Below are 115690 nucleotides of genomic sequence, written 5' to 3' on the forward strand. Positions count from 1 at the left end.
TTATGTACCATTACTGTTCGTGTCGTTGATGCCTCGCAGCGCCAACTCTCCCAGTCAGCACAGTGGCAGAGGTGAGCGAAGCAGCTCGGGTCAGTTCGCACCGGATTTGACTCGGCTGAGTTCGAAGTGACAGCAGCACCCCCCCCCCACACACACACACACCCACCCACACAATCCTCCCCTGCTCCCTTCCAAAAACAACCCCCCCCCCCAAAAAAGATGATCTATAAATGAATTTGTTTTACACAAAATGCACATTTGACACTGCTTATAACTGAGGGGACAAAGAAATGCAACACGAAAAAAAAGCACATTCTTTAAGGAAATCGTTATGCCAGAGCTCCACAACACGTCAACACACGTCTCCTCTAATTGAGCCTAACGAGTAACACAGGAAATGTGAAGATGAACTTACAACTTGAAACCAACCTCTCAATGGCACGGCCATAAATCACCGTTGAGCCCTCAGAATTTGACCCAGCAATCGTACTGACACTTCAGCCAGAGACACAAGAGCTAGACTTCTTGCTCGTCTTAAATCTTGACCGATACGTCCGTAACATTGCACTTTTAAATTGTACTTTTGATTTGTTTGCACGATGTGTTGTCCTGTCCTCTCTCCGTTTCTTTTCCAGGACTAAAATAAGAATATATATGACATTCAACAATATGTTCAGAAAGAAGAAAAAAATTTATAAAAACATTCTGACCATAAATTAACACAAAGAAAAAAAACATCACAATCATCAATCATTTGACTAGGAATAGTTTATTAAAGGTGAGAAAACAAAACAAAAAAAGCCACAATCCATTTGCTTAATTGCTTAAAAGTATGTACATTATAAATAATTCCACTACATTACAACCATTTGTGTTTTTCCTAGTCTGGAGTCCTACATATTGAGATGTTACTGACTGAAGGGCCACACAGAGGGCAGAGGGGGAGCGGCTCAGGGCGTCCAGTAAAACACGACCGGGGACACATTTTGTTTATTTGCCCGTTTGCACTGAATACAACAGCTGGAGTAAGTGGGTGTTTGACTGGAATTAAGTGCACCAATGGCGCGTTATTGTCCAGGGGAAGACCAGGAAGTAGCTGGTGGACGCTTCTAGACTTCAAACTGTCGTGTGAGGACTAAGTCTTGCGTGTGTACTAACAACCGTTTCACCAGATCTCGGTGCTTGGAGAGAGAGAACATTTGCTGAAGCCACACGGTGACTGCAGGACTCTCCTCTTTGAGTTCCAGATGTGAGTTCTCTTCTTTTTTGTGCTCTATAATCAAGGTGGTCGCAGAAACACCTCTGTTTTGTCCCTCCTCCTTTCAGATTCATTCACAAAGGGCTATTGTTTTACAGGTTGAAAGGCTGAAACACTAGCCTGGGTACTAGGTCTTGTGTTATGCTCATTGTGTGAGGTACAGTTTTGAAACTCAGTCCTAGGCTGGTTTTGTTTTTGTGTAAGTGCTAACTGCCCTGCTGAGGCTCTTGCTGCTGCTGCTGCTGATGTGAGGCTGCTGGGTTTAGATGAGAGGCGGCGACGACGTGAGACCACGACGCCACGACGGATGGCGACGGCAGACTCTGCACGCTGCACATGGACGTGGACAGCACCACGACGCTCTCCTCCTCCTCCTCCTCCTCCGCCACCTCCTCCACGGTCATCCCTCCGCCTCCTCCGGTGGCCTTCCCGGAGCAGTCCACGCAGATGTAGTCCTCGTTCTCGGCCATTTCGCACGACACGCCCACGCACACCTGGTGGAACCACTCGTCGCAGCCGCCGTCGCACTGCACCCAGTCCACCTGGGGAACGCATGGGCAGACACATGAGGGACACGTGAGGGAAACCAAAAAAAAAGAAAACACGTGGCTGTGGTTTGTCAAGCAAAACACAAAATTCGGGAAGAACAGCCTACTGTAATGTTTAACAGCATGTGTTAAAGATACAAGTCAGTCAGTGTTTGTATTTGATCTAATGTACTGAAAAACAGAGCTGAAACAAAACTGGCAAAACACTGATGGTCTGTAAATGGTCTTGTGTTTTACACACCTCTAAGTCCCGTCAGCAAATTTACTGCATCGTAAAAAACATTGGGCCTCTTGTGCACAATCTATATATATATATATATATATAATCATTTTTCATCTCCTCCTCTGTCTGGTATAGATTTAATAAAGCCACTACTAAATAAGTGGACCTCATTTAAAAACTAAGAGTCACATACTTTTTGATTGTGAGATGGAAACAGATGAGGAAATACTCAATCTCCATCTCGACACACAAACATTAATCATCCCACCTTCGGGTGTAGTCGACCTAGTTAAGAGCGGCGCCATCCTAATTTCATCTCCCAAACTCCACCCACTGAGCTGCGAGTCCACCGGTTCCTCGGCTCCTGATTGGCTGCCCTGTCGGACACACCGGGGTTGGCGACTGGCCACTGGTTAACTCGGTGGACAGTCGCGGTCGGTCGAGGCCGTCTCCGAAAAGAGGACCACATCCGTGTGACCTGTTAATACGTTATGTGTAACTCTCTTTAAGGTGTTCCAGTGCTGTTATCAGCTGTTGATATTCAATAAAGTTCCATGATGCTCATTTTTGAGAAGCGTTTGTTGTTAACTCAGCAAACAAACAGACTTCTGAGGGGTCGGCAACTTCCTGCGATGAAAGTGGTCGAACCAGAATTTACCGCCACGTTACTGCGGAGGGTCAAGAATGGTCTAACTGACGAAACGAACATCATGGTCCTCCAACAGCGTCGCAGAGTTGGAGGCGAGCTACATGTTAACACGGCTTCAAGTCCTAACTTCATTCAGTCAGTCAGTCTGCTTTTGACGGGAGAAGTTTGTACGAAATTTGAAGAAATTCTGTAAAGCCGGTTCTGAGACATCACGTTGATGAGAATGGTACAGACTGAGGGACAACCCGAAAACATAACACTGCGGAGGCATAAAAAAAGAAAAAAGAAAAAAGAAAAATCTGTGACCTGTGAAAATAGAGCAAACTGGTGAAGAAAAAACTAACTACAAAATAGGACATTTGGAGACATCACCTTGCAAACTTGGAAGACCTTTTTAAAAGAACATAATTGGGAGGATTACACAACCATTGATAGAATACTTAGTTGCAGCAGTTCTGGACTCAACAGGACCTCACTGAGTGGACTATTTTACATTGTGACAGTTATCACCCAGATATAGTCCATATTAGTAAATACATAGATTTCAATGAATATTCAAAACATTATTTAAAACATAGAGAACTTAGAGTCTTAAAACGGCGCACGGTCACATGGTCCCCTTTGACCTCTGTTAATTGCTAAACTGTAGCTATCACTCATCTACGATTGTGCCTCTTTCACTGCAACGTGTTGTCAACACAATCTCAAGTACTGAGACTCAGGCTTATATTTGTGGGAAGAAGACATTTATATATCAAATCCCCAACGTTTTAGTCGGAGTATTTTTCAAAAGCAGTGAAGAACGCTCACCTTATCTTTGCAGGGTCGCTGGCAGTTCTTGGCTGCGCACACGGCGTTCTCGTCGTTGGAGTCCTCGGCCCCGGACCAGTCATACTTGGAGGGAATGTCGAGAATCTTCTTCTCCTTCCTCTTCTCCACCCCTTCCCTGATGGACTCTGCCTTGGCCGCAGCCTTCTCCTTTCTCTTCCTCTCCTTCTCCTCCTTGGCTAACCGTTTGGCCAGCTGCTTCATCTCCCGGTTCTTGTCGAGGTTGAGCTTCAGTTTCTTCTTCTTGGGTTTGCCCCCGAGGCCCAGTTCCAGACCGACCCTTTTCAGCTCTTTGGACTTGGCTGGTCTTATTTCGCCCATCGCTGAAACTCCGCCGGCGGCGGCGGCGGCAGCCATCAGCATGTGGTGGTGCTCGGCTCTTTCCAGCTTCCGTTTCCTCTTCTTCTCCGAATCTTTAAGCTTGAGCTTCAGAGGCTTCTCCATCAGAGAGTCGTCAGGCTGCAGGAAAGGAAGGAGAGACTAAATGAGATAGCTATTTCTAATTCTGTACTTTTTTAAACCTAAATTGACCTGCATCTAATCTCAAAACTTCTCATCACAACCAACCAGAGCTATTGATTCAAACCCAAACCCGATGTTTAGTCGCTACGCAGCATTTGCTGTGGGGCCCAGGTGCGCCACCGGGTTACATACAGTAATGGATGACCTCCCTACCTCCATGACTTGCAGGAATCTCTCCTCAGAGGGGGGATGCGTGGCCTGCAGGATCCTCCAGATGTGCTGGGTCTCATCCAGGGACACCTCCAGCAGATCTCCCAGCATCATCAGCTCTTCCAGCTGGGCCTTAGCCTGCGGGGACAGCTCCAGCACCGGCGGCTCCAGGCTGCGAGGTACCAGAGGGGTCTTCCTGGGCTGCTTTCTGGGCGTGCCCATGTCTGAAATGTAAAATATTGTGAGTGTGACATGATGAAGGCCGGCATTTGCTACTAAATCAGAGACACAAACAAAACTGGAATCTCTGAGAGGAGAGTAATTAGATGTGTATTACAAAAGTTGAATCGTTTGTGCAAGAACAGGGGATCATGGGTAGACAGACTTAAAGCAATACAGGTGATCCTAGTCAGTGGCCTCACTTTGCACACAGGACTTGGAGGCTGAGGAGTAAGCGTGTTCGGCGCAGAAGGAAGGCGTGACGACCGGCCACATGTGACTGACCACCTCCTCAGACTTAACAGGAATCTCCTCGTCGCAGAACAGGTAGGGCTTCACCTCGCCTGGGTCCTGCAACAAAACAGACAGCAACAGGGAGGAATTTAAAACAAAAAATAAATCCTGCTCGCTTACAGGCGGCTTGGAGAACACCACTTGCCTCACATACCTTCATGTCGTAACCGTAAGTCTCCCGTATGTCCTCGTCTGAGTCGGTCTCCTCGTCGTCGTAGTCCACGGACTGGCGGGGTGATGCGGCTCTGCTGAAACCTGACTGCTGGAAGGTCTGGATGTGGCCCTGAGGAAGAACAGAAACGTACACACACACACATGATGTCTCTTCTGTTTTGTTGTATTTGATGAGGTACTTAGCCACAAATGTGGACCACCTGTCGTCTGTAACTCCCTGCATTTATTCACATTTGAGAGCCGGTCTTGTGGTCGACTTCATGTTTACACATTAGTGCCCTCTTCTGGTGCATTCTAGTTTTACATACAAAGCCCCAGTGGAAACCACAAGAATTACAGTCCACACCTCAAAACAGCATTCCTAGAGTCTCACTGATGTGCTGGTTTAGAACAGAAATGAGAACAATGTAAAAGCATTTAAGATGGAAAAGAAAGTACCTGCAAGTCCGGGTTGGCGGCAGCCTTCTGCAGCTCTGCATTGATGATCTTCTCAGTTTTCTCTCTCGCCGCCTGCTCCACCATGCGCTGACTCAGCACAGACAGCTTTGCCAGGGCCGAGGACAGCTCCTCCGTGGCCAGAGATTGACGCGCTCGGTCCTGGTGGGACAGTAAGACCGGTGTGAGGATGGCCATTTAGTAGAGTATCAAAAGTAAACCCCGGAAATTCAGTGATCGACATAGAGCAGTACTAATCAGTAATTCCATACCTGCCAGCTCATTGCCCTCTCTGTCAAACACTGCAGGGCTTCTCCTTCCGGAAGACGCAACGGCAGTTTCTGCAGCGAAACCAGCAGCGACAGGATGGTCTCTAATCTCGGCCTCCGAGACCGCTGACACAGCGGACACAGGAATTTGGAGTCTTTGCTATTGCTCTGCCAACCCACGCCCGCCTTCTTCTGGGTTCCCGTCTTAGGCAGGGGCACGCACGCTCCGTGGAACCAGTCCTTACAAAGCTCGCACTGCAACATGAAGCCGCTCGCCGTCTTTCGACACAGGCAGAACTTGACCTCCTCGATGCGGTCGGCCATGGCCATCTTGGCCAAATTGGCAGCGCGGAGAGAGTGGATGGCCTCCACTTCTTTCTGCTCTTTGCCCTTGAAGGCTGCTACGACGGTGGAAGGTTCCCGCACCTCTTCGAGGCTCTCGTCCAGGTCGCTTAGGGCGTCGGGGTCAAAGCCTCCCCTCTCCTTCTCCATGAGCTCCTTGACGCGTTTCCTCTTGCTCTTGCTGTTGCCGTAGACGCCGATGTCCACGCGAGGGCTGAGGACCTAAAAGACGAGGCGCACAGGACAGCAACAAAAATATGAATATGTTTTCATTCCGCCGACAGTAGATAAGGCACACTTGTTTTCCCCCTGGTGGCCCACCTGGAGCAGTGTGTACGTGGAGTTCTTCTTGAGGAAGGTGCGACCGGTCCTCTCCCTCCAGGCTCGTGCTGCGGCCACCTGAGACTCCACCTGGACCAGCGGATCGAGCCGGACAGGGATGGAGCGACCCCTGGCCAGCAGGCTCTCCAGCTGCTCCAGGTAAGCGTAGCTGCTGCCACTCTGTGTGAGGTGGAAACATAGCAGTAGAGAGATTAGAGACATTTCAGCTGACGTCCGTATTCAGAGCAGTGAGACACAGGTTAAGTCTCAATCAAAGATCCTAAAAAAGGGAAACACTGCTTTAGATATGGATTAGAAAGGCTCCTAAATGACGTAGCGTACACATAGACAGTACCTGAATGGCTTCCACCTTAGATGTCCACTCCTTGGCCTTCAGTAGGGCTTCTCTGAGGGCCAAGATATTGGGCAGGTATGCTGGAATGTTCCTAGCTTCCAGCACAATGCTCTCCAAAGTCACCATGCTGTGTCGAGGCCTGGGGTTATTAGAGGACAGATCAGTTAGGAAAGTGCAAACACCGTGTCCGTGTGCATTTGCGTGTGTGAAACCTTACCTGGCCTGCAGGCAGGCGCGGGCCTTGTCCTCCCATCTCTCGGAGACAGTGAGGATCTCCTGCAGCTCGGCCATGGCCTTCTCCACGGCGTGGTGGGGAGCCAGGCCCACCCCAGAGTCGATCAACCTCTTCATCAGCTCCAGGGTGACGCGGTGAGGCTCGGCCAGGGTGACGCGGACCTATGAAATGAAGAGGACAGCGCCGTGTTTACATGAGGCCACAAATTACAACAACTAGGCCAAAACCGCACAAGATCCGAACGGTGTCGCGATAGCCCACCTCGTCAAGCCAGCGGGCCTGCTGGAGCTCCTGTTTCAGTCGGGGCAGCTCTGGCAGCTCTACATCCAGGCCACTGCCCAGGTCCAACAGCGCCTGCAGCTTGGAGGAATCGGGCATCTCGTCTGACAGGGCCACCTGGGCTCGCTCGTGGAAGTCCTCCACATTCTCCAGTAACTCCTGGAGACACGAGAGGTGACAGACACATTGTGAGTAAAGGAAAAGAAGGTAGTATTAATAGTTATTCAATAGTATTGATGGTGAAATAAGGGTGTTTATAAAACTAATCAAGGTGTGAACTGTATTTCATTGATAACTGAGTGCCTGAGCCGGCACATAGGTATTGAGGCGAGTCACCTTGACTTGTCTGGCCTGGCTGATGATGCAGGGCAGCCTGTAGAGCTGATCCACAAAGGCCTTGAGCTCATCCACTGTCAGTTTGGTACGGTTACGACTGCTCTCGGACCGTAGACGGGTGCTGCAGACATACATGGAAAAACATTGACGGTTTAGTTCACCTTTGAACCCGAGCAGATACGGTATTGATTTGCAAATGGTAAAAAAACAAAAACGTCCGTTCATGCTGGGTTATCAGTAAATTGCCTTTCTGTTGGATGACATTAAGGCCCCTGTGTATCCATGTCCACTGACCTGTGCCGTTGTTTGCGGCTGAGCAGCAGCTGAGCTACAGAGGAGCATGTCTCCGCCTCTTTGACCATCTCCCTCAGGCGTCGGAACAAAACTTTCTCAGGATACTTTCTGTCCTCCGCGTCCTCCAGCAAAACCTTGAGCTCAATAAGATCTATGAGAGACACGGGAAGAAGAAAAATAAATCACGTAATGGCACAAAGAGATGTGCAACATGTACATATCTTGTGGCGGTATTTAAGTTTGAAACCTTTCTTGTTTTTCTGGTCGGCAGCCAAGGCCTCCGTGACCCTCTTTGCCCAGGTGTCATAAGACTGAGCCCGTGTCTTGACCCCATACAGCATGGACGGAAACTCCTCCAGATCGTAGCGATACCTGAAATATATCATGCAGATATGTACTTGAGAATGTGGTGTATGTGGGTCAAGTGAATGTTCGAGGCCAAAACAAATTGGATTCCTCGACAGTGTGCTGCTCGTGTACATTGTTAAGACATCGTTTGTACCGTACCAAAACCCAAAAGATCTCTTACCGAAGACACTTGTTGCCGAGGGGGCAGTCGCAGAGATCTGCTGCATGGTTGAGGCAGACCAGTCGGTCGGGGCTGCAGGAGCAGGTCAGTGCAGACAGGAAACAGGTCGTCTTGCACTTGTGACACTGGCGCTCATCGTCGGGTAAAAGCTCAAAGACCTCCTGCTCCGACGACAGTACCCCCTGTAGATGAGGAGAGCATGGATGACGCCAACTCTAAACATACTGCGATGATAAAAAACTTGCCGTTTGAAGGGGACACAGAGAAGGCGCTAGTCGAGGCTATTAACGGCTATATTAAACTGCAGGTGAGGCACAGGTTCAAAGCCAGATAACTGCCAATCACCCAGAACTTCTACAGGCATAAACTGAGCAACAACAAAAAAGAAAGACGAAGACATTTACCTTTTCTTGGACAGCCTGTCTGAGTTTTGTCTCCTCTTCCATCATTTCTCCCATTTCCTTGAAGACGGCCGCAGCCAGCTCCACGTCAAGACTCTCTGGATCAGCGGCCATCTTGCACAGCAGCTCCTCGTGGGAGAAGACGCAGTAGCGGCGGAGGCGTCGGTAATGGGCCACAGACTGACGACCCATCGGTAACTAAGGAAGGGAATGTGTGAAAGATGAATATGCACATTCAACATAAAAAATTGTTTTAATAAAATGGAAGAAGTATTTGCTGTTCCCTCACCCAGTCAGCGGTGCAGAAGTTCACGGCCTCTGCGAAGTTGTAACCCTGGTTGAAGCCGCTGTGATAGGCCCTGGGGAAGGTCACCACAAACTCCCCCGCGCACTGATTGGTCCTGTACACCTGAGGGAGGAAAGATGCACATATGTGTCACTAACAACCAACATGAATCCCAACGACCAATATCTAAATCAGATCCAACCCCACAAAACATCACGGCTCAGACTACATACTGGGACACCGTGCTCCATGAGGACATTGGGATTCATGATGGTGACCAGCTGATGGAGGAGGTCAGGCTGGGAGTCAAACAGCTCTGGAGCCAACTTCTTCATCACGGCCTCCAGCTTCTCTGCTGCTGAGGCCGGCACTCCGTACCAAGTCTTCGGCTCACCCCTGGAGAACAGAGGAATGCATTAACATTAAAGATATTTCTCTAATGCTCTTTTCCAAAGAGACACACAAGTGGAACAGAATAAGATTAGCTTCTGTGAACATGAATAATTCAAGATTTTTACTTTTTCAAATGTCAGTATTTCTTTGTTTTTAATAGTGTACTTCTTCACACGTGTCAGAATTGTCTCACCAGTGCAGGAAGTTGATGGAGTAACTCCAGTGGTCCTCGATGTGCCAGCAGAATGAGGAGAAACACATGCCCACATAGAGCCAGGGCACCTTCATACCCGAGATGTCCACATTGATGTGGGTGAGCACGGACTGCTCCAGCACTGGCATGTTATTCAGGTTCCAGCCTGAGTTGGCGTACTCCTAACAGGAGAAGAAACAAAGTGCTTTCTTTCACTTCAGGGCAGATGTCATGGTTTCACTTAATGTAACATTAAGTAAAAAAAAAAGGAAAAAAGCTTTAAGGGGATCTGTGAGATGGAAGTCTGATGAATAAATGACCCAGGCAATGCCTTTAGGACCCAGGGGAATCCCCATCAAAAAAGTACTTTGCTGGTTATTAACCTCTGATAGAAAGTTTAAGAACACTTGGAAGAGTTTATGGAGATATAACGTAACAATCTTCTCACCTCCTCATCTCCCAGCAGCCTTCTTTTACCGTCCCTGACAGGAAAGCCGCTGCCCACTTCCTTGGAGCTGATGTCAGCGCCGTACTCCACGATGACATCCTCCTCGATGCTGCTGACCAGGCGCCAGAACTCCTTCTCCACCAACTCCGTGGGGACCATCTGGAGGAACAAGGGCGGAAATAATGAAATTCCCTGCTGTGAGCAATAACATTAAACCTCTAATTGTTAACGCAGAACGTGTGACAGCCAGACGACAGAAGGACAGCGACGTAACGGCACACCTACTCTTAGCTCGCCGAGTGGATTTTACATACGTGAACGGGCATGTTGAAGTAGTCAGACTTGAAGTGGTCGGCCATTTCTCCGAAGCTCTGCAGACTGTATTCCCTCACTGCCTGCTCGAAGCCAAATGCCTCCCTGGGTTTACTGCACTCCTGTGAGGGAAGATTCATTATAATAGAAATTTACATCATGTGCATTATGCATATACGAGGGTTGAATATGTAATTCATTTTTGATTGGCCAGACAGCGCTCACGACTCACCTCAGCAACACACTTAGGGCAGCGCCAGTCCCCCTTGGGGACGTCCTGTAGCGGCGGGATGAGGCAGAAGGTGTGGTAGCTGTCGTCACAGCCATCGCACAGCAGGAGCCGGTCCTCCTCATCGCCCCGGCCGCACACCAGGCAAAGGTAGAGGTCGATCTGGGGGGGGGGGGGGGGGGGGGGGGGGGGGGGGGGAATCACCACAGAACGTACAGAGGTGGTCACGTCGAGAGGTTCCTCACAGATATAATAAACATCAACCACCAGGAAATGAACTGGTACTCACAAAGTTGACCTCCAGGGTCTCCTTGCGTGGTCTCATTTTAATGGCGAAGGCCTGGGCTTTGAGGTGACGCTGCTTCTTGTTGAATCCGTCATCTAAAAAGGGGGAAAGCGGCGGCGTGACGATAGAAACACTCGGTGTCAGCCGTGTGTAAAAACACGAGTCAACCAAAAATGATACTTACCAGCTGATACAATCTCCAAGCCAACCATCTTGGGATTTGTACCAAAGATCTTTAGGCCTTTTGGCTCCTTGTTTTCCCTCTGGAGAAACACAACAAAAGCAGACGGTGAAACAAAGTGATCGTGCTAAAAGGTCAAATGTCAAGACGGCCTCTGGGGAGCAAGCCTGCACAGCTGAGAAAGGGATGCTTAAAATCAAGGGACTGAATGTTAAAGGAATAAATAACACTCTATGTTAATGATATCTAACCAAAAATGTAATTACAAATAACTAACAGCTTATTACACTTTTGAGATCAGTTTGGCAAAACGTTTATGTGGTGTGTGTATATATATATTACAAAAGTATTTCCCCCCAGTTTACCTCAGACTTAAGGCGCCTGGAGCGTCTCTCAGGCAGAAGCCGCTCTTTAGTCTGCATCCCATCTCCCTCGCCATCTTTTTCCTCCTCCTCATCTAGCTCATCTTCCTCCTCTGCGTCCTCACCGACTCCCTCATCCACCTCTTCTTCATCGTCTCCTTCCTCGTATAGTCGCTGGATGCCCTGGTTGGAGAAAGGAGCGGAGTGAAAACAAGTTGGGTTTTCGAAAGCATTTTTTTAAAAATCGGTCCTTGGAAGGTTTTGTGACATTATGTGTGTGATTTGGTGCCATAGTATAAAACAATTCCATCCATCCATCCATCCATTTTCCTCCGCTTATCCGGGGTCAGGTCGTGGTGGCAGCAGGCCAAGCAGGCTGACCCAGACCTCCCTCTCACCGGCAACATGTTCCAGCTCATTCTGGGGGATCCCGAGGCGTTCCCAGGCCAGCTGGGAGATGTAATCCCTCCAGCGTGTTCTGGGTCTTCCCCAGGGTCTCTTCCCAGTTGGACGTGCCTGGAAAACCTCCAGTGGGAGGCGTCCAGGAGGCATCCTAATTAGATGCCCGAACCACCTCAGCTGACTCCTTTCGACGCGAAGGAGTAGCGGCTCGACTCCAAGCTCCCTCCTGATGACCGAGCTCCTTACCCTCTCTCTAAGGCTGAGCCCGGCCACCCTACGGAGGAAGCTCATTTCGGCCGCTTGTAGCCGCGACCTTGTCCTTTCGGTCACGACCCAGAGTTCGTGACCATAGGTGAGGGTAGGAACGTAGACCGAGTGGTAAATTGAGAGCTTTGCCTTCCGGCTCAGCTCCCTCTTCACCAAGACGGTCCGGTGCAGCGCCTGCTTTACTGCTGCAGCCGCACCGATCCGCCTGTCGATCTCCCGCTCCATCTTACACTCACTCGTGAACAAGACCCCGAGATACTTAAACTCCTTCGCTTGAGGTAGGCACTCCGTCCCCACCTGGAGGGAGCAATCCACCGATAAAACAATTCTAGACTGAATATTCAGAGGGACACTGAGCCCAAAAAAAAAGTGCTCAATAAAAATAAAACAAGGGAATATAATCCCCCACACAGACTGTTAGCTTCTGTTAAATGAGCAGCACTCACAGTCAGCGTGGCCCCAGACTGGAAGAGTTCATATGGGTAGAGGATCCTCTCATAGTGGGAGCGCAGCAGTGAGCCGGTGCCTTTCCCCGCTGGGAAGCCCATCCTGCCGGCCACCTTGGACCACCTCTTCTCCTTACACGCAGTCTCAAAACCGCCCTCTGAGGACACGATCTGAAAACACACAGGTGTCCAGGTGAGCATTTTTACTAACGTTAAGGACGAAAGCAACACTTAGATTAACAGCCAAGTGCAAAACGAAAAGTTAAAGGACACAGGAAACGGGCTAAAAAAAGAAGAAAAGGAAAAGAAATTGATCTAATTTTACCTTGCTGAGCTGATAGAGGTCCAGCACTTTTCTCTCCACGTGAGGAAATCGGGTCTTGGATCCTTGCAGCTCCCAGAACTTTGCGATTTGATCCAGAAAGTTGAGCTTAACCCGAGTGAGGGCCTGGACAGACAGGAGAGAGAGCACAGAGGACTCTAAATGCAGCCCAATGTTCTGCTCTCACGAACAGTGGACACCTCGGGCACAATGACATTTGAATGGCTGCACACGGATACACGACCATACCGTGAAAACCTGTCCTGCTGCTCTTGCACTACACTCTTCATATGTTAAATAACATATTTACATATTAAAAAGGAATAGAAGGCTTGAAAAAAAAAACACACGTCACAACAGTTGCAAGACAGAAGACACTGTAGGTGGAGTCTGCGTAGTTCTATCCAAGGTGTACGTAGCATAATGAGTTAAAATAATACCAAACACATGTCGTTCTGAATGTTATTCATGAAGCAGCGCTGGGCGACATGCCTTCACTCAAGTATTATTGTGATGTAACTTCTTAGCAAACTCACCTCAAGCTCATTCAGTCTTTGTACTCGAGGAGTGAAGTGGAAGTTGCGTACATCACAGGCAAAGGGAGGCTGCCAGTCCTGATAGACAAGAAAATAAGAGAACTCATCCTCAATCAATGAGGAAACGACACAGTAATCACAGTCAAAGTGCAGTTTTCAGCCTGTTTTTACAGGAACACATCTGCAGAAATAATGACCACTCAAAGCTATTATTTTCTATGTGTAATCACGTCTGTCCTGAAAGAGTATCGAAGACACACCGTAAGATTTAAAAAGGTCCTAAAAAATGTAAATGCACTCGAGTGATTGCTCGTGATTAGATATAACTACAGTATAAATGTTGGTTTATATTGTGACAGGAGCCACGGGCCCGCATGTAGCCCAATGTCGCATCTTCGCAGCGAACAATAACAATCACTGTGCTGTAACTTAAGCTAGCGATGAAGAAAACAAAAACAAAGGAATTGTGACCGAAATCTGTTTAATCTATTTCGCCTGTACAAAACTTTTCTGGATGATACAGAAAAAAACAAAGTTTACCGAAGTACCAAATGTGTGCTGTTAAATAAATTAATCCGTATTTGACCTCTAATGGGAACTATTAACGTCGCTGCCTATCGCACAATCCACGCAGGCCCTGCTCTATCTACGCAGGAGCACTACAGGCAAACCATCGAAGACTTTGGTTCCATGTTTGTTTCAAAAATAAGATGAGACTTTACCTCAGGGGGTCGGATCTTGCAGATGCCCGTTTTCTCCGCAATGGGTCGGATCTTGTTGATGTATCCTAAAGGATCCGAGAAATCCTCCCAACTCGGCTCAAAAACCGGGCATTCTGGAGGGGGGACGAACTCAGCAAATGCCGACATGTTGGTGTGGTGCCAGTGAAACACACTTTAAAAAAAAAAAAATAGTTTTTGATAAAATGCACCCAGTTGAGCTCAACAGTCCATGATTATTTCCAATAATTTTCGTCTTGGGGAACTTCCTCCGTGTCCATCGTGATCCTTCAAATATCTCGAATAACTATTTACTTCAATGACATGGCATCCCAGTCGCGAGTCATAATCTGGTTCGAATGTGATTGCATAAATAAAACAACAGAGCTGCTAATGATCAATGTCTTGCCATCATCCGTAAACAGCGGGCCGGGGACAAGCCAGGCCAGGGTTAGGGTTGTCTTCACCACCACTCCCCTACCTGTGACGGAGGGCAGGGTTAGTCAGAAACGCCATCGTTCCGCAAACGACAACTCTACAAAATCAGGACTTGGGCCAGGGGCGATCACAGGATTCTCAAATAAGCATTGGAAATAAAAACACCCCGGCTCTGTCGGTAGAATGCTGGCTACGATATTACGTTACGCAAGCTAGCATTCCTACGTCTGTGTACCTGTGTAATGCATGGTTTCTTCGTGATGATGCATTCCCAACAAAGTTATCCACGGTTGGATTAGTCCCGTGGTTAGCTGGTAGTGTTTATTAGCTAAAGTAATCACACTCGCTCTCCGGGCTTAACGTCCACTTCTTTGAGCATCTGGTAGCTAGAACCAGCCGAGCTGGACCACAACAAGGAGGAGTCTAAGTAGCAAGCGTACATTGTTTACTGATGCCTTCTGTCCGTGCGACAACCCTCATTCATTGAAGCCTTTGAGGCAATGAAAAACTAGCATACAGCTAGCTAATTTGGCTAAAATCAGCTTAGCTGCCGCTGCTCATTGCGCAGCTAACATTGACGTTAGCTGAGAAAGTCCGCTGGGCAGGACAGTCTGCCAGGGCTTCAGTAGGTTAATCGGAATCACATAGAAAAAAGGCTATAATCCTTTTGCTTTGTTCTGCCGGGTGTTTCTTTCCGTATAATATAACGTCGTCTATGGGTGTTGTATCCGCATTAGCCAACGTGCTAGCTACAGGTAGCAAGGTTGGATAGCTATTATGGTGCCTTCAACAACACTCGGAAACTTTTTACTACTTCCGAGTTCGCAGGTTGAATAAAAGGCAGTGTAAACAATGGCATTCTGTTCATAATCAAGGACACACCTGGTCGCATTACTTGTTACAAGCTTACATGGTACGGCTACTATCTAGATGTCAGACATTGAGCAACTGTTTACCTTTTTAAAAATATGTTGACAGCCCTTTGTACCACTTTACCAGACACTTCAATGGGCATAACTGGAATATTTCCTACGGCACCTGAAGGCAGCATTATTTTTATAGGGGATCTCTTTTCGCAGTAACGACGGGAAAAAAGTATGTTACATTACAGCCGAATACGTGATCTAACTTACTATTTAATGCTCAATCTAAAATGTCACATTCATAAACAGCCGTTGTTGCAACAATACAACAACAATGAGCGATTGCGGTTTCTTGAACAGCGTACAAACGGCAGGAGCCATCCTCCACTTCCGTCTTTAAATCAGTCACAAAGGCTTGCAATGAAAATAGAAAACAATATGGTCTTTATTTATTAAAATCGCTTTCATCATTGAAGTAAATCATACATCAAAATATTTCATGAAATATACGATCAAAATTATTTTAAATTAAATACACAGAATTTAAAAGCATGCAACAAAATTAACAAACCAGCTTATTTGATCAAATTTAATTGAAGTCTTGACATCTATGGTATCTAGTAGTCATCGTGAAATGGATACTCTGGGTGATCAGACCACCTGTTGAGTCAATAAAAGATAAATACTATGCATTTGTTTATTACAGGAACAGAAACATAACTCACAGTATGCATACTCACATGAGAAGCTCCACAAAACGAATATTCTTGTTCAATCCCTCAATTGCCTTCATCTCAGCATCAGAAAGAGAGAAGTCGAATATCTGCAGTGTTAACAACAACACATTTGATACATTTCCTGTTTTTCTAGAGGATCAGGCTCTCCCTCTCTGAATGCTTATCTAAACTGGTGCAAGACAAACAAACCTGAAAGTTGTCCTCAATGCGAGCAGGGTTGAAGCTCTTTGGGATGACTACCACTCCTCGCTGCACATTGAACCTCAACGCCACCTGGGCTGTGTTCTTGTTATGCTCTTTAGCAATCGATGTCAGTAGCTCGTCTTCCAACAATGGGGGGCATTTTAGGTTTACCCTGTTGAAACGATTGGCATTTTATGATGATGCAAATAACATTTTCATTAAATGCTACCTTTGTAAGTTCATGATCATATGGTCATATCCTTGAACCCACTGACTTTTATAAGTTACACATTAACTGAATGTGATAAGTGCATTTCTCTCCCATACCACGATGCATCTCTAGATGTCCCCAACGGGCTGTATCCCACAATGACAATATCCTTCTGCTGGCAGTACTCAAGCAACTTTGGCTGAGTGAAATAGGGATGGCATTCAACCTGTATTAAAAAAAAAAAGGGAAAAAACACAAATAGTTTTTGTCAGTTGCTGAAGAAAGACTAAATTCTTCATGTGAGTCGTAGTCAGTGTTTATTTGCCAAGCAAGTCTTCTTAGGACGTAGCTACAGTTTTATATTCTATTTGTTTAGCATAATAATAAGTCACCGACTTCGGGCATTTTCTTGTGTTTGTCTGAGGTTTCTTTTCTTTCTTTAATCCAAAATTGAATATATTTATTTGCCTCATCTCCAGAACATAGCATGCTATTATCCGGTCTCTCTACCTGGTTTGACACAGGCTTGTGTTTCAGCCCAGGTTTGTTTAGGATCAGCTCCAGTTGTCTCTTGTTAAAGTTGGATACTCCGAGAGACTTTATCAGCCCAGCATCTTTGCAAGCCTCTAAAGCCTGTCCACAACATAACAAAAAGAGCATAGTCATAAAGCAACAAATTAGACTTTGAACAGAAATGTTTTATGGGCACACAACACAGGAAAGTGACCGTCAGCACATCTCTATTCTCTTTATTGACCTCAGGAGTCTGTGGTTGTGAATAAATGGATTTGTAGACTTGAGCCGAGACAAAAGGCAGAGATTTTCATTTTTTTATTATCAAATTATAGTCAGTTTTCTCCTTAACCCATAAGAACCCAAACCAGTTTTTCCTTAAATGAAAATTATAGGGGATATAACACAGAATAAATGAACCACATGGAAAGCGTTTTTGAAAATATTTTCTCAATACTACCCCCTAGACTAGAGGCAAATATCTGAAATGTTACATATATGTCACAATGGCGTTTAGTGTAAATGTATTCCTCATTTGAAAATCAATTAACATGGCTTTTGATTGGCAAAAAATCTTTTTCAGATTTTTTTTTAAAAGACAAAAATGTCTCCTTGGATGATCTTCAGTGCATCCTGAAATGAAAGTGCATCGTTCATTCTAATCCTTACTGCAAAATAATTCTGAAATTACTTTTAACTAGGACCAAAATAGGATCGTTAAATATAGTTTGTTTGTGTGTTTTATTTACTGATATGCAAAAATTCTTCACTAATAATTTTATCAATTTGACAATATTTTGTATTTATATAAATGTCTTTTGAATTCAAGAACAGAACATGTTTTAATTAAAAATGAGTGAATCAGCTAAATCAATTGAGCAACTCATTCATAATTTTTTTTATTGTGACAAATACATCACATTGGTTTTTCTGAGACAATTATAAATTTAAAAGCCTGATGTGACCTATATCTTTCACAAAAATATTTTGATAACTTTTTAAGATATAAATTTGTTTGTGAAATATGGTTACAACGGTTTAGATGTAATGTAAGACATCAAAGCAGCATTGTTAAATGTGTTGAGATTTACCTTTAGCACAAAAACAAGCTTTATGAAATTAGCTAGTTCTGCCAAATGTGCTGACCAGCCAGGCTGCTATTTTGGAAGTGATGTCATTGGTACGCAAATCATCATTTAACCTCAGCAGGATGTTCAGTTTGTCACTTCGGGACTTCAAGAGTTAAAATCGAGGATAAAACCGAATGAGGAACTTGGATATTTAAAGTGACTACTGTGGGTTCTTATGAATTTCAAACAAGTCTCACCTCCCACGTTGCACAGAGATCTGTCTCGTGATAAATGAACTTCCCATTCTCATCTTTGGGGTAAAATGTATCTCCCGGCTTCAGAAAATAAAAATATTCAGTGAGGAGAAATGATTTGGACTATAATTTACAGCAATGAGTATCAATAAAATGTAATAAAGAAGAATAAATTACATACACACATACCTTAAAGGCTGTGGGCATCTCTACAATGTAGAGGTCGACATAATCCAGCTGTAATGTCTTCAAAGTTTTCTCCAAAGCAGGTAGAACCAATTCTGGGGAATGGAATGTGTTCCACAACTGCATAATCAGTGCAGACCGAAAATGTATTAGTTGTTGTAAACGTGTTGCAGGCAAAAGCTACACTTTTCAGACGCTTGCACAAAAAAAAGCAAACTTTTGCAAACCTTCCCACAGTAGAAGATGTCCTCTCTCTTCACAGTTCCATCTGCAATTTTGTCCCTTATAGCTTGTCCCACCTCATGTTCATTGAAATACACCAAAGCCCCATCAAGGTGTCTGTACCCTATGTCAATTGCCAATTTGACTGATTCGTATGCAGTTCCTTTAGGGGTCTATCAACAACAACAAAAAATCTCATGAGTGAATAATATCTTAGAATATCATTCAGATTGAAAAGTGATTTTGATATTGTGACTTACATGCAAGTTATTAAGTAATCTGGTTAAATAATGTGTCTTACCGTGCGGGGATCCCCGTAAGTTCCGAGTCCAATTAAAGGTATGCTGTTTCCGTTACTCAGAGGAATGGAGTGACTCACAGCTGTCAAGTCCATGCTCTTCAAAGTGTGAGTCGTCTAGGGCAAACTTCCCCAGTGCTGCTATTTGTATGTTAATTCAAACAGCTGCGATTAAATATGCCAAATTGCACACATTGACGCAGTTTATGTGACCTGTTTTGCTGCTCTTTGGCCACAGCAAAGACTCCTCCCAAATACAAAGAGCATTCTCCCTTTAGGATCCTCCCACCTTAACTGGCAAATGACTGAGAGAGTGATACAAACATAATATCTAACAGATAAACCATAAGGCATTCACACGTACAACGAGGTTTAAGAGTTACTATTTAAAATATAAACGTTAAATGGGGCTCAATATTTTTACACCACTGGTTCAAAATGTCAAACTTCAAGTTGCCTGCCCATAGAATGTAGTTTGGCCCCAACCGGGCACTGTAGCTTTAAAGAACCGTAGTGCCTTCTGGGTAATATCTGGTTTGTGTTTTTGCCTTCTGTAAAGAGTGCACAGATGGCCGCCTTTCCCATGGACATATGAGCTTCAAAATACTATGTATGTAGCGAAAAATTTAAGTCATACGTGACTATGCGCTCTTATCTCTCTTGTGTTATGAGTAAGAAGTGCCTCAAACCGGGGACTTAATTGTTTATGGCTCCTGATATAATGTGCAGTTGAATTAGGCTACGATGCTAATTTAGCTTTCAAAACGGAAAGAATTAATAGTTGCACTTCAACTAAAACTGTTATCGCACAGTTTAATAAACCATTTTGTAGGATGAATTGTCCACGTCTTTAATGTTGTAATGCACAATATCAAGAATGTGTATTCGCTCTCTGGCTTGTTAAACCAGGAATAGGCTATCCTTTGTTTTCAATCGTAACGCTATATTGATTGGTTGAAAGGGAAGCGGGGCAGTGAAACAAAATGGATGAAAGTGCCGAAAATGTTGACAACGACGACATTGTCATTATTGTGGAAAACGAGGCGGAAAGTTTGCCGGCCGAGGAAGAGAGGCTAAAGCCGCAAGGCGCCTTCGGGCTCATGGACACCTGTCCCATCTGCAAGTTGAGCTTCCACAACAGAGAGCCCAAACTGCTGCCGTGTCTTCACTCCTTCTGCAAGAGGTGTCTCCCGGCCCCCTTCAGGAGCGCAGACCCGAGGCGCGACTCACAAGGTCAAGTCGACACCAAATCACGTGAGAATAGCTTATGTTCATGTCACTCAGAACAAGCAGATAAACAAGTGCTAATTTGAACTCAAACAAAGTAAAACTCAAGTCTCAAACGGCCACATCTATTGTCTATCTCTCTGTATATATTATATTCAACTCCTTGGTGAATTCCCAGGCTCACGTCACCCACATATGTGTGTTTGTTTCAAACAATAAAGGCTTGTCGGTGGTTGTGAGCTGACACCTTTAACAGTGGATCTTGTCTCTCCTGCTCCAGTGGGTGCCGTTCGATGTCCGGTATGCAGACAGGAATGCTGGGAGATGGACATGTTGGATAATTTCTTCGTCAAGGACTCTGCTGAGGTGCCGAGCAGCACCGTGGAGAAGTCCAGCCAGGTACAGGCCCTAACTGTCCTATCCCGAGCCGCTCGTCTCCAAACAGTTTTTATGACCCCCCCCCCTGTCTTCTTTTCCTTTGTTCTTTACTTTTGTCGTCGATAGTTGTGTATCAGCTGCGACGACAACACAGAGGCGACCGGTTACTGTGTGGAGTGCGTGGAGTTTCTGTGCGTGACGTGTATTGAGGCGCACCAAAGGGTCAAGTTCACCAGGGATCACACCATACGCCAGAAGGAGGAGATGTCTCCAGGTAGTGTGTGTGTGTGTGTGTGTGTGTGTGTGTGTGTGTGTGTGTGTGTGGTACACAGAAGAAAAACAGCACTTAGGGTTATACTTTAGTGAGAGAGCGCTGTTAAATATTCAAAGCTCTGCAGTCAACCAACCAGATGAGTTTCCGATGATGTCGGCAAACGTTTTCTGTCAAAATGTGATGATTGTTTAGTTGTTTTAAAAAGCTGAGTGAACATTTAATGTCACTTAACTTTACATTTCTCTATGTTCCTAATTCCCCCCCCCCCCTCCCCTCCATGTATGTATCACAGAAGCAGTAGGTATGTCCACACAGAAGCCTGTGTTTTGTGACATCCACAAGCAGGAGCCACTGAAGCTGTTTTGTGAGACGTGTGACCGGCTCACATGTCGGGACTGTCAGCTGCTTAAGCACAAGGATCACAAGTAGGCTGATTTAAAAAAAAATTTTTTTTCCCTAAAATGAAAACCATGTATTGTTCTATTCATCTTCCATAAATATGAATCCTTTGCAACTGTCAATGGTGATTCAGCTTGTTACAGCCATTTTTGATGTTTGATGATCGCAGCTGCGAGGTTTGATGAGGCTTTATGTATTGATGTCGAAACCATGTTAGTATCCAAACAAGTCATATCAGTCATATTATATAAGTCGTCATTGGCGATAGGAATAGATTGAACTGGACCAAAAGAATAAGAACAGCTGTTTATAAAAAAAAAAAGATCAACTTTCAATAATTAACGCACATATTGTTTCTTTTCCAGCTACCAGTTTTTGGATGATGCATACAGGAACCACAAGCAGCATCTGGAGAACATGACGCAGCAGTTGCAAGAGAAAAGAAAGGCCATCGAGGACGTGTCCAGCTGTATCAGCACCGGGTAAAGTTCTCCTCTACAGCTAGGACCTCATCACAGTTTATGTTTCTTTGTCTTTTTCAGATATGAGCATATTTGTTTGCATTAACATTTTGACATGGATAAGTTACTATGTATTGGATCACTTTAAAAACTGATGTTGATGACATTAATATTCATTTTCACAGACTCCATCACGTAGAGGAAAACCGGAAGTCTGTCACCAATGAAATAAAGAAGTCCATCTGTAGCTTGATCATGGAGATCAACAGGAAGGGAAAGATTCTGGTTAACCAGCTTGAGGTACATTTTTAATGACAGTTATGACATGTGAAATACATTTTTTTTTCTCCTCACAATTCATGCCAACATTTCCTCATAGGCTCTGACTAAAGACCACGAGCTGGGTTTGAAAAAGCAGCAAGAGGACGTCAACGCTCTGAGCAGGCACCTAGACCACGTCATCAGCTTTACTAAATGGGCCACAGCCAGCCATAGCGGGACAGCCCTGCTGTACTGCAAGAGACTGGTGAGTGGCTTTAACATCCAACAGCAGCAATTGTTCCATGTTCTGTCGCTGTAGAAATAGGATGTAAATATATATTTTGTCTGTTCTGTCTTCTAGATCCTTTTCCAGATCCATTACCTGATGAGAGCGAGCTGTAATCCCTCCATCGTCCCTCAGAGTACTGTTCGCTTTCAGTGCCGCTCTGGTTTCTGGGCCACGAACGTAGACCTTGGTAAGACTTGCACTTCCGTAGAAACGTTATCACGAGTCAAGCACCGCCGATTAATGATTCGCTAGAAGGCTTAGTGTGTCTTAAAAAAAATCATCTTCTGAAGAAATAATTACAAACTACACACAGTGTTTTAGTTCGTTACCTTTGTGTTTATATTATTGCTGCACACTGGGGGAAGAAAGTTAGAAAAAAATGCAAAGTTACTGTTGATCTTTGAGTGATAGAATAACTACATCAGCAGCTGAGATTCAAGACAAGGAAAAGAAGAGGAAAGTATTTTTTAATAAGATCGTTCACATAATGAGTGCGCAGCAGTTTGATGGAGAGTTCCATAGAAAGGCTTCCGCTGGTGACGTCATCCTATACTTTCAATTAATCTTTATGCGTCAGTGCGTCTCTAACAATGGATGTAAACTGCAACTCGACCGGTTCTCTTTTGAGATGAGCTCGGGGACCTGGTCGACATGATTTCATACCTGATGTATCCTTTGATGGTTTGCTTGTCTTCTCCAGGTGCTTTGGTGGTAGAAAGGGGCCAGAGCCGGCCACCCGTCACCAACCACCAGGCCCCAGGTCCCAGAGCAGAAGCGCCCACTGGAGGTCTTTCGGTCTCGGCTCAGCAGAGACAGAGCACGTTGGCTCAGCTCCAGATGCATGTATATATTATATATATATATATATATATATATATATATATATATATATATATATATATATATATATATATATATATATATATATATATATATATATATATATATATATATATATATATATATATTCATCACAGTCTGTAGTTTTGGCACCGTGACAAGTGAACTTGTTTTGAGACAGTGAAATATAAAAACACAAAGCCATTGCTCTAGTCAAATTTGTGAAATCGTCCTTTATGCTTTTTGCTGACTACTGTCGCATCCTGAATATTACGTGTTTATTTGTCATCTACTCTATTAAATAGAATGGAATTGACTGTTATTCCTCTGTCCAAGGTGGATAAGCTTGCCCAGCAGCCCACCAACAGACAGCCCCCCCCTAACCACTGGTCCTGGTACCAAAATGTCAGGGTCCCAGGACCCCCCGGGCCTCCACCCCCAACCAGACCCGCCCACGGAGGGTCCCCATCCTCCCAAGGCCCTCCAAGCTTGGGACAGCCGGGGCGCAGATACGGAAGCTCCTACCCCAACCCTAGAAGCCCCACTTCATCCATGCTCCACAACCCAGGATTCCCAGCTGCTCAGGTAGGTTAGTGCCAGTAGAAAGATAAGAGTGTGCAAACGTGTGTGTGTGAGGCTCGTCACATGGAGCGTTATATGGTGAACAGACAAAGTTTAAATGACCAGGAAATACATCACGTTCCCATCACTAGTCTTGTCTTCAGCCCACTTCATGTTTTGTAATCGCACTAGTTTCATTGATGTGAATGTTGCTATATCAGTTTTGATAAAACGTTAACTTATGACAGTGGGGTGAATCAAGTTGTTTGTTCTATTAGATTATATTTATCTCGCTTCTTGTATCAGGACTTCATTCTTAAAAAAACATTTTATTTTATTCTCACTGTGTGATAATAGCAGAACGGTGTTTATTACTGTTAACCGTTTACCGTCTTCAATCAGGAAAAGTCACTTAAAATGTATCCGAAACGTATTATTTTTAAAACCTACCCACCTTTAAACTGTTTATTTCAACTTCAATTCTTTTCTACATCTAGTCTCTGAGAGATCTGATCCATAGCTCCAGCTTCCCCCCTAAACCCATGGATGTGTTGCAGGGTACGTCCCGCTACCCGCAGCCCCTCTCTGCTGGAGTAGCTGCACAGATGTCACTACAACAGGTTGGTAGGAGAACGTCTCCAGTCTCTCATGATCCCAGAGAGAAAGTGCTGTTTAGGTAATTACACCCTGTTCTTGTTCCCTAAAGCGGGGCCTAACGGAGTCCTCCTTCCTGAAGAGGAGTGAGTCTGGTGGATCTGTCCCCTCCATCACCATCTCTATTCCCAAACCCAGCTTTGGTCCGAGTCTAGCTGCAGCAATTGCAGAAAAAACCAACGCGTTTAATCACACAGCAGGTCATTATCGCTGCTCTGATACAACAACAGCCCCAAAGATCTTATCCTGTGTGAAAATTAGTCTTTAATTTAGGACGACTTCCAAACCCTTTAAACATTTATTTTCCTCTTCTCTCAAGTTCAAGCACGGCAGAACTCCCCAATGGCCAAACCGTCTTCCTCAGACAGAGGCACAGGGTAAGAAAAGATCCTAAAATATGTCCTCATCACAGTTCCTCCCATCTTTAGATTATTACTGAACTTTTTCCCTCATGTTGTTTTGAGTCTGTGCCTGTTGCCTAGATGGATGCGTGGGAAGTGCTACTTGCTGCTTTTGATAGTTGATTAAACGTCTACGCACAATGCTGAAATGACATCAAATGATGTCATGTTTTCACAGCAGTTGTCTGTAATCAGCCTTCAGTCTTACACTCCACTCCGTTGTTGTAGACTGCAATTGAATTGCTTCCCTAAAATATCATTTTTTAAAATTTATATCTTATATGTAAGCTATGTCCCTCTGTCATCACATTTATGTTGTCACTAAGCTGTCGTTCAAGAGATTCAGAGGACAAACTTCAAACACTCTCTCTGATCTTCCAAACCAATTGGTGTAAGCCAGGCCTGTGTGTTTTTTCTCAACTATATCCTGGTCACAATCTTCCCTTCTCTCTCTCTCTCTCTCTCTCTCTCTCTCTTCGTTGAAGGACGACTTCCTGGAGGCAGAGCTCTGAGCCTCCATCGGCCCCATCTGCCCCCTCAGCCAAGCGACGACGGAGGTTGTCCCCGGGGCCCGTCATCGTCATCAAGGACGAACCAGAGGACGAGGATGACGTTCGATTTGTAAGAGAACTACTGGGGCACGAGTCCACAATGTCCTGCTAAGTTTAGCTTCTTCAAATGCCAAATGCTCACTGTCCCACTGTCTGGGTTCTATTTCTCCGAGTCATTTTACTATAAAGCAAGGAATCTCGAGAACTGCTCATCTGGTCTATTTCACACTTGACGGGTGTCATGTTTCCGAAAGGGGCACTGCACCAGTGGTATCCAACTGCATGTGTCCTACAGTTTAATTCGCCCTACAGGTGCAGTCCAGCGTCGGCTCCAGCCTGCCGGACAGCAGCACCGGGGCTCAGTCCAAGCCTCGGCAGCAGCTAAAGGTACCTGCACCAGTCCCGGAGGCCGGAGCGGAGTCCAGCAGAGAGGTCAAAGAGCAGCATCCGCAGCCCACAGCGCAGCCCGAGTCCGAAAAGAGAGCGGAGCCGGAGGAGGACCCTAACGAGGACTGGTGCGCCGTCTGTCAGAACGGGGGGGAGCTGCTCTGTTGCGACAAGTGTCCCAAAGTCTTTCATCTGGCCTGCCACATTCCCGCTCTGAATGAGTCCCCCAGGTGAGAGACACGTATCTCAAAACCAATGAAGCTTCTAAGTATTCGGCTCAAAGAACTTTACTTTTCATAACGAGGCAATTTAGGCCTTCAAACACATTGTCACTGCGGTCTATCAGCAATCTATTGTTTTAGGGTGATGACATCACAAAATCTAAAGCTTCTGTCGAAAACCTCAATAAAAGCTTTGAATGTTTAAAAAAAAAGGACATTTGGTCCAGCCCAATAAAAATTATTTAAATTTCTTGCAGACAGTTATTTTAGAGGTCTTATTGTTTTTAAATAGCGTGAACAAATATATTATTTTACAGCTGCAATATTTGTGATATTGAAGGTTTTGTTACTGAGGGTCGTACATCTGAAAAAACACAGTAAACAAATTAAGGACAATATTTAACCAAAAAAAGTTTTTATAGGACTTTTTATGATATTTTACTGCAATTCTTGCATTTGCCTGTCGTCGGACTCGAACGGTACTTCTCCAGGCTTTACTATGTTAGAAATTGACAGATGATCCAAAATGTACATTGATGATGGGGACTCTGATGAACCTGTTCTCCAGGTCTTTTCGACGACTAACCCTGGGCGGTCTGATATGATCATATTCAGCAGCAGTTTGCCGACCCATGCATGAGTCCTAACAGCTTCTCCTGTCCTGATGTCTCTCCCACAGTGGGGAGTGGTTCTGTTCGCTCTGCCGGGACCTCGCCTCTCCTGAGATGGAGTACGACTGTGACAGCAAGGATGACCCTGTCTCTGAGTGCTTCCCACCTATTGGAAGAAGAGTACGCCCACTCAGCTGTTTTTTTTTTTAGTTTCTGTGCATGATATTCTTCATTACTTAAGCCTCGTCGTTCTGCTTTTATAGTCCTTCTCACTGTTTTCCATCCAAGTCTCAGCCTCTTGAGGGAGACAATTTCCTCCCCATAACCCGATCACTTAAATGTTTGATCGAATGCTTCCTCTTCTTCTAATATGCAGAGGTGTGAGAGGCTGCTCCTACGTCTGTTCTGCAATGACTTCAGCACGGACTTCCAGCAGGCTGCTTCTCCATCAGTAAGTTTTTATGTCAATAAATGAAAGGCTGCGCTGTTTTCTTGCTGATACTTACCGTAATTGATGGGATTTCAACAATAGTGAAGTTGCCTACTTCAGTAAAGGTGAAATTTCTTGCTACCAGAATCCAGCATACATTTGTTAAAATTGACTTGTAGTTGTGTTTAGTATAAAACAATGTGTCTGAAAGTGGGTATTTTTTAGAGAGGAAATAGGATTGTTGTATCAGTTTTATTAGGTGCTTGAATTGTTTTTGCTTTTTTTTAATGTAGGAGACAAAGCGGTACAAAGAGCTGATCAAGACCCCGATGGATTTGTCGATTGTCAAGAAGAAACTGGAGTCGAAGTCGCAGGAGGGAGACGGTTATAACGGTCCGGAGGGGTTCGTCACAGATGTCCGGCTCATATTTTTCAACTGCGCAAAGTACTACAAGGTAAACATCACTCTATATGAGTTATCTGCAAAATGATTGTCGTATAATAAAGTACATACTTTCATTCCTGTTTCTGTGCACTGATCGTACAGGCGACCTCTGAAGTGGGGAGCGCAGGCTTGTACCTGGAGGACTACTTTGAGGAGCAGTTGAAACTGGTCTACCCAGATACGCTGTTCCCCGGAGGGAGGGAAGAACAGATGATCCCTCCCCTGGAGGAGGAGATAGACGAAGAGGAAGAGATGGCGGCGGAGGACACGGCTCCCGTTGAAGACGACAAACCACGAAGTCCCGCGGGAAACGGGATCCCGCCTGTGGAGGACGACTTGCCGCCTCTGGAGGACGGCTTGCCGCCTCTGGAAGAAGCAGCGGCCCCTGCGGAGGAAGAAAGGTCCGAAACGGAGGAGAAGGCGGTCGACGCGAGTGAAGAGGGGGCGGACGACAAGGTAGTAGCCGCCGAGGGGGACACGCCTCCCGCCGAGGAGGACACGCCTCCCACAGAGGAGGCGGAGCAGGACGAGGAGAGTCCTGCGAAGGAAGCGGAAAGCTCTCCAGCTGCTGATGGTGAAACAAAAGAATCGGAGCCTCCCAAATCCCCAAAAGAGGAGAGCCCTGAGCTCCCCACAGACACGGCTGTGGATCCGCCCGAAACCCAGGAGGAGTCGGCTCCTGCAGACTCAGCTAAAGAGGAGGAGGAGGGATAGATCACAGCAGAGAGACGCTGTCGACAAGATGGATGATTTCAGTCTTCCGCAGAAGTGGCCCCAGTGGGGACCGACATTTGCTGCAATCAGACATTTCGCAATCACAATTATTTTGTAATATGTTACATTTGCAATAGGAAAGAAGGTACTGCTATGCTAAATGGACTTATTTAGTAGCAGTCATGCAGTAGAGGCACAATGAAGGGAGTAAATGAGCTTTTTTCGCTGGACAGAGGTTACAATTTTACTGTAACATATGTTGTTGTTTTCTGTGATGACAAAACTGAAAAGCACACACAAAATGGTTTTCTTAGTCATGAGATCATTTGAAAGTCAACATCAAATTGGGAAAGGATTTTGGATTAGTCATGCATGCAAGACGTCTACGTCTCGATGTAAATAGCAATGCCTCCATTTTGGTGTTTATAGACCTTGGCTGTCTTGCACTAGCCATTGGGCTCATTAACAAATGACGTTTTATTGCGTTTTATTATATATTTTTTATTTTGTTAGTATTGTATTAAAGGATGTAAAAATGGGATTTTTTTTTTTTTAAGTGTGCTGCTTGGTTGTTTTAGAACAAAATGTTTAATCTCAATGTTTTATCAGGAAGCAGACTTGTTTGTTTTTTATCAGGAGAACAATTCTTCAGACTTTACTGCACTCTTAGATAATTCAGAGACATGATTATAACCTTCTAATCATCAGTGTGTGTTCTCCAAATTGTGTCCTTGCTCTTCTGCAGCATGATTTCTTTTACATAAGATTAGGCCTACGCCTTGTTGTTTAGCTGGTTTCCCTCACTGAAAGCAATGAAAGTGTGCAATTAGACCCACAGAACGAAAAAGGTTCAGTTACCTCAACCTTTCTGGAACTCACATGACGTCAAACTGACACTTCAACTTCAGTATAGATAACTTTGTCCAATATTGACACTTATTATTTATTGAGGATACACAGGAGCTGTAAAGAACTCTACAAACAATGTTATTACCTGCATTTACAATATTTGTAATAAACAGGGTGAAATAAAGATCTTACTTGTTCTTTGCTCTCACTGTCATCTTTATTCTGTTTATTTTTATTTCATTCTTTGAGATAATGTAAGATGCTGCACCTTGAAAAAAAGCTGAGGTTCTTAAACCTTCACAAGTGCTCGCAAGATTACTTTGAGGGGCCACGAGCTGAAAATTAAAACGGAATATATATATATATATATATATATTTTTTTTTTTACTAACCCTCTAACTTCAGAAGCTCTGTGCTCTGAGGAGGGAGGATGCATGCACGAGAGCAGCCTTCCAGGAAGTGTTTTACGGACTGACACGCCCCCTCATTGTTAATCAGTTATTTGATTGGACGCTGCAGCCGATCGGATTGTTCTCAACATCACTGGAGTTTCATACCAGACTGAAGACAGATGACAGATTAAAGTCAAGTTTTATATTTGATTAGTTTTCTGATTCACCATCTGGATAAAATAAATGTTCATTGCAGTCTGAACAACAAAAGGACCACAAACAACTTTCATTTTTGAGAAAGATTTGTCTTTTCATGACATGTTATTTCCCTCAATAACTTGTATTATGGATGCAATTAAAGCCAGAGAGAGCTGGAGAGACGAAACACTTTTTACATCATTTATCATTATTTCAATTCAGCCACGTGAGGCTGAACTCCTTCCTGTCGGGTTTGAAGTTATGTCATTTCAATTTCCTCCAAAAATATAGAGCCTGACAAATTAATTCCAGTGTTCAAGAGATGCTGGGTTATTTAATAATGACCTCACAATCAGAATTTCCAAAAACAGACAGACGCAATTAAATAATTAATTATTAAATGAGACAAACGCATTCCACCGGTAGGACACAGACCATAGTAAAAACTCAATGCAAAAACATCTCCACCCTGGCAGTGATGGTAACTGTGTCTTCATTAGTAGAAGTGCAGTTCACCTGTGTGCAGACACAAAAGTCTCTCCAGCTGTTGAAGCCGACTGACAGCCCGATCCAGATGTGATAAGCGGCCGCAGTCATCACAAACAAGAGTCGCTTCACGTGACGCTGCACAGTGGAGAGGCCGTCTCATTTCTCTTCAAAACGTATTTCCTCGTTTCCTCTCTGTGGATGCGTTGAAGAGATTTGGGATGTACCCACAACAGGTCCGCCCTCACCGCCCCCTAATCTCTAACCCCACAAGTCGAGGCCGGAGTCGCCTCCCCTGCCACTCTGACTGAGATGTTCTCCTTCTTGACGGGACACTTTCACAGAGGAGACACACACACACACACACACACACACACACACACACGCGCGCACACACACACACCGTCCACTGCTGCCGTTCAGCCGCCAATCATCCTGGTAATTTCAAACAACAGCTGTGACATTTAGACGATCAGTGAGGGAAACATCTGCTATGGCACAGTGGACAATACTTCTGTTTTCTTTATACGGAGCTCTGCATGGACAAGGTAAGACGCACAGCTACATTTTGGCATTGAAATGCCGAATTTTAGTCTTTGTTAGTGGTTTGAACAACTTTAATACACTATTCATTTTGGGGGCATATTATATCCTTATGTGAGGTATTGCGTGGTAATATTTTCCAATACTAAGTACCAATTTAATTAAATGTGATTCAGTCACTGTCACCCGCAGCTGTGTTATTTTCCCATCATGCGTCTGCTCTGTATTTAATCCTCAGTGAATGGGTTTTCTACTGAACACCAGTGCTGTCAGGATGGGAAGGACCGGGCCCTGGACAGGCAAGACTGTACAGACCTCCCCCTCATCTCCTCCCCCTCTGACACCTGCAAGTAAGCAACACCTGGTTTCACAAAAGAGAGGGTCTCAGGATGCGACCCCAGGGACCAAGGACGGGGCAGTACAGAGGGAATGCATGAAGTTTGTTGTGTTTATCCATCAAAAAATATCCAGAGGTTACAAATATGTATCACATTGGCCTCTTCAAATGAGTGTGTGTCATTTTCCTGTGGGAAATGTGTGTGTCCTGTAAGCCACAGGAGAGGATTGCCACATATACGTAGTGTTGTGGCAATTTATCAGTATGTTCTTCTTTCGATGTAACTTGTACCGCTTAACTCTGAACGTGTCCATGTAGACAAACAGTCAAGGCCTGGCACCCAGCCTTGACATCTTAGCTCCTTCCGAAGAGGGAGTACGCTTGCGAGGGGGGGGGGGGGGGGGGTACGAGATAATGTGCAGCTGGAACAATACATTCTGTTTGTATGTTGGGGGGGGGGTACGAGATAATGTGCAGCTGGAACAATACATTCAGTTTGTATGAAACATACTCTGCAGAAGCTGAGACTTGTTGTCAGACCTCCGAACCCTCCGTGGGGAAAGGGCTCTGACCTTTCAGCTGAATTATTCTAATTATTCTAAGTGCCTGTTCAATAAAATGCTTAAAGACATTTGAGAGTTTTCTCATAACGTTTATTTCTCACAGTATACCACACATAGTAACTACACAGTAAGGACGGGCGTTAAGTGGCCCCCTGGAGCATTTTTAACACTAAAGGGCCCTGATTGACTGTAAGAACATGGAGGGTGTGATTGATGAAATAGAGGAACACCTGGTTGACACATGGCGGTCAGTAGAGGGAACATTTGGAGAGAAAAGGCAGGGGGGGGGGGGGGGGGACTTTTTGCCCATGATGAAATTAAGCATTTTTTATTATTTAAAATTTTTTTTAAAGTAGCTGCTGACCGTTACAATGTCTTTTAAACTAAGGTGGGTTACTGACAAAGGATGCAGTTTCTCTTCTGGATGAGCTAAATGTGTGCCGTTTTTTTTACAGGATCACCCAGGAGCAGTGCTGTGCAGCAGCAGTAGGAGACCGACTCTGTGACAATGGCATCGAGATGGCCACGTATCAAGGGGCCTGTGAGAGGCCCTTCTTCCAAGGAGAATTCTGGGAAACCCAAATCTCTAAGGTTAACTCCTCCCTAATGTCAATGTCTTCAACCTTTACGCGTCTTTTCATTCTTGCGCGCACAAACAAGACACCTAACAAATCGACACCTAGATTTTCTGACAATATCACTTAAGAGATAAGATTCCTTATTTTTCAGCTGCCTCTCTTCCCGTTTCACCCTCCCTGTCTCCTGTTCAGATGTGCTGTGACTGCTGTGTGATCGGCCTGATCACAGCGAAAAAGGGTTCCAGCTGCGAGTTCCAGGGGTTGATGATGGACAGAAAGTGTGCGTACACAGCTAAAGCCTGCTGCGACAACAGCACAGCAGCAGAAACTCAACCCGATACAAATGGTAAGAGATGTAACCAATGTTGTGCTTTCAGTCTTCAGTGTCTTGATTGGCTCCACTCTGTCTCATCTAGACAGAATGGCTACTGGCTGTCTGTGACACTCAAAACAATCGGTATACTCGGCCATCTGCACACATTAGGTGCCAAGTGATTTACAGCACAATATCATTTGGTGCCACTCAATAAGGGCTTTATAACATTTTTTATTAATGGTTTATAAAGTTCCCTAATACTTCATAGAAGGAAAAATATAAACCATTAATAAGAACACTCTTACGATGTAAAATCTCATATTGACTCATGAGACCATTTATTTTTAGAAAAAGGCTTCAGATGATCTGGAACAAAATCCAGTTTTTTTTGTTTTTTTTTAATTTAAAACAAAAAGTCCCAGCAGGGCTATTCACCGGGCTAATCTGTAGACACCTTGCCAAATGGTAACTCAGGGCCAACCGGTGTTGTGGCTTGTAGCTTTTGTCGCCTAGCTGGCTTCAGGTGAAAAACTCAAAATATGTTGGCAAGGACAGAGCTGCAAAAACACTCGATTTGAGTTAAAAGCAAAAGTGTCTTGCTGATGTAGATTGAAGGCCAAATCTCAACAATGTTTTATCAGGAAGCAGACTTGTTTGTTTTTTATCAGGAGAACAATTCTTCAGACTTTACTGCACTCTTAGATAATTCAGAGACATGATTATAACCTTCTAATCATCAGTGTGTGTTCTCCAAATTGTGTCCTTGCTCTTCTGCAGCATGATTTCTTTTACCTAAGATTAGGCCTACGCCTTGTTGTTTAGCTGGTTTCCCTCACTGAAAGCAATGAAAGTGTGCAATTAGACCCACAGAACGAAAACGGTTCAGTTACCTCAACCTTTCTGGAACTCACATGACGTCAAACTGACACTTCAACTTCAGTATAGATAACTTTGTCCAATATTGACACTTTTATTATTTATTGAGGATACACAGGAGCTGTAAAGAACTCTACAAACAATGTTATTACCTGCATTTACAGTAATCGTAATAAAGAGGGTTAAATGTAGATCGTAGTTGTTCTTTGCTCCCACTGGCATCTTTATTTTGTTGTTGTTCTTTTATTTATTCTTTGATATAATGTTAGATGCTACACCAGAGGTAGTCAACACGGTGCCCGCGGGCACCTGGTCGCCCGCAGGGACCATGCGAGTGGCCCGCAACGCATGTTCTAAAAATAGTACTAGTCCCCATGGAGCTCCGTCTAAAAATTGTAGTTTCTGTTCTTTTTTAATCAAAAACGGTTGCATTCATGTAGATTTTAAAAGGAAGAAGCCGCCGCACCGCACTAGGTTTTCAGGTTCCGAATGGCGGGCGCTTCCCGTTGGCACCTGACGCACCGCCCCCGCCGCGAGCGCACCCCGTCGTCAGGTCCGTCAGTCCTCGGAACAGGCCGCGGGGCAACAACTCGTAGGTGGCGGGGGTAGAGGCGAGGCAACGCAGTACGATCGAAAAGGCCCAGACTAGAGGTTTGAACGCAGGCGACCAAAGACGCTCTCGTACCTCGGAGGGTTGGATCCCCCCCTCGGCTATAGACGAGACTTTTTACTAGTTTCTTCGTGGAGAAAAAGGTACCCAAAAAAAAGCTGTTGTCGGTGACTACAGACTACAGGCCGGCATGCAGGCTTCATTGCGCAATGCAAAGTTGACCCAGATTTCCCAAAAGGTGGTGATTAGTACTAATGTAATAGGATTCATTTAAACATGTGAAAGAGTTGATTTTTTTTGTTCTACATAACTGATAATTTGTATAAACATGGGACAGAGTTCATGATTTGTTCAAAAATGTTACGAAGGTAGTGGTTAGTACAAACGAGTCATGATGTGAAGATATGACAGTTAATGATTTCCTAAATTTTTTTAGAAATGATCATTTTTACAAAAATATAACAGGTGTGATTTTGAACAAAATACACAATCATTGTTAATAATTATTGTGAGGAATAATTAACATTGACATGTGATCAGTCTCTTCACATATATTATTATTATTAAAAGGTGATCTGTGCAACTTTGTTATTCATGAAGTTTGTATCAAACAAGTAGCCCTTCGTACTGCTCAATACCCTTGAAGTAGCTCTCAGTTTCAAAAAGGTTGGTGACCCCTGTGCTACACCCTGAAAAATTGAGGTTCTCAAATAGTGGTCTGAATCCCCACAAGGGGTCGCAAGATTACTCTGAGGGGCCACAAGCTGATTAACAGAAGATGAAAAGAGAAAAACAAAACATTTAAGTTGTACAAAGTGATGCTATTTCTTTTATAGTAACCCTCTAACTTCAGTTTATTTTTAATTCATAAATTACTTGATGCTTTTGCATTTTATGACTTCTAAATAAGAAACTACAAATGTAAACCAAACCTCTTTCAAAAAACAAATCATTATTAAATTAAAAAAGAGTTCACAAAATGATTTTTGTATGAGTCTGTATGAGTTTTCTCTTGTTTTATCCAACTTTTCTTAAATTCATCTGTGTTATTTCACTTTTAATATGACAACATCCACTTTGGAATCGCTTAGTGTTGGTGCATTGTCGCGTCAAATAAATCCAAATATCGTCCATGTTTGAATAATTCAGGAGCCCTGGCGGTTAAACACAGGTCCGCCCTCACCGCCCTCTAGTTCTGCATGGACAAAGTAGGACGCACTGCAAAATTTTGGCATTGAAATGCCGAATGTTAGTCTTTGTTAGTGGTTGGAACAACTTTAACACACTATTAATTTTGGGGGCATATTATATCCTTATGTGAGGCACTGCGTGGTAATACTTTCCAATACTGTCCGTCTATCTGAGAGTGTGAGCCCAATTCAATTAAATCAGATTTAGTAACTGGCTATTGGGGGCAGCTGTGCTATTTTTCCATCATGCCTCTGCTATGTATTTCATCCTCAGTGAATCAGCTTCCTATTGAACAAAAGTGCTGTCAGAATGGGAAGGACTGGGCCCAGGAAAGACACGACTGTACATACCTCCCCGTCATCATCTCCTCCTCCCACACCTGCAGGTAAGCAACACCTGGTTTCACAAAAGAGAGGGTCTCAGAATGCGACTCGGGGACCAAGGACGGGGCAGTACAGAGGGAATGCATGACGTTTGTTGTGCTTATTCTTCAAACACTTTCCTCGGGGTACAAATATAAATCACATTGGCCTCTTCAAATGAGTGTGTGCCATTTTCCTGTGGGAAATGTGTGTGTCCTGTAAGCCAACGTTTCTGACGGTATCCGTCCTGCTACAGGAGAGGATTGACACAGAGTAACTACACAGTAAGGACGGGCGTTAAGTGGCCCCCTGGAGCATTTTTAACACTAAAGGGCCCTGATTGACTGTAAGAACATGGAGGGTGTGATTGATGAAATAGAGGAACACCTGGTCGACACATGGCGGTCAGTAGAGGGAACATTTGGAGAGGAAAGGCAGGGGGGGGGGACTTTTTGCCCATGATGAAATTAAGCATTTTTATTATAAAAATAATTTGAAAGTTTCAAAGTAGCTGCTGACTGTTACAATGTCTTTCAAGCTAAGGTGGGTTACTTATCGCTGCAAGTAAATATGCAACGTATTACATCATAAATAAATCCACTTGCAGCCAGCTGATGGACTGTATCTTACTCAAATAACAAGCATTTCTCCACATGCTCTTTATACAGCTATTTCCTCACGGATCAAAGGATGCAGTTTCTCTTCTGGATGAGCTAAATGTGTGCCGTTTATTTACAGGCTCACCCAGGAGCAGTGCTGTGCAGCAGCAGTAGGAGACCAACTCTGTGACAATGGCATCGAGGTAGCCAAGGGGCAAAGTGCCTGTTTCATGTCCTTCTTCCGAGGAGAATTCTGGGAAACCCAAATCTCTAAGGTTAACTCCTCCCTGATGTCAATGTCTTCAACCTTTACACGTCTTTTCATTCTTGCGTGCAATAAATGAACACCTAGTTTTTTACTATATAACATTTGAGATAAGATTCCTTCTTTATCAGCTGCCTCTCTTCCCGTTTCACCCTCCCTGTCTCCTGTTCAGATGTGCTGTGACTGCTGCGTGATCGGCCTGATCACACTGAACAAGGGCTCCAGCTGCGAGTTCCAGGGGTTGTTGATGGACAGAAAGTGTGCGTACACAGCTAAAGCCTGCTGCGACAACAGCACAGCAGTAGAAACTGAACCCAATACAAATGGTAAGAGATGTAACCAATGTTGTGCTTTCAGTCTTCAGTGTCTTGATTGGCTCCACTCTGTCTCATCTAGACAGAATGGCTACTGGCTGTCTGTGACACTCAAAACAATCGGTATACTCGGCCATCTGCACACATTAGGTGCCAAGTGATTTACAGCACAATATCATTTGGTGCCACTCAATAAGGGCTTTATAACATTTTTTATTAATGGTTTATAAAGTTCCCTAATACTTCATAAGAAAAATACAAGCCATTAATAAGAACAATCTTTAGATGTAAAATCTAATCTTGACTTGTGAATCCAATTATTTTCCCCTTTTATTAACTACAGACTTTATAAAGGCTTTTTAGAAATTGGGGAACCCATGACCATTTGTGTGTGGATTACCAACATTTATAACTGCTCTATTGTTAAATAGAAAGGATAAACACCAGCCAAAGAGATTTAAAAAAAATCTGGTGACCTGACATTTGTTCAACACAACCACTGCCAGTTCGGATGGATATTCGGATGTGCTATGCTAAACCCCCAGAATTTTTAAGAATGTAAAACAAAAAGTCCCAACAGATGTTGACTCATGTGACATCACTTGAGGCAATTCATCAGATTTCATGCAGGTCCCTCTGGAGCCACAAAAGCTTTTATACAACGTTTTCACACATGCAGTAGTTCTCCCCAAGACCCGGAGTTCTCTCCTTCAGTGACAAGCCCTGTCTTAAGGGTAGCTTATTTGAAAGTGGTACCTCATTTGTTCGGGTAAAAGGAGACAGTTTTCAGAAGGACTGCGTCACATCAATCCAGGCAGCGTTACTAGGAGCACAGACAGCAGCCCTGTTGTGTAGTAAACTGGACAATGGCCTTGATGTGGAAGCCATGGAGCGGATCACTACCAGAGAGGCAGACAGACTGGGTAACAGGGGTATTCACCGGACTAATCTGTAGACACCTTGCCAAATGGTAACTCGGGACCAACTGGTGTTGTGACTTGTAGCTTTTGTCGCCAAGCTGGTGAAAAACCCAAAACATGTTGGCAAGGACAGAGCTGCAAAAACACTCGATTTCAGTTAAAAGCAAAAGTGTCTTGCTGATGTAGATTGAAGGCCAACGCAATGAGAGCATGCCAATGGGAAGGCTACAGAGCTTTGTGGAGTTCCAATGAGTGATGAGGTGCTGAAGTGTTTCACCCTGTGCTTGCTATTCAGGGAATTTCATTTTAATGAGGCCTTTTCTTCCATAGCATCAGTGACAGTAATGCCTCAGGCCACCACTACGGCCGAGCCTCAGGGGGGATCGGACACCTGTACAGGTTTGCCACCTTCATTTCTTAATGTGATCTTTATTGTTATAAGAAGAGGTGTAAGAGGTTTAGGCACCCGCCTCTTGGTGGCGTTGCCTATCATCAGCCAGTGACATGATTCCTGTGATGTAGGACTCACACTGTATACAGCGATGTCTACTTCTTCATGTGTGTCTCTGCTGTTTTCAGACTCCAAATGCTCCCACTTGTGTGAAGGTAACGGTATGTGTGCGTGCCTTGGTGGTTATCAACTGCAAGAGGATGGAGTGAATTGTGAAGGTGAATAATGTAAATGAAAGCGTTGCTATAATTGCCTACTTCTTAAAGTACCGTATTTTCCGCACTATAAAGCGCACCGGATTATAAGGCGCACCTTCAATGAATGGCCTATTTTAGAACTGTTTTTATATATGGGGCGCACCGGATTATAAGGCGCATAGAATAGAATAGCGTCGTAAGCGTGTCTCTTGAAAGGTGCCATTTTGGGGTCTTTATACACACAAGTGGTGTTGGACTAGGAGTAAGCACAGTACCGGTGTTTACCGCGGTGCGGCTTTGTAGTTTACCAGTCGTACTGAAACATTTTGACAGAGCGCCGTGTACAACCAGTATGGATCAACCAATTAACCAATTGATCCATATATAAGGCGCTCCGGATTACAAGGCGCACTGTCGTTTTTTGAGAAAATTAAAGGCTTTTAAGTGCGCCTTATAGTGCGGAAAATACGGTAGCCCTTCTAAGCAGCATGGCTCTGGGGATGGCAATGTCAGTGTGCCAGTCTGTTGGTCGGCCTAGACTAAAATATCTCAACAACTATTAGATGGATTGTCGTGAAATTCTTCATTCATAGCCCCCTACCGGATGGAGTGTGATCCCTTCATTTATTATGTAGTGCCGACAGCAGGTTAGGAATTAAATTGGTTCAATACACTTTGACAAAATACCTGCAAAACTAATGAAGTTCCCATCAGCCACTGTGAAAGTTAGCATGCTAACATGCTAAACTCACATGGTGAACATGGTAAACATCATACCTGCTAAATGTGAGCATGTTGGCATTATCATTGTGAACATGTTAGCATGCAAACATTAGCATAAGCTGTGCTTTTCAACACCCACACAACTAGTTTGCCAGAAAGCGATTGACTGTGCGTTCCAATACCCATTCCACCATGCTATCTAGTATGCCAAAAGATTTAAGCTGCATTTCCAAATCACATACTTCTTCTTTTGAATTTTAGTATATACTGCAGCTGCTCTCACAAAGTACGTACTGTTGCATGCAGTATGCATTCAGTTGGGACATGCTACTTCCTCATAACATGGTACCTTGAACTTTGACCCTCTTGCTTATATGTCTGCTTCACAAAGGATTGTGGGTTAGAATAGCCAAAACAGCATACTGGCTTAAACACTGCAAAATGTGATCGGATGTAGTCGAACATTCTGGTACTTTCAACATACTGCCTTTGACATGTATTGGGGCATCCTAAATCTTTTTCTGGCATACTAGGTAGTATGGTAGTGTGGATATTTGAAAGCACAGTTAGTGTGTCCTAATACATAGCATGTCGAATGCAGTATCCTAAAAATGATGCTCTACTACATCCCATCCACTGAGAATGCTTTACTATGCGGATAGACTGCTCTTCTTATTTTTGATTGGATGTCTCTCTCCTCAGATGTTGATGAGTGCCTGACTGGCAGTCACAACTGCGTCTTTGGCCAAGTTTGCATTAACATAGAGGGTTCCTTCCAATGTCACACGGAAATCAGCTGTAACACCGGGTATGAACTCAAAGACTACAAAACTTGCCAAGGTAACAATACTGTAATTTTAGTTGGAGGTAAAATAGCCACATGTCCAATAGCCTACAGTATTTCATGTCAATAAAAATATTTATGCATGCATATTTATGCTTTCTTCATCTTTTCCTCCGTGCCTGTTCCAGACATAGATGAGTGTACTTTGGGGACACATAGCTGTGGACCAAACTTTTTGTGCACCAACACACAAGGCTCGTTTTACTGCTCCCAAAGGAGGAGGTGCTCAGACGGTTTTATTCCGGACGCCGTCGGCAGCTGTGTCGGTAAGCTTAGTGTCACACTCAGGTAAAAACAATCCCTGGGTAAACGTTAAGCTGGCTTTGCTTTATGTGCTATTTTTCCTTTTTGCTATTTGTGCTTTCAGTATTTAATGTGTTGATTGGCTCCACTCTGTACTATCTAGACTGCTACTGGCGGTCTGTGACACTCAAAACAATCGGTATACTCGGCCATTTGCACATTTGGACAGAGCTGCAAAAACACTCGATTTGAGTTAAAAGCAAAAGTGTCTTGCTGATGTACTCAACAATGTTTTATCATGAAGCAGACTTGTTTGTTTTCATCAGGAGAACAGTTCTTCAGACTTTACTGCTAGCACTCTTAGATAATTCACCGCCCTCTAATCTCTAACCCCACAAATCGAGGCCCGAGTCGCCTCTCCTGCCGCTCTGACTGAGATCCTTCTTGACGGGACACTTTCACAGAGTAGACACACACACACACACACCACACACACCATCCACTGCTGCCGTTCAGCCGCCGATCATCCCGGTAATTTAAAATAACCTTGACATTTAGACGATCGGTGAGGGAAACATCTGAAAGTGAGTGCGATGACACAGTGGACAATACTTCTGTTTTCTTTATACAGAGTTCTGCATGGACAAGGTAGGACGCACAGCTACATTTTGGCATTGAAATGCCGAATGTTAGTCTTTGTTAGTGGTTGGAACAACTTTAATACACTATTCATTTTAGGGGCATATTATATCCTTATGTGAGGCACTGCGTGGTAATATTTTCTAAGTACTGTCTGTCTATCTGAGAGTGTGAGCCCAATTTAATTAAATCTGATTTAGTAACACTTAGGGGCAGCAGTGATATTTTTCCATCATGCCTCTGCTGTGTATTTCATCCTCAGAGAATAAGCTTCCTACTGAACACGAGTGCTGTCAGAATGGGAAGGACTGGGCCCTGGGAGGACAAGACTGTACATACCTCCCCCTCATCTCCTCCTCCCACACCTGCAGGTAAGCAACACCTGGTTTCACAAAAGAGAGGGTCTCAGGATGCGACTCAGGGACCAAGGACGGGGCAGTACAGAGGGAATGCATGAAGTTTGTTGTGTTTATTCTTCAAAAACTTTCCTCGGGGTACAAATATAAATCACATTGGCCTCTTCAAATGAGTGTGTGCCGTTGTCCTGTGGGAAATGTGTGTGTCCTGTAAGCCAGCGTTTCTGACGGTATCCATCCTGCTACAGGAGAGGATTGACACAGAGTAACTACACAGTAAGGACGGGCGTTAAGTGGCCCCCTGGAGCATTTTTAACACTAAAGGGCCCTGATTGACTGTAAGAACATGGAGGGTGTGATTGATGAAATAGAGGAACACCTGGTCGACACATGGCGGTCAGTAGAGGGAACATTTGGAGAGGAAAGGCAGGGGGGGGGGGGGGGGGGGGGGGGACTTTTTGCCCATGATGAAATTAAGCATTTTTATTATAAAATTAATTTGAAAGTTTCAAAGTAGCTGCTGACTGTTACAATGTCTTTCAAGCTAAGGTGGGTTACTTATCGCTGCAAGTAAATATGCAACGTATTACATCATAAATAAATCCACTTGCAGCCAGCTGATGGACTGTATCTTACTCAAATAACAAGCATTTCTCCACATGCTCTTTATACAGCTATTTCCTCACGGATCAAAGGATGCAGTTTCTCTTCTGGATGAGCTAAATGTGTGCCGTTTAATTACAGGATCACCCAGGAGCAGTGCTGTGCAGCAGTAGTAGGAGACCGACTCTGTGACAATGGCATCGAGGTAGCCAAGGGGCAAGGGGCCTGTGAGAGGCCCTTCTTCCAAGGAGGATTCTGGGAAACCCAAATCTCTAAGGTTAACTCCTCCCTGATGTCAATGTCTTCAACCTTTACACGTCTTCTCATTCTTGCGCACACAAACAAGACACCTAAAAAATGAAATCCTAGATTTTATGACAATATCACTTAAGAGATAAGATTCCTTATTTTTCAGCTGCCTTTCTTCCTGTTTCACCCTCCCTGTCTCCTGTTCAGATGTGCTGTGACTGTTGTATGCTCGGCCTGATCACAGCAAGCCGGGGTTCGAGCTGCGAGTTCAAGGGGTTGTTTCTGTTTAACATGTGTTCGTACACAGCTAAAGCCTGCTGCGACAAAACCACAAAAGCAGAAATCGATCCCAATACAAATGGTAAGAGATGTAACCAATGTTGTGCTTTCAGTCTTCAGTGTCTTGATTGGCTCCACTCTGTCTCATCTAGACAGAATGGCTACTGGCTGTCTGTGATACTCAAAATAATCTGTATACTCGGCCATCTGCACACATTAGGTGCCAAGTGATTTAAAAGCAAAAGTGTCTTGCTGATGTAGATTGAAGGCCAAAGCAATGAGAGCATGCCAATGGGAAGGCTACAGAGCTTTGTGGAGTTCCAATGAGTGATGAGGTGCTGAAGTGTTTCACCCTGTGCTTGCTATTCAGGGAATTTCATTTTAATGAGGCCTTTTCTTCCATAGCACCAGTGACAGTAATGCCTCAGGCCACCACTACGGCCGAGCCTCAGGGGGGATCGGACACCTGTACAGGTTTGCCACCTTCATTTCTTAATGTGATCTTCATTGTTATCAGTAGAGGCGTAAGAGGTTTAGGCACCCGCCTCTTGGTGGCGTTGCCTATCATCAGCCAGTGACATGATTCCTGTGATGTAGGACTCACACTGTATACAGCGATGTCTACTTCTTCATGTGTGTCTCTGCTGTTTTCAGACTCGAAGTGCTCCCAGTTGTGTGATGGTTACGGTATGTGTGCGTGCCTTGGTGGTTATCAACTGCAAGAGGATGGAGTGAATTGTGAAGGTGAGTAATGTAAATGAAAGGGTCGCTGTAATGTACCTACTTAAAGTAGCCCTTCTAAGCAGCCATCAGCCACCGTAAAAGTTAGCATGCTAACATGCTAAACTCACATGGTGAACATGGTAAACATCATACCTGCTAAACATGAGCATGTTGGCATTATCATTGTGACAATGTTAGCATGCAAACATTAGCATAAGCTGTGCCTTTCAACACCCACACAACTGACTGTGCGTTCCAATACCCATTCCACCATGCTATCTAGTATGCCAAAAGATTTAAGCTGCATTTCCAAATCACATACTTCTTCTTTTGAATTTTAGTACATACTGCAGCTGCTCTCATAAAGTATGTACTGTTGCATGCATTATGCATTCAGTTGGGACATACTACTTCCTCATAACATGGCACCTTGAACTTTGACCCTCTTGCTTATATGTCTGCTGCACAAAGGATTGTGGGTTAGAATAGCCAAAACAGCATACTGGCTTAAACACTGCAAAATGTGATCGGATGTAGTCGAACATTCTGGTACTTTCAACATACTGCCTTTGACATGTATTGGGGCATCCTAAATCTTTTTCTGGCATACTAGGTAGTATGGTAGTGTGGATATTTGAAAGCACAGTTAGTGTGTCCTAATACATAGCATGTCAAATGCAGTATCCTAAAAATGATGCTCTACTACATCCCACCCACTGAGAATGCTTTACTATGCGGATAGACTGCTCCTCTTATTTTTGATTGGATGTCTCTCTCCTCAGATGTTGATGAGTGCCTGACTGGCAGTCACAACTGCGTCTTTGGCCAAGTTTGCATTAACATGCTGGGTTCCTTCCAATGTCAGACGAAAACCAGCTGTAACACCGGGTATGAACTCAAAGACTACAAAAAATGCCAAGGTAACAATACTGCAATTTTAGTTTAAGGTAAAATAGCCATCACATGTCCAATGGCCTACAGTATTTCATGTCAATAAAAATATTTATGCTTTCTTCATCTTTTCCTCCGTGCCTGTTCCAGACATAGATGAGTGTACTTTGGGGACACATAACTGTGGACCAAACCTTTTGTGCACCAACACACAAGGCTCGTTTTACTGCACCCCAAAGGCGAGGTGCTCAGACGGTTTTATTCAGGACGCCGTCGGCAGCTGTATCGGTAAGCTTAGTGTCACACTCAGGTAAAAACAATCCCCGGGTAAACGTTAAGCTGGCTTTGCTTTATGTGTTTCCTCATTAGATGTAAATGAGTGTGTGGCCCATACCAGTACCTGCCTGCCTGGCCAGACTTGTATGAACACAGTGGGCTCCTACACTTGTCTAAGGAACACATACACCTGTGGACGAGGCTATCATCTAACTCAGGACGGCACGCTTTGTGAAGGTGAATACTGTCACGATAAATTATGTCCTGTGTTGAAAGTATTTTGTTTGCGGCCAGAAATCATTATAAGTCACCTTAATTTCCCTTTGTCATAAATGTAACTTCTCCCCTTCATGTTTTACAGATGTGGATGAGTGTCGTACAGGGAATGTGTGTGGCGGCCATGTTTGTGTCAACCTGGTGGGCACGTACCGCTGTGAATGCAGAATTGGCTTCTTCCGCAACAGTATAACTAAACGGTGTGAAGGTGCAGTACAAACTCATCACATTTTTTTTTGTTATTGCATCATTGGTAATATATTGTGCATATCAGCTGTGAAATTAAATATTGTTTACGGTAAATAAATTCAAGTGAGTAGAGGAGAAAGAAGTGTCACGAGACAAGTGGAAAGTGGAAGTCAGCTCTGACTCTCAGATTCATGGTCTGTCCCCCGTGTTCTCAAGATATCAATGAGTGCAGGCATTATTCCGGACGACTCTGCGCCCACATGTGTGACAACACACAGGGGTCTTACCAGTGCAGCTGCGCCACTGGCTTCAAACTGTCCCACGACGGCAGAAGCTGTGACGGTAAAATCCCTCCTCATTTCATGGATTCATTCAGGCTCATTGTGTTGTGGATGAGCGACCTCTCAGCTTCATGTAATTCCCATTGCATCATAGACTTGGTCTTGTTTGAATCCTCATGCGACACATTTTGAGGTCTGATTCTGTGCCTGTGTGCCGACAGATGTCAATGAGTGTGCAGCCAAGCCTTGCAGCCAGTCGTGTTCAAATACCCATGGCTCGTACCAGTGCTACTGTCGCCGTGGTTACCAGCTGAGCGACATCGATGGGATAACGTGTGAAGGTGCTTGTTGGCCTTCATGGTGCTTCGTGATGTTGCAAATCAACCCCCGGATGTGATCACATGTCACATAAACACATCACTGAGTATTTCTAATGACTTTTTACTGTCTGTTACTCTCAGATATTGATGAGTGTGCTCTGCCTGCTGGACGTCATGGGTGTTCCTACAGCTGCACCAACGCCCCAGGAAGTTTTTACTGTACCTGCCCACCCACAGGCTACACCATCACACACAATGGACACACATGCCAAGGTAATTTAGACAAAACATTTGGTACCATTGCCATTAAAACAAGTGGAGGAGTGTTGTTTTTTATTTAATGTCTAACCTTTGCTTCCCCCCTGTGTTTTTAGACATTGATGAATGTGCAGTAGGGACCCATACCTGTTCTGTCTCTGAAACCTGCTTCAACATCTTGGGAGGATTTCGCTGTCTGTCCTTGGCATGTCCTCAAAGCTTCCGGAAAACCGGGCAGGGGTGAGTGTTGATGGCTACTTGTTCATGACGGGCTGTTTGAATGAAAGAGTTGATTGTCCCCAGCTGAGCATGATGCATCTTACTACTCTGTGGTGTAGTATTAAGACTCCGTCCTTCTCATTTTGCACACATTTCCTGTCATGCCGATTTGGGCTGCTTATGACATTTGCTTGTAGTTTACGGTCACAAAACTCTTTTCTCACTCTCCTACTTCCATCATTTACTCCCTCTCTTTGTTCTTTTCCTCTTTTTATACCCCTGCCTGCAGCCGTTTCTGCCCTCCATCCAATGAGTATCTAATTTGTTTCCCCCTTTCAGCCGTTGCGAGCGAGTAACTTGCCAGTTCACGCAGGATCCTGCGTCGTGTCTCTTGCTCCCGCTGAGAATCTCCTTCTACAACATCAGCTTTACAACCAACACCCCCGCCTCCACTGTTGTTTTCCGGATGGGACTCTCCATTTCCGTGCCGGGAGTCAAAATGCTGCTCAGCATAGTCTCCGGAGATGAGGAGGAATACTTTGTCGTGGAGCAGCACGCTCACGGAGGAGAGATCTCACTGCGCCGTACATTATCCCGACCGCAAGACTTTTTTCTGACCGTGGAGATGAGGCTGGTTCACTACGGGACATCACATCTGTATATGGCCAAGATTGCTGTGTTTGTCACACACAAGCAGTCCATCCAGCCCTCAGGAACATTTACATATTAGAAAACTGTGAAATTTAAAGGAATAGTTTGGAGTGTTTTTAAATGTATCCCTATTTTTCACTCACCACTCATGTATTATAAAGGTGGTTTTATATATATATATATATAATATATATTTTTCTTAATGCAGAAGTCAGAGCTCCAGCTTTCCTTCTACCCTTTGGCACAGTTAATAAGGGGCAAATCTATCATTCTTGTTGAGTGGAAAAACACTGATTCACACCAAACAAAAATGCTGCTACAGCAGTCTGTTATGGTGAATTTGAGTGGTTATTAAAGAAAAATCTATTTATTTGTATTGCTAAATTCTTCTCGGCATCCATCTGAGAATATTAGTATGGAACATGGTGTTAGAATGATTTACTTTACAGTGAATGATTGGTTATCGAAGCAACAAGTCGAAATTGTTAATTGAATTGCATTTGTATATGCAAAGTGGTCTTAGGGATGCATTTCTTGAAAACAATCTCTTGTTTTTCAGCTGTTTTCAACATTCAATGCCTTTTTTTGTTATTATTCCAGCATATGGTGTAGCAGTAGATACAGAAGAATATTAGGACATGGTACCACTAGATGGGGCTCATTAGCTGTAACTCTACAACACTGACAGGATTGTTCATGTGCATTCATTTGCATGATGCAGCTCACTCTACCTCGTGTTTTTGCAGCAGCTTCCCTTTATGTGTACTTTCTATGTGTGTGGAATTAAAAAGTGACGGATAAAAATGACTTTTTACTCTTCGATGCTCAAGCACACACACACACACACACACACACACACACACACACCGGCAATGGTTTCTGCCACTACTCTCGCACTTCCTCCGCTGTGGTAATTTCTAATGTTTTCCTATGATCTGTTCCAAGCGGCCTCACCGTAGGATGAAACAGGCCTCGCCTTAGCGGACAGAAAGAAAAATAAGCGTGGCACTTATTTATGGGCACCTGGGGCTCAGCCAGCATGGGGGCTCAATTAGTGGTGGCGCAGCATTACAGCTCACATGATGGATAGTGCTTTTAGTGTTGGTATTGGGTGGTTATCAGTTGATTTGCTGTAAATGATACCAAAAGGCCAGTAGCTGTGTTGGTCAGCTGGATAAATGCAGCCAGACAAATTTTCCACTGTTCCATTTCCCTCCTGGTGGTTTTTGGGGGTTTAATGCATAGCGCTGATTGAAATTAAATATATGAGGTAATTATTCTCTTAAATCTTTGTATCATATAACCACCCACTTTCCAAATGCTAAGTTGATTATTTCAAATATATAAAAATAGGGAAATGCTGTATGTAAAGATAATAGTATCTGTATGTGTCTTATTTTGGAGAGACACTATCGTTTGGAAATGCAATTATGCTTATTCCGCTGCAGATTCTGTCAAAGCTGTGGGTTTTTTGTCCACCATGCACTTCAGTGTGATGTCATTGATCACATCAAATGACATTCGGTCCTACTTACCCTCTCCTGGTTTACTACAATCCCGTCTTCCCTTCGTGGCATGAATACCACACAATCATGTCTGTGGCTTTGGGCAAAACAACTTGGACTCACCTGCTTGCTGTAATTTCATGGCTCTGCTCCCTTTGCAGTTTTCAAGTTCATATATTGAAAGCGCTGGTGTCTTCATGTCGGGGAGCCCCACAAACTTGATATTAGGTTGAGGGATCAGGGTTTGGCCTCCTAGTTAAGGCACCCTTTCATCGGTTAACCATAGAGGTCTATGGTAGCTATTCAGGTGTTGCCAGGTTCTCCTGGCTCAACTCAGCCGTCAGGCTGTGGTCAACGTTTTTCTAATGAATACTGTTGTGTCCTGTGTAGGTTAAAGTTGTGAGAAACCCACACTTCTCCTTTTGTGTGCACTCCTCTTTCCTTGGCACATATGTTATACATCTCCATGTCCTCCCCGTTTTCTTCATCTTTCCATCTTGCCTGCTAACCATCACTTCTGTTTTTCTTTTTCCGATCCAGAAAAGATGCTTCGGGGAATGGGCGTTGTGTTAAGGTCTGCCAACCTAACAACGTCGGCTGCCGTCTCTCTCCCATCCACTTCCTCTCCCACATCTCCATCTCTCTGCCAACCTTCCGTGGAGACTTCCGTGGACCACAAGGTAAGACAAGGTGGACGTACAGCAAGGCCTTAGTATGTGGAACCTCGATGGCCTCATTCCCCAGCATTTACAATTGCACATGATAGTGTGCATGACGATCTATGGTGCATGAATATGTTGTAGTAGCCCGTATCATATGATTTGGTTGATTTCCATAGTCCTTGATGGGGAATAACTTTTAATTGGTTGTAATAATGGAGTAAAAGTTACCTTGAGCAAAAGTTTGTGGACCTGGCAGATTCAACTGGTTAGTTAGATTACTGTATCTGTAGTGAGCTACCACATTTGACACCTTCACAGTTCTATTAAAATGTATTTTGTGTCAAGGTTTCCAAGGGGAGCCTACATTCAACATTCAGAGTAAATCCAACATGAATCTTGAATGCAATTATTTACATAAAATATTCATGTTCAGTGTTTATTCTGATCACAGTTTTCAGCCTGGGGCGGAAAGGGTTAACTCGGTCGCTTCAAATTTGCAGATGAAATTCAACTTTCCATCCACCAACCTGACACAGCACATACGACTCAATTACTTTCAATTGTTTCAACCCACAGAACAATTGTTTAATTATATCATAAATATATGTGTGATATTATTTGAAGGACTAAATGCACTCTGTGGTTCGCTACTATCAGACTAATACAAACTTTAAAACAATTCTTCCAACAGAAATAGTTTTCCTGCGGACAGTTGCAGTGGCTAACCCTGTTCCTGTACCCGGTGCCACCGATGTTTACTTTAACATCCTGGTTACAGATGACCAGTTCTCTTTTGATGTGATTCAGCGTTCCCACCAGGGCATGCTCGTGGGTAAGTGGAGAGAGCAGGCAGTCAATCCTTTATGAAAGCCTTTATTAAATAGTATATACAGATGATTGCATGTACTCATAAGTCTCCAAAAATTGAGTCTTTGTCTTCTTTTAGGTGTGGTTCGTCAGGTGAAACCTATCTTTGGCCCCAGGGACCTTGAGTTGCAGGTGGCTATGAACTATTTCAAGTCAGGGGTTGTTTCCAAACGCAACATTTTCATCATCCAGGTCTTCATCTCTGAGTTCTGGTTCTGAGCTTATGAATTGAACGATACTACATTAGCTTTATACAGCACATAACTTGGCAAACGTTTTGAATATCTGGAGTCGCCCCACTTGCTGAACATTTAAAACCACTGTGTGTGCAAGATAAGATAAGTCATTGGATTTGGTCAATTTGCGAGTGTTTTTAGTTATAAAGTTACGGAAAAAAGTTACAGAATCAGTTTCAGGCATTTATAATTTCAACACAATATGTACAGATGAAACACGAACACGTTTACAAATGATGTATCTGTGAGGCTGTACTCAGGTACAGTGGTGCTTTAAGTTAAATGTTTTCATGTGTGATGTAGTATAATGTATTTTAATGTTAAAAATGTCAGCATGCTAACATGCTTGCAGTGACAATGCAAACATGCTAATGTTTAGCAGGTATAATACCATGAGAACCCTTTTAGTTTGGTGTGTTAGCATGCTAACATTTGCTAATTAGCCCTGAACATAACGCACAGGTGAGGTCATCAGTGTTTGGTCATAAACCAAAGTATTGGACAAAAAGAAAAGTTGAGCTGATGGTGGCATTAGATTAAAAAGAAGTCTCCAAAGTATTAGGATATGTTCTGCGTAAAACATAAATGTCTATTATTGCCAGTCTATTTGATAGTTGTTGAGATGTTTCAGTTGGGGTGGACCGACTAACCATAAGAATTCACAGAGCCACGTCGCTAACATGGATAAAAAGCTATTTTTTACGCAACAAAATAGACTTGTCCCTCACTTGATACCTCTATCCCAGATGTGTTGAAAGTTACATGCCTTTTATAAGAGTGGAATAAATTGATGTTATGGATTAACAGGGCGCTTTCATCTCCTTAACCACTGTACCAGTTTAATAACTCGAATTTCAGACTTTGTTGTCACGAGTGCCATTATGAGATTGTTGGGAACGTAGAGGAGCGTGTTTGGTTATCAGCATCTAAGAAACTAAATTCTTGACATCAATAGAATTATTAATGTCAGTAACAATTATTAATGATTATTAATAATAACGGGGCACCACCCTGCGAACAGGGACCAATAACCAAACAATAAAACTAAGTCTCATAATTAGCGGTCACTCATAATGTCAACAGTCTGAGTACTATTACACATTCAGAGTGAAAGTGAAGGTTTAAGTTCGAGCACAGGCCACTACATCCAGTTATTATTACACACATATGCACAAGTAATCACAGACGACTGCTCTTTAAAATATAACAGAGTTTATTAAATCAAAACAATAAATGATCAAATCAAGTACTATCAAAATCAACAAACACTATCATACAATTATATATCTAATACCTAAAGTCAAATGAATAAAGTGGGGTAAGGATATGTGTATCAATATATGCACATGTAGGTGTGTGTGTGTGTGTGTGTGTGTGTGTGTGTGTGTGTGTGTGTGTAAAGAAAGGGGGAAGGGGGAGCCTACTCAACAGTGATGGTGGTTAATCTCAATAGGGCGTGTGAGCCTACAGGCCAAGATGGTGAGTCTAGAGACCGGCGACCAAAATGGCGGAGAGGTGGCTGCTAGAACCACGTGGGACGGTGTACCATGTGGGTAGGGGTCAGAGATTAAGTAATCACGAGTCTGAGAGGTTCACCCAAAATCAGTAGCTCTAACTACGTGTGTGTGCGGGTTAGTAGAGAGAGAGAGAGAGAGAGAGAAAATCGAGCTCTGAGCTCGGTGCTCTGCGCAGTAGTGAGGCAGTGAGGAACAGCACGCTTTTGCGGTGATAGTTGCGGTTCTAGATCTCACTCGCAGAGCCGATTTAAAGAGGAGAGAATAAAACCAAAAACAAAATAAAAGAATCCCCAAAACAAACAGATCTTTGTCACTGCGGTGAAACGCGAGTATTGCTCTCTTATCACCCCGAAACTCGGTCGGCGAGACGAGGCTCCGTGGTTTTGGTCTTTGAAATGATAAAATCACAACCTCCACATCCACTAGCAGCGACGGATCTAATGCAAACAGTTATAGCAGGAAATACACAATATAACGGGACTCCGTGGTCCGCGATGCTTGCGCAATAACACGTTATAACACGACCGTAACTTAACGTAACAAGATACAGGAATAACAACGACATAACGAATAGGCTAAATTAAGCTAATGCTATGCTAAGCTAAGCTAGGCCCAGATACCAGTAACTCTTACTTGTAGAAGCTTCGTTCGGTAGGGTACGTTTCCCGTGGTGGGGATCACTCGGTCCTCGAGTAGCCGCTGGCTCTCGGTGGCGCGGCCTCGGGGCTGGCTGGCGCAGACTCGGCCTCCTCGCTGCAGAGAGGGGCTTTTTAACTTCGGCTGAGGGACGAGGTTTGGGTCGTCCTTCCCGGAAATCTTCGGCGAGGAACGATTGTTACCTTCTGCCGGCGGTGTGTACACAAAAAGGGTGGGAGAACGGGGCATAGAAGTTATCCGTTCTCGCACTACAGGATCCAAAACTCAAAATAAAACACAGTCTGTTCGACCAGCGAATGTTGCATGTGACCTGATAGGATTTGATGAGGCAGCGGTTCCTCGTGGATCTTCTTGTCCCCTGGACGAGTCCGGGGTGAAGAGAGCCTTGTGGATCTCCTTACACCAGCGGTGTCTGGACGGAAGAGAAAGAATTCTAGCTGTGCTCAGGCTTATAAACCAGGTGGCACAACCAGTGGGGGGCCCTTTCTTGGCCAATGAGGGACCAGCATCAGGTTTCTGCTGTGCTGGGAGGTGTAGTCATTCATCTTGGAGTTTTCCATCAGACGTTGTATGACAGGAAGGAGCATGGGTGCTTCTAGACTAGGGCCAGATCCCAACAAGATAGACCATTGGCTGACCTGTGAGACCAGATGTGACATGCTTCATTTGAGAATAAAATGCTTCATCTATGGACTTGCTTTCGACATTGATTGTGTACCATCAGGCTAAGCGGCCATCTGTGAATAATAATCCTCTGTGCGGTTAATCGTGTTCATGTTTTTCACTGAGAAGAGCTTGATCCTCTGCCACTGCAGACTAAACCAACTGTCCTCTAGTTACTTTGCATAACTGAGGTTCCCAGAATAACAAAAAAAAAAATGATAGTGTGTCCTGTTTTTCCTGTAATTCAAATCTGGTATGGTCTGATTTCCCATCACAACCATACCACTCCCAGTTTGCGAGGATATTTACAATTATTCAACTTAGAAGAATGAATTATGGGAATCCTTTACTGGGAATGTTTGGATCTTCAAATACCTCATTTTAAAGCTGACAAATTGCTTGAGGTGGATAGCTCTCACTATCCATAATCAACTCTCTTTCCACATTGATCTGCCTTTCACCGCCGCTGTGCTGTGCCTGGCCAGTGAAAACACAGGGGACAACCACGCGGAGGTAACTCCTATAATCAAAAATTCGCCACTTTACATGGAAATCCCAAAAGGCTTGTACTGTGGCTTTGCTGTTGCAGCTGCAACCATTGTCCCACAACTTATCTGGGCTCAATGTATTGATCTTCTGACCTGTAATCATTGCTTTACGTGAATGGATTTCATATGCGAGTGCAGCTGCAGCTTACATCCTGTACAGAACTTCTATCTCAGAAATGATTGGATGTTATACTGTGGGTCTAAGTATAGATATATAGTATATACACAATAATACATGTAATGGGCGCTGCCTACTTGCCCAAATAACACTTTCAAACACTTTATCTTCGAGTCATGTTGGATATAGTCTGTGCATGAGGATAAATCTCAACAGACTATTAAATAAATTGCATTTTTTTTTGCCAGAAAGAACTGAAAAGCTACTGATGCTCGAGGAGAACAGGCACCAGCCAAAGGGATTGTTTATAACATAAAGTGTAGATACACGGAGAAAGCAAGAAGCTTCTTATCACCCTAGTTTCTCTCAATAAATTACTATAACTCCAACATCAACCAAGATTTTAATATCATCTTTTTTCAGAGTTCTCTCTTTAGTCTCTTTCTGTACTTTTGACACAGACAAATGACATGCATCCCCGTGCATCGCTCCAAGTGACTTGTGTGTGAAAACAGCAGCCAGCACATGCTCTGACTCCGCCTTCGCCCTGGATTGAACCAATAGCGTGCAGAGGTTTATCCGGAAGTCTCGCCCAAACGAATTAGCTAAGCAGACAGGGAAACATGGCAGCTTCCACCGACAGCGACTTGGACATCTCGGCGTCTATCGCTGGCATCTTGAGTGAAGAACACTCCCCTGAACACTTGCAGGTCTTAAAAAAATTCACGGCTGCATTACGGGACAAGGAATACAGGTGCGGACAAAGGAATGCTTCTGCCTTTTTGGGAGGAAACGGAGGGTGTTAGCTTACCGGCTAAGCTATCCTGTTCATACATTAGTCGGACGTAACGGGTCCATTGGCTACTATTACGCAGGCCTGTTTCTTGTCCTCTCTGTGTGTATAAACAGAAAGGTGGGAGTTCATTAATTATAATAAAATAGCGCTTTAAAAAGGTTTGTAAAAACAAACAAAAGCAATTACAATACAAGCAAAAGGGATGGCATAACAGCAAGGAACAAAACATACATAACTAGCATCACAGGTTAATTAAAAGCGGGTTTAAATAGATTAATCTGCAGATCTGCAATAAAGCCTTGTTCGTTATACTGACTTAATTATTTCAGCTGTTGCAAAAGACGACTGTCCCATCTTTCTGTGAATTCATTTCGAGTTCACAGAAAAAGCACAGGTGTAACTAATTACTAATGATGGCGCAATACCGCCAAGTATTGCATTGCAAACAGACAAAAAAACAGAGCTGTTCCTCCTAAGTTTCACGCCACATTTTCCTTGGGTACCACTGCAGTAAAGTACCTGTCCCTCCTGTTTTATTGTTGGTCAACTTTCTCTGCTCCCAGAGATGCTGTGGAGGAGGAGGCGTTCTCCAGTCTTCTGAAGGTCTTGTCCCGACTGCGTGATGAGCTTCTGGCTGTCAGCTGTGACGACCAGGACCTGCGGTCTGTGGCCCTGCAGCTGCAGCTGACCGCTGAGTGCTTCAGGGCTCAGAGGAACGCCTGTGTCCAGAGTACCCGCAACCAGAGTCTGCTCAGGTAATGGGATCAGTAGCTTGGATAGCATGACAGATGTAGGGACATCGCAAACTGTGTGGATGAATCAACACCTGTTGGAGACACAGTCTCAACAACAATTAAACTTTGTATAATGCAGAATTGTATTAGATTGCATTGTACTGTATGTGTTCGTGTCCATGTGCACCTTCTTTGACTAAATGAACATGCAAGGAAACGATTAAATATACACACTGATATATAATTCTCTTTTTCCTCAAGGAAGCTTGGTTTCATCGATGTATCCCTGAAACACATGAGCTTCCTTCAGACCACAGAGAGCAGAGATGGCATATTTGAACGTAAGTCTAAAATTAGGTAATTGTAATAAGATTATTTTATTTTTTGATACTGAACTTAAAAAAACATTTAAATCATTCTCCGTGTCCCCAGCTCTTCGTTGTGGGATCCAGTTCCTCGGTAACATGTCGGTCGGAAACCAAACGTGTAAAGATGACATTTGGCATCAGAGCTTTCCAAATCTTCTCCTGTAAGTTTTGTGTTTTACCACACTAAGCAACACTGTTGCATACAATTGTTATAATTCACACTATGTTTATTGAGCATCCTGGTGGTTCATTGGGCCAAAACTAGCCTAGACTTAATACATATCATCCACATATCTTTCACCACATATAGCCCTTCACTGTTGACACTAATGCACAGTCTGTACCAGTATTTATACTATTATATAAATAGTATTTATTTGTCCTCACATTGAGTCAACCCAAACATGTGTGAACAGGCAGCTGCTCAGCGTTGATGATGAGAAGGCGGTAAGCTATGCCTCTATGGTACTCCACACATGTCTGGATGAAGCCAAGGTGGAAGAACTTTCTGATCCACAGAACATCCACCTGGCACTCAAGGTGATGGAGCTCTGTAGGACCCAGCCTGACCTGGACTGGACGTAAGAGTGTGTGTCTGCGTTGGTGTGTGTCAAGCAATTGTTAGTTTATATGTCGAAAGAGCTAACGGTGTATGTATCGTACCAAGAAATAACCAACTATTATCTCTGCTTGTTGTTGGTAAAGTTTTGATTTGGTATTTATTGATTTACAGGGTTCTCATTGCCACCCAGTATTTCCTCAAGTCTTCAGCTCTGGTGGAGAGCATGTACTCTGGGATGTCACACCATGAAAGGTACTTCACTTGATATAGTGACAGGCAGTAAATGTCACTATAGACTAATCGGCCTCCTTAAATTACACTGAAACTGATCTTATAATAAACACCGCCCCAGCAAACCTCAAATAAAAGACTTTTAATAACAAGTTGTATGCAAGTTGATGAAAAGCTAATACTACCTAGTACACATGGAGAATACTGATTTCTAATACTAAAAGGTAAATGGATGTTTCATAGAGGTGTCTGTGTGCTTCAGAGTTACTCTATTAGAGCTGCTCTCTGCCCAGCTACAAGAGGAGGACTCGGAGGAGTGTGGCATCCCTTCCAACGTGGCTCGCTTCCTGGCTACTTCCTTCCAGGAAGGTTGTGGGGCTGTGCTGACACTCGCCACCGGCTCCGCTTCCAGTGATGAGGTACAGATAGTAAACCTGACTGATGCATGTAAACACAGAGAAGTGCCTCATGAAGTGCGTGACACGTGTGTTAACATTTAGAGTGTTTTTGTCCCCACCCTAACGTTATCTCACATCCAACATCCTTTCCCCATGTGACCAACACCTTGTTGTAATCCCCTGTAGGTCCTGCAGGAGGCGCTGACGGTGATTAGTCTGCTGGACGTGCTGTGTGAGATGACCTCAGACCACAGGCAGTTCATGTTCCTGCAGGACCATCCTGACCTTCTAGGGACTACTGTTGGTAAATGAAAACAAACACTCACACAACCTCTCTGACCGGATCCACAGTGTGAGTTTGTGAGTCCATTTTGGCCGTCTTAGGGTAAATATGTCATCTGTACACCGTAGACACTCCTTGAAATAGTGAAAGAACCAGATCCGTTATCAAATCACCCACAGAAAACAAATCAACACACAACCATGCCTCACGTTGACAAGCAATAAACACACAGCAAATAAGACTGACACAAATCACTTTATTGGTTACTAAAACACCATGTCTTGTTTACATTTGTTGCGAAATTTAAATCCATACATTAAATAATAAGCTGTAACAGCTTGAATTTGAGATTGGGGTGGATTAAATGTCTTGTTTGTGCATCTCACACTCTTGTGTGCTCTCTCTGCAGAGCTCCTGCGGCAGGTGCATGCTATAGGGAAGGCCAGTAAGAACATCTTCAGTGCTGCTCAGAGCTTCTCCTTCAGTGGAGACGGAGACCCTGCCTCCCAATCTCCTGTCATCAGCTTCAAGGCCCACCTCATCAGGCTGATAGGAAACCTCTGTTACAGCAATACCGACAACCAGAACAAGGTTTGGAATGAATGGATGGATGGCGGAAAGGACAGAAAAAAGGCTGCTTCACACCTGTAGTTTGGTTGGGTCGAAAGGAGTTACTGGATATTTGTGCAGTCATATAGCTAATGTTAAACACACTGGACATTGACCACAAAGCCCTATTTACTGTAGTTAAAATGCACTGACGGCAGGTTTTCAGTTCTTTGGTCTACAAACGGGCACAAAACCAGCTCGTCTGTAGCTGTAAACTCACTGCTAACTCACATGTTGGAATGCTGGTGTTGGAAAGCACAGTTCCCAGTTCTACAATATGCCGTACTATAATTAACATCATATCCAGTATAGATATGTGCCTTTTAAAAAAAATGTGGGAAAATCTGCTTCTTCAAAATGACATTTTTAACATTTAACCAAATTATGGTCCTCAAGAAGTTAAGGTCTGGAGAAAGTAAGGGTTTTAGAAAGATAAACTTCATAGAGTCCCTGAAATTAGATAATTCTTGGTTTGTATGCGTGTTCATCGGATTTTCTTTCTCTGGGATCTTGATCACTCTTAACACAATGGGGTCAAAGAGCGAGTGAGAGGCCCCCCTGGTCTTACTTCAACAGACCGATCTTCACTAAATGTGCATGTTTACAATGCAGGTTCTAGTAACGGGCTGCTTTGTCAAACCACAGGATCTCCTGAGGACCCAAGGACAACCGAGGACTGGAAATGAGTGTAATGACTGCGAGCTTAGGAGTTCTTTCAACACAATTACTTGGTTTTGGACTGAAATGTGAAACATTTCCTCCCTCGCTTTGGTGATGTTATCGGTTTCCCTCCATCGCCATCTGTCAGCATCTCACTATTACCAGAAAGCACAGACAGATAATAAAGCGGGGTGCGGAGGAGTTGGCCTCTCTCTGTGGCACATTATAGATTCCGTTCTACTTAATAGAAACAGATCAGTGGAATGCTTGTGGGATGGCCACCCTCAGTTGGCCTCTCCAAATTATTTATGGATGCTGATCTGTGGTCTGTCAGTGGTCTGAAATCACCCCATATCTGTTTTCAGTAAGATCTCTTCCAGTAAACCAAATGTCGTTCTGTTCACCTTTGGGAGAGATTGCAATTTAAGCTGCATGCAAAGCGTTTTACGGCGTGTACCGGACAGAAGTCAGGGCCCGGCCGCTTGTTATTCATCTCTTTATGGGTTTGGACGTAGTGTGAGCAACTTCAGAAAATCAGACCTGGCTGCTCGTAATGGTCAGCGACTTTGTTTCCTCAACAGTTTTAAATGGAAAAAGTCTGAAAGTCAGCACTTTGTCTCGTTTCTGGAGCTCCCACCAGTATGTTTGGAGGGTAACCACAACGGCAAAGGAAAGGCAACAGCAAGCACAGACAACAATTAAGCCTATAGAATCAGACACATGATGCAAAGCAGATCGCCCTGTTGTGACGGCCTTAGACTAACCCACAACCACACTGCTGCTGCTGCATGTGAGGCTCTGCTAAGGACAGGCACACTTATTCCTGTTATTCACTACATAGAAAGCTTGAACATCAGAGTTGCGTAGCCAAAAACGAAACCTATTAATAATAAATGACCTATTGATTTGAAAATGCTATGAGAGGCTTTCAAACATTTTCCACATTTTGTTTTTCATAGATCTGATTTCAGGTTTTGTATTTTTTCCACTACAGAATGCCCTGATAAATTATGTAATATCATCACAAAGCAAATAGTGTATCCAGATACTACAGATTATTTATTTAGCTAAGGAAATTATCAGCAAAAGCATTATTACAGAACTGGTATTAAATTGTGGAGAACTATTTGAAAGATGTTCATTGATGTCAAACATTGAAAGTGAATGTTTCTCCTCAGGTGAGAGATCTGGAAGGCATCCCCCTCATCCTGGACAACTGCAACATAGACAGCAACAACCCATGTATCCTTTGTGAAGGTGATGGAAATAGTGACCCATCTGTGTTTATGTACATATAATACAAGTTCATCTCAAATCATTGTTCATATTTATGTCCAGAAGTTATTTTAGTCTTTGTGTATCTTATCCCGTCACTTTGAGTATTTGATTTGGCATGCTTGCAGGCTGGTGGGTTTGCAACCAAACACAAGTGTTGTATTAAGCTTTGATTACAACAGTGTGTGTGTAGACCGGCCGTGACATTTTCACACAGCGGTCACCACCGCTCAATAGATCTTTGCTCGCAGCTGGTTAACAGCGTCAACTGATCAGAAAGTTAAGTCAGTTCTTTGGTAACTATTAAGACCTTATTTGTGCTGTTGCATTAGATTGTACCGGTCTATCTAACACGGTGATGACTCTGTAGGGGAGGGAGTGTGTATATGATGAGCTTTTAGTGCCCTTTCTCACAACGACAGGCTTTGAAAACGAGCCAAATTCTGTTTTACTGAGTCGTCGTCATCTCCTGCTCCCGCTGGACATCCTGCTCCCGGTTGGTATTAGCTGGCTAAAGCTGGGGCAGCGTGCCAGATTGTCATTTATCCAGGGCAATAGTTTGAGCCCCGTCCCTTTGTCCCCGTGCCCCTCTCCCACTTCCACACATACAATCCACATCGTCCACCTTTTTTTATGTAGGTGTCAGCATTTGTTCCTGTTCAGAAAAAGACTGTCAAAGAAACAAATATGTTTATGCGGGAAACTTGAGAGGGGCGAGCTGAGAATGTTTTGTATCACAAAACTTAACTTGTCTGCTTAACTGTTTTGTTTGTTGGGCTGTCTGCGTACTTGGCGACCTGAGGCGAATACCAGGCACTTATGAGTTTGACATTGAAAATGTCTGGCCTGTGTTAGCATGTTACTTGTTAACCTTTTATATATCTATCTTTCTTTTCACGTCTGCATTTATTCATGAAATGCATCTTCCCTTACAACTGCTTTTTTAGAAAAATGCAAAAAAAATACCAGAACGAACTCCAGTGCGTTTCATTCCGTAGGATTAGTATTCTGTTGTTGCCGTCCTTAACCAGAGACCTCTAGTTATCAGCCAGTGGGCCATCTTTACCATCAGGAACCTCCTAGAACACAACACGCAGAACCAGGAGCAGATCGCCGCCCTGGAACGCCGCGGCACCGCGGACTACTCGGCACTCAGGGAGTTGGGCTTCCTGGTGGAGGAGCGAGATGGAAGCTTGCTGCTCAAAACTGTGAGGAAAGACTCTTGAAAAGGCCTCAGAGGAGCAGCCAGGAGAGAGGGGGCGCTCGACCCACAAGCAGGTTTTCATGTGAAGTATTTGTTTAGAAAGGAGTACACGCCAGTACTCTTGTTGTGCTACAAGCCTCATTAATGTTACCTAATACTTAAGCTTCATCTGCGGGTGAATTACCTCTCCACTACTAAACATACATACATTTGGTGCCTGTCCAGAATAAGTGACAGCCACACTGCCGATAGTTTAGGAAGAACAACGCTTTAGGAGTTTATTTAATCAGAGAAGTATGCATTAATGACTTTTCTACCTTTTAGTAATGCTTCCGCTCTTGCCCAGATGAGATTTGAGGTATTCTTGAAACACAAAAGGCCGATGGGGTCCCCCTGGCGTAAAAGCAGAGGTCAAGACATCAGGAGCTCTTGTTTTGTCTTGACCTGAGTCTGGGAAATGAAGAGTTTGGGAGAGGCGAGCACATGCTGGGTCCTTTGGCCGGTCGGATGCTTTGTGGTTTAATCCAAAGACAAAGAGCTCCACGGTGTCCGGACTTTTCACTTCTCACAGACACTGATGTTACCAGCAGGGGTTGGGGTTTAATCCCGGGCCCATAGTGACTTCTGCACTAACCGCAAAAACAGAGAATGACCAAAACATGATGTAATCAACCCCCTCACCGCCTTCGCTACTTAAATAGTGGTTTCGTTGCCAGAGGGACGTTCAAACGCTTCAAACTATTTCTCTAAACAGGCATGACATTCATATTCTAATCTAAGAATGTCCGAGTGCAAAATGCAATACTGAAGCTAATAATAACCGAAGCTATGCATGTTTTGTAATTCAAAAACAATGCTCAGTATACAGCATGAGCTTGTCACTGTCTCTGCTTCTTGTATTAAGGCTATAACAGTAATGAGTTTTATACTCAAACATAGTTGATTTCATTTTATTCCTCATAATCTTAATCTTCTATTTCCATCCTATTACACATTACTAGATAAATAAGAGATAAGGGCATGCATCATAGATCATTAACCATCTTTAAACTCACTACTTTGAGTTTATGTTTTACACCTTCGACTCTGAACAAGCTTGTATTTGAGTTTTGCCAGACTCTATAGACTTTCTTAGAGATTTAGTGAATGCTGTACTTCCTATCTAGCTGTGTGTGTGTGCGCGCGCTTTTTCTTTTGATCAGATATAGCGATTGTGGTTCAGCAGACAATGGATGAGATCATACTAACTGTACGTCCAAAGAGTGATTGAGTGAATGAATTAATGAGTGACTGAGTGAGTCGGACCGGAGCCATTAGTTTGCAGAATGACATCGCTCCCTGCTCCTCCCGTTGCTGGATAAAGCTGAACAGTCCTGACACCTCAACAATGCGGTGCTTTGCTGGCCTGCTCACACCCTGCCCCACCCTGTTTGCTCTGCCTCTGATTTTTAATGACAAAATGTATTGAAACAATCGGCTGGACTCTCCCCTCAATCCGCCGGCATAGTGAAGGGAGCTTATTGCGGTTCCGGTCCCCAGGATTTCAGACGGCTAACAAAACAGCTGTTACTCGCGCTCTACTGGCTGGCTGCAATGCTTTTCAGCCCCACAGGAAAGAAGGCTGTGCGAGTCAGCCGGGCTGAATGAGGTGGCATGGCCGCCCGGTCACCTCCTAACACATTAGTGCACACCAGTCGAGGCCACAAGTTCTTGTGTTTCCCATATCAGCGTTTTACACCACAGGCCTCTGCTGTATTGTATCTGTGCCTTCTGGTTTGATATTCGCCGTCAACAAAAGGAAACACTTGGTCAGGGTGTTGAGTATTATTGATGCTTGGGTCAAACAATATGTTTATAAAATGCCTAATAAAGTATTGTGTGACAAACCGCTTTTTTTTTTTTCTTCTTTTTTTTTGTAATGATTTTAAAGACATGGTATAAAACTCAAGAGGCAATAAAAGGAATGCTCAAATTTTATTGGTAAAAAAGAAAAAGATACAACTGTCCCATGTTTGTACGGGATGCAGACTTTGATTTTGCCACAGAACAAATAAACCTAAACTAGCTGAATATGAAGTCGCAACTACGATGAGTTGTTCCTAGTTACTGAAACACAGAAATGTCTTCGTTCTAAAGATGCACAACTAGTTGGCTGCTGACGCCTCCAACGTATAATATCTACTCGCAATTCTACGCATTTACTCAAATACTTAACGGTGGTTTCCACAAAATGTCCTGGACTTTCCAAATCACTCGGCTTCTACGAGCTCCGTTGAATTGTGAAGGGTCGTCTCCAGATGGACATTCTGTTCTACTTTGATAAAACACGTGGAGTATTTACAATTTAGCAACTTTGATCAAAGAAAAAAACATAAATCCCAAATAAGTTATAGCTCTCAAATCTGAAATACAATGACATTAGAAAAACCACTTGTAAATAGTGACTTTCTGTTCCATCTATAAATGACATAAAGTGCCACGTTCCTCATATAAAAATAAACTCTTCAAATTGTTTTGTAAGTTATATAAAGCCTAAATAAACATTTCTGAATACATTAAGGGTGCTGTCCAAAAATAGCTCTGAGGCCTTTGATCCTCTCGTACCCCCTTCTGTGTGGTTGGGGCACATGCCATCCACCGGTCAGGCCTAAACCGCGCTGGAAGGCCTTGTGTAAGCAGAGGCCATCGTGTGGAATTCCACGTCTCTGCCGTTCATGGGAATGTTGGATGTATCCGAACCCCGATTGCACTTCTATGGCGTTCCAACGAGGCTTACACGCTTTATCTCAGAACTCAAGAGGCCTCCGAAAACAAAACAATGAACACGGTCGGGATGGAGAGGGCCGTTCGAAACTGACAAGTTGGATGCTTAAACTAGTTTGGGAGTGTTTTCTGCCTCTTTGGCTCCTGGCGTAACAAAGGGTCTTGTTTTCTGAGGGGGGATTTGTCCATGAGAGAGATGTCACCACGGCGCTCAACGACACAACTTAATGATGTTCCATGAAAAAAACGGAAAGAAATGTGACTAAGTGCAAAAGAAAAATAGCTAATGAATAAAAAGGGAATAGCAGAGAATTCAGCGGCTTCGTGGCTGTACATGTTTCAGTAGCAATTTAAGATCATAAAATAAATGGAAAATGAGTTTATCCATCCTATAAGACTGAGTTTGAAAGATATTTTTTTTACATAAATAATTTGTGTTTTATTTTCAGTGTTCAAACAGAATACAGTGTGAGCGTACAGGTAGAAGTATTCCACTTCCATCTTTCAATTCTCAGTCTTCCGTCGTGGCCGCCTGGAGCGCTTTGCTGTCGCATTTCCGATTAGCGTGTTCCAAAAGTCTCCTCGAGATCCAACAATAGTCCTTGTTGTTTCTCCTCTCCTGCAAGACATCCGTGAGCTACGTCTCTGCGAGATGTCTTCCAAAATAGTGAAAATCCTCTCAACTGCAACATGTTTGCATCATGTCGCAGTTTCTTTTTTTTTTTTAATCTCTTTCAGGACTTTTTCTTTTGTTTTAAAGAATTCCAAAATAGGATGTAAAAATGTGCAAATTGTTGAATAAATACTTCCGAGTCCTTCACTTTCGAATTCCGCTTTGTCATAACCCTCTCACCTTCAACCGTTGTCCATTTTCACCAGCCTCTCTCTCTCTCTCCCCTGCTTCCAGTGCCCCACTGCCTCATTCCCTACTTGCAGGTGAAGACTTCTGATTTCTCACTGCACGTGTTGCACTTGACGAAGCAACACCAGTGGAACTTGCAGTTGCACTGCCAGATGCGCGTGTAGTGGTGCGTGTCGTGACCGCGGCCGCAGCACATCAGGTTGCAACCGTCCGTGAGGGTCGAGGTGCCGTTGCACAGTCTCCCCCGCGTCCCCGTGCTCCCCGTGGCCGTGTCCTCCTCGCAGTAGTTGGGCGAGCGCTCCAGGTACACCAGGTCCGTGTCCGTGGGCTTCTGGTAGCCCCGGGCCTCCTTGAGTCGCAGGAAGGAGGGCTGGCGGAGGCGCGAGGCCCGGACCGGCTCTACTTGAACCGCGCCGCCGTAGCGCTCCTTCAGCAGGTAACCGAGCTCTCTGAACTTCGGCAGGGTGATCCAGCAGGTCTTAGTGGTGCAGGAACCAGACACGCCGTGACACTTGCACTCCAGCTTCATCCTCCCCTCTAGCATCTGATCACACAGAGAGTGGAAATTAGGTCTGTGAATTTGAAGAGGTGGTTAAGAGCGGAAAATCTATTCTATGTGGTTAATTCATAAATGGTCATTTTACACACGTCCGCAGCTTGACTTTGAAACGGTTAATAGCCATCGCATTGGCCTTCACATCCGTCTCTTTTGGTGAGCTGGGCTTTCTGCGGACACTTCGGCTTTCAGCGCTCCGTCCAGTATGCCAACTTTATGTCAAAAAAAAAAACCTGGGGAAAATAACTCGTAAACCAAGACTGTAGTCTCTAATTAACTTTACCTTTCTTCAGACCACAGAATGGCGTGACAGCCCGAGAGAAGTGACCAGAGCTGTTGTGCAACCGTACGTACACGTATAGAATTACACTGTGGTTTCAGCCAGATTTATACTGTAAATATATAAATATTTTAGATGACAAAATTGACAGGTGACTGTTTGCCCTCGTGACTGAGCTTGATGTTAATGTGAAAAAGATTACCTTCACATTTTCGTTATAGGACGGTATGATTATTGAGTCATTAGAACATCTAGTGACTTGTATCACTTGTTTGACTAATATATTTATAGTAATAAAGCAAATACACAACAGATAACTTCGATCGATGTGATGGATATAGTTTGTTTCGTCAAACTTGCTTGCATTACCTTTCGCCCCGCCTCGTTGTTGTGCAGGTTCATCAGCCGTCGGGCGTTTTTCTTGATCTCACGGGCGTCCACGAAGCGCCGCGAGAACTCCACGCCGTACTTGACATCGGCCGAGCAGCCCCCCCACTTCCAGCCCTCCTCTTGGTCGTGGTAGCCCTGCTTCTCGCGGTCACAGCCGCACTGGCTGAGGTTGCCTTGGCTGCAGGCGGTGGTCACTGCGTGGGCAACTCCGGCTGCAGTGATGGCATAAGTGAACGCTGCCTCCCTGCTGCCTGGAGAGAAACGAGCAGAATCTGAGTGAATATGGAAAGGAGTCATGCAAGTACTCTCTACAGGCAAACTACAAGTACTTTAAATTGAGTAGATATTCTACAAGTATTACTTGCAGTACTTTACCTAGAATGGCGAGAATTGCATGCCCATCATACAGTTATGCTGTTATGGCACCAGCAGGAGGATTTAGGTTTGCTTGACCTTCATCCTTTATCAAAGAATGTGTTGAATTATAGGAACATTGCACCAATTCTACGCATGAATTGTGGTTTACTTGTTATGACAAGTACTACTCAGTCCATGAAACATTTGTATAATGTCTTCTGTGAAATAACCCCGATGATACCTGTGTGGGTTTTTCTAACTTGAACTTGAACTAAATTGATGAAGATGTAAATCCTCCTCCCAAACAGTTGCAGCAAAGCTAGTGGGAGGTTTAGAGAGATGCCAATAGTGCCTGTTTCCAAACAACGCGTGGCCCAGATAAGGAGTCTCCGAGTTCAGGAGTCTTTTAGTCTGAAATACCGTGCTTAATGTTTCACGAAGGCCATTCAAATAGTTTGGGACAGTCCCAAAATATATGGAAATGATTTGCCTTTCTTGAGCCACATTGTCGCCAAAGCGTCAAATTCATATTCTTGTAGTTTTGGACAAATCCCCCCCCCCCCCCCCCCCCCAGCCTTCTCACAAAGCCTCATTCCGGCTTCTTTTTCCACTTGTCTTTAATATACAAGGTGTTTACATTTTTTGCATAAAAGAGAGCTTTTTATAAATAATCAATGTACTTATTTGGCACTGATTAGATACAACTCATGTCACTCTATCAGAACAGTGAAGACAACACAAGTGACATCTACTGGCTGACTGGAGGAGCTTTTTTTTTTTCTGGATCGGCGCTCACAGCCTTGCTGTGTCTTGATGGTATTCATCAATGGAGTTTCTCACGCGGCTTAAGTGTCATTCTGTGTCTGTCTTAGGCGGTCCACATTATTATAGCAAATGATACCGCTGTGTTGCATGTCGAAAATCATCTGTGGCCGGCCTTGACTGAGATGTGCCCAGCCGATCCAAGCTTTCGTGTGTCACCATTTGAACTTGAGAATAAACACATTTATATTTATGGCATGGAAGGGGGAATTAATTTATTGGCACAACAATTGGTTATAGGATATCCTCCCTCTCCAATCAGGATAATGCTGGGCCTCCTTCTTCTCAACAGCCCAGAGTATTAATGCGTGCCGTCTCTGGTAGAGGCGATTCTAATGGCTCCCTTCCAACCTGACAAACTCACTTGCAGGAACCATCGGGCCTGCGGTTCCCCCCCGGCCCATAACTCATAACAAACCCTGAAGTCTTCTCTCATCAGGCTAAATCCGCGACCCATTCGGATATATTGTATGGTGAGCATTCTCTCAAGGCATCAGGCGCATGCAATAGCCAAACAGCCATCTCCTCGCACTGTGATTTGTTTTGATTGCACTGCAGTGCACGCTGGGCTCCATTGTTGCCATCCAGCTGCTGGAGCTGACTTCAATTAGTGGTTAGCATGAATCTCTCTGCTCTTTCTCAATGCTTAATGAGTTCACAGGCCCGGCAGGTCAATCAAATGAAGTGGTGGATGGTACGTAAGCGACACAACAAGGGGGGTAAGGCTCTGGCTTGCATTTCCTGTGTTTTTGGAAAATCGCAAAAATGGTACACGGAGATGGCAAAGAGAAAACCCATCTTACTGAGAATCCATGACTTTATGCGTTTGTACAATTGGTAACAGTTTTTCATTAATTTTTATACAGATGTAATAGGATTTGAGTCTTCCAGAAAGTACTTATTTGTCTAAAGTGTCTGCGAGGGGAGCACACGAGGGCCTACGCTGGGTCCAAAGCGTCTCTCCGAGCTCGTTTACACACCACAAGAGAAAAAAGACATTCCCGCTGACAAAAGAAATAAAGGGATCCAGACGTCTGTCTGCCTGTGTCCCGTGTAGAAGAAAGTGATTGCTCCCAGGGCTGCTAGATTAAACACGGATCCAAACCCACAGCAGGACCGCAACAAAACATTTCGGACTCGAATACAATTTATATGAGAGGTTCACATTAGGAGCAAACGGGCTTCTGTGAGAAATCAAACCGGGAAGAATGTTGACTCGGAGCAGCGAGGTGTGTTGGCTTGTGTGTTCATAGATTGTGTAGGTTTGATATAGAAATGCTTTCAGGAGATGCCACACCCAGATAGGCATTAGACCCTGCTTTATAAGGTAGTCTTCACATTCCATTCATGACTGCTTCGCTGTGACAATATGTGTGTTGCAAGCACAGTGATGTCACACACAGATTTAATGACACTTGCGAGGCCTTTTGAGTTGCAGTTTTTTTTTTGTGTGTTTTAAAAGAGGCAGAGAATTTATTTTGCGGTCGCTGCATGTGGTATTCCAAACAGAAATGCTTTTGTCAAAGCATTCGCCACCCATCTTTCAGTCTTTCGGGCCACTTAGTTGAGCTACGCTGCAGCCTTTTCTCACGCCGCCGACAACAAGTACAGGAGGTTCGAGGACATTACGAGGAGAATAATACTTCAATGATTGGGAAAAAAAAAACAAGCAGACCACACGGCTCAGTTGTGGTTTGGTTAGGCCAATTAAAAGTACCTGTTGACATTAACCTTTACATGCCTGTGCACAGATTCAAGCGACGCCAAAAGGAGGGACGCGTCGCCCTGATCACACATCAGTTCACACTCGTGCCTCAAAGCTGAGATTTTTCTGCGGCTAAGCTGACTGTTGTTTAACTCATGTAAAAGCAGTTTTGCCCCTGGGGGTTTATCTTGAACCTTAGCCTCCTCGTTGCATGTCATTTCCCATCTCTCTCCCCTCATTTCCTGTCATCTATCTATTGTTAAAATATCTAATAACGGCATAAAAAATGCCTAAAAACAAACATTGTTGTCCCAGAAAAATCCTCTGAGCAACGTCCCACTCAGCCTACTTTTCTATTGACTACATCGAGAAGAATATGTTTAAAACAACTTTAAAGAAGCTGCGTTTCAAACAGACTGACCTACTCTCAGCTCTTGTCCAAAGACAGTCCTCTGTCCCAGGGCGGAGCAGTTCCACCGGCCGTAGCGGAACTGGTGCTGACACTCGTTGATGCCCAGCTGAGCGCCTTCGCCGATGATGATGATGGCGTCGGGGCGACTCTGACAGAGGGCTCTCTGACGGGGGGCCAGTCCCGGTATCTTGTTGCAGATGATGTTGGCACCTAGAGCTACCACGGAGGACAGCGCCCTGGGGCAGAGAGAAGAAACGGGGATTAATGAGAAGGGGAATTGAGAACAGATGAGACATGGAGAAACAAAAAATTTACCTGAAAACATACGCAGCGTATTGTTTGAATTCTGGGCCCTGGTTGAACAGCACTTGGCAACGATTTTGGGACAATAAGCACTAAGGTTTTTGTTATTTTTTTGGCTAAAGTTTTCATGACAGTTGCCAGTCCATAAAGACAATCCCAAATAATCAAAACCAAATGAGAAGGTATGAGCAGACTCCCATCATGTATAATCTAATGGACCTTCATAAAGACATGTAAGGGAACAATAGTTAATTTGGGTCCAAATCTAGTGCATTTCTGTCTGCCTCTCTCTTTCTGTCCGTGTTACAGAAAACATGAACCACCACAGCTATTTCAAGTTTCAGGGCCTGCCCTTGTTATGAATGAGAGGCATGTATGGTGTAGCAATCATTCGCTTTGTGAGGGCCTGGGTCTTTTAATGCCATAAGAAAGAGCTCATTCCATAGGCCCGCGCCTATATAGGCAGAGCATGAAGTAGTCCAATATGTCTCTTTTCCATATGCGGCTTTCCAATTGTGGCTCTTGTCTGACGAGGTGCTCCTATGACAAAGTCATTCTGGTGAACCCATAAGAGCAGGTTATCTCATCAGCTGCCTGTACATGTGAGAATCAGGTGGATTCAACTTTGGATTTAATGAGTCAAATCATCATTGACTCTTCATAACGTCGATTTATGACAACAAATTAAAATTAAAATTACACAACTGCTCAGAAATACGTGGTAGCGCGTGATTCCATTGTGGAATAACAGGAAGACGATTACAGACACAAGTCATTTCCCACCAATGTTTTCAAAATTGTGGTTGACTGAAAATAATAGTTGCATTTTTTTTTCATTTCTAAAACAATCTCTCTGCAATAGCAGAACAACATTTAGCAATTTTAAAAAGATATTTAATAAAACACCTGCAACAACCAGCTAATGCTCTCCAGGCGCGATCAAATGCCCCCGCGCGTAATTGGCCAATTTGCGCGCAAGGCACAACTAATTGCTAGCAAACGTATACGTGTGTTTGAGTTGACGAAGTGCATGGATAAGAAACCTACAGGTAGCTACCGCTGGTGAGGATGAGGAAGATCTGTGGGTAGTAGATGGACAGCAGCGCACTGCGGGACGAGATGATGAGCATGGTTGCGCATTGAACACAACTGGCTCTGCTCTCTTGCGGTTTCGAAAATAGAAGAAGAAAAAAAAAAAAAGTCGTGGGTAGAAGTATATCCTTTAAAAAAAAAAAATCGCAGTCCAAGAGTTAAACGCGGGAGCGATCGTCTCTTCTGGTGTCTTCAGCTAGTGGAGCCGTGGCGCGCTGCGGCAGCTCCAAGCTCCGCTGTCCATGTGTTGGAGATGAGAGGCTGCATCCCACGGCCGAAGTGCGCTCTGCCACCTGGACCGATAGAGGACTGGGTTGGAAAGAGGGGGTGGGGGGGCAGAGTGGGTTCCGGATGTCTCTAAAAGTGAGACTATTGTGACTTTGGAAGGCACCAGCTCCCGGGATGAGTCTGCACCGCGCATCCCACCGTATCCCCACCCCCAACACACCTCCTACCCCCATCTCCCTCTCTCTCTCTCCCCCCTCTCCCAGTCATAGATTTTTATTCTTTCTCACCTGTGACCCTCTGGGTACAATCATTCCACCATGCCACCCAAAATTCATCTTAAATGCATTTTAAACATGACATTACTCTTCTGTAACAATCAATTTCTGTAATATTGCGAGCCATAATGAATTCACATATTCATCCTTGTCTCCGAATAAGAGTGTGACCATGGTGCTTCAAAAGAATAACCACACATGACTTCTCTCATCATGCCTTACTTATTAGCTCCTGGATGTTATTGTGGCATGATTTTTTATTTTTATTTCAAAATAACATGGAATCATGTTTTACCTTTACCATGAAGTTATGAAACAGTTTGTTGAAGTGGGAAAGTGGGCCAAAGAGGGCGGGAAAAGACATCTAGAGTTGAAACCATTGGTTGATAAATTCAACATCCGATCGACAGAAAATGACTCAGCAACTATTTGAAATATAGATTTAAACTAAACATATATGGGGACTGTTGGGCTTTGTGTATCTGTCGACTCTTTCTGACATATTTTTAGGCAAAGCGATTAATTGATGAATCGGGAAAATAGTCACCAAACAACAAAGATGATAACAACCGTTAATAAAAGACTGGATTAACTTTTATGTCATGCATCACCTGATGATATGCATTATAAATCCCTGCAGGGAATTCCTCCTTGCTGAAGTGCTTCAGTCAGTCAGTTGATGAGACTCTGTGGGCTTCCTGCTCACATGTTCTGCTGGTGCATCACCAACAATACGCCCTCCTGTGGCCGCATGAAGGATATGTCATCATCCCAAAACATCTGGCTCGACGTTGATGCTGGAGTGCACAGCAGATCATAGAGTATCGGTAAGCTGCAGTTTATCAAGTTCTACTTTTTAATGAACAAGGCCGAAAAAGAAGACCTTTCTCATTTGGGAAAGTAGGAGAAGTTGCCTTTTTTTTTTGGGATTAAGCGCTATGTGACATTTAGACGTGACATTTTTTCTGCATGGTGACTTTTCTTGTTAAACCCAGTCTTTGAAGTGAAGTGTCGAGGTGTAAGCCGATGGGAAAGCCAACAAGGACGGCACAAAAGGAATGTATGCTGATCCGTCCTTTTAAAGATGTTCCTTGCAAACAGCGCCCTGTTTGCCGTGGAACTTTAAAGAGAGTTTTTTTTTTTAAGTACAATGGGAGGGGGCCATCCTGTTCAGTTCCACGGCACCTTCAAAGGACGAGGGCTTTTATAGGTCTACTTCACAGAGTGGACGGGGGACAAAGTACATATCTTCTTCGCTTGTTGTTGACATTTTGTCAGCCGAAATTTGAGACATTCTGATCTTTACTTGAGCGGAACAAATAACCACGAGGAGATAATATGAATAAGATTCGTTCCGCAGTGCGATATCAATCGGAAACAAAAGTGAGAGACCCTGGCTTAGAAAACGATTGAGGGCAGTTTGTGGAAATGCACCTTTTATTTTAAATTCTCTCTGGCTGCCAACCAAGCGATTTGAGAGATTGCAGTGATGTGGAGCGTAAAATAATAGAACGCTTTTCATACTTTGGCTGTTATGAGATTGGCCTGATCGTTACGCCCACTCAAACTGTGTGTAACTATAGCTGCAGTCAGATATGCGCCGTAGTGTCAAGAATGAGAAGCCGCTGTGCAACTAAACCGGACCCGTCTTGGCTGCCGAAACCTCGTCACAGGAACTCCATCGACGGCTATTTCAGTGGACGACTCACAGATAATGTCAGCAGAGGCAGAACCCTTTGTGTCTATATATATATATATGTGTGTGTATATTTTGTACGACTCTTACTCTCACTCCTCTCTACCTCTCACTTTCTTTCCAAATAATCCTCCTAAACCGCAATATCCAAAGCCAAGATAGCACTTAAGCAGCGTGCACTCACTGTCCTGGCGCTCGCGCTGTGATATCTGTTTCTTTTCATATTTTTTGCTCGAAAGGCGAGGCGAACATGGAGACTTGGGAAGTTTTGGGGCCGCATGGGGAATTTCTTATTACTGCCGAACAAGATGAAAGGTCAGTGATGAAAGTGGCTGTAAAAACTAACACGACTCTGGGTTTTTTTATTCTATAGGGACAGGTTTCGATAGCACCATCCGCATCATGATGATGAGTGACGGGCACTGGAGAAACTGGAGCGGTGACGCAGAGGGGTCTGGACTAAAAAGTCTGGACTAATAATGGTGTCTCGTGACTCTATGGGCTTTTGGGCCTATCTTGTCCTCGAGCCCAGAATGCCTTGCGGTTGTCGAAGAAACGGTGTTGTTGATCATAATAGTAAACATCTGACAATTCGTCATAAGTGACATTTTTTTTCTGCAGAACAGCAGGGCTCATAGGTGAACGTGTGAGACAGAACAATCCCATTCACACGCAGCTGGAAGCGTAAAGGAAGATACTCCGCACTGACAAGAGCCATGGAAGCCAATTTAGTTTTCAGACAGTAGTCAAAGATGAATAATTACTCAAAGAACACCCAAATGCAGTACTTGGCCCCTAGGACACACCCAGGGGCCAGCCTGCTGTCGACAGTCACTACACATGATGTGCTGAATTACACCACGTTAGAAAAGGCAATAGCTGATTAAATCAAACCAACACAGCGTGGTGTTACAGCGGACTGTTTATTGTCAACATAAAGATAAAATATAAACTTCCTCAAGTAAAATAATCCACGGTTTAGTTAATTAACAGATCAAATCATCCAAGATTGTCTCTAAACACATTAACTTCCCTCCTGTGGAAGTCAATGAACACCTCTTCGGTCCTAGATATATCAAGTTATGCAAGGTATCTAAAATATTATGATAATATTGTGCTTTAAAGTTATTTTTAAACTCAATAGGGCTCCGTTGTTGACGTTGTAAGAACACATCAGTGAGCCTCATGGGTGGCATGTTCCTTTATTACAATGAACACGAAGGCTGCTGTCAACCCTGTGAACGCCAGCACTCACTAGACTGTTTAAGGAAATTAGTTTACCTTTTTTTAAAACAAACTATATGTGTGTGACCCATTTTTAAAGACATACATAGAAACTAATGGGCATGGGGCTGAGTGCCAGACGGTGTCCAGACTGTTAACAAAAAGGAAAATATTGAAAAGCACCAGCATTCATCTTTAAGTGCGGCCTTTGAGTTTTAATTAGATGGGAAAAGACGTGCATCAAAGGCCTTGGCCTCGTATATCGTGTGCCTCTGATCCACCAAGACACACTGATGGGTTTCATTTGCTTAGGTCAGACAAGTGCACATGGACAATGTTAGCACGCAGCCACATGCGGCTCAAGTGGCTTTCCAGCTTTACCGCGATGTCAGAGGCATTGTTGAGACTGTAATGTGGCAAGACAAACACATGGTGCTCGTATGTGTCACGGGGCAAAGCTCATGCTGGAATCCGCAAGAAATGCGAGTGCGGTTGAATATCGCCCCCTGCACTGTGAGGGGCTTATGGAGTGTGACGGATGAAAAACAAAACTACCCTGGGGGTCAACGGGCAAGAGAGTATTTATGACTAAAAGCAACTACTTTGTAATGGAATCTAATTCTAACCGTTTCGAGCATTCATGGGACCCGACAAAGCTGACGGCGGGAAATTGTTTCCACGTTGAGGAACAACAATTCCACTTTTGAGCAATTATTGTCTTTGAAACATCTTGAACCTTTTTGAGAGCAGATGAACAAATGCCAAGAGGCATATAAAAGGCCGCGGAAATTATTCCTTTTTTTTTAATTTTAATTTTTTATTACGTAAACAGGATCTATCTTTTTTTTTGTGTGGAAATGCAGATTTGGAGTTGTAAACATGTTGCAGATGTTGAGAATATGGCTACACGGCATCACCAGAGATGGGTTTGAAGTTGACACCGGGAGCAACTAACAGAGCAGAACAAAAAGGAAGGGATCAGCTAATTCAGACGAGCAGGTCAAAACAGCTGCTTATCTGTGTGATGTTTTCATTTTTTCGTGATTATCTAAAGGAAGTCATGAATGCACGATTTGACCTGGATAAGCATTTTTTAACTATGCTCAATCTAAGCCCAAAAACATAAATATTGTAGAGTTCTGGCTCCCAACAAATGAAATGATCCCCGTAGTGATGAATAGGGATAAAAACATGCAGACTGTTTGATAATCATGTTGTATGCATGCAGTGCTTTGCTATTTTTCCCACTTTTGACAACACTTTCGGCCTTCTGCGCCTCACTCTCTTTCTTTGTTGTCAAAGTGTCTTTACTCAGTTGTACCTGCAGAGGGAGCCAAAGCACCAGAGAAGCGTTTACTTCAGCTCAGTCCTCTCTGGTTCGAGTCCCTTTCACACCAGCATTTTGTCTTTCCTGACATTAGAATAGCAGCTATTATACGCGTTATTACAACAGATGCCAGCATTGCATTATCCATACGCTTCTAGAGGTTTCATCAGCACGTTCCATTTTTTATCATTTAGTATTAAATGGAAGAGGTTAATTCAGTGAGTCATGTTTAAACTCTTGCTTCTTTCTCTTTCCACTTATTTCACATTCTGTGCAGATATTTAGTGCTCATCCCGAGGTGACTGGCATTGTCGCGTCTCAGTATTTCAGAGGCACAAGTAAATAAAGTGAGTCATTTTGAGATCCTCAAGGGGGCTCTTTACTCCTGTGTTTCAAAGCACAGGAGGGCGAAGCCGTACAGCAGCCTGTCGTTCCCACCACCCGACAGAGGTTCCACCATCTTGGTTCCTACCATCGAAATTTCAAAACTTAACCGTCAATCTTTGTTCATGTAAACACGGGACACTAAAAATGTTCTCTTAGAATCTGTGCTTCCTGAGATCAAAGATAATTGTCTTCACTATGAATCTGTTTGAACTACAGAGATTAAAAGGATATTCATAACACTTTATGCCTCCATCAACTTGTTGCTGAATTAGTACAATCTGATCACCCACATGTAAAAAGGGCAACGTGTTTACTTCCCTACTGACAGAATCTTCATCTACAGTAACGTACAGTTAGACATGTGAGCCAGATGTTCATTAGTATTTGACAAAGAGATTCAAACGCCATCAGAACTGCTTCGGTGTCCACAGCAACAACAGGAACACATCTATAATGTGCTTATTATTAACATAAAGGGACACATTTTGTCATTTTGCAACATGCTGTTTCCTAACCAAATATGCCTATTAGTAAGAATTACTGAAGTGATAATCCAGACATGTTTACTTTATAATTTAGTGTTTTGTTTGCCGACTGTGTGGCGGTCATCGCCCCCCCCCCCCCCCGTGTAATCCTGGTTCAAATTCCATCTGCTGCATTCTGAGATGGAGTCGCTTCGGATCAGATCAGAGCCCCAAAACAAAAGTGAAGCCAATCCACATCATCCTGCTTAAAGTCCACCAGCAGCAAATCGTTTTCTTAGTTGTGGTTATTTTAATTTTAATATGTTTTTTATTTTAAACTTGTAAAATGTGTTCGAAACAGGTTGGGAGCTACTATTTCTCCCCTTTTGAACCCTTTTAGATAAAGGGGAAATATATAACAATTACTCTTTTTTTTTTTTTTTTTTAAGGAAACTTTATTAATTGTAGAATTAATTGTATTTGTTAATTTGCTTCGCCAAGGATCGTTTCTCCGCTGCAGCCGGTTTGATCCAGTACGACTTGATTTGATCTGTTAGTAATTTGTATGTGGAGAATTATTGCACTGGGGCTTTGGGAGTCAAACATGTGTTACACTTCTGTAAGTTTCTATTCCCTTGAAGATGCTTGGCCCTTTTATGGGTTGGGCCTTACTGTCGAAACATAAAAAAATCGCTCCCACTCTCTTTCTCTTCCTCTCTCGAACACACACACACGAACACACACACACAAATTGATATAACCACAACCTCAGCCTCTTAACTCTTTTAGCAGTCTCTAATAGCTCAAATCAGAGAGAGTCGAGAAAGAAGAAAAAACAACTTTTGTAAGAGTCACATCGTGTCAGTGCTGACCTTGCTGATTGAGTTTGCTCACAATCACACGGGTCAAGTCTGAGGTCAGGCCAATGGATCATTTAGTTTAATGGCTGTTTCCTGCCTGCTCAAATGTGCGTGTCACATTGTAGGAAACGGTCAGATGCAACCGTATTACAGTACATAATGCAGCAGGGAAACAAGGGAAGAAAGAATGAATGACAAAAAAGCAAGTAAGAAACGCACCTATAGAGAAAAGGGGAGACAGAATGAGGACAGAGGGACGAGGGGAGAGAGAGAGCAAGAAACAGAGCCAGAAGGAAAGAAATAGATGGTGACAAAAGCAGAGGGAAAGAGCTCTACTAATTTTGTGGCCTGTCTGTGTCACCAGCACACTGTTGGGACGACAGATGTGCAGATGATGTCATGTAGAAAGGGGATAGGGCGGGAGGGTGGAGTGATCGGAGCGCGGGAGGACAGCGGACAGGCGGAGCCTCGATCTGAGAGAGGCAAGGGGGGAGAGAGAGAGAGGAAAGGAGGGATACAGGGAGCACTGCTTTGCCCTGCAGTCACGCATTTAGGCCTTTTCAGTTTTCCTAAGATGCGACTGAGTGTAGTTTAGAAAGTGTGAGTGCTTTCCAAAAAGAGCTACTTGTGCTTCTTAACGGCCCTCTCCGTCAGTTGAAAGTGTTTGCAAACCGAGAGGCAGACAAATGTGCTGAACCGGCTGTTTTTAGTCGCAGGACCTCTCACAAGAAGCGCAGCCTCTCCAAACCACACAGGCCACTGGAGCTATAATTTACTTAGTGCAGTCACTGCTGAAGTGCACCCTGCCGTCCCCTGACCGGCCGCAGCATAAGAACCCAATTGTTCCCGTGGTTCTGCAGTGACAATGGCTGCTTGTGGTCATCCAGAGAAAGAGAAAGGGACTGCAGAGGGGAGAAAGTCGAGCCATACGATCCAGTCACTTGTATCGTTCACTGCTACAGATATAGTCCAGCTCGGAGTGGGGGAGGGGTTCAGGGTGACCGCTGAGTCCTGCTGGGATCGCCTCAAGGACACCATTTTTCCCAACAGTCTGCCCCATGTCCTGTGCTTTAACCCATCCGGCCCTCCAGCAGTCACAACTGTGTGACCGACTTTAGCTTTCTTGCATTTACAGCGACGAGCCTCCCAGCCTCTTCTGCCCCCCCCCCACACCTGCGCCCTTTCAGGCCAATTGTGCTGGCATGGCAGAGGGAGAAATTGAATGAATTAGGCCGGTCGGATGTTGCCTAATGGTCGTACTGCACAAATGCAGCCATTCCTGGCATTGTTATGTGTTCGAGTGAGACTGAGAGGGATTGTGCTTTTCGGTCCAGCGTAAGAAAAGCAGCTAACAAGTGAGGCAACCTGTGGGAATCGGCCCAAACCGAAAAAAAGAGGACTGAGGCAGTTTTTTCCCCCCTCTGTGTTTGTGTTAGCCTTACTTTTTCTGAGCCTGCGTTTAAACATTATTGATGTGTAATGAAAGACGACAGTCATTGACTCAATCGTGGCTGAACAGGTGGCAGCTCTGTGCTTAAAGCGACCCAAAAAAATAATGTAGCACCTCCTTGATCAAAATGACCACTAGGAAAAAAAGGATCATGTCATCCCTTTATAAAATAGAGCATAAACTCCTGCAGCGTGGCCCTGCTCATATCACAGTCGTACATACGGTGTGAAAACAAATGCAGCTTTTCAAGCAGATAAGACTCTGATAACTGCGCAGGCCAAGAGCTACAGATGGCAGGCACTGTTGTCCCTCTCTCTCTCATGGGGAAGTGCTTCTGACCTCAGCTTAAGGACACCCTCGGCCCCCTGGGTAATCATTGACCTGTTACCTGTGGCAACGTAGCCACAACATACTGTACAGCCACAGGACTGCTGATAATGAAGCGATAACGCGGGGCGCACGGACGCATTCAGCCATGCTTGTGTGCTCACACTTTATTGATTCCTAAAAGAGGAAATTAGATAGAAGTTATATGTCCTATTAGGGACGTGTGCTTTTCTCAGTAAGTTAAAGCTATTTATCCTTCACTCATTTTCAATATTTGCCAAAGCAGGGCATTGCTGTAAAAACATGCATGCTCAGCCAACCTACACTAAGAATACCTGAATAAAAAACATTGTGTGCACACCCATCACAATGGAGGAGATGTACAACAAGAAGCTGTTAGGGGACACAACTTTCTGACATTTTCTCTCCTAAATACTTTGACTTAACTGCTGCTTAGTGCGAATCTGATTCCAGTGCTTTTATCAAATTTAAATCTGTACCTCTCGATGTGGAAGCCATGTCTGTACGTTATTATGAGGGTGGGATTTCTGTGGCCCTAAAACTTGTGAGAAAGAAACTGTATTTAATGTGGATGATATACCTTTAGTATTTGCTCTATTTGGTGCATGTGCAGTTGGCTGCTCAAGAGTTTACTGAACTTCCTACGCAGAGGACTCAGATTTTTCTAGGAACTAAAGATGTTGAAGGGGAAAAGGTCACGATCACGATAAGGTGTTATCGATCAAATCTCGAGTCGTTTCATGTGCCAGGTGGGGCGTGGCACTGCACTGCAGCACGATGGAGGCGAACAGGCGGGGGTACCATCCGAGAAGAGGAAGGAGCAGCAGGAGTAGGGAGGGCGGTGGGGGTAGAGACAGCAGTTTGGCCCTCAACAAAACCTCCTCCCACTTTTTAGTCCACACCACACCTCCCCTCGCCCTCTCTTCCTCTTCGTCCTCCAATCTCGCGCCTTCCCTCTCTCCTCTCTCTCTCTCTCTCGATGACGCACCTTCGGTGCTCCACGCAGAATGGTCTGTGTCTGAGAGCAGTGGCCTGAAATAAAACTAAGAGGGGCCTTGGTCGGCGGAGAATGCCAGCTTTGTCTCAGCTGCCATCCACACTGTCTGGAGACATGGCAGGGCTCAAAGAGAGTCTCTGATTGCAAATTAGCAGCGCCTAACAGAGCGCCCCCCGGTCACCTACACAAGATTCAAGCCCCTGTTCTCCTCTCCTCTCCTCCTCGGACATGTTGTTGATTGAAATTTTGGAAAGTATCTCGTTAGAGATGATTCATGGTGGAGTCAATACTTTTCCTTTGTCAATAACTCTTTGCTTGATTGGTGTACAAATGTACACGTATAAAAATGAAAGATTGATGAGTGCTGAGTGCTGAAGGCCATTTATGTGTAAGGTTTTGGATGATAAGTGCATGTATCTACAGTATATCCATTACAAACATCTCTTAATATCATACTTGAAGTGATATAGAATATGTAGAACTTCTACTGTATTATAGGTTTGACAGCTGCTGCTCAGGAATGTCTCAATAAGGATATTCATTTTGTTAAGTAACTATGAAAAATCCTTATCTCTTCATCAGCATATCAATTTACACCTTAAAAAAACAATAAATATATTATTCAACTGTCACAGTCAAAGTGAAAAAAAAATCAGTTAGATTCAAAGAGTTCCATTAATATGGCTTTGTTACGCAATTTTAATTAAAACAAATATGGTTTACACAGTTTAATTACAAAACTGCAAGTGTTATATCAGCATATATATGTTCCATAATGTTTGATACATCATGTAAAATAATACAGTAATACTAGAAGCTCCAACAACAGGCTTGTATATATGTGTCTGTATATGTATTATGTATGTTAGAGAAACAAATCTAATTGGTTTTACACTTATAAATGCTTATTTTTTCTATATAAAAGTTTTGACAAATAGTACTCTAATTAATTACGTACTAATTATGTCACTCTTATTTTGAAGCATTTGTTTAGAATTGGCTAAAAGGAATTAGCAGTGAATTAGTCAATGATAATGAAAGTGCACACACAGCTTTGTAACTTGTAGACAACCCAGTTTTTAATAGTTGTTAGTACACACGCTTTATTTTACTTTTAAACACTGAAAAAAGGAATGTGTGTGTTTGTCTTGAGTCACATCAGGTGAATCTCCATGAACGTATGTCACCTTTTAATCCTAATCCAAACTATAGCCTACATGCTCAGCCATGCAGCTGAGCTGTAGAACACACACACACACACACACACACACTCCTAATCCTATGGTATCTTTCTGTGCTGATGGATATAGGTGTACTGTACCCAGCGTCCGGTCACCGAGTGCAAACGTAATATCACTTGTCAATATAGATTTGCCACCACTCAATACACTGGCCTCTGTTGTGCAGCTTCATAGTTGCTGCTTTTAGTGCAAAAGATCAAACAACACAAACAGTGATTTGATAGCTTTTTTAGTACATTAGTAATTTTAAGTAAAGCATTTCTGTTTTGTTCACAGATTATAATAAATGATTATAATAAAATCACTTTATTATAATTGTTTTTTTAATGTCAAAACATTTACTTCAAACCAATTTCATTTCAAGGGACGATACATTTTTTTTAAATGGATTGAACTGAAATCCATCATAAGTGTATTTTAATTTTTTTAATTAATAATTGACTCAGTTTGTTATTTACTAATTCACATCATAGTTGTAAATGCCTGTTAGGGCTAAATCTGAAAATGTATGCACTTTATTTCACATGCCTTATAATTTATATCTCTGCATTTTTTAAATAGTGACCCATAAACATATATATAGGCCTACATAGTATATATATATATATATACATAGTATATATGTGTATATATATATATAAAGAACATGCATATTGAGAATAATCTGCTCTAATATGTCTTCTACCTCATTCCTTTACAAACAAATAAAAATATTGCCAGGTTCAAGCTCATATAACCACTTAAATTAAGTCTCAGCATAATACATAAAATAGCTGTTGCCGGGTTTTGATTTCTTTCGGTTAACTTTCTTTAATTACAGACTGGTCCTTTAACAGCTCCGTCTTCACTTGTGTCCACAGCTGATTAATCAATGAAATGTCCGCGAGGCAAATCGGTCAACAGGTCTGGGCTTGTCTTCAAGTCACCTGTAGCTTCTGACTGGATAACTAGACCGTCATTACCTTGCAGAGGGGACGCAACTGAATCACGCTAATTAACGCCGGCAAACAGGTGTGAGAAATGCAGTTTAAAACCAGCATGGTTGTGTTTTGTCAGCTAGCATAAAAAGAAAAATAATTAGCTGTGGAGCTTATTAAACTGTAGGTAGCTTGAGAGATGAATTTAGCTGTGTTTGAATGTGTTTTTATTTATTTTTTGCTGTTGTCAGTGCTCTTTTAGCATTGTTGGAGGGAGATAACACCGTTAGACATATTTAAGGTATTAAGTATTACTTGGTTATTACACATTTTCTAATTTTAACCTGTTGCTTGTTTGAAAAACGTATATTTTATTATGAATAAGACTTTGTGGCTCAAGCATATGGGAAGCTTGCTGTTAAACATGTAGTTATGGGATGATACAAACGGGGAAAAAAGCATTTTGTTTTATAAATGACCCAAGATGGAGTTGAAGTCTGCGCACGACGCTGAAAGTGTGATTTTGTAGTGACATTGTCGTGCTTAATTGGGATTTTAATGTCATAAAACACATGTGTTTTATTCCCATGTGATAATGAAGTGTAGTTTATAATTTAGCGGGGGTAGTTTTGGCTATTTTCAGCAAAGAAAGTGACGTGAATGACACAATGAAAACGTCTTTTTCATAAGGCTGACATCAGGTAAATTCACTAAAGCAAATAGTGCTTTTCAGATCCGCGGAGGGGGCTGGAGGTGTGGAGGGGGGGAGTGAGGCAGCCCTTAATAATCTCAACACAACCTCGTTTTTGCAGGTACTTCGTTGTGATGTGGTTTTTATTTTCTCCTCCGATAGGAGACATTAAATAAGCTAAAGCCCGATAGTGCAGGCTGCTTCTGCTGCACAGCCGGGCTGGTTGTGTAACGGGAGGCTTCACCTCAGCTGAACCTGACGCATCTGGTTCATCCGCGGCGAAGGACGCGCGGCGCAGTCTGCAGCCTGTGTCCCCACTGAACCGAGCTGGAGGGCTGCGGAGAGACACGCAGAGACAGAGAGGGAGGGGGGGGGGGGGGGACACAACTCTTCCGTGGCCGGTAGCTGCTCACGGATACGGTCTCCCAACATGACGGCGTTTTCAACTTCCCAGCCTACAAATATCGCTTTGTGCCCTATTTTACATTATTTTAAGCTCTTTTTGTGCCCAGAGAGAATGGAAGACGAGCCGCCGTACAGAAGACATAAAGCCCGCGGACTTGGAGTTGGACACCCAGCAGGATGAGACCAGCCAACTTGAACTCGAGACCTGCCGGTGCGTAGTCTTAAAATTACCCTTTTTCTCTTTGTGAGGCGACTTATTTTTTTCAGCGGTTTACGTTTGCGTAAAGTGCGTAAAAATGACAACGATGATCTGTTTTTTGAGCGTACGCATGTAGCGATATCAGTGGATATTGACACTGTTGTGACTGAACCGACCCACGGTCCTTGAGGGGAAGTTTCCAGGGTGCTAAAAACAAGCGCTCTCAGAATAACTGTTTAACAGCTAAACATAATCGTCTGTAAATTTGCGAACAGTCCCCACGTGAAGACGAAATGGTCGCCAGATCGTAAATTCTCCCTCGCAGTACAAGCATAGACGTCGCCTTTTCGTGCCCTACTTTCCCTTCGCGGAGAGGCATAATCTCTCCCTTTGTTGTCCCCGATGCAAACAGAGATAGACTGCCGGGCAGATCACGTCAATCCAGCAGGGGGGGGACGGGACGGGGACGACGACGACATCACCGCTCTCCAAGTGAGCAATTTACAGGATTTCAGCAAATGTGCATTTAATTAGAAAAGCGGCGTCTCCCGAGCTGCTCGCTCAGAGATAATAAGTGTTTGTAAGACATGAGAACATATGGCAGAGCTGTGCGGTTTCCCCCGCTGTGTCACTGTGGTTTCCCTCAGAGAAGTTTTTGATGAAATTAATTCATTGAAATGTGAGAGGAGCTAACTCGGCAGTAGCTGGATGTGTTTGTAATGATTAAACGGCCTGTGTGAGCTCCCTGACTGTTTCTCAGGTGTACAGTGCAGCTTCTTTAAAATACTAAAATATGTTTTGAAAAAGATAGAAATCTACATCCCTTTAAAGGAATTAAAGCGAGGATGTATGTGATCATATTTAATTGGCGTGTGCTTGAACAGTCATAACAGGAGCTGCACATTCATCCGGTAGGTCATGTAGATGTTCACGCAAGAGAACAGAACAAATACGTAGTGTTTTTGGATTCATAAAGAATTTGTTTTGTTGTCTAAATCTTTTCTTTGTGGGGCTACAGAATATTCACTGAGAAAATGTTCCTAAAAATACTTAGTGTGGGCCATCGTCTTTCTCTGAGCAACAAAAGCAAATATGCTACAGTGCTTTTTAGATGGTAGACACATTATTACTTTGCAATAGAATCGCATTATTGTTCATGCTGCATGAAAATGCAGGATTTAAATAGTGCGTGTCCACCTTTACAGCACGTTTCAGACGTCTCCTTTTAGCTCAGTTGTCTCAGATCATGCCCCAGATATCGTTCATGCCAGAGATAACAAGTTAAAATGTGGCACACACACCACACTATCATCTACATTATCTATTGCTCGTCCTTCTGGGTCATATCTGGCATAGTGCACATCTGCCCATGTATTTCTGCTTGATCTGGGTGTGTTTGTTTGTGCTCTCAAAACTCCGTATGCAGGCTGGCCCCTGGCCGGGTAAGATTCTGCTCAAACCCGAAGTGTCGAAATTGCAATGCAGTTTCCTAAAAAAAGATCTGCGTTGGCTGACAGAAACGTGGTGTTGTGCTACTACCACATTCTCTCCCCCTCCGTGTCTCTTTCACTGGAAAGAGGAACAGAACTGTCGGAAGCCGAAATATGAACAGGGTCCGAATGACCTTTTGGTCATGTATTTATACACTGGTCCGGCATGTTTATAAAGCGCTATTACCGCTATAAACAGGAAAATGCCATTGTGCCTTCAAGAAAATGGAGCAGAAACACAGGTGGCCCTAGACAATGGGCCGAGGCTCATTTCTCCACTGTGAGTCAGTGGGACGGGAGAAAGCACGTGGCTGCAGAGTGAACATTGCCGTGATTATCGTCTGATTTACCCCGCCGCCCTGTAGCTCAGAGCCCCGTTGTGGGCCGTACTGGCAGTGGCCAACATGGAGAAGAGATGAGGCTTGGATTCTCCAAACAATGTCTCTCATTTGCTTTCAGAACAGCTTCAGCCTCCCTCCCGCTCTCCCTCCCGCTCTCTCATATCTCACGCAATTGATTGAAACCCTAAACGGCAAGATCGGGCCGAGCGCAATCCAGCCTTTCTATGAATAGTTGATTGGATGTGATGGAGATGTGGTGTGTTGTTTCTTTAAGGGCATTTCAGGTCAGAGGGTGGGAGGTGGTGGGGGGGATTTTCGGTGTGCACGGCTGATACTGCAATGTGGCGTGTTGTGCTGTCCCATCCTGAGCTGTGTTGAAGCGCACAGAGACTCCTGTCACTCCCTAATCAGGTCATCTGGTGTTTTGAGAACGCAAGCACGTACCGCTTTAGTTTCGGCCCCTGAAAGGACTTAAAAGGTGGTTTTCTGAGCCCTTTTTGAAACACACATCATTTATTCGTGTGTCAGCACCACCATGTCATGTTCTAAGCTGCACAGATGGATGGTGTATTAACAGTAGGAGCAGTGGGCGTCCGTCACCGATTCTTTCAATAATGTGGCAAGCCACGAGCTAACAGTATAGTGTGTAGCTAGTGCGTATTTCCAAGTGCAACAAGCGTTTGTGTGTGTGTGTGTGTGTGCATGTCTGTTGCTCCGGTATGCCTTTGCTGTCCCCATCAAACAATTCACGTTTTAAATCTCTGCACATCTCAGTGCAGGGCATTTAACTGCTTGACCTAATTTCTCTGGCAGCGAAGAATCCACTAGTGAAGGCCTTCCTCTGTGTGTATCTGAGTGTGTGCGTATGTGCGCACGCGCGTGTTGCTCTGGGTGTTTCCTCCTCGCTTTTCTAACAGGAAGCTGATGTGGAGTTCAACTGAGGACAAGGAAAAGGCCTTTTCTTTCCACTGTGAATCATTTGAGAGAGAGAGAGAGAGAGAGAGAGAGAGAGAGAAAAAATGAAAAAGAGAGGGGAGAAAAAAAGGCCGCTGCATTGATTCAACCCTCTGCAATCTGTCCTGCTTCTCTCTCTCTCTCTTCTTCCCTCTCTATACCGTATTGTCTGTTTCAGTTTTTTTTTTCTCACTCTTTCCTTTATTTCTAGTTCTACTGATGTCGGATAGACGGCAGCGTTCTGGGGGGAATCGGCGGGTTTATGGAGAGTTCATGAGTGCTGTGAGAGGATGGGGAGGGGGGAGAGGAAAGGAGAGACGAAAAGCAAATGAAGCAGAGCTCTGTGGGGAGTAGTGCAGGTTCTTCCGGTTCACTTTCAACATACCCACAGCAAAAAGAGGCAACAAAAAAAAAATATCCTAAAAACACCTACACATACTGTAGCACTGGATTTATTAAGACCAGCTTTGAGGCACTAGGAAGGATTCTGAAGCCCTTTGTAGTCCTTAAAGCTGTGATAATATGGACAGAACAAAAGCCCAAAATAACTGATAAACCCTTCTGGGTGAAAGAAAAAATATTTAAGTAGATTTCCTGTCGTAGCCACAATGCCAAAGCACAAGCATGGTTGAAAGCTGATATCCCTAACTGTAATCATGTTTTGGACATACATGCGATATGGAATTATTAGCTTTTAAGGTAACTGAGTTTGAATTTGTTCTCAGACACATTTCATGTCCAATGAAACTCCAATGCAGGCCAAGACAAATTGTTGAAATGGCATTACCTGAACCCCAATTGTAGATAATCTAATTTTCAAGGTTTCCTGTACATATTGCAGTGGAAGGGGATTTTTCAGAATTGAATAAAAGCAGATATTCTAACTGAAACCACTCGGCCTCTATCATGTGTTTGCAAAATCTTTTAACTAGTTGGTAGTAGGACAGACACACTGCTGCTGCAGCACGACAGATATACGAAGTATAGAAATACACTCGGCCTTGCCCAGGTACACATGGGGCGAAGCTGTTACTGACTTTGTGCTTTGACTTCCCAAAGGGAAACGTTTTATTTCTGTACAGTCTGAATAGACACATTTTAATGTGGAATGGCTGCTCCTGTTTCCGTCTCAGAGCAGAACTACATTCTCTTGTCTGTTTCTTTTCACATACATTTCCTTTATTGTGTTTGTTTAATAAAGGAAAGCTTAGAATCCGAACAGCTTTTACCCTGATTCAGCTCATCAGAGCTCTTAATGAAAATAAAAGTGCCTTTGATATTTTGTAAATGAATCATTACATAAATATTATTAATGATTAATGATTTTTTTCTTTTTTTCTACAAACGGTTGAAAAGACTGAATAAATTCCAGCTGGTCCTCTGCCCGACAGCACCAACATGTAACAGCAGAAAGGATCCAGTAAGAATGTCCTGGCTCGGCTTTGCACTGGCACACTGAGGGACGACAAAGCACCACACGTCCTCATCAATCATTGATTCCCATCGCTGTTTTTAACAGTGCAGGTCCCAACAACGGAAAGTGGCGTTCCCCACAGTTTTTTATTCGTCGTTTGAGTCTCTTTCTGTGTCTTGTGTTTTTCGGTGCAGGGCAAGTGAGGACACAAGTAGACGTGGAGCCACAAGACCTCAGATACTGCGATGCAGGTGAACACATTTTCTAACACAAACACAAATCCAAGTCCACTCGGCATGTGTACAAAAGCTACTGTAGCTATTGCAGTGTTGCAATTATTATTATTTTCGTTTAGTTTTTAGTACAAATCATATGTTATGTGTAGTGCATTGATTTGACCCATTTGGCTTTATGCTTTTCTCTCAGCCAGGCACTTTGAAAAATACATTGTTAATCAGGACTAACCTGGTTAATGGAATCTGATCTAGAAAATCAGCATTTCTCAATAATATCACTGCAGTTTCATAATTGAATGCACACTCTGGGCATCCTTCCCCAGCTCTTGTGAAATCACGAGTGATAACAAGACCGAAAATAAGACTCTCTGTCTAATGTTTCAATACAGCCAATTCTATTTTAACAGACCATAATAAGCAGAATCAGATCTGAGAGATGAGCAGCAGTTTGTCAAACACCACCGTCAGCACTCTTTCCCAGTGAAGGAGAACGATGCCTGGCTTTAGTCTTAGGGCGTCATAATTATGTATAAACTTATGACCATCGTGGATTTTATGAAAGGAGACTCTGGGATAGAATAAAATAGTGGTGTGATAATTTTAGATTTGTATTCTTTGCCTTGAAGTTGATCCGAACAATGCGGCGTCTTTGACTCTTCATAATTCAGACCACATATGTTGTATTATTTATTTATGAATTTATGCTTTTTGAAAATGTGTTTTTGAGAGAAATAACTAATTCAATAAGAACAGATTTTGTGCAAGTAGTTTATTATGTTTGTTGTAACTCGCATTGACTACCAGATGGAAGGAGTTAACTGGTGTGGACAGTATAAATCCAGCAGTATAACATTAATATCAGGCTCTGAGTTCACTTAAGCTGCTGGAAACTTGATGCTCCTCTTAATCTTATGTGTTCCCAAGGTGATAAAAAACATCTTCCACACATATGATAGTGTCACATGCATACGGCATTCTGTATGTAAGGCTTCACTGAAGCCAGAGTATTTAGTGCTTGTGTCAGATGAAATATTCAACAACCTTAAGATTGTCTTTTTATGGCCCCACTATCACATGAAATGTTTAAAGGGTGCTCAGGATGTTCACTAATCACTCGAGGCAGTATTGGCCGATACTAAACACCAATCGCGGGCTCTATTTGAAGCCTTCTTTTTTATCGTATAGCATTATTTATTTACCAGTTCCGTCTTCACTGCGAATTTCAAAGAAAAGTCAAAAGTCGAGCTGCAAAGGGGCGGTCAAACTTTCTGTGCTGTGTGCAGTTTTCATTGGACATTTAGTATTCCTGATTCCTGATTTATCTTCTCATCAACGCTGATACATTTGGTTGTGTTATAAGAGTAGTGTGGCTCAATAGGTTAGTGCATAGTGTGTGTGTGTGTGTGTGTGTGTGTGTGTGTGTGTGTGTGTGTGTGTGTGAGAAGAGTTTTTACATTCTTGATTTTGCTGTGGTAGCTCAGCTGGCCCAGACCCGTGCAATTTTCCCGTGATGTTCAGAGTTTAGATTTGACTTGAGTGACCTTCTGAATTGCAGAAGGAATTATCAGAAAAATATTTATTCTAAATAAAGTACTTATTCAAAGCAATTGTCCCCTTTAGGTAAATAATGTAAATGTAAATAATTGATTAAAACTGTTTTTAGTATTTTGGCTGATCCTGGTGGCACAATATTACATTACATTACAGTCATCAAGATCTAATGACGTGTTGCGTTGGGTAGTTGAAAGTTTAGCAACGTATCCAGCAATATGTTTTGCATGTAAACCCTTAAGTGTTAAAGTAACTAGTAACGTTGACAGACATACATATAAAGGAGTGAAAAGTACAGAACATGTCATGAAAAATTGAAATAGCTTCAGTTGTATTACAGAAGAACACAGTGTACTTTCAGTTGTTTAGTGTCTCTACCTAATAATTACTAGCAAACACAGCAGAAATGACAACGGTTATTTGAATATCTAAGTGAGAATTGATGAATTCTACTCCTACTCAAATCTGCTGCACTCATTGTATTGTTCTTTATAGCAAACTGCCCACAAAACAAGCTTCAACAGTCCATAAAAGTGCTATTTGTACATGCTTTTAGCAAAAGTCGCTTCTGTCATCTGTCCACTTCCTCTGCCCTTCTCCCTGCACAGCTTTAGCTCATGTGTGACCTCGTTAGGTGTCGCTCACCATTCATCATGGCCGACATACCCACTGCAGGATGTGGGATCATCTACTTTTCTTGCAAAGCGTACCACATAAATAAAGGCCGTACTAACATTTCTCAGCTTAATATTTACATGTCAAAATAAGTTGCCAGAATATTAGATGAAAGGCTTTCACTCAAGAAAAAAAGCAGAATTGGAAAATTTTCATTAAATGCGTTTATTTATTTATTGGTTTATTTGATAAGGGACAGTGCACATTAATAAAAACATTTCTGTAAATGCACCAGAGTTAGCCAAAAGGCTATTTTTCATCTGTAGTCCCAAGAGGCAGATGTTACAAAATAAACCTAAAAACAGAATGTAAGATTCAATTTTAAAGGTTATACAATATTGACGCTTTACAATGTGTGCACAAACAATGAAAAAAAGCGAGAATATTAATATACGTAGTATCTTCACTCAGGAGACTCATATACATTGTCAAGTACTAACAAGACATGCAACACAGAGGCTCTCAAAGTCAACACACACAAAGCAAATAAAATAAGGGATAATTATGTTAAAATAGAACCATGCACTAAAGACAATATTATGATGCAATTGTTAGACACTAAAAAACATCCATGTCAGAGGCACAAAACATAAAAGCATGCAGAGTATGTGAAATACATAAATCAGTCAGACACAGCTAAACAACAATAAAAGACATGCATGCAGGTAGATGAGGGTCGACCGGCAATTTCAAGACAGACAGACAGGTGACAACGGACAGACAGGTGACAACAGACAGACAGGTGACAACGGACAGACAGGTGACAACAGACAGACAGGTGACAACGGACAGACAGGTGACAACAGACAGACAGGTGACAACAGACAGACAGGTGACAACGGACAGACAGGTGACAACAGACAGACAGGTGACAACAGACAGATCAAGGGAAGTTCAACACGGACAGAGGAGCAGTTACATTCTAGTGCTGACAGAGCTGGGTACTAACTAACCATTTCTTTAATTTAATTGTAGTTCTCTAATGGTCACTGGTTAATGTTGTGTTATTAAAGTTCTGTAACATGATGCATTTTTTTAGTCTTAGTAATATTAAAGATAGTTTATGGCAGATAACTAAAGCCAACATGGTGTAAAGGCTCTGTAAAAACAGTTCAAACCCAAAAGCACGACTCTGCGACCAGACCGGTAAAATAAAAAGATTCACCAGAGTTTTTGTCAGAAAAAATGTTCGGCCCTGCGATATTCACAGCTAAAACGTTGGTGACTATGGATCCGCATGAAGCGAGACAATCAAAGAGCCCATTTGATGACCTAGGAGATGCGGAAGGGGCCCGTGAAGGGAGGACTGCAGGGATGTAGCGAAGGGCCAGAGGGATGCTCCGATTGGCCCTTTGGACGGCAGGTGGAATCTAGAGAAAAGGCGACATCCTCAAATTGACGTGAGACTGCAAAACTCTCCCCGGAAACGAGATTAATTTAGGTCGCCATTCAGAGACGATGTCTCTGGGGAGACTAGGCAGGCGAAAAACATGTTGCACAGCTCGGCTGTCTCTTTGGCTGTGGGTAACTTGGGCAGAGGAATGAAATGAGCAGTTTTGGAAAAAACGGTCAACAATAATGACTGGGTTACCATCAGAAGGAGGCAGACCGATGACAAAGGCCAGGGAGATGTTAGGAACAGGCAGCAGAAATGCTTGCAAGGAGAGCCGGTGTGCATCCAACCCCAGGATGACGGGCCAGGCAGGAGGAGTGTCCCCACTAAAGGAGCTGCGAGCACAGTGAGCGGGGACCAAAAGGCGAATAGCAGGACAACCACCGTGAGCTGGATGTTCTTTTGTTCGAATCCCCAGGACACTGCTCCAATGATGGAGTTAGGGAGGATCTCCACTGGCAGTGTCCCCGGACTGGAACTGGTGGGACTGAAGTTTTAAAATTGAGGTAAGTTTAGGAAGGGATCTGGTCAGACCAAAAGGCATCACCAGATATTTGTGGCCACTTGGTGTGCTAGAAGTGATAAGCATTCCTTAGGCCAAGCTGAGAAAAAACAGTGCTCGAAAGCTGAGGAAATGAGTGATGCAGATGGGAAGGGAGGGATTTGTCCTGTTTGTCCATAACGAAGAAGCTCTTGAGAGATCTGGAAACTGGGATGCAGAGGAATCACTAGGAGTAGGAGACAGGACGGACCAGAAACCGTTGATGGGGGTCAACAGCGGATTTCCGCCACCTAGTGTATTACAAGCCTGGCGACCTGTAACATTAGCGAATGTGTGGTGTAGAGAAAGGGAGAGCATGTGTGTGACGGTCAGTATGAAGTTAGCAGTAACGCTATAGTTATGACCGTAGCAGTGTAGCGTGTTTAGTTTATTTGTTGGTGAATAACTGATAAAACTCCTCAAGATCCAATCTAAGTTCCCGCGTCTTGCTTGCCGCCTGCTGATTAAAGTCTGGGGGCGTTAGCTCGAAGTTAGCGACAATTTCAACCCAGGCTCACTTAAGATGGACTGATTTTTAAGGTGGATCAAATGCTCTCATTCTAGTGACAAGCCACTTCTATGGGTTTTGGTGGAGTGCGACACTTAGTGGTAAAATCCGGTACACCGGTCCGGTGTTTGGCTCAATATTAAACCGGTTTGGAAATGTTTATGCTGGCCTAATCCAACCAATCGATGTGCGGATGTCTGACAAGACAAAAGATCTGCGACCGTATTCACAAACACTCTGAGAATACTCTCAGAGAGCTCCTAACTCAGCCTAAACATTTTTAGCAAGGAAGGAACAGAAACCTTTACCGTAGTGAGGAGGCATGGTTGACCCCGTTGCTAGGTTGGATGCATTCTTTTAAAGAGTTGTGACTGGTTGATTAAAAAAATTAGGAGGAACTCTTTATACTAGGAAGCTTTATGAATCCGTCCCCAGGCCGGTAAAATTAGAAGTTTGAGTTTACGCAAGATCAAAAAACAGGCAAAAGTCAAACCCAGGAAGGCAGGGAAGATAAGGCCAACTTATCCAATATGGGATCAGGTGAGAGAGCACGAGTCCAAAAGGCAGGCAGGAGGTCATAACAGGCAAAACCCAGGCAGGCGGAGAAAATGGCTGAAACACTAAGGCAGAAGCTCAGAAGCATTCTGGCTGGGAATGAATATAAGTGGGCTGGTATATACAGTATGAATAGGACAGGAGTTGCTGCAGTGGGATTTCAAGATGGCAGGAGAGTTTGAACAAGGCAGGAGGAAAAAGCAGACAAGGAAAATGTGAGACGAGGAATTGGATAACATTGTGACACGTGGAGGTTAGTGCGCTACGCAGTTTCATTCTGCATATCTGCAATATTGAATTAATCTCCAAAATATTGAATTTCCTGATCAAGTGAGTACAGATAAGAGCCACTATTATTTAAAGTCAATAAACTAATTTCAAAGGAAACTATTTAGAGTCAAATGAGTCCGAGACATATTAAGAATTTCAAACAGTTTATTTAATTATGTGAGGGAGCTGCAAGTCATTATCAGAAAATGAAATGTAATACATTTACATCAAATTCATTCTATGAACTTAGTCGCTACACATTTACAGTGTATTGGATTGAGAGGATGGATAAAGAGACTTCGGCTGGTTGGTTTACCTCTCATCACACCCCTTCTTTTGGAATAAAACCCCTCTATTGATAGACCAGCGGTTTTAGTGGAGGTCCGGCAGGCAGCATGATTCACATCAGGTGTTGTCCAGATGTGCTGGTGAGAGCCGTCCTCCGGCTTTTTCTAATCTCTTATTTGGAGAGAAGAGACGGAACAAGAAAGCCCTCCGTGACCTCCAAGAGCCCAATGCGCCATACACTGTTCTTTTAGTATCAGATGGAGATTTGTCTTTTCAGAAGCAGCATCCTTGCGTCATGTTTACAGTCAAGTGAGCAGAACTGAGTCTCTGTCCCACAGAAACATGTCGTATTTCATTTAAAGGTGGTTTGTTTGGTATTTCCGGCGATATTTTTATCCCAAAGCCTCCCACAGTGCCTTAACTGCCTTCATTTTTAGCATTGGTGACTGCATTTATGTGCAGAAGAATTTTGTTTTTGTAGCCGGGTTAACCCCGTTGTGGGTTGACTCATTCAAATATCATATCTCAGTTTGAATAGCTCACACTCTGATTATGGAAAACCTCAGTTGGGTTGACTGGCTTTCTTCCATCCTGTGGCATGTAAACATCTTACGCAATTTTAGTTTTCTGACAGTGACACAAAATCATACTACTGCGCGGGTTATGAGTTAACTACTAATCAGCACAGCTACTTTAGGGATTATTTGTTTCTCCCATATTAACTTAATTTGAATGATTAGTCCAAGAGGGTTGCTGCTCTTTCATATAGCTATTTATTCTCTCTATTTGAGATCATATCTATGTATTTCTCTGGTCCCTCTCCTCAATTCCTCCTCTATTCCCCATGGACAGAAGAGTAGGTGTTGGAGCTATTTATTTGATATTGTATTTTGTTATTTCATTTATAAGTAGTATTGTTTAATTATTGTAGATGTTTTATATATTAAGATTATTTTTCTCTTTAATAGTAATTTGTTTAGTTATATTGTTTTTTGGGTAATTACTGTGGGCACCTGTTGCTATATATATGAGTAGAAGGATAGGACCAGCATGCACCGGGGTGGGCGTATAGTTTTTACCAGCATATCACATCACAGGAGAGACAGCACGACAGGAGTTTTGTTAGTTCGTTTGTTTGTTCGTTTATTTGCTTTATTCAATAAACACAAAAATCGGAATCCTGCATGGACAATCCACTCTCTTCTGGCTGCGTAAAAATACCGACCACGGTGCATCAGTGGCGTTTGAGTATTGTTTGTTTAAGTTGGATGAAGTCGACAAATGGCCACTACAGTAGGATATGATATTAGTCGAAGGGACACACTAAGTATCCTTGCAAAAGCCAAGGTGGGTTAAGCAGTGTCTGATAATCGAGCACGACTGGTGTCATGAACAGGAACAGTTCAGGTCCACTGGCATCCAATTACAAAGTATTACATACAGGGTAATTATGGGTTAATGTTCAGAGCAGAGTAAGAGTGTTTGTGATTTAGTAAGAGCTGGATTACAGAGGTGTAAGGTAACTTTATCTTGTGTGTGTGTGTGTGTGTGTGTGTGTGTGTGTGTGTGTGTGTGTGTGTGTGTGTGTGTGTGTGTGTGTGTGTCTGTGTTCATGAAGGAGAAGTAATGAAAGTGGATGGTTGCTCTCAACCAGACAACCAGAATGAACTGTGCAATGGCTAAAAGAATCTGTCTCCCTCTCTCTCTCAGACTGGGGGGGCTGCCCTGCCTCCACAGAGCGCTCGGCCGCTGCTGCATTGTGGCCCAGGGCCTCATTTGAATGGGCCTTTAGTATTTTGTGTGAACAAGTCAGCGCCATTTGCATTTGTTCCAGTCACAAAGGTTTAACAGGTCAATAGGGACTCCCTGGCAGAAAACTAACACGCTAGGGTACCTTTTTTTTCTCGCTCCGTCGCTGTGGTTGTCAGGCAGCCGGCCGGCTTCTCCTGGTCATATGTAACTCAAGCATGTGGTGCATATACATGTGTGCAGTATATGTTTAGGACACAGCAGGGTGCAGGGCCAGAAAATAGGAGCTGATACTCTCCAGACTGCACTTACAAAGGTTTAATTAACATACAACGTATAGCAGTAGCTTGTTTAAGTGACAGAGAGGGTTTGTTTTGCATGTGTGTGTGTGTGTAAAAGTGATAAAAAGCAGAGACTTTCTTTTCCACACATATAAACCTGCGCAGAGTTTAATTTCCTGATCCTTAAGTATTTACACTCTTAATAAAATGGTGTGGAACAGTGCGTGACGATATGTGGGAGCTAATTGCACCTCAAAAGTGTGATGGCAGGATAAGTGACCATTGTGGCATTTATACAGAAACAAAGTAACACTTTGCTTGAAGACTTTTTAGTATTTTACTTCATCTACTTTTCTGGGAACTGGAGACATTATATGAATAAGTCTCCTGTCATATTTAGAAGCAAAACAAAACAAAATGTTCTGGCATTGTTAGCATTCCTATTGAAACATTTTGGAAGCTGTTAGCTTCGATATGTCAAACTAGCTTTGGGCTAGCAGTGCACATATCGTTTACAACACGCACTTATCAATGCGGTGATTTTAGAGCTTTGAATGGGTCACGTTTAAATAATCTCACATGTCTAATTACCTTCTTGCTAATTTGTGCGGAAGTGCTACACCCAGTATCGGTCCTTACGTTGTAAAACTGTACTTTCTATGCCAGCGGGCCTATTTGGGGAGAATATTGTCTCATTAAAGATTTATTGTGATTTTTGGAACGATAGCAGAATTGACTTTTTATGGAGTGTGGTCTCTGTCGCTGTGTGGCTGTGTGGGTGCTTTCACAGTCCAAAACAAACAGCACAGTGAACAATTATTGTTTTTATCAGCAAAATACTTACATATACGTAATTATATTTAACTTTGTGTTAGCAGCGGGCTATTGCTGGTCTACAGCGTTTCCATTCACATTATGTGGGTTTGAAGTGCAGTCGGGGCAGCAGGGTTATAAAATGTCAAAGGCTGCATCCTCATCACAGCCAGGTGTGCTGCTGAAGAGTCCTCATGCAGGAAAGCGAACCCCCCCCCCCCCCCACCTGCTCACTCTCTCTGGGTAAGAGCTCCCACCTCATGAGTGAACATACTGTGAAACTGTAGTGTCACACTTTACACATCGCTCGCTGACAGCTGCATATTGTACGTATCTATGTTTATAATTGCGACAATATCACACAATCCCCCTCGGCCTCTTTTATCCCTTTCTCTATTTACAGTGCGGCTTTATCAAAATGTAATCTTCAGCAAACAGCGTGACACACAAAAGGTATTAGCCACACTGACATTGCCCTGAAGAATTATTTCAATACACTGTGTAGTGCAGAATGAAACTCAATGCCCTATTCGAGGTCAAGTCTTTGTGCCGCCGTATGGATTGACTTTTGCTTTTGATTAGCGTAATCCTCCACATTTGAATAAACTTGCATTGTTTTGTGATTGATTCTATTAAATTGAGCATGTAAAGTTTTCAATGTGTAGTTTATGCCTGAACACAGGTAGGAAGAGAAAACTGAATGCGCCGCACATCAAATGTATGTATCCACAAAGGGATTTATTTTTTGCAGCGTTGAGGGCAAATTAATGATTTCTGAGTGAGTTTCTTGCTTGTGAAGATCTGGACCCCCATGTTCAATCTCGTTCCAAGCATTAGCTAGTTTAATCAACTGTGTACACTAACATGTACACTATAAGGGACCTGCCTTAGCGACTTGGCGCACGTAGCATAAATATAGCAGAGTATACACACAGACACAGTGTATATAGTAGGACACAGAACTATGTACAACTGTACACACGTGTACACGCATCCAGAACTTGCACTGGTTGTATTTTTATCACACGTAGTCTTGAGGAGCGTTTCACTGGGCTTCTTGACAGACAGCAGAGGAGGGAAACATCAAATATTTTGTGGCAGACCTGAGTGGGAGGCATGCTTACAATTGCTCCTGTCATGCTGATCTGAGCTCGCCTGGCTCCAGTGCCGTGGTCTGCTGTGCCTGTTGCGATTGTTTGTGTTGAGCTGTGTGACCCACTATTTGGACTCTCCATTATCTCTCAAAATGTGCTGCATTTCGGGCCCCCGAGCAATGAGAAGCAAAGTGAGAGCCCAGCGTCAGGTGCTACAAGCTGCTAGCTAGGCCTGCAGCCAGGCCCAGAGAGCCAGACCTGGCAGCTCCGAGGCTGCGACGTGTGAAACGCTACACACAAAGGAGCTCGCTCCATCTGTATGCACCCTACATAGGCAGGCTTTTGTTGCAGCCGACAGGCACATGACTGCTAGCATCTTAACCCCTGAGAGCCTGCGTCTCTTCTCCCCTCTCACTAAACTACGCCCTGCAGTAGACACCACCGAGAGTTCACCATTCGAGGAAAAAACAACACTTGATTTGAGTGATTTAAACGTTTGGGATTTCTGTGGACTGTTTCGTTCAGCAAAAAGTCCTCAGCAAATGTATTTAAAAATAAAAGCATAATATAGATATCATAGTATAGTTTTAGTGTAATATTTATAAACTCAGTCTTTAAATTCAAAATCTGTTGGTGTTCAGGCAAACTGAATGCTGTACATTGTTCCAGGAAGAGGATCAGGGCTTCACTTCTAACAATGATTTGGGGTTAATATCGAGGTCGTTCATGAATAGGGAAAGACCCGAGAACAAGAGTGTTTTCACATGAATTGTGTGTAAAAATATGCAGATGAATATTTTCTGCGCCGCTGTATATATTTATGAAACAATATCCATGCAGGGTCAGATGTCGGTTTGTTTTCACATGTCAGCTTTCGTTGCATTTTCCGTTCACTGCGAGGCCAACTTTGCTTATTTCTCTTTACATTTTGCAAAAGGTTGCCGGGACAGTTCAGAAATGAGACCGCTGACTCCCATTGGGAGTCCCCTCTGTAAAATCCAACTAAAGATAAATCACCAGCATCAAGACTCGATGGCTGCGGCAGTCGGGAGCGGCTCCGACCTATTAGCGCTCTTCATTTGTTTCAATCTTAGCACGCTACGTGTACGTCCTTGAGTGGATCATTAAGTCACACGCACACTTTCTTTGTCTGGTCAAAGTGAACCAGCAATAAAGACAATTAATACAGATTATCTTCTAAATTCAGAACCTTTACTTGTGAATTTCCTGCTCTTATCAATAGAACCTGTTGGTTTCTTGTCGACATCGCGTTACCGTGCTTAACCCAACTCCAGACGTGTGCGTGCATGTGTGTAAAGCCTGCAGCACTCTGGTGCTCGATATGAAATCAAACAAACACTCTATTAGGAGGTTTCATGAAGCATTAGCCATCTGAGTCAGACACGGGCAACTGAAACGAACACGCTGTCACTCAGTCAAGATAAATGCCTGTTTTTTTTGGAAATAAGAGGGAAATAAAAAGAAGGACATAGAGGTTGCAGTTAAAATAAAACATGGCCTCACATCCCCCCTCCCTGCACCACAACCTTCTTCGTATGAAATGTGGGTGTACGGTCCGGATGGGGGCTGTGGTGCGGAGGGCTCCTATCTGGGCCGAGCTAGGTCAGGCGGGCCCATCCACGCTGCAGTGGCTCAGTGACGTGGCATTGAACTAGGACCAACAGCAGGTCCGAACCCTTTAAAGAGGTGCTAGCACTCCCTGAGAACGCCAGAGACCTGCATGGAAGCTCGTGTTTGATCATAGCGGCAGAAATAATCATTTATTAATGCGGGATGGACCCCGAAATGTGGTGTATGTGTACGTGTGTGTGTTTGGGTTAGGAAGAGGAAAGAGGAAAGGTAAGTTTTAAATATCAAAAATGCGTCTGGAAAGAAATGTTGAATTGATCCTTTAGACCTGTCTGCAGTTTAAAATGTGCCTTTGTTTATTTGCATTATTAATAACAAGTTATTCTAAAGAGTCAGTGCGATCAAAATGACTGAAATGTTGCTCCCTTGAGAGGACTTGACTCGCATTCAGAGCGTTGCAGAATACTTCTCTGCCTCACAGTGAATAAGACCAAGGTAGCAAGGATTGCAGCATTATTTTGCAATGCTCCAGAGAATAAAAAAGCCCTTTTTGCGAATGTTCAGAATTTATTTGTTCACCGGATAAAAATCCTTGTAATTACATTTTTTTAAAATTCCCTTCAAGACGGGCAGTGTCTTCTGTTAAATTGGAAACTGATAAACCTGTCAGTTGCAAAGTGACCTAGAGAGGGGAGCCTCATGGTTAACTAAAAGTAGGACGATGACTCTCCCGAAGCACTGCCTTTACTTTAGTGAGAAAAGAGCTGCGAAGAAGGACAGGCTTGTGAAGCTGTCAAAGTGCTGCTTGGTTGGAATTTATTGTCCGTTTGGCTGTTTTGAAAGCTGTTGAGGACACTTCGTCTGTAGCGAGTGCACATCCATTTTGTCTCTCCTCTTCTCCAACCTTTGCTCTGCTGCCGAAAAAGTCTCCCTCCACACGGAGAAGCTGTGTTTTCAGAGGTGAGTGGCTTAATGATTATCAAATCAAAGTGCTGCTTCAGTGCTCTTGATAAGTGTGAACTGTGTTCGCAAAACACTCGAGAACTTTTTTTTTTTTTTTTTTGACCTTGCAGCCTTTTACCACTTTGTTTATTTAAAGTCTTAGTCTGCTGATTTACCCTCTTGTGCATTTGTAATGTAAATGTTTTAAAAATTATTTATTATGGAGTGATGTAAATGTATAATGTATTAAATACTGCAGTTAGTGAAATAATAAATAAAAAGGTATAAGATCAAAGCAATTTACATTTATGACGAGATGAGCTTTTAGTTACACATTCAAAATGTCTGAAAGGTCCGAAACTCAAATTATTTAGTACACGCAGAATAACGCTTATTTTCTTGAGGCGTATGTATTTTTAGAATCGCACCTTTCTAAAAAGATTTAGAGTTTCATGAGAATGTGAAATCTCAGAGAAAAGACTTTTCATTTCACAAACTGAGAGAAAATGTGTCTCCAACTGAGCCCGCAGCTTAAGTAGTTTATACAAATGCTATATTCAAATTTTTAAGCAGTAATTATAATGTTGTTTTAATATCATTTAGTCACGATGAAGCTTTGACTGAAAAGAAGAACACTATTCAACTTTGCAATATTACTTTCCAGAGTTGAGTTTATAAAAAGAGGTCAAATTTATTATGAAATTCTGTGAGACAGAATGCAAGAAAAGCTAAATTATCATAATGTTCTATTTAAAATATGCAGTCTTTTCAGAATAAAAGTTTGTATTTTTCAATGAGTCCCTTTTGGAAAAACTTGCATTTTCTTTTCTTTTATTAGGTCACATTCAAATTTAGAATTGGAGTTTTCAACTTTTTTCTGTCAGGCAAAGCCCCGTTTACTTTTTAAACAAATTCATGAATTAATTCATTTAAAAAATGTATGTGGAGATAAAATAACCCATTTTGATCCCTGAACAATGTGCACCGAATGCAGGTTGTACTGACTCATTACCAATTATTAACAATGTAGCCTTCATTTTGACTCTATGTTAATAATACTATATATATATATATTTGGTTTATCCTCTCCTGTTTTTCTAATAAATCTTTATATATATATATATATATATATATATATATATATATATATATATATATATATATATATATAAATAAATTAATAAGACTCTTTCTTCTCTCATTCTGGTGTGAAATAATTATATTTCAGATTCATTCTCAACTTTAAAACAATTGAAATTCTTTATTCGTGCCTCGCACCGTTTGAGCCAAAAGAAAAAATGATTAAATATGACGTGATTGAATCAGATTGCATTAGAAGCTGCCGTGTGTCTGCACACTCGCTCCCTGGTCTCTGACGGGCTGCAGAGCTTCACCCAAAGTGACTGAAGGAATCCAGATCCGTGTCTCATTCAGTCCGGTCATTGCAGCTTTCTGTTTTGGCCCTCGATATGTAAATCAAACAACATTGCCTCACATATCGAGACCTGTTCTGCAATGTTGCGATTTGGGTCGTTCTGAGCAGTGTGTGAGTGACTGCATCACTCAGGCCGCCATGTTGTCTCCTCCTGTCCTCCATTTTGTGATTCTGCCTCTCGGTTCTTGCTCACCTGCTTTTATCGAAAGTTTAACCAAACTCTGTTTTTAATCAAAGTGAAAAAAAATACATCTATTGCTTTCACATGATTTTCAGATGTACATGTATGTTTTCAAAAGGCCCGTCGGGCTTTTGTTGTGTTGATAGATAACCTGATGGCTGATCACTTTTTACCTTAAAGTGTCTTCACTCAAATACACGTGTGTCCAACGAGACGGAACACTTTGTCCATGTAATCAGCAGCTCCCACGTTAAGCGTTGCACACGACTTGAGGTTCTACAGCTCTGCAGCGTGGGTGACTGTGACCCGCGGCCCCATAATGTCCGCCGGGGGGTCACGGAGGTTAATAGAGACTGATGTATGAGGGCCCCAGAGTGACATCCCAAAGGGGATGGCCCCTTAATCCTTATTATGCCTCCGTGTTAGTGATCCTTACCTTTCAAAGCAAACAGCACGCTCCCTTTGCAGCGGGGCCCCCAGCCTGCCCCCGGCGTTACACTTCTGACCCCGGGGTCGTGGCCTTTGTTCAGAACCCTTCAGAGTCTGACCTCGGAGGTCACGACTGTAATAGAGAAGTTGTCAAGGCACGTGCTGCCGAGGGGCCCCTCAGCGGACCACCTCGTAGAGGGAGCGGGCGCGCCGCACCGGTCACCGAAGAGAGGAGGAAGTGTGTGTGTGTGTGTGTGTGTGTGTGTGTGTGTGTGTGTGTGGTCGCTGGAGTGTGAACGCATTGGTGGCAGTAACTTATGAAGTGAAAATATTACTGGGGTTATATGTCTATAGAAGTTAAGCTTGTAAAAAACAAACAGAAAACCCGGCCTGAACTTTGGCATTTTAACTGCAATAAGTCATGTATTCACAGAAGTAGCTCCTGCAGAGGGGGTCACCTCTCTCTTTACTGGCATTCTCAGGTGGTTCTACTTATTTAACTGCATTTTATTAACTGCTGACTAAAAACCACAAGAAACACATTGAAGAAAGAGCATCTTTGGTGCAGAAATGGATTATAAATTTGTATTTTTTTTTGTTGTTGTCTAATGATTAAAGAGAGAGCTGTTTGTTTGCTTATCTGTTCAACTTCCCATGAAATGAATGAATAATTTGTTATTTAATTACAGTTCATGTTGTGATTTGTTCATATTTATACTGTATTTTTTATTTTATTTTGCCATACGAGTATTTAAAATATTGTAGTTCATATTATTCTCGGGGTACTGCTTGTGTGTGTGTGTGTGTGTGTGTGTGTGTGTGTGTGTGTGTGTGTGTGTGTGTGTGTGTGTGTGTGTGTGTGTGTGTGTGTGTGTGTGTGTGTGTGTGTGCTTGTGTGCTTGTGTGTGCTTGTGCGAACATCTCCATTGTTTCAGCTCATGAAACTCACTTTCACTCCGACACATTCAGGGCCTTGTTGCCACCGTGCAACATGAGTTCACTGCGGTCGGTTTATTTAATACTGTTTTGTTTTTACTTCCCCTCCCCTTGCATCTTTTAAATATCATGTGGCAGAACCAAATCACTTAACTGCAGCCTCTCTTCTTTCTTGAGAAAACATTGAAGTTTTAAATATTCAGAGATTCAAAATATTACTTGCATGCGATATGCTTTTACACAGGGACCTGATGAAGAAATTGCGGTGGTGGACTCTTGGAGGTGTAATAAATGAGCTTGTTAATACTGGAGTTTCATCAATGGCAGCATTGCGCAGGCCGCTCCTGCAGGGGCGAGGCCGCGCTGAGGGCTTCAGTGTCAGAAGTTGGCAGCGGAGCCAAAACCAGAGTCGTATCCTCAAGTGAACTCTCCACGACGTACGGTGCTACAGGCTCTGCCAAGTTTTTTGAATTCCTGCCACATGTTGGATGGTAAACAACTGACTAGAAACAGTGTCTTGGAGAGACGAGGGGGGCTGAGGAGGGACTCTTGAAATTGCTCATAAAAAACATGCGTTTGTTGACGCTATTGTTTGATTTATATTCTGCGTGCAGTAGTTGTGGCGTTTTGTGCTTGCAGGGTTTGCAATTGGTCCAGAGACGTGGTGAGATGTGACGTCACGGGGTTCAATCTGATGACCGTTTGGCGCTCGATCCGTTGCTCTGATCAAGGAACACGAGGGAGTTTGGATCTCGATGAAGTGCAACGAATCCTTGTGTCGCCTGTCTCACTCGTGCTCATTTTTCGAAATTGACATTTTCGCGTTTGCGCATTGTGTGTTTTTGATATGCGATGGTGCAGCGAGACACAGAATACAGGGAACCTGAGTTTTATTTGAGACTGGAAAGCTGAGGAGAGTAAAACAAGACAAGTGCACTCTCTCTCCCTCTCTCTCCCTCTCTCTCTCTCTCTCTCTCTCTGGGTCCGACCTCTGAGGTAGAAACACACAGCAGTGTAACGCCTTTTTCTTTCAGCTTCCAGGACTGAGAGTGAGGAGGTAGGAGAGACTGCTATTAACCAAGCGGCCATATTAGTTTGCTGTTTAATCGCTCTGGTCTTCGTCGTCTTCTCCACAGTAAAAAAAAAAAAAACACACACACACACGAGAAAACGGTTGAGAAGGTTTTCCAACCGTATTTGTTCCAATGTGCGGCATTAGATAAAGACAGATTGAAATCAAGCCCAGCTAGCTGTGCTCCATGAGGTGAGATCCGTCGTCTTCTCTCGACAGTTTTTCCTTTTTCCCCTCTTGTTTGTGCGGCTGCTAGTTTCAGGAGAGAGGAGGGGAAAAAATGTGCCTGTGCTGAGTTTTGGGTTTCTTTTAGGAAAGAGAAGACTGAAGGGAAAGGCGTCCACAAGAGAGGAAGTTGTTTTTCTGCCATCGGGGAATCTGTTGCAAACAGCTAAGGGGCATTACAGCATTTTGGCCACGGGAGTTTTTTTTCGGGGAGGGTAGTCGGGTGGAAACCGGACGGGTGTGAATAACCTTCAGCAGGCTGATGTAGAGGTTGGTAGGTGTGCATGAGAGGAGGGGGGGGGGGGGAGACAGCAGGATCCTCCTCGTGCAGGCTTAGATTAACACTAGCTGCTCAGAGCAGGGCTGTTTTTTACTGTAGGCTATAACAGTGCTGCTGAACGGACAAGAAAGGGTGGGAGACAGAATAGGCTGGACACTGAAGGGGAGGCGGAGGGGGATGAGGGGGGGGGGGGGTGCGGGACACGAGCAGAGTCCATTTTATCATTTGGTTACTGCCCGGCATTTCTCCTCTCCCTATTCACACGCAGGACCGCCGCTGCTGCGGATCATAGCATGGCAAGGGTGGCCAAGCGATGGCACATGGCGGGCGCACTGCGGCAAATAGTACGGGATCCTACAGCCTGGTTCACTGTTTCAACCATGGCAGGGCAGTCGCACCCAGGCTGCTCAATGTAGCCTCTCTCATTAACTCATTAACATGTCCGTGAGAGAGAAATCAAGACGATATTCGTCAGTGATCGTGCCAGACTTTCATTTCCGGCCTTTATTAAGGGAGCGCCATTGCTTCTGCTCTGCCCCCTGGAAGTCTTGTGTTAAAGGACATGTGGGTCAAAGACAAAGATATGAAACTCGGAGCAGCAACAGTTCTGAAAGGAAAAGATAAATCGTTAATCGTTTTTCATGATCATCAGAGTTAGGCGTTGCAGGTTGTCCCAGAATCGTTTAATCATTCGTGAGTGTAAGTGTGTGTGTGTGTGTGTGTGTGTGTTTGCTGTGACTCCAGCTCTCTCCCCACCCCGCCTCATGCACGCGCACGTTGCGCCAGGCCGGTGATGGAAATGCGTAGCGCCGCACGCACTCCCACACGTCCCTGTTTCATCATCAGCTGAGCCCTTTCTCCTCCACTCACAACTCTTCTCCCCTCCCTCTCACGCCCCCTCCCCTCTCGGCTCTAGCTTCTTTTTCTATCCATCGCTCTCCTCCTCCTCTCTCCGTGGGTCCTGACCACATGCAAGAGGGTAGACTAGGACGCTGCAGCTCTGACAAAAAGAGAGGGGGGGGGGGGGGAAACGCTCTGCTGCTATTTCTACAGGCGGGCCCTCCCCTTCAGCTAGTCTGTGCCAAAAGAGGGAGGGATTTTTTTACTACTCCCAGTCCCAGGATTTTAACCCCCTGCCTGCACTCGCTTCTCTCTGCAAGATCTGCTACTCAATATCGTGCAACAAGTGGCTTTGCTTTACTCCTACTTCGACATTGCTGCGCCATTTGCAAAGACCCTTTTTTCGGGACGCCCGTTTTCCTTACTCCGTGGGCGCTCATCACATGCGTTTGGTCAGTTTTTGCTGCTTCTGGGTTGTTGTAGAGTTAAACTGGACTGGGGACATTCAGGGGTTTGGGTTTGTGCTCTACGGAGGCTTTCTCGAGCACGTGCTCAACGATTGCTCGCCATGCTTCCTTTTTCTCGTGAGTCCTCCCTAAAGCTGAGGACGAAGACAGCAGTTGGTTTTTTCCGCATGTTGTTCGGCCAGCTGCTCGATTCTGCATTACCTGTGCGTGCTTCTCGATTTCAGCAGATGATTTCTCATATATTTTCCTGTCCTCTTATCTCTTCTGCCCTCCGCATCTCTAAACCGCTCCCTCTTTTGGGTTTTCTGCCCCACCCTCTCTTTCTCATGCTCTCTCTCTCTCTCTCTCTCTCTCTCTCTCTCTCTCTCTCTCTCTCTCTCTCTCGTGGGCAGTCTCTAGTGAAAGGGGAGCAGGAGGGTGGAGCAGGGACGGGGCTTTTTCTGGGACAGGTGCCAATTTCAAACAAAAGACACAAAAAGCCAAAAAGAGTGAGATAGTTCCCAACGACAGGAAAAAAGTATTTATTTTAGAACGTATTTGAGGTAATAACGTGTGTGCATGTGTAACTATTCTTCTCTTGCAGGACTTTTTTTTTTTTGTATTGCATGAGTGAGTAGCAGCAGAGATCTTGAATCCTCCCCTCCCTCCTCTCACCCCCCCTCTCTCTGCTCTCTTGCTCCCGTGAAGGCATTTCGAGCGGGGAAAAGAAGGAGGGGCGGGTGGAGTTTGGAAGGGGCAGTGGGAGGCGGAGCCCTGCCTCCCTGTCGAGTCTTCTGCATTATTCATATACCCGGGCCAGTGCTGCAATCTGACTGGCTGCCTGGCTTAGCATTCACCCGACATTCAGTGGCTCTGTTTGCTAACATTCCTCATTCAAAGCCTTGTTAACTGCCAGACGGGAGGAACACGCGACTCCATGGGAAACCCACATGGCCTCCTTATTGTGGCGGCCCTGACAGTCTCAGACTAGGAGGTGGCAGACAGGGGAGAGCGAGGGGAGCCGGTTTGTAAATATTAGACAGCACTTAGCCGAGTTGAGGCGGGTTGCCCGAGGCTTAGACACAGGTTTTGGGCAAGGTGGCCAGATTGACAGGGTAGAACCCAGACAGATGGGCAGACAGACACGCAGACAAGGCGTTGAAGCAGACAGGGAGGCTGGCACTCTCTGGGACTCTGAATGGGTCTCTCGTTGGCGTGCCCGCCTACTCCTTGCAGGGAGTGCAAAGCTGTGTGACTGAATCCGAGCTCCTTCTCTGCCCTTCTCCACAGAGAGGATATGTGGACGTACAGAGGGATCCAGCAATCCAACAATGGACGGCGGCGATTTCGGTGCTTTACCCCGGATAGCTGATCACCAATGCGTGTGTGCCCGTTGCCTACAAAGTCTCAGTGGTAAGTCAATGCGTGTGTGTGTGTGTGTGTGTGTGTGTGTGTGTGTGCGTGTGTGCGTGTGTGTGTGTCTGTGTGTGTGTGTGTGTGTGTGTGTGTGTGTGTGCGTGCGTGTATGTAGCATGCACACATGCAGAAGTTTTCTATTGGCGAAGCGATGACACACAAAGACGTAATAAACGCCACAGTGCGACTTCGGTTGAACTGATCTCCCGAGTTTGTGTGTTTGAAGTCAGGGTGTTGTTTCCTTCAGGGCTACATGACTATCCAGAGAGACGAGGCTTAACTAAATATAGGGAAACCAGGGGGAAACGTGGCATGGGCTTTGAATTTCTAATCTCTCCTCTGGTGCGTTCCTACCTGCAGTTTTGCACTCCAGGTCGGCCTTTTGTGTGTGTGAAAGAGACGCTTTTGGAGGGAGCAGAGAGGGACCAGTGCTGCAACTTTGGGCCGAGGGCCAGACAAGGCCTGCTGCACAAGGCCGAGCCCCACCACATCGCTCCTCTCTCTCTCTCTCTCTCTCTCTCTCTCTCTCTCTCTCTCTCTCTCAGTCTCACTCTGTGTCGCTCTCCCCTTTTCTCTCCTGGTCAGCTATCATAAAACTATTAACAGCAATTATCATATTGAGTTTTCTCATTAAAAGCTCATCTCAGTGAATATGGGCGAGCTTTCCGGTTTGTAATAGAAGGTTAAACATTTGAAAATGGGTCATTGCTGACACGTGGCCACACGTAGCTTTGATACAGCTCGAACAGGCCTTTTGGACATACCTGTTATTAACGCTTTATAACAAATATAAAGCGTTAATTTACATTTTGTTATTTTTCCTTCAAGTTAACAAGAAATATGCTTCAAAACAGTAATAAGCCTTAGACATTTATGTGTAGTTCGATTATACGGTTTGAAGATGTATTAAATCCAAAGCCTTGTAACCTCCATATATACAGTATTTAGGTTTGTGTAATTGAACCGGAATAGAGCGGCATGCTTTATAAATAATTTATAGAAGTTGTATTGTCATTAATATTAGGATCACACCTGCTTCATCCCTCAGGAAGAATATCAGCTCTATCTTTCCTCATAATTAAAAACCTCAAGGTGCCACACCCATCACTGATACCTTCCAGTGAGGCAAATTTTAATTAATTGAGTGCTAATTCAAAATCCTTCATTCTTTTTTCTGCGCCGCCTGTCGATATGGCTCCATGTTGAACACCTCAGCACATCAGCGTCCATCATGACCATGATGATAGGTAGGAGCGGAGGCAGCGTGAGTCATCACAGATAGCTCTGGTCATCCCACCTACATCCTACGTACGACGGGCCTGTTCATCTGCCACTCTAGCCGCTCCGCAGTCACGTCGGCAGGAATCCCCGACTTTGCTCGCCCGCATTCAGTGCGTCCGAACCCGTCTTCTGAGACCGTCGGCCCGGTGAACGTACGAGATGGTGTACGTCAGCGTTTGAAAAAGCAACACGTCATTGTCGAACACCAATGGGGCTCACAGGGTGCAAATGAAGGACGCGATTGCTTTTCGATTTTTCTCTGCTCTTCTTTTCTATCTCTTTGTTTCCGACTTTATTCCATCTGACTCTCTAACACACACAGTGGAGAAATAAAAGGTAATATTTGCGGCGAGGAAAACCAAACGCCTCACAAGGAAACGGGGAGGAACACGCTTTAATACACGTTTCATAACTTGGAACCTGTTGATTACCTTTTGGAAAAGTGTTTTCCCTCTGACATGAATATGTTCCAAAGTGTCCTGTGTCAGCTCTATTTATGTCATGAATAACAAGAAGGTCCTGCAGTTAATTTCCTCAAACTATTGGCCGACTATTTCACCCCGAGAAGACGAGAAATAACAAACATGGTTTGACCTTGGAATTCATTAAAAATATATATATTTTCTGACAGTAAGTTGTGCTTCATGATAAACCACTGAGGAGCGCTGTATTGTTTTTTTAGACGAAAAAAGTGATTTTGAAATTGTGATTTTGCCGATTCATTGAATTTGCGAGTCTGGTTTCTAAAGAAATTCACATGATTTGTTACAGAATGTTTGAAAACAGATAACTGAGGGGAATGTGAAATCTAACATAAGGACCATCACACCACATCTTGATCCAGACACACAGGACGCACCCACACGCACCCACACACACACACACACACACACACACACACACACACACAGGCAAACACCCAGGCAAACACCCAGACACATTTGATGCTATGTACCCCACAATGAACCCTGGCTGCTAAGATGAATGGGGTTCCCACGCCTCTCCCAAGGAGTGCAGGGCACAGCCTCCTCCTCTGAGCATTCACACACACACACACACACACTCACACAATGCACAAACTACAGATGGCCGTGCAGTCTTACCCAATCACACATAGGTGCATTAGAGTATAATAAACACACACAGACAAATATAGATTATTATTCAGAGCACTCACAGTCATGATGAGCATGTCAGTTTTAAAGATGGAGTGAGACACAGCTCTGTCTTTATTGCTCGCGCTTCAGCAATTTGGCATAAAAAGCAGCTTTTAATTTGTTAAGCAGAGAAAAGGAAGGTAAATGAGTATTTGGTGTGTTTTACTTTGGGTTACATTTCAGTCACACCTTGTTTCAGTGTGTGTGTGTGTGTGTGTGTGTGTGTGTGTGTGTGAGAGAGAGAGTGTGTCATACGGGTTTGTTCTTCAGGGAGAATTTAAATGAAGCAGAAACAAAAGTTTGTGGGAAAATCTAACATTTCCATATCTAAGGGTTGAGCAACACAAAGTCATTGTGTGCGTTATATATATATATATATATATATATATATATATATATATATATATATATATATATATATGGAGCATAGTTTCTCAAATGTAATCTTTAGATTAAAAGAGGTATTTAATTTTATATTTATTTTTGTATAATTTTCTCAAATAAATTAGGCTGTTTATTTAACAAAACTATTGTTACAATATATACAACATATTTCTATTTCTGTTGATTGTTTTAATTACACTTTATGATAGATCAAATACTTTTTCTAAAAGGACTTCCACTTTGAAACTGTATTGTGTGTGTGTGTGTCTGAGAAGAGAGAGGGGGAGACCTGTAATATGTATTTATATAATGTATATAACATTGCACAGTATATTTAAAATTGTTTGTAAAATTATTTGTCGCTTAATTTGATGTTTCTTTAATTCTTCCATTATTGCCTTTTATCTTTTCAACATTTTTGAAATTTCAGCATTTTTTTTTTTTTAAACTAATTAAATAAAATCTGGACAGATGTAATTAATAACATACAGTAATGTAATTCCCGCTGGAAGCAAATACTTTTGTCGAGATGAATCTCAAGCTCTCTCAACAGCGGCCAGTCTATGGTGATATAGTTATCCTTTCTAAATGCGTCTGCAGTGTTCTGAGCCGTGATCACTGTAACACATGTTACATCAGCATAATGATACGGTCAAGTAGCTGCGAGGCAGGTTTATGACCTGAGAGCTACATGGACACCTTGGTGTGTGTGTGTTTTGTGAATATATCTGCACAGTATTTTGTGTGTGTGTGTGTGTCGACGTGGTTGTGTGTAAGTATAACTATATTTATGTCTTGTGTCTGTTTTTTCTTTCATTTGCAGGCTCATTATTTGGGAATCAGACTACTTTATTTTCCTGGTCACACCTCAGTGTCGAGGTGAGTTTCAAGATTTCAATTTTTTTTTTTTTTTATAATTCCTAATACATTTTTATTTGATCTAGGTATATATTCACTTCACACTCAACGACGCGCTTAGCTGCGTGTGTGCATGCCGCCACACTGTTGTATTCTCTGTCAAATTCCTTTGGGTCAGGACTGTCGCTGGGAGCACGCATCCTTCGGTTTCCTGTTGCAGCGGTCTGCAGGCACACAACAAAATGAACTCCGTTTGTCGTTCGTTTATTGAGCGCAGTCCAACTCACATTGTTCCCAGCACACAGCAGCGGCAGCGGCAGCGGCAGCGGCAGCGGCAGCGGCAGCGGCAGCGAGTGTCGCGTCCGGTCAGAACCGACTCCGGCGGGTTGTGTGTGTCATGTCCTCCGAATCAGTAAGTCTCTGGTGCGGCTCGAAGATAATCTCCTCAAAGGAAATTAGTCGGGGAAAAAGGGGAAAGAAAAGCCGTCAGCCTAAAGGGCAAATGAAGATTAGAGGGAAACAGTACACGAGGGCACACCGGCTGGCACCCGGAACTGCACAAAGGCCTCATTGTCACGGGAGTCCTCAGCTCTGCACTCACTCTCCCTGTGCACTTGGGGAGACATGACACCTGTTGGTGGTTCTGTTCAACTGCAGGCAGAGGGACAGCACACGAGGGCGGTGCTCAAATTCATATATTTTTTAACGTACTTCCAAAGAGCACGAATGTGTTGGATGGTCTCGGGCGCAGCACGGCTCAGCAGACACAGACACGGTCACAGGTTTGACTCCGGGTCACGAGTTTCTGTCTCATGTCCAATCGTTTTTTATCTTCAATTTCTCCACTGACGCGAGTACATAAAAGTTATGACAAAAGAAAAAAACACCAAACAGTAAAAAAAAAAAAAAAAAAAGCTTTGGATTTATATTTGCTGATAAGACAGTTTTATGTCAACCCTGCAGACGCACAGGGTCCGCTTACTTCAAAGAGTCGAGTGGTTATTCTCAAATCATTTCACGGCTCATTCTTGACAGTTTAACACAGTTTTGGGTTTATGGCGCCATGTGTCCAAAGGTTTGACGAGTGCTCGAGATCATGGCTGCAGGGTATTCCTCAGTTACACCTCTCATCAGTTAATACCACTATTCGATTTTACTGGATACAGGAGCTTTGGGAGTGCGTTAATATGATAATAATCTCTGAAAACAATTTATTTTATTTTAAATATATATTTTAAAGTAAAACTAACAAGCAAAATATACAGCTTTATTTTAACCCTCTCCTAGTGTGTAAGTTCACACCGGCTATTACACGTATTAGCTAAAATGTCTGGCTTATCTCTTGTAGTTTCTAGTTTCGAGTACCGAAGAGATCTTTTCCTCAGACAACATCTTGACTTGTCACAGTAGGAAGCACACTGGTGTAAATGATAAAATTAATGATGGCTAAATTCCATTTAGCTGCTCTGATTTCAGGGTCTTGGTATCGTGCATGATAGCTCACTGTCACTCTCACTGGAACACTGGAACAGAGCGGAACCAACGTTAGTGTTATTAGTAACACCTGTGCTTCTCCTACTATGACAAAGCAAAATGTCTGCTGTGAGAAAGCTCTGTCTAGATTGGAGTGCTCACAGCGCTGACATCTGTTACTCTGGATGATCCACATAACGAGCTGTCGATAGTTTTTGTCGGGACTATTTCTTCAGGAGAAAGAAGTTCAAATCAAACCAGTTCCCAGTGAGGCCTGTGGTTCATCCAGAGAAACAGGACTTTTCAGGAAAAAGAGAATAACGAGAAAATATGTTTTCTGTATTTTGTGTGAATCGACCCTCTTAGGTAAAAGGCCTCGCCCTGTGTAAGCCCGACTCCGTGCACTGCACTCGTTAGCAGAGTGCGTGGAGGAGCGAGATGCAGGTCCACTCTATACCGTACAGGCTCGGCCATTAAGTAGCTCGCGTAGAGATTTGTGTGGCATTTACGGGACAACCGAGCTGCAATAAAAACAGCCGCAAACTGGTGCATGCGTGCCTGTGAGCAGTTAAGGCGGTGACTCACTTTTATAAGCTCGGCCCCAGCTCGCTTCCTCACCCCACCGGTCGCTCTCCAGCTCGCTCTCCTGTCTCACTCAGGAAACTCTCCGAAACAACCACAACCTGCCCGTCTGACCTTTCAGACAGACGTGCAGATTTATTCTTATTTGCACCAAGATTTCCTGTGAAATACACACCTTTGCTAGAGAGGAAGCATGATGGATCATTCAGAGGATTTATCTGACTGGTTTTAAGCTCACGGTGTAGTGTATCCACTGTGTGTCGTCGTAGATAATACAGAGAGACGTGCAAGTCGTTACACACAAACACTCAAATTGGCAGAGATACCGATTTCCTTGTCTGTCGTGTGTTTTACATGCGGGACCGCGCAGGTTCACGTGCACAGTCGTAACGGGATTCTCATGTGTAGGACAAGAGGTGAAAGTGTGACCTTTCGACGCCCTGCAGCGGCTCACTCTCTCCTCTCATTTGTCTCCATCAGGCCGAGGAAACCCGAGAGGAGGACATCCGACAGACCAATGAGACTGAAGCTGCGTAGAGGAGGCGACCTGTCAGGCATAAGTGACATCCAGGAAGTATTCTGACAGCATCCTTTGATTTGCAACAATTTAGGCATGCAGACATGTTTGTGACGTACAGTTAGATGTACTCTGCTCTGCTCTCACACCAAATTGGATTTCCTTTAAATATACAAAGCAACACAAGTTAATTTAAAAAAGAATGAAAACACATCAACAATGAATATATCAATTGCTTTAATACAGGGAACCCTACTTACATCAAAACAATTTTAGATGATGATTTTGTATATAGATTGTACAATAAAATATAACTGAAAAATTATCAAAAGTTGTACATTTAAATATATTGCTGCAGTTAAATGAATCCTTATGTTCATGCTGGCAGGGACACGTCACATCCTGACAAAATCACTTGGATATAGATTTGTCTTTATGAATTGGGGGACTTTTATTTTAATAAAAAAAATGTTTTTTAAATTATTTCTTCAGTTAGTGTGAAAGTTATTAACACTCCTGAGACCAAGTGTGTTTAAAATGAATAAAATATCGACTGACAAAATATACAAAATACAATAATACAGTAATGACACATTTTGTTCTTTATAAAATAATCTCAAATCTTTTTTTAGCTTTTTCTGAGTTTACAACTGCAACTCAGCGTCTTCATCAGCAGATATGTGTTTCGCGTTTCAACCCTCAAAAGGAGAGAAGTTATTTTTATTAGATTAACTCTAGAAGGGCCCTTTGTCGCTCTGAGTCTGTGTTCCCTCAGATCGACCATCAACCGTGTGACGTGAGAGACTCCTGCAGGAGATAAACTGTCCTTTGGGGTGAGGTAGTAGGTTGTATAGTTTTAGGGTCATTCCCAAGCTGTCAGATGACTATACAACTTACTGTCTTTCCTGAAGCGACAGTGAAGGCGACGTCATCATCGACATCGGCGTGGAGAAAAATACAACTTCACCACTGCAGATCATGTTTATATAAAAATATAATGTTAGAGAAGAGAAGCAGATAAATATGAGAGCATTGTAAGAGACACTCTTCAAGTTTTAGTTCAGGGGTAGATAATGTTGGTGCTGAACATAATATTAAGAAGATGTTCCTTCTTTCTTTTACTGTGCATTCAGCCTGTCGACTGTCTGTTTTGATTACCTGACATTATTTGGAGTCTATGTCTGAAATATAAACTGTTATTGGAATTTCAAACAGAGCTGTTGCAAATGCTTCAACACAACTCCTCCATTAGCTGATAGTTGAGTGATGTGTTTGATTTTATCTCTGATGTTATCACAGCTAACCTTGCTGTAGTCACACAATAGCAACACGGTGGATCCGTCTTCATGTGCCCAGTGACGAGATGTGCACAAACCTGTATGGTGTTCGTACAGGGTGAGGTAGTAGGTTGTGTGGTTTCAGGGTTGTTATTTTACCCCATCAGGAGCTAACTATACAACATACTGCCTTCCCTGGAGGGCAGCAATACATCACAGGAGCGCACACGACTTAGTCTCCTTCCTACTGAGGAAGAAACTCATCTGGCATTTGATTTTAAACGGGTGAGTGGTGGCAAATCTCAACCACAGTCGTTACTTAACAGATTTGCAATTAATGTAGATAGCATGTTATGTAATTTTCAGCATCATGCATGTTTTAATTCTGTAAAAAATTCTGTTTGATTAATAAACATAAATAAAGACTGGATTAGAAATACTATAAGAACAAACAATGACTAGAGTGTGATCCTTTCAATGTATACTGAGTACCGAGGTGGAGTTGTAAATATCTAGTTATTATTGGAATAGTTTCATGAAATATTGCATTATTCTGTAATGCTTGTAATGATCTTATTGTATTATTATTTTTTTAATCTTAAAAGGCTCGGTAACTCAGGCTTTAACATGTGGATGTTCTGTATATATTCAGGAGAATGTTCTCAAGTTAGTATTTTGTCTTTTTTTTTCTTTTTGTAATTTGTTATGAAATAAGTTAATTTACTGGACCAAAGGAGAATATTTTCATGTTTCTATTTTTTTTTTTTAATATCTATTTCCACAAAAAAAAATTGAAGCCAAGATTTAAAAACCAAAGTATCCGAAAAAGAGAGTCCATTTATTTGACAAATGTTCAGCATCCTGTAACATACAGAGAGTGGTCTAGGTTTTGAATTTTCAAGTTGCATCCCAGACTTCTTCAAAAGCTGATGTGTGGTTCACACTGTGTATTTCACTTAATCGAGCTTCAGAGTGTGGAAGACACTCACAGATGGAACAAGAGACCAGGTGCTGAGGTCCCCGCAATGAATCATAAACGGTCACCCTCCCACTCGTCTCTCTGTGTGAAAACACACCGAGCGTCCTCCGAAGGCTTTGGTTGTCTAGCTTTTCAACAGGAAAAGGTGACGGCTAAACACCCCCAGACTGTCTCCCACCTCAGGATGGAGACATTAAAACATTGCTGAGCACCCATACACAGTAGATGGCGCTAGATATTACAATAGGCAGATTTTGAATACGTGCAAAAGATTTTTTCACATGTTTATAGCAGTTTCATTGTTATTTATATACTATATTGTGTATGCAGTGGTGGAAGATAAGCACTGCAATATAAGAATACTCCATTGCAAGTAAAATACCAGTGTTGAAATATTACTTAAATTATTAAACTTACACGTACTCATGATTCAGAAAGATGTCTCTTGTCAGTGTTGAACTATGATACTGTGTTATTACAGATGCATTCACGTGTAGCATTACTTGCACTTTTAACAGTGTGTCACATGTTATCAGCTCTGGGTTGTAAATTCAATCTTAATCCGTAAAGTAACTAGAAAATAAAGCTGTTGGATACAATTATTGTAGTGGAGTAAAACGTACAATAGTTTAATAGTTAAGTAGAAGTAAAGAAAAAATTACAATAAGCAGGACTTGAGTGACTATTGCACCACTACATAAAGTATGTTCAACACATCTATGGGGTACTGAACCACATACAAAACGTACTTATATAATGTATGTTATTCAATGTTGTTTGACATGTTATTGTGAAAAACGACCATCTTATTGAGCGTTTGTGTAATCAGTATCCCGTAATATATGATGGCGGTGGTTAGTTAGCGTGATTAGCAGTGGCTCCACTGTAAAGATTTAGGAGACGT

The 115690-nt window shown here is 43.4% G+C and overlaps 6 protein-coding genes and 1 pseudogene across 11 annotated transcripts; 4 read left to right on the plus strand and 3 right to left on the minus strand.

The window, feature by feature from the left end:
* Positions 1-750: 750 nt before the first annotated feature.
* On the minus strand, positions 751-15255 carry kdm5a (lysine demethylase 5A). Of its 2 annotated transcripts, XM_076111492.1 has the most exons (30): positions 14047-15255; positions 13325-13402; positions 12792-12914; positions 12467-12637; positions 11355-11534; positions 10993-11071; positions 10812-10903; positions 10526-10684; positions 10296-10415; positions 9982-10140; positions 9534-9715; positions 9181-9343; positions 8951-9070; positions 8665-8859; positions 8261-8442; positions 7979-8103; positions 7732-7882; positions 7438-7558; positions 7084-7260; positions 6805-6983; positions 6588-6726; positions 6233-6412; positions 5573-6133; positions 5304-5462; positions 4846-4974; positions 4601-4748; positions 4182-4402; positions 3489-3965; positions 2298-2507; positions 1661-1800 (listed from the first exon to the last, which is right to left on the minus strand). In XM_076111492.1, exons 1-29 carry the CDS (start codon positions 14191-14193, stop codon positions 2319-2321), a joined length of 5106 nt encoding a protein of 1701 aa, XP_075967607.1. In that variant the 5' UTR covers positions 14194-15255; the 3' UTR covers positions 1661-1800; positions 2298-2318. The 2 variants fall into 2 exon arrangements, with proteins under 2 accessions (XP_075967606.1, XP_075967607.1); XM_076111491.1 differs by lacking the exon at positions 2298-2507 and having other exon boundaries at positions 751-1800; positions 14047-15254.
* A 510-nt stretch (positions 15256-15765) lies between these two features.
* Positions 15766-19265, minus strand: LOC142970967 (aldo-keto reductase family 1 member D1-like). The gene is made up of 9 exons (XM_076111506.1): positions 19022-19265; positions 18726-18893; positions 18502-18618; positions 18316-18393; positions 16986-17108; positions 16592-16701; positions 16271-16436; positions 16085-16167; positions 15766-16004 (listed from the first exon to the last, which is right to left on the minus strand). The coding sequence occupies exons 1-9, from the start codon at positions 19112-19114 to the stop codon at positions 15962-15964; spliced, it is 981 nt and encodes a 326-aa protein (XP_075967621.1). The 5' UTR covers positions 19115-19265; the 3' UTR covers positions 15766-15961.
* Positions 19266-19547: 282 nt separating this feature from the next.
* trim24 (tripartite motif containing 24) lies at positions 19548-29168 on the plus strand. 3 transcript variants are annotated; one of them, XM_076111496.1, is made up of 19 exons: positions 19548-20272; positions 20526-20644; positions 20750-20897; positions 21190-21322; positions 21662-21778; positions 21943-22057; positions 22137-22283; positions 22380-22494; positions 23008-23150; positions 23484-23732; positions 24266-24328; positions 24415-24562; positions 24682-24739; positions 25249-25384; positions 25627-25931; positions 26602-26713; positions 26910-26984; positions 27257-27418; positions 27511-29168. In XM_076111496.1, the coding sequence occupies exons 1-19, from the start codon at positions 20002-20004 to the stop codon at positions 28120-28122; spliced, it is 3228 nt and encodes a 1075-aa protein (XP_075967611.1). In that variant the 5' UTR covers positions 19548-20001; the 3' UTR covers positions 28123-29168. The 3 variants fall into 3 exon arrangements, with proteins under 3 accessions (XP_075967611.1, XP_075967608.1, XP_075967609.1); XM_076111493.1 differs by having other exon boundaries at positions 19549-20272; positions 24206-24328; XM_076111494.1 differs by having other exon boundaries at positions 19549-20251; positions 24206-24328.
* A 1372-nt stretch (positions 29169-30540) lies between these two features.
* LOC142970855 (fibulin-1-like) lies at positions 30541-36709 on the plus strand. Its single transcript, XM_076111299.1, has 8 exons — positions 30541-30595; positions 30829-30940; positions 31946-32081; positions 32261-32414; positions 35335-35446; positions 36162-36297; positions 36460-36613; positions 36684-36709. The coding sequence occupies exons 1-8, from the start codon at positions 30541-30543 to the stop codon at positions 36707-36709; spliced, it is 885 nt and encodes a 294-aa protein (XP_075967414.1).
* A 3863-nt stretch (positions 36710-40572) lies between these two features.
* Positions 40573-49442, plus strand: LOC142971063 (fibulin-1-like; annotated as a pseudogene).
* Positions 49443-53559: 4117 nt separating this feature from the next.
* Positions 53560-61972, plus strand: atxn10 (ataxin 10). 3 transcript variants are annotated; one of them, XM_076111448.1, is made up of 12 exons: positions 53560-53716; positions 54322-54513; positions 54754-54833; positions 54925-55021; positions 55277-55441; positions 55594-55674; positions 55916-56072; positions 56238-56355; positions 56744-56925; positions 57556-57631; positions 58782-58845; positions 59920-61972. In XM_076111448.1, the coding sequence occupies exons 1-12, from the start codon at positions 53586-53588 to the stop codon at positions 60179-60181; spliced, it is 1605 nt and encodes a 534-aa protein (XP_075967563.1). In that variant the 5' UTR covers positions 53560-53585; the 3' UTR covers positions 60182-61972. The 3 variants fall into 3 exon arrangements, with proteins under 3 accessions (XP_075967563.1, XP_075967564.1, XP_075967565.1); XM_076111449.1 differs by having other exon boundaries at positions 57589-57631; XM_076111450.1 differs by lacking the exon at positions 57556-57631.
* Positions 61973-63771: 1799 nt separating this feature from the next.
* On the minus strand, positions 63772-69868 carry wnt7ba (wingless-type MMTV integration site family, member 7Ba). Its single transcript, XM_076111451.1, is given in 5 exon segments — positions 63772-64251; positions 64913-65184; positions 68239-68465; positions 69580-69758; positions 69761-69868. Coding segments are annotated over 5 exon segments (1266 nt in total).
* Positions 69869-115690: the final 45822 nt, after the last annotated feature.

This window comes from Anarhichas minor, unplaced genomic scaffold (genome assembly GCF_050575085.1).
Source record: "Anarhichas minor isolate MPS153535 unplaced genomic scaffold, ASM5057508v1 ptg000045l, whole genome shotgun sequence".
NCBI classification, from domain to species: Eukaryota; Metazoa; Chordata; class Actinopteri; order Perciformes; family Anarhichadidae; genus Anarhichas; species Anarhichas minor.

Bases quoted from the DNA above. Each gene is read 5' to 3' on its own strand.
- kdm5a (XM_076111491.1), bottom strand. From the start codon at position 14,193: ATGTCGGCATTTGCTGAGTTCGTCCCCCCTCCAGAATGCCCGGTTTTT. The intron at 12,915-13,324 runs GTGAGTTTGCTA...CTGTCTGTCCAG, and splicing joins AAAGACTGAATGAGCTTGAG to GCCCTCACTCGGGTTAAGCT. The intron at 7,883-7,978 runs GTTTCAAACTTA...TGTCTCTCATAG, and splicing joins CGACCAGAAAAACAAGAAAG to ATCTTATTGAGCTCAAGGTT.
- LOC142970967 (XM_076111506.1), bottom strand. From the start codon at position 19,114: ATGGACTTGACAGCTGTGAGTCACTCCATTCCTCTGAGTAACGGAAAC. The intron at 18,894-19,021 runs GTAAGACACATT...TGTTGTTGATAG, and splicing joins CTTACGGGGATCCCCGCACG to ACCCCTAAAGGAACTGCATA. The intron at 17,109-18,315 runs GTGAGACTTGTT...TGTTGTGGACAG, and splicing joins ATCTCTGTGCAACGTGGGAG to GCTTTAGAGGCTTGCAAAGA.
- trim24 (XM_076111493.1), top strand. From the start codon at position 20,002: ATGGATGAAAGTGCCGAAAATGTTGACAACGACGACATTGTCATTATT. The intron at 20,645-20,749 runs GTACAGGCCCTA...TGTCGTCGATAG, and splicing joins CCGTGGAGAAGTCCAGCCAG to TTGTGTATCAGCTGCGACGA. The intron at 24,329-24,414 runs GTTGGTAGGAGA...TGTTCCCTAAAG, and splicing joins CACAGATGTCACTACAACAG to CGGGGCCTAACGGAGTCCTC.
- LOC142970855 (XM_076111299.1), top strand. From the start codon at position 30,541: ATGGCACAGTGGACAATACTTCTGTTTTCTTTATACGGAGCTCTGCAT. The intron at 30,596-30,828 runs GTAAGACGCACA...TTTAATCCTCAG, and splicing joins CGGAGCTCTGCATGGACAAG to TGAATGGGTTTTCTACTGAA. The intron at 30,941-31,945 runs GTAAGCAACACC...TTTTTTTTACAG, and splicing joins TCCCCCTCTGACACCTGCAA to GATCACCCAGGAGCAGTGCT.
- atxn10 (XM_076111448.1), top strand. From the start codon at position 53,586: ATGGCAGCTTCCACCGACAGCGACTTGGACATCTCGGCGTCTATCGCT. The intron at 55,675-55,915 runs GTACTTCACTTG...TGTGTGCTTCAG, and splicing joins GGGATGTCACACCATGAAAG to AGTTACTCTATTAGAGCTGC. The intron at 58,846-59,919 runs GTATCCTTTGTG...AGAGACCTCTAG, and splicing joins CATAGACAGCAACAACCCAT to TTATCAGCCAGTGGGCCATC.